The 116,130-nt window shown below is 44.4% G+C and overlaps 1 protein-coding gene across 2 annotated transcripts; it reads right to left on the minus strand.

The window, feature by feature from the left end:
• Nucleotides 1-65,916: 65,916 nt before the first annotated feature.
• Nucleotides 65,917-103,217, minus strand: LOC119461468 (uncharacterized). 2 transcript variants are annotated; one of them, XM_037722785.2, is made up of 9 exons: nucleotides 103,063-103,217; nucleotides 96,706-96,804; nucleotides 91,529-91,661; nucleotides 89,252-89,294; nucleotides 79,782-79,890; nucleotides 77,362-77,398; nucleotides 75,335-75,501; nucleotides 70,378-70,498; nucleotides 65,917-66,208 (listed from the first exon to the last, which is right to left on the minus strand). In XM_037722785.2, the coding sequence occupies exons 2-9, from the start codon at nucleotides 96,780-96,782 to the stop codon at nucleotides 66,122-66,124; spliced, it is 774 nt and encodes a 257-aa protein (XP_037578713.1). In that variant the 5' UTR covers nucleotides 96,783-96,804; nucleotides 103,063-103,217; the 3' UTR covers nucleotides 65,917-66,121. The 2 variants fall into 2 exon arrangements, with proteins under 2 accessions (XP_037578713.1, XP_049528722.1); XM_049672765.1 differs by having other exon boundaries at nucleotides 96,706-96,798; nucleotides 103,063-103,215.
• Between the last annotated feature and the right edge of the window lie 12,913 nt (nucleotides 103,218-116,130).

Raw genomic sequence — 116,130 nt, forward strand, 5'->3', positions numbered from 1 at the left:
GACATTGGAGTGGTTCGGCAACGGCAAGGTTTGGAAGATTGAAGCAAATTGACGTGACATATTGTCGCACACAGAAATGATGGGAGGGGCAGAATTTTTAGGCGGTGAAAGGGATGCGGACGGAAATTCTTTCACAAAATAGAGGATTACCCCTTTTCTGTCTCGTTGTCTGCGCATTGTATGAAAGGACGCAGAAATCGCAGTTGAGTACTTGGAGAAGTGCTCACTCTCTGTGACATTTCTGCTTTAACAGAAATTGTGAGGGGCTTATGACCGACAAACTTGACACGGACCACAAGAGAGGGAAGAAAGGGATATGCTACAATAAGCCCCGTCTTTTCAGCGTCGACACCGCCATCCGTACTCCACACACACTTTTTAGGAAATGCATGGCTGCTAACTTCTATAGACTTCAATTTGATTTTCTTTGTTGCTAATTTCAGGGAGAGAAACAATAATTTCAACTTTATACATTCAACGATAAGGACGTAATCAAGTTTTACTGGACTGCCTCAGTTTATATACAGCAATAGCGGGCAGCAGTAACAATACAATTTTACACGGGAGGATGCTTATAATGGCCAGTTGCCGAATGAGACCTCTATGAGTATGCTCATGTTTCCAAATTATTAGAGATGTCACTTATAGTACAAGTAAACTGTGTTCATCATTGTTGTGATGCCCCCCCCCCCCCCTCATCCTACTTCCACTGGTGTTAGTGTTTGCGGGTAATAAAATGACCTTCTTATTGTTGTCTACATAATGATATTTACCGATAATTCAAACAGCACTTGGAAGCACTCATCTTCAAACATCTCCAGGAGGACCCCCTAAGACTACTATCGAACATATCCAGTGTCTTCTCGGCTCGTTTATTAGTGTCAGAGTCAGAGATTCAGTTTTCCCTCGTTTATTATAACTACAGAAATCAAGAATGCGTTTCTCGTGTGACTTGCTGCGGTCGTTGGAAGCCCACAGTGACCACGTGATCAAATGCTGGATGCGCCCCTCCTCAGTGATTATTTCCTTCTCCAATCTACACATCTGCGCATTCCACACCAGAAAAGTCTCGTCCGCAGTGACATTTTTCTCCCGAGATCGCCCGTCTCGCTCAGCTTTCTGCAAGGCGACCACGGCACCGGTCTGAACGACCCTGCACGTCAGGGGTGCTTTTAACCACGTGTCCACTACTCTTGATTTAAGTGCAAGTACGTTAGATTCCTGATCAACAGGAAACGGAGTGGCATTGCACATTGCGCGCCTTTCGAAAGTCGTTTTATTGTTGACAAAATTCATTACGCTTTCAAAGGGTTTGATTGACCTGGTGCCCTGAACATTCGGTCAGGATCTATCTACTAAAGCAAAAGGGAATCAAAAGAAAACGCGCCAAACTGTGTCAGTGTACTCATTAATTTAGAGTTGACGAGGAACCAATGTTAATCTGTCTGCAGGCGTAATTATGCGCTGATGTCAACGGTAATTCCGCATTTGCCACAGCTATAGATGCCTTACGCATGCAGTCATCATATTTTGCTCCCAGTATGTGTTAATCTCTTGCCTCTCCGACTGTTTTCCTGTGACGGTAAAAAAACGAAAAACGACACAAAGATGCGCTTCGGTTAAAGTAGAACTGACGCAACTGTATCGAAGTAGCGGTAACTTTACCAGGAGCTTCTCGCACCGTGAACAAATCAGTTTTCCATGTGGGTTTGGAATCCCTTATACCACAATATACGGAAGTGTCTTTGATACAGAAGGTGTCCTCAAAATGCCGGACTTGGCGTCATCGACATTGTTGCTACCTAATAGCATCTAACAAAATTTGCTGACAACGTGCATCCACAAGGCATACATAAGTATTTTGATGATTATAGTAACACAATAATCTAGAGTCAGTAGCGCACCCAGGATCTCTGCCAGTGGGGGGGGTGGTGGAGTGGGTTCGCCTTAGTTTGCCAGTACCATCTAAACAACACTTAATTCGAATTCTTCACGAGGAATTGTCAAAAAAATCGCCTTTTCCCGCAAGTTGGCGAATGTGCAGACGATTCCGCGTATTACATCTTAGTTGCAGTACTCAAAGGCGCAAGGAAGAGAAGTGGTTAAGCAAAATGAGGGGGGGGGGGGGGGTGACAACCCCCGTCGGGCGCCACTATCTAGAGTGCTATGCTCGCTATTTCCGGCTTCGATGACATGTGGCAACTGCAATAATCACTGAAACTGGATTTACAGTGCTTTGTGGCGTCACGGCATTCCAGGTGCTGGATACCGAAACTGGTTTGTAAACAAGTGTTATGGTGGATAACTAGGAATGGTAAGACATGCCAGTATTTTTGTGTTTTTCAAGAAGCCGCAGTTTCCGTCTCGAAACACCACCGGTCCATATATTTTTCTTCCTATTTATTTGTTATTGTAACATATCCACACACTACCGAGCAAGAAGGAAGTACAGGAAACTGTTTGGTTAAAGGTCATGCCAGTCTTCTGACCTCTTCATCTTCTTTCTGGGTTTTTACGTGCCAATACGTTCTGATTATGAGAAACGCCGTAGTGGAGGGCTGCGGGTTAATTTTTAACCACCAGGGGTTCTTTAAACGTGCACTACACACAAACGTTTTTGCATTTCCCCGCCATCGAAATGTGGCCGCTGCGGACGGGATTCTATCCCGCGACCTCGTGCTACAGCAACGCAACGCCTTAGTTAACATAGCCACCGTGGTGGGTCAGTCTTCTGACCTCTGAAAATTTGTGAAAAGGCTGGGCTGCCCAAGTTGGGCATACAATGGGACGAGGATTTCGTGTTGCAGATTCCTTTCTTTGCTACACGTGCATTCGTCTCAGCAGCAGCGTACTGCGGCATTTTGCAGTGCATGACATCACAGACCTTTGACAGCTTCACTTCTAAAGTTCGACCTTAAATTCGCTTCACTTCCTGTATCGCAGAAGGGTAGGCATGCACGTGAACTAATTGTTGTGCAGCCTGTATCCTCCTGTCAAAAGTTGCCTATTGCACTGCTAATCATCACCACTGTGGCGTGTAAAGAGGAAACCCATGTCGCTAACCGGCGGCACAGAAGTTAGGTCGTTAGTCCACTGCTTGCCTGTGTCGAAAAATCGCATAAAGTCCGCCGGTGAAAACTTTGTACATTTCACGGACAGAAGAAAATTTTCACAACACAGAAGAAAAAACGCACACTAAATTAATATATTCAGCGTTCGGAGCAGCATCAAAGCCTCAGTAACACCTGCCGACCGACGGAGCACCGAACCAACCGACCGGTACCAGATGTGATTTGGGCGATTGCCGCTAAGGGGGCCCTTCAATCGTGAAAAAATAGAGCGCCTCGATGCCAGCGCCGCTTTGCATCGAGACACCCTAGATAAACAGGTCCATTTGAGCGGTCTCAACGCAAATACCAGCCCGCAAAGTAGTACGAATGACCCTGCCGAGCCGTATCACCAGCAGTTTCCAACGGCGCGACTTTGATACGGCCCAATGATGATGATGATTTATTGGCATCCCCTTTGAAACGTGGTGGCGACAAATAGTCACCTAGCCCTGCTTGATTTAATCAGGTATACTACACATGTTCTTTATCTAGGATTTTTGTATACCTCTCATTATCTTTCTTTTTCAAAAATTTAGCTTGTACCGCTGCCTATGATTTTAAGAGATCAGGTCGTATCCATCTTTTCCCTGCTTTTTTTCCACCAGTACTCTAATCGTCTCTTGCTGATCTCTCCGGCTGATCTGTTTATGTTTCCTTCCACTTTAAACCCAAGCGCTTCTGGGAGTTGCACGTCACCTACGGTTCTCGCTGGGTGGATCCCGTCGCATTCCATTAGGATGTGCTGAGTGGTCTCTGGATCTTTACTGCAGCATACATATGTCTCATCTAGTTCCGAATATTTGTTCCGATATGTTTTCGTCCTTAGGCAACCGGCTCGAGCCTCAAATAGCAAGGCACTGCCCTTTGTGTTATCGTACAGATTTTCCCTTCTAATTTCTTTCTTCTCATTCTTGTAAATCTCCATTGTCCTTTTCGTTTCCATTCTTTGCATCCAATTCACGGTCTCTATTTCTCTCACTTTCTTTCTGATGACCCCTGGTTGTCTATTTACAGTTTCGATTATCCTGTACTTGGTTGCCAACTTCCTTGACCTCTTCCTCCATTCTGTGTCCACGCTTTTCATGTAGAGATACTTGTGCACTTTAGCCGCCCATTTATTTTCATCCATGTTCCTGAGCCTTTCTTCAAAACTAATTTTGCTTTGTGCTTCTCTGACTTCAAAAGAGGCCCAACCCATGTCTCCATGCACTGCCTCATTTGTCGTATTACCGTGTGCTCCCAAAGCCAACCGGCCTACTGATCTTTGGTTAACTTCCAAACCCGCCAATATATCCGATTTTAAGCATATGATGGCATTTGCGAATGTTAGCGCTGGCACCATTACTCCTTTCCAGATTCCACGCACCACCTCATACTTATTGTGGCCCCACAGTGCTCTGTGTTTCATTAATGCTGCATTCCGCTTCCCCTTTATTTTCAGATTATCTTGGTGGTTGCTTGAGTAATTCTTTCCTTCGTTTATGTGTACGCCGAGGTACTTATATTGCTTCACTATGGGTATTACTTGCTGTTGAATTGACACCACGAAGTTACTCGTGTGTTCATTAAAGATCATAATCCCTGATTTCTCTGTGCTAAACTTCAGGCCTAGATTTGTCGCTGCGTTCCCACAGATATTCGCAAGTATCTGTAAATCTTTTTTATTGTCCGCTAGTAGCACAATGTCGTCTGCGTACATCAATCCAGGGACCTTATGGTGCACCATTTGTCCATTACGCATGTAGGATAAATCAAAACCTAATTCGCTGTTTTCCAGTCGTCTTTCTATGCCCTTGACGTAAAGCGTGAACAGCAATGGTGACAGAGGGCATCCTTGCTTCAATCCTTGGTGAATTCCCACCATTTCATTTCCTTTTCGGCCTTCCCATGCCACTTGTACTTGGTTGTCTCGATATATCTCCCTCAGCAGCTCCATGAAATCGTCATCTATGCCTTCGCATTGAAGAATATCCCACAATAATTCCCTGTCTACGTTGCCATAAGCTCCTTTAATATCTAGAAATGCTACCCATAAAGGTCTTTTCTGAGCTACTGAAATCTCTATGCACTGAGTTAGTACAAACATATTGTCTTCAAAGCGTCTGCCTGGCCTGAACCCATTCTGTAGTTCCCCCAATACACCGTTTTCCTCCACCCACTTCGACAGTTCTAATTTTATGCCTTGCATTGCCATTCTATATATCACCGACGTTACTGTAACTGGCCTGTACGAGCTCGTCTTATCCTTATCTCCTTTGCCTTTGTAGATGAGATTCATCTTGCTTTCACGCCATCCAACGGGAATATTCTTTGTTCTAATCACTTGCTCTATGGCATTAGTCAGCAGTGCCTTGCTTTTTGGACCGAGGTTTTTGATTAGCTGTATTGGGATTTCATCGGGTCCTGCTGCCGTGTTGCTAGGGACATTTTCTACTGCCTTTTTCCAATAAAAGCTTTCTATGGTGAATTTCGATCTCTCAAGCCTCTGTGTTGTTGCTGGATCTGTTGTCTGAACTACGCTTTTTCTCGTACCGAAGTTATGCCTGATAACGTCTGTGATGTACCGCAGCGCATCATCGCCTTCATAGATTTTACCGTCTTCATCCCTTATAGCCGTTTGCGAGTTTCTAGTTGGAGCTCCGAGTGCTTTTATATGGTTCCAGAATCTTTTTGGGGCGCCTTTGTCTCTTTTGTGAATGTTATGCACCCAACGTTCACTTGCGCATTTAATTTTCTCTTGCACTAGCTCACTCGCAACCCTTTTCTTTTCTCTGTATGTATTCCATCTAAGGAGCACCTCTTCTTCTTGTAATCCCAACTTTTTGGCTTCTCGATGAACCCTAGATGCCTCTTTACGCTCTTCTATAGCTTGTTTAATTTCCTTGTTCCACCACTTACGTGGTTTCCTCTTTCCAATCCAACAATTGTATTGCCGTGTCCGCCTTATTTCATGCTGCATAACCTCCACCAGTTCCTTACATTCCCAGACTGCTGTAGGAAAAGCCTCAATTTTCTTCTCTATGTTGTTGCGATCTGTTATTTGCTCGTCATTCATTTTTAAAAACTCTGAGGCTATTGGTTCATGTTCTGCGTTGGTATCTCTCCCAAACTTTAATGCTAAACGTCTATGATCGCTTCCCAGGCTATTTTTTTTTCATTTTCGTCTATTATCATTTGGTTCAGTTGTTCGTAGACCATTTCTGAGACTAAGGCGTAGTCGATACATGACTGCCTGTTTCCGCATTGCCATGTTACCTGTCCATGACACTTATTCTCCCTGTTAACTACTATAACGTTTTGTTCATCACACAAATCCAGCACTAGAGATCCGTTGTAATCAGTATATCCGTCTAAATCGTCCATGTGCGCGTTCATATCTCCCACTAATATCACCTGGCCCGAGTTACTGAACTCCTTAATATCGCTTCTAATGCAATCGACCAATTCCTTATTTTCTCAGGCGAGGTCTGAAGTGGCGAAGGGTAAACGAGACATGTAAAGAGCATTTATGGATTAGTGGTACATGGCAAGGTAAAAAGACGTGGCTGGGAGTAGCTTACCTATGGACAGGTAGTGATAGCAGGGAAAAAAATAAGGAATTGGTCGATTGCATTAGAAGCGATATTAAGGAGTTCAGTAACTCGGGCCAGGTGATATTAGTGGGAGATATGAACGCGCACATGGACGATTTAGACGGATATACTGATTACAACGGATCTCTAGTGCTGGATTTGTGTGATGAACAAAACGTTATAGTAGTTAACAGGGAGAATTAGTGTCATGGACAGGTAACATGGCAATGCGGAAACAGGCAGTCATGTATCGACTACGCCTTAGTCTCAGAAATGGTCTACGAACAACTGAACCAAATGATAATAGACGAAAATGAAAAAAAAATAGCCTGGGAAGCGATCATAGACGTTTAGCATTAAAGTTTGGGAGAGATACCAACGCAGAACATGAACCAATAGCCTCAGAGTTTTTAAAAATGAATGACGAGCAAATAACAGAGATCGCAAACAACATAGAGAAGAAAATTGAGGCTTTTCCTACAGCAGTCTGGGAATGTAAGGAACTGGTGGAGGTTATGCAGCATGAAATAAGGCGGACACGGCAATACAATTGTTGGATTGGAAAGAGGAAACCACGTAAGTGGTGGAACAAGGAAATTAAACAAGCTATAGAAGAGCGTAAAGAGGCATCTAGGGTTCATCGAGAAGCCAAAAAGTTGGGATTACAAGAAGAAGAGGTGCTCCTTAGATGGAATACATACAGAGAAAAGAAAAGGGTTGCGAGTGAGCTAGTGCAAGAGAAAATTAAATGCGCAAGTGAACGTTGGGTGCATAACATTCACAAAAGAGACAAAGGCGCCCCAAAAAGATTCTGGAACCATATAAAAGCACTCGGAGCTCCAACTAGAAACTCGCAAACGGCTATAAGGGATGAAGACGGTAACATCTATGAAGGCGATGATGCGCTGCGGTACATCACAGACGTTATCAGGCATAACTTCGGTACGAGAAAAAGCGTAGTTCAGACAACAGATCCAGCAACAACACAGAGGCTTGAGAGATCGAAATTCAGCATAGAAAGCTTTTATTGGAAAAAGGCAGTAGAAAATGTCCCTAGCAACACGGCAGCAGGACCCGATGAAATCCCAATACAGCTAATCAAAAACCTCGGTCCAAAAAGCAAGGCACTGCTGACTAATGCCATAGAGCAAGTGATTAGAACAAAGAATATTCCCGTTGGATGGCGTGAAAGCAAGATGAATCTCATCTACAAAGGCAAAGGAGATAAGGATAAGACGAGCTCGTACAGGCCAGTTACAGTAACGTCGGTGATATACAGAATGGCAATGCAAGCCATAAAATTAGAACTGTCGAAGTGGGTGGAGGAAAACGGTGTATTGGGGGAACTACAGAATGGGTTCAGGCCAGGCAGACGCTTTGAAGACAATATGTTTGTACTAACTCAGTGCATAGAGATTTCAGTAGCTCAGAAAAGACCTTTATGGGTAGCATTTCTAGATATTAAAGGAGCTTATGGCAACGTAGACAGGGAATTATTGTGGGATATTCTTCAATGCGAAGGCATAGATGACGATTTCATGGAGCTGCTGAGGGAGATATATCGAGACAACCAAGTACAAGTGGCATGGGAAGGCCGAAAAGGAAATGAAATGGTGGGAATTCACCAAGGATTGAAGCAAGGATGCCCTCTGTCACCATTGCTGTTCACGCTTTACGTCAAGGGCATAGAAAGACGACTGGAAAACAGCGAATTAGGTTTTGATTTATCCTACATGCGTAATGGACAAATGGTGCACCATAAGGTCCCTGGATTGATGTACGCAGACGACATTGTGCTACTAGCGGACAATAAAAAAGATTTACAGATACTTGCGAATATCTGTGGGAACGCAGCGACAAATCTAGGCCTGAAGTTTAGCACAGAGAAATCAGGGATTATGATCTTTAATGAACACACGAGTAACTTCGTGGTGTCAATTCAACAGCAAGTAATACCCATAGTGAAGCAATATAAGTACCTCGGCGTACACATAAACGAAGGAAAGAATTACTCAAGCAACCACCAAGATAATCTGAAAATAAAGGGGAAGCGGAATGCAGCATTAATGAAACACAGAGCACTGTGGGGCCACAATAAGTATGAGGTGGTGCGTGGAATCTGGAAAGGAGTAATGGTGCCAGCGCTAACATTCGCAAATGCCATTATATGCTTAAAATCGGATATATTGGCGGGTTTGGAAGTTAACCAAAGATCAGTAGGCCGGTTGGCTTTGGGAGCACACGGTAATACGACAAATGAGGCAGTGCATGGAGACATGGGTTGGGCCTCTTTTGAAGTCAGAGAAGCACAAAGCAAAATTAGTTTTGAAGAAAGGCTCAGGAACATGGATGAAAATAAATGGGCGGCTAAAGTGCACAAGTATCTCTACATGAAAAGCGTGGACACAGAATGGAGGAAGAGGTCAAGGAAGTTGGCAACCAAGTACAGGATAATCGAAACTGTAAATAGACAACCAGGAGTCATCAGAAAGAAAGTGAGAGAAATAGAGACCGTGAATTGGATGCAAAGAATGGAAACGAAAAGGACAATGGAGATTTACAAGAATGAGAAGAAAGAAATTAGAAGGGAAAATCTGTACGATAACACAAAGGGCAGTGCCTTGCTATTTGAGGCTCGAGCCGGTTGCCTAAGGACGAAAACATATCGGAACAAATATTCGGAACTAGATGAGACATGTGTATGCTGCAGTAAAGATCCAGAGACCACTCAGCACCTCCTAATGGAATGCGACGGGATCCACCCAGCGAGAACCGTAGGTGACGTGCAACTCCCAGAAGCGCTTGGGTTTAAAGTGGAAGGAAACATAAACAGATCAGCCGGAGAGATCAGCAAGAGACGATTAGAGTACTGGTGGAAAAAAAGCAGGGAAAAGATGGATACGACCTGATCTCTTAAAATCATAGGCAGCGGTACAAGCTAAATTTTTGAAAAAGAAAGATAATGAGAGGTATACAAAAATGCTAGATAAAGAACATGTGTAGTATACCTGATTAAATCAAGCAGGCTAGGTGACTATTTGTCGCCACCCCGTTTCAAAGGGGATGCCAATAAATCATCATCATCATTGGGCCGTATCAAAGTCGCGCCGTTGGAAACTGCTGGTGATACGGCTCGGCAGGGTCATTCGTACTACTTTGCGGGCTGGTATTTGCGTTGAGACCGCTCAAATGGACCTGTTTATCTAGGGTGTCTCGATGCAAAGCGGCGCTGGCATCGAGGCGCTCTATTTTTTCACGATTGAAGGGCCCCCTTAGCGGCAATCGCCCAAATCACATCTGGTACCGGTCGGTTGGTTCGGTGCTCCGTCGGTCGGCAGGTGTTACTGAGGCTTTGATGCTGCTCCGAACGCTGAATATATTAATTTAGTGTGCGTTTTTTCTTCTGTGTTGTGAAAATTTTCTTCTGTCCGTGAAGTGTACAATGTTTTCACCGGCGGACTTTATGCGATTTTTGGACACAGGCAAGCAGTGGACTAACGACCTAACTTCTGTGCCGCCGGTTAGCGACATGGGTTTCCTCTTTACACGCCACAGTGGTGATGATTAGCAGTGCAATAGGCAACTTTTGACAGGAGGATACAGGCTGCACAACAATTAGTTCACGTGCATGCCTACCCTTCTGCGATACAGGAAGTGAAGCGAATTTAAGGTCGAACTTTAGAAGTGAAGCTGTCAAAGGTCTGTGATGTCATGCACTGCAAAATGCCGCAGTACGCTGCTGCTGAGACGAATGCACGTGTAGCAAAGAAAGGAATCTGCAACACGAAATCCTCGTCCCATTGTATGCCCAACTTGGGCAGCCCAGCCTTTTCACAAATTTTCAGAGGTCAGAAGACTGACCCACCACGGTGGCTATGTTAACTAAGGCGTTGCGTTGCTGTAGCACGAGGTCGCGGGATCGAATCCCGTCCGCAGCGGCCACATTTCGATGGCGGGGAAATGCAAAAACGTTTGTGTGTAGTGCACGTTAAAGAACCCCTGGTGGTTAAAAATTAACCCGCAGCCCTCCACTACGGCGTGTCTCATAATCAGAACAGGCATTGGCACGTAGAACCCCAGAAAGAAGAAGAAGAGGTCAGAAGACTGCCATGACCTTTAACCAAACAGTTTCCTGTACTTCCTTCTTTCTCTGTAGTGTGTGGATAATGTTACAATAACAAATAAATAGTAAGAAAAATATATGGACTCGGTGGTGTTTCGAGACGGAAACTGCGGGCTTCTTGAAAAACACAAAAATACTGGCATGTCTTACACATTCCTACGTTATCCACCATAACACTTGTTTACAAACCAGTTTCGGTATCCAGCACCTGGATATGCCGTGACGCCACAAAGCACTGGTAAATCCAGTTTCAGTGATTATTGCAGTTGCCACATGTCATCGAAGCCGGAAATAGCGAGCATAGCACTCTAGATAGTGGCGCACCGACGGGGGTTGTCACCCCCCCCCCCCTCCTTTGCTTAACCACTTCTCTTTCCTTGCGCCTTTGAGTACTGCAACTAAGATGTAATACGCGGAATCGTCTGCACATTCGCCAACTTGCGGAAAAAGGCGAATTTTTTGACAATTCCTCGTGAAGAATTCGAATTAAGTGTTGTTTAGATGGTACTGGCAAACTAAGGCGAACCCTCAACCCCCCCCTGGCAGAGATCCTGGGTGCGCTACTGACTCTAGATTATTGTGTTACTATAATCATCAAAATACTTATGTATGCCTTGTGGATGCACGTTGTCAGCAAATTTTGTTAGATGCTATTAGGTAGCAACAATGTCGATGACGCCAAGTCCGGCATTTTGAGACACCTTCTGTATCAAAGACACCTTCCGTATATTGTGGTATAAGGGATTCCAAACCCACATGGAAAACTGATTTGTTCACGTGCGAGAAGCTCCTGGTAAAGTTACCGCTACTTCGATACAGTTGCGTCAGTTCTACTTTAACCGAACGGCCATCTTTGTGTCGTTTTTCGTTTTTTACCGTCACAGGAAAACAGTCGGAGAGGCAAGAGATTAACACATACTGGGAGCAAAATATGATGACTGCATGCGTAAGGCATCTATAGCTGTGGCAAATGCGGAATTACCGTTGACATCAGCGCATAATTACGCCTGCAGACAGATTACACATTGGTTCCTCGTCAACTCTAAATTAATGAGTACACTGACACAGTTTGGCGCGTTTTCTTTTGATTTCCCTTTTGCTTTAGTAGATAGATCCTGACCGAATGTTCAGGGCACCAGGTCAATCAACCCTTTGAAAGCGTAATGAATTTTGTCAACAATAAAACGACTTCGAAAGGCGCGCAATGTGCAATGCCACTCCGTTTCCTGTTGATCAGGAATCTAACGTACTTGCACTTAAATCAAGAGTAGTGGACACGTGGTTAAAAGCACCCCTGACGTGCAGGTCGTTCAGACCGGTGCCGTGGTCGCCTTGCAGAAAGCTGAGCGAGACGGGCGATCTCGGAGAGAAAATGTCACTGCGGACGAGACTTTTCTGGTGTGGAATGCGCAGATGTGTAGATTGGAGAAGGAAATAATCACTGAGGAGGGGCGCATCCAGCATTTGATCACGTGGTCACTGTGGGCTTCCAACGACCGCAGCAAGTCACACGAGAAACGCATTCTTGATTTCTGTAGTTATAATAAACGAGGAAAAACTGAATCTCTGACTCTGACACTAATAAACGAGCCGAGAAGACACTGGATATGTTCGATAGTATGTCTTAGTGGGGTCCTCCTGGAGATGTTTGAAGATGAGTGCTTCCAAGTGCTGTTTGAATTATCGGTAAATATCATTATGTAGACAACAATAAGAAGGTCATTTTATTACCCGCAAACACTAACACAAGTTGGAAGTAGGAGAGGGGGGGGGGGGCATCACAACAATGATGAACACAGTTTACTTGTACTATAAGTGACATCTCTAATAATTTGGAAACATGAGCATACTCATAGAGGTCTCATTCGGCAACTGGCCATTATAAGCATCCTCCCGTGTAAAATTGTATTGTTACTGCTGCCCGCTATTGCTGTATATAAACTGAGGCAGTCCAGTAAAACTTGGATTACGTCCTTATCGTTGAATGTATAAAGTTGAAATTATTGTTTCTCTCCCTGAAATTAGCAACAAAGAAAATCAACTTGAAGTCTATAGAAGTTAGCAGCCATGCATTTCCTAAAAAGTGTGTGTGGAGTACGGATGGCGGTGTCGACGCTGAAAAGACGGGGCTATTGTAGCATATCCCTTTTCTTCCCTCTCTTGTGGTCCGTGTCAAGTTTGTCGGTCATAAGCCCCTCACAATTCCTGTTAAAGCAGAAATGTCACAGAGAGTGAGCACTTCTCCAAGTACTCAACTGCGATCTCTGCGTCCTCTTTCATACAATGCGCAGACAACGAGACAGAAAAGGGGGTAATCCTCTATTTTGTGAAAAGAATTTTCCGTCCGCATCCCTTTCACCGCCTAAAAATTGCTGCCCCTCCCATCATTTCTGTGTGCGACAATATGTCACGTCAATTTTGCCTCATCAATCTTCCAAACCTTGACGTTGCCGAACCACTCCAATGTCTGTCTTGAACGGCAACATTCCATTGTCCCCGGGAGTGGTAACCAGCAAACAAAGGGGACTACTGCCTGTTCAGCTGCCTCTGCTGCCACCATGTACACTCTTGAGTTTTCATTTACTCTCTTTCCACTCTCTCTCCTGTAACACAGTAAGCAGAACTCTGTTGCCATTGGCGCTGAGCCGTGCTCCCTCAAGGGCTGCAGAAGATAGTGCCAACCTTTTCATTTCTCATAACGAACGAACCACTTGATAGTTTTGTTGGCGAGCGTGAAGGAGAGACCAACACGGCGGTTCTCGGTGTGTACTTGTGATTCGTAGTTTCTCTGGTCCCAAATCGAGGTCCAACTTTGGCAGCTAACTTCACTTCCGGCTACAAGTCGTTGCTTTTACCCGTGAGTACGACGACACTTTTTCTTTATCAACTGTACTATTTTAATATGATACATATCTTCTCGTTCTGTTATCTTGCTGTACAATGTCTTCCTTCACTCCTGTAGCACTTGATTTCGAGCGGCTTCTTCATTGCACATATAATAGGACATATAACAGGTCATAAACGCATTCTAACTACAACATTCCTTTGACCGTGTCGGGGAACAATGACTGACGCTGCATTATGCGGACATTCACTCGCAAAGCAAGTCAGAATAATTTCAGTCTGCTTGTTTTACTTCGAATACCTTTTCTTGAAGCCTACAAAATTTACCCAACTTACATTACTACGGAAAAATCATCTGCCAGATGGACATCATTCGCAAGAAAATCCAAATCATTTCAAATATTAAATGAAATAATTAGTAATTTATAGGTACTAACTTTACGACTAATGTTTAAACTTGAAAGTTGAAGCAGATCTTCATATAATTTTTGTTTTGTGTTTTTACACCTCAAACTGGCCATGTAGACCTAAATAACTGGCGTTAAGTAATTTGTTCCACTTACCTTATTACATCAGTGGTGCGCTAGGCATCCAACCCATCTGTGAAGTTGATGGGTGGGGCAAAGCAAAGATACCGTCGTGCTCCTCCTGAGCCGATGCCGATTGACGCATCGAGTAGCTCACGATCTACCGCATAGTCACTTCAGCAGAACACGTGAAACGACCTGCTTTATCGCACGACATGGCAAAGCTTCATTTTATACCACCCCACTACGTCACAGGAAGGCTTCACCGGGACCCGTGCTTCGCGGTTCCGCATGCTTAAAGAGGTTAAATGAGCAGTTAATTTGGCGCAGTTAATTCGGGCTATATGGCTACCTTGAAGTGCAGGAACACGGAAGTGTAAATTTATTATGACTATTAAACTTCACAGTACAAACATGCGCCGCAAATTTTAGGAGCTAAAATTTTCAGAAGAGGCCTTCGTCCTGCAGTGGACATAAATACAAGCTGATGGTGATGACCTAATTTTGTTTTTCTTGCAACTGATGTTCGCCTGGGCAGATAATTTATATTAGGGATGCATTTCGAGCAAATTTTGCAGGTGTTCTTTTCTTTTCAATATCTGCAATGTAAAAAGAAAACTGTTTATCAGATGTAAATTGATTGTGGAGTATTATTTAGGTGACCGCTTTTCGAGGGAACCATTGTGCTCATGAGATGTTTTGTAGAAAATAGAAAACAGTAACAACGTGCGCGAAAACTTGCCGTCAACAATTTTGTTTACTTGCTGGTTTTCTAGCGCATCCAAAAACTCAGGTAAACATTTACTGTTCTGCTATGCATGAATAAATTTTCCATACGATAACGTGCTAGGTATGTGCAATTATACAGAGGATAATGGTAATGGCAGGATATTGTCGGTGATAACGAACAACCAATTGTACTTAGCGTTTCTTTATTCGGTTTAAACTCCTGCAGGTCTTCAGCGATGACAGAAGGATCCTGCATTTCCCCAGCGGCGTCCCTGGATGACTACAATCCGGACTACGATTCGGACTGTTCCGACATCGACGAACAAATCCTACGTCGCTGCGCATCGCAGGAGGACCTCGCGTACAGCCTGCTGTCTTTGGAACACCAGGACCCGCCCTGTCCTTGCGTGGCTCGTGAGGGAAAAGTATTTGCCAATGCACTTGCGAGGCCGCCAGCAGAAGAAGAAATGTCCTGGAGCCGAGACGAGATAGATCCAGCTTGCAGCCGAGATTTTTGTGCCTTAATGATGCTCCCAGCACTTCAAAGACACGTCGCGGAAACTTGCCTCGCCTTCCGGGGTCCAAGCACCTATACCGCGCTCTGCAAGAAGGTACGATCATCCAAGTTTCCTGTCATCCATGCCTGTGCGTTTATTTACCTCACCTGGGTTGCTAGGCGACATAACGTGGGAATGAAATTATATGTTAACATGCACACCACTTTGATGCGGAGACTGCCACAGCAGCTTAGCAAATGCATTGAATTATAGCTCATAATCGTCGAGTTGGTCATTTGTTACCTTCGCATTTTGGAGTGCATTTCAGCAGATCGTCATTGTCCGAGAGCATGTCAAATGCAGATGAAAGGAATTTGCGGCAGATGTTATTATGTGAGCACTATTCAAGAATAGCTGTAAGCATATACTCCCTCGGCCCTTCAATCGCTATGACCGATAACGCGATCAGGGTTCAGCATGTTAACATAGGACTTCTCAAGATTTACTGAGGTATTTTCCATTTTTTTCTGTGTAGCTAATTCTATTATGTCTATCATCAGAGCATCTGAGTTGAGCAAAGTATCATTTACGGCGATTCTGTAATGACTGCAGTATATTGCACTTTAATTTCTATCTGCGCGTGCTACGAATTGACCGGCGATATATATTCGTTTTTCGATCTTCCGAAGAATAAAGCAGAACTGCGTAGGTTTATATTGTGCAACAGGTATAAGTCTGCACGGAAAAGTTGATTACTTCTCCAGATCCGTTTGCAACTTCCGAAATCTCTTTTAAGTGTGGTGCTCACTCATAATGTTTCATAACCTATGTTTAACTCTCCTAAAGTGTTTAACTTAATATGCTTCATAAACAGAGGCTCGTATTCTGCATATTTTCTCAATGTTTCTTATTAATAATAAAAAAAAACATGAAATGATTCACGTGATGTTTATTTTTATTCTTTTAAGGATATTAAACAAAAAAAAGAAGGTCTTTCAGCATTGGGTCTATTTACTCTGCTGTAGCGTTTCTTCTTTTTTTTGTGTGTGTGTAGTATTTTACCTTCTCGGCGCTGCCGCACGTGCACTTTTATATCCGAATTTTCTACTCTTATCTACGCATCCAAGGCCGCAGTACACAATTAACTTTAAGTCTTTTACGTTCTTCTCGAATTGCAGGACGCTGAAGCCGATGCCCTGGCTTTGGCAATGTCCAGCTGGTTCACTGAAGAGTCGACTGAAGTCACCATCCAGCGAAAGCACGCGGCCTCTTTGACCACTTCATCCGGAGAAGAAAGACCAAGTCACAGACTGACTTCCACAGGCGCAGAAAAACCCGGAGACGATCTCACCAGGCGTGAAGCATAAATACCACGAAGCCACTTTTCTTTGAAAATTCATTACAATGGCGTGTTCATCATCAATAAAGCTTACAGAAACTATTTCACCTACGTGTTCTGGTTCGTATATGCAGATCAAAAGTATCCGGTGCTTACACGTAGACAATGCTCAGTGTGCAGAGTTACAATTTAACTGAACATCGTGAATTGCGTTCCAAATTTTTTTTTTGTGCTGTTCTCAGATCGGTGAGACAATGTGCGCAAGAAACTTCTTTCAGCAACGTATAAATATTGAAGCTTTCCTCACATCACAACTATCAAAAGTGGAGCCGCAGTTCCGCTCACAGTTCGCGAGGAACCTTTACCAGTTCATGATATACATGCACTCATTTATGGCAACGATGATAATTACGGCAGAACCCACCTCACGATGAATGTCATCGGTAATGCGATTAGCATTCGAGCAATGTAGCGACACAGGATATCGCTGAAGTCACGTTTATTTGAGACATTGCATTTTACAAGGAAGAAAAATCTTGGTGTTGGTCTTTGATGTCAATATTATAAATGCGTGTTAAAAGGAAACTGCACAGCGAATCTTTTATGATGATTCTTATTACTATGGTGAGTTGCTCTAGTCAAATATGGGTACTTAATTAATGCATAAAACTAAGAGCTAGGCGCCCATTTTGCATGAAAACGTTTGCTAATACATTCACCGTTCTCTGAAACAGGCACCCAGAAAACGCATTGCTCATGGCTGTTAACCCGACGGCGTGTCACGTATGTAATATGTATATACTTTACGAATACCATAATAGTAATCACCTGAAAAAACAGTTTCGTGGTTAAGATCGAGAGCCTATCAATTGCAAGCGAGCAAATGTTTCATAGTGACCCTCAGTTGCCTTTATTGACATCATGGCACTGCCCTTAAACAACTAAATCTACCGACTGTGGTTATGGCGAGGCACGCATTATTCGCGAAACCCATCAGTTCACTACAACTTCGAATTGAAACCATGAAGCAGTTCTTTAAGCGCCAATTGCAATGCCCAAGGTATACTCGAGGCTATACAGCGCAGCTTAGGCTGCCCTGAAGAGGAAAATTCAAACGCCTTCTGCCTCACCATGTCTCGATCCTGCGTTTGTTAAACTACACCAAACTGAGAACTATTTGCTTCGTGAGTACATAAAGAGAACCTCACATGCCTGCCTCGTAGAGAAGACACCACAAGCTTCAAGTGAATTCACTTGATTTTTGACCTCCACAGGGGAATAATGATATCTTCAATAAGCCCCATACAACTAATGAATGAGGCTTTGGCTTCTTTCTAGCTGCAGCCATATGGTCCAAAACTAAAAAATTTGGGCCATGCAGCCTGTGTCAGTTCGCCAAACAGATTTGCAATGTCTGTTCAAGAAACAAGCAGCAGTAAATTGCACAAGTTGAACGTGTAACACGGAACCGTGAAGAAATATTTGTACATTCCTCTGCGTATTCTGCAAATAGCTGTAAGCCTCAATTAGCTTTACAATTACCGCCACTTAAAATTAACCGTGAAGAACGGCCTAATTTTGAGAAGGAGTTAAAGAAACAAGTGGTGCTGCTTGAATCTAAACTGCAGTGTCAGGTTCTCGTGTTACCGCTGAGCATTTCTGTGAAGAAATGAAAGATAAACCATGAGCTACTCGTCATAAGTAAGCATGTTTTAATGGGTTAAAATCAAGGTAAATGCAGCAGCCATATGTAGCAGACAGTGACATGCTCGTTGCTCCACAGCAGGTATAGTATCCGAACTGGATTCTAATGTGATATGTTTTTGCGTTTATGCTTTTATTAGTCACGTGTTATTTATGCTTTTTTATTAGTTCTTCAATCTGCAAATCCCAGATCCGCGCATGAAAAACACACAATGGGCTGGTCTGAGCTCCTTCGGTTGGCACTGCAGTGTTGTCCGTGAGAAATAAATTGTCGTCTAGGAAATAATCTCTTTGAATAAGTTTGTGCGAATGAAGACGTCATAAAAATGTATTTGGGATGACCGTCATAAGTATACAAGCACAGCGAACGACAGTGAACAAACGAAAACACTGCAGAAGGCGCCCGGACTGCGCCCAAACAGCAGCAGAACACAGGCGCGAGTCCGTGCCCTGATGTCACGCGAGCGGCGCTCGCAGCGCCTCTGTAGGTCGTTCTCGGGGCTAATAAAGGTAACACTTACTGACCACAAATCCTCGAGGACTCCTTTAGAGTGATGGCATCTGTGCACATTTTTTGGAGGCCACAGCAGATGATACTGTAGAAAACAGTATGTGCATTGCATTGAAGAAATTATTCTTGACGATATTGTCAGTCTGCTGCTGTCGCGGTAAATGAATCTAGTGCCAAAGGAATCGCTGAAGTCTGCCGATTTTTTTTTGTATTTGAATGCCCCTTTGCATGTTATTTTTATTTAGCAATACTTTTTATTTGACTTTGATAATTTCTTTTGAGTTCCACAGTTGCTCTGCACCGGAAGACCAACTTAAGGCAATCCAGCAGGCCGAAGATGCCGCCAGAGCCCAAGGGCTCGAGGCCGTCATCTAGTTAGAGAGGCCTAGGTCTCGCAAATCTGCTACACAAATAAAGTTTATTCCTCCTCCTCCTCCACAGTTAAACCCAGATCTTTGACTTACCTGTATGATGATGATTTATTGGCATCCCCTTTGAAAAGGGGCGGCGACAAAGTCTACCACTGCCTGATTTAATCAGGTATACTATACATGTTCTTTATCTAGCATTTTTGTATACCTCTCATTGTTCTTTTTCAAAAATTTGCCTTGTACCGCTACCTATGATTTTAAGAGATCAGGTCGTATCCATCTTTTCCCTGCTTTTTTTTCCACCAGTACTCTAATTGTCTCTTGCTTATCTCTAGGGCTGATATGTTGACATTTCCTTTCACTTTAAACCCAAGCGCTTCTGGGAGTTGCACGTTACCTACGGTTCTCGCTGGGTGGATCTCGTCGCATTCCATTAGGATGTGCTGAGGGGTCTCTGGATCTTTACTGCAGCATACACATGCCTCATCTAGTTCCGAATATTTGCTCCGGTATGTTTTGGTCCTTAGGCAACCGGCTCAAGCCTCAAATAGCAGGGCGTACAGATTGTGTTATCGTACAGATTTTCCCTTCTAATTTCTTTCTTCTCATTCTTGTAAATCTCCATTGTCCTTTTTGTATATGATGTGTACACAACGCCCTCTGTTGCAGGACACATTCCTCACCGAACACAAATTAGTATTTAAGACGCACACGCTGTCGGCCTATTCTAACACTACAGATATGCTGGTTCAGTACAGTATGCTGGAATGCTCTGATCAAATTGGAATTATGCAGTGAAGCAAGCGCTACATAAATATCCTTACTGTAACGAATATTCACCTTCAGGCTTATCGTTCCTTCAATAAAGCCAAAGGGTTTCTGTAAAAGCATTTGGCTATTCACTTGCACAATCATTGTCAATGATTTCTGCACAATTTCATTGCCTCTTTCACTCATTTTCATGGCCGCTGATGCAAAGACGCACTCGAGCACGACTGCAGGAGGCATTGCGCTAACGTATCAGTTGCTTGGCCTCCCCACAGTGTTCTGCAATTCAGTCATTCTTGGCATTCCTATTTTGAGAACTCCTTGCCATCTTAGGTGCTAGTTGGGGAAGTGCGATTTTAATGCCAACATCATCGTCATTCAAAGTGACCGAATGGCAAGTTGTCGTTGCATACAGCATAGGGAATTTGTGAAGAAGATTTGCGCAATGTTGGGGCCATTTGGCATACTAGTTAAGATCAGTAACTGATGTCGCATTAAACGAGTTTCGGGCCAGAAGAGTTGCTGAATTCTGCCGATTTCAATTTTGAAGATGCGTCCCAAATTGTAGTGTGATGAATTCATTTTTTGGAGCTGTCGGTCTCTCCGTGAGGTTAAAATTTTACTGAACCTCTCGCAACTATATGAAGTCAACAGATAACGAAGCCAAGAGGAGTGTCATTATCATTATTTGTCGTTTTAATTGAAATGTAGAAATAGTAAGGTAAATCAAAGTGGACGAAAAGACAACTTGCTGTCAGTAGGAGCTGAACCCATACCCTCCGCATTACACATGCGTAGCGCTACCAGATGAGCTGCAGTGGTAGCTGTTCCCACGTTCACATTTTTGGGTATTTATGCAAGTGAATTTATGTATGGTATTTGTTTATATATCTGACCCAGAGAGTGACTGCCGCCATGGCCATGAGTGGCACTGGCTAACACCAACTTGGTAAAGATACCGAAGCAAATATGCTAAATTATGCAAATTACTGTATTTTAACTTTCGCGTGCAAATGACAATGATTGGTAAAATGTGAGCAACACACTAGGTGAATGTTTGACACAGACATACAAAAAGAAATTTGCTGTGCACTTGTACAGCCTGAAAAAAAATTTAAAAATGGGTCCACCATCACAGCTGACATCGCTGGGCTTGTTTTGCTTCAGTTGAGCTAATGCAATGTGGCCGAGTGTGAAAGAACTGAAGCAGAGAAGCTGAGGTGAAAGAAGTCAAGAGTAAAACAGGCAACGACCGGCTATGTTTCTCCAGACTTTATTAAAAGAAATTCAAGGTCAGCAGCTCTTTTGCATTGTGTGCAATGCATAAACATTGGAAATGAGGTAGACGCAGAAGACAAAGGCAATTTGAAGGCTGACAATTTGACCACATTGCAGCATCTACACAAATTGGGGTAGCAAAATGAAAGAACAATAAAAAAAATTAAGGTGATGGCCTGGGCTTCAGTAACATTAGAGCTACACAAACATACTAATTATGTTGAAGCTGCAACTAAGTTTTGGCCCAACTACAGATCGGGGCAAAAAAAAAAGCTGTTTTTTTTTCTTACAACATGTAAATAATTTCATCTGTAGCTGTCTCTTTATTGCAACTTAATGTAACAGCAGCAAGTCATGCATGAAATTCATCACTACTGAAGTTAACATGCTAATGTAATCCAGGTGTACTTGTGCATGCTAGTGGAGTGCGATGACGTGTATTGCAATGAAACAAAGAGGTATTTCACATTTATTTATGCTGCTGCCAAGAACCGCAAAGGTCAACAACTTTCGATTCAAGATTTGAAGTATAGAGAATGCTCAGGCTGCATGTTGCGCTGGAGCTTCACAGCATACTGATAAACACTTGAATTATTTGGAGTATGTGGACTACACAATAAATTTACCGCCTGGGGCAGTACAACCACACGCAGGCACGAGAGAAATGAAACGGAGCACTTAATTTGAAATTGCAGCATTCTGCACCCCATGAAAGAGCGCATACTTTTCCATAAATTGACAGTTAAGAAAGTTAATTTGGCAGTGAACACTAAGTATTAGTTATTGATAGCAAACAGTGTTTTTACTGAACACACTGTACATGAAACTCGGAAAGCAACACAAAAACTTTAAATTTATTGGGAACAGGTCTTAACGTAACCTTTTAAAAGGATAAGATATAACAATAACCCGCCGTCCTAGACAGTGTGAAAGACGAACAGAAGCTGGCCGCTACTTGTGCCCCTGTTACTGCGCAGTACGTATCCGCACGCAAGAGGATGCGCAAAAATACTCTATTTTGCCAAAAAAAAGAGTAAAATTGATCAAAATGCCTCTCCCAGGAATGAAACGGCAGATGAAATGCTGGACTCTAACCCTGCTAGGATGATCTGCAACTCTAGACAAACACAAGCAGTTCAGTTGTCGCAGGGGCTGCGATGACCTTAGCAGGAACTGAAGTATAGCCCACATTTCTCCTCTACTGTTTCCTGCAATGTTTTAGGAGTAGGAGTTACTTGGGTAAGTGGGCTTGCACATGCTTCGACATGTGGCGGGTCAGGTTGCTTTTGGCATTGCAAGCAAACGAGCACTGTGAACATTTCTATGGCTTTTGATCTTCATGATTCATTGCATGCCTTTCCACATCGATACGACGCACGGTGACATAAGGACACAGGTTGCATGAAAATAGTTTCTCGGGAGCGTGACACGCCATGTGATGAATTAATGACGACCTATGAGAAGCTCTATACGGGCACATAGTACACTGATACGGTCTTTCTCCACTGTGTGTGTTCATGTGATCTTTGAGCGTTCGCTTTTCTCCAAACTTCTTTGTACAGACAGTGCACACGAAGGACTTCTCCCCATCGTGAGCCCTCCGCAAGTGTTCCTTGAAACAGTGCCCATATTTTGATCGGTAGGGACAACGACGACAGTGGTACCATTCTCCGGTCCTTTCAGCTGTGATGGATAAATGGATGACCTTTGGTATCTCAGTGCAGGGCCTGGTTTCAACTGGAAATGCAGAAACGGTCATGTTTCATCAATCACTGAAAAAAAAAAAACGTCTCGAGAAGTGGGGAGGCAACAATGACATTGCGACCTTGTCTAGACTATGCTGCGCCTTTACTGCCATGTTATAGGTGGACACGCGAACCTGTTTCACAGACCTTTCCAACGAGAACTCCCTGGATGTCTCCATGATGCCTTGTGGCCTGTTGAGAGCCCGATGTAAGCATTCCAAGACTACAGATATCCGAGGGTCATCCAAGTGAGGTCGAAACGTTTTACTGTGAATACGATATCTGTGTTGGATCGCCAAAGGATATCCACAAAATATCCACTTAAGAAACTTAACATAGCGTTGCTGATTTACATCCAAGGTACATCTATTAGTAATGATGCTCAAGCATATATGGGAAAGCAGATATATATATTAATTATCCCAGTTAGTGTGTTCTCATTTTGATATGCAAGTGACAATACTTGGTAAAATGTGAGCAGCACAGTAGGCAAGTCCTCGACACACATGTATGCACATTAGTCGTCAACCATGAAAGTAAATATCATCAGTGCATGTATTCTCACAAATATAGGTGGCTAATATAATTATTTTAGCAAAGTTAAAATGATGAAAGCTCTCCACTAAGATATATCTGTAGGTCTGATCAAAACAAATGCATGCAATACACACTGTCAATCTATACACTACGGGGCAGTGTGTGGACATTTCTACAAACCTTTTCAGTGAAAGACCAGCGAGTGTTGCCATAATAGCTTCAAGACAGTTGAAGCCCGTGTGGGCGCTTGCTGAGAAGCACAAAGAACTGCTGTAGCATGTGCAATTTAGTCTCGCACCTGTCCAGAGATAGTTCACAATGGAAAGGCCCACAGGCTATGCACGATGCTCTTGATAAACATGGCAATCCATGGAAATTCACAATGGCATTGCTGTCAACAGTGCCACATTCTTCGTTCCACTTAACACACTCGAGTCAAGAGCGTATTACAGTCATTGGTTAGCTTTCATCAATGAGCTCGATGTTAAGTTTGTACGACGCAAGGACTGCGCTGACGATACAATATCTAGCCGAAAGTAGTTCCATGAAGAGATTGACTGTGATGTGAGCAAAGAAAATGCAGTGAAACAACAGGTGGGTAAAATGCAATAACTAACAACAAATACAGAGGTGAGGTACAATCTGATGCACAAAAGTATGTCTGAGCCCTCGCGCTTCTTGCGTAAACAAGAATTGTACAGTGAGAGACTCGGGTTATCCACAATAATTTAACATATGTGACATATGTGATGTATTTAAGGCCTTATATTTCTTTTAGTAATTATTTTAGAATCGGTGCACTAATATATATAGATCTGTCTTATGTGCAGGCCTCTATACAGCCTCTATTTTAAATCATAGTTTTAAACTCGCAATTCTGCTAAACTAAGACGCATGTCCTGGCGCTCTCTGGCCTTAGATGCCCTTGCGCCAATAAAATGCAATCACCATCAGCAACAACAAATACAGATTGTAACTTAACTAAAGATACCACTCACCTACTGTGTCTAAGACAACTTGCTTTAATTTAAATGTTTTTAATTCGTTGCTAAATGAATAATCTCACTGGGTTATATTTACAGGGGATGCAGCTCAGATTTTTCCACCTGTCGTGCGGTGTACGTCATCGACAGTCACTGGTTGACAAACACTGATTCGGAAGAAAGTCGCACACAAAACGTGATCTCTCCCCCAATTATATTCATTGCATTACATTAACATACCATGAGCACAGAAACAGTCATAAGCAAAGAGAGCCGATTGATATTCTCTCCTGTGAATGCATTAAAAGCATATTAATTGCACCTGCAATAAAATCATCACCACACCAAAAGAACTTCTTAATGTCAAGGTTAAATCATAAAGTAAGGCCACTGGGAATGATTGCACCATCTTTGATAATTAAAAAGGCCATTTGGAAACAGACACCTCAGATAGTGTGTACTTACAACACAAATAGACAGACACTATTAATAATGATGAGCTAAAACATATAATTATCTGCAAGAGATACTTAGTTATGGCAATTTCTCTGCATATCACCTCCTCTCGCAATACGAGGCGATTATTTTTAAGTTTTACAGAATTTCTAAAAGTCGTTTGTTGCAGATAACAATTATATTCTTTGAACTGGGTTATTCAGAGAGGCAGACATGCATGAGAAATGAAAGCATATTCATTTAATTAACAAAATTCACTAATTAACGACTTAATTATTCTACAGCACAAATGCCAATTTACTACTTGTAGCTGGTGAGCTTGCAAGGCGTGTCCATTTGGAATGAATTTCCAGATCGAACCAGTTTGCAGATATGCACCATCAAACTCGCTGCGAATTCTGTCACGGAGTGGTGTGCTTCTAACTTTTTGCATATTAACCTAACTAAGACACTTGCTGTTTCCTTTAGTCACCAAATGACCACTTTATCATATCAATACTCACTTTATAACATTCCTTTGAAAAGAGCAAGTTGTACGCACAACTTAGGTATATTGGTTGACTCTCGGCTAACTTTCGAACAACATGTTTCAAGCATTGTTAATGCATCCTACAGAAAGTTAGGTCTCGTATCAAGAACGACAAAAAAGTTTACGAATGTCAAAGGGCTGCGTTGTTCTGTTGTATTCTTCTTTTGTCCGCACCAAGTTAGAGTCTAGTTTTGTTGTATGGAACTGTATTAATTTGACCAATGTGGCTAAATTTGAATGTGTTCAGCGAGGTTTCATTCGTATCCTGTACGATAGATTTCTGTGACGCCGTGTATTTTATGCCTATGAGCATGTACTGCGCATGTTTAATATTGCACCCCTAAAAATAAGGCAAAAGTATCGTGATTACTTATTCTTGTATAAACTAATTCATAACCACTTTTCCTGTCTGCGGTTACTGTCGGCTGTAACGTTCTGTGTGCCTCGCCCAAACTTGCGTAATCCCAGCATTTTCTGCGTAAAGTCCTCTTGCACCTCTAAAGCTATAGCACGTCTTGTGACACAACAAAATACCTTAAGTTATGATGTTGATATGTTCAGCTCTTGTATTTGCTCATTATCTGACTTCTGTCGTTGATGTCAGCCAAATTTTTTTTTTGCGTTTTACCACTGTTCTTTCAGGTTTACTGTTTTGTTTGTTGTTTTTAAGCAAAGCTTTGTAAGCTCACAAGTGTCGGCGGTGGTGGCGGTAGTGGTTTCACGTTGCAAAGTGGGCCTATCCTGGTGATAGTGCAGAAAGGGTGCTAGCTCAATGGCACATTCTCCTGTGGGCTCGGGGACCTGTAACGTGCCCTTGAACTACCCTTGTCACATGTGGGACCTAAAGAGACCAAATCACCAGCCCTTCCCCTGTTGAGAAAAGGTGGGCAAGTGAAGCTTGTCGTCCGATTCTAGCATGCTGATTCTAGCACGCTGATTCTAGCGTGAGGGCTTCCGAAGCCCAGGCGAAACGTCAGCGAAAAGCCGCCGACCCCGAGTTTAGGGCAAACGAAGCAGAACACCTGCGACAGTGTCGTCTTGGCAACAAGCTTTGTTTACCCCCATTTTCTCAACAGGGGAAGGGCTCTGAATTTTTTAATTTTCTGTTCTTTGTGTAACACAAGTGCACCAATACTAAGGTGTAGAGCTGTTCTTGGGCACTTTCAGAAATAAATACATGAAATAAAATGCACTGTTGTTCTGCTTACTTTTTAAACAAAACGCCCTTTTAAGCATGAAGCACGAAAGTAACTGGAACGCCCATGTATTTCATCCCACACATTGGGAAATAATATCTCGAAATTGGTGTAATCCGGAAATATAATTTAAATGAATATGTCTTACAAGCTCACCAGCTACATTTGTGAATTGCATTATGTGGCGTAAAGTAATTAATTAAGGAGTTATTAGTGGATTTTTGTTAATTCATTGACTATGCGTTCTGATTCCTTGTGCTAGTAATGTCCGCCTCTTAAATAATGCTGCTCAAGGATAGAAATTACGCTATCTGCCACAGGCAATATTTAAAAATTCCGTAGAACATAGAAATGATCACCCCATATATTAACATTAACAATAACCTTGACAAAGACTGTTGTACAAAATATAGAACACTGAAATAACAAGTGCGCCCTGCAGAAAAGCAGGCAGTCTGTATGGCGAGTGCTCGCATCGTGCTAGCCTTGCCCTGCAAAAAAGAAACAGTTGGAAATGCATCCAGGTAATGTCACTGGCATCACTCAAGTGGACTCTCCGTTCACATGTATTTTCTGTAGATAAGAGCATGTTGTTTGGTAGCTAGCTTTAGCTCCAACGGTGCTATCGTTAATCAGCGCATTTCCAACCTAACAGAAGCTGAGAACACTACAGTCAAACCTCGATATAACGAACCTTGATTTAACGAAATTCGCGATGTAACAAACTATTTTATTTCCCCATCTTAGTCCCATTGAATTAACGGAACCTCAATATAACGAAATTCTCGATACAACGAAGTTTTTCGCTGCAAGTACAACTCCGCTACATCGAGGTTTGACTGTACATCTCTTCTGATCATCAGCTACCTAAATTTGTTACTTTATTTTCAAATACTACAGCCACTTTAAGGGTGATGGACTATTGGGAGCATAAAAGTGAAATCTAAGTGACAAAAAAAAAATCCGGCAGTACCAATCTCATGATGAATGTCGAAGTTAATGCGATCAGCATAGAAGCAATGTAGCCACATGCAGTAGTGCTACCGCCGAAACGCGTCATGTATCGGGCATGTATTCAGCCAGGCTCTTTCTTGAGCTTCCCTCTGGACGCGCTGTGCCATCTGTGGTATCCGTGGCAAAGTCCAGACATGGCTCACGTGTGAATATATAGTCGGACGAGATTGCCTGAATATATTTGATGCAGGTTCGATTTCGCCAAGCACCGGATAAATTTTGAAGCAAATTTTTTTGTTGTCATTGAAGTGAGCAGCGCATAACGTTTGTTATATGCCCAGTGACCCAAGTCGGTCCAACGGTTGGCTTCGAACCCAGTTCCCTCCCAAGCTGACGTGAAAGGAAAACGGTTAGATCCGGACATGGACAATGTTGCACTGTATGCAGTGCATTTGTGACCCCCTCTTCAGGGACACTGGAGTGATCGCAAGACAGACGAATGAGTGCACCAGATTAATATTGAAGAAGGATGTGCAAGTATTAGAAACTTTTGAATAACAATTTAGATATTGCCCTATTCGATGCAGTCTTCGAATCGAATAGTTACTTTGTAAACACAAATATACTTCGAATAGTTTGAATACTTAAAAATAGTCAACTGTTCTCAACCAAACAGAATTGCAGCAACAGTATCAACAAATCTAATACCCGCAGCTATGACAAGCATAAACAGGGGAAGCTACAGAGTGGTGCAGGCTACATCGGCCAAGGAACCAGACTTCACTGGCTAAACCGTGGTCATTCACTCTCTCCAAAAAGTCCCGGGCATGAAAACTACTTAATTTGTTCCTAGTGCTATGTTTGTGCTTTTAATAAACAAGGATTCATATCATGCAATTTAATACCAAAAACTATTATTGCTACTGTTATTAGTACTATGATGAACACTGTATTGTAATAACAGTGAAAACAGTTGTTCATTATTCGAAAAGTATTGAATATTTTATTTGTTTCTTCCACGATTTGATTTGTACTTGATTTGGTCTCAAAAATTACTATTTGCATGCCCCTAATATTGGAAGCTAAGGAAACGGAAACGGGGGCAGGAGAGGTCAGCAGCCCACACTAAGCGCTGTCAGACAGTGAAAAATCCTATTTGCAATGCGCAGGTGTTTGCGCCCTCACTTAGATATATTTTAATTTGTTTTTAAGTTGTAGTTGCTTTGGCTGATATGAGGCAGGTCGCAATTACATGGCTCATTGATATTAGAAACTTGCGCATAGGTGTATATATGCAGCTTCCGAGAAATAAAGTTCAGTTGGAAGTCGATACCTGTCTTCGTTTCTGTTCTTTGTGGCCGTGTTCAGTTTCCACACTGAATTTGCATCATGGATCAACACGCCTGGCCACACACCTTGCTCCATGAAGGAAGGTACTATTTTTCTTTTTCATTATAGTAGCACCTTATAGATTTTCGTAACAGTCACAGTGCCTCATGGCATTTCTTTTACCTTACTAGCTGCATGCCTCACACGTTGTAGGTTTGTTGGGAGACTCTCCTTGTAATTGATGCTATATCTGATGTGCCTCACGTGGAGGTACACAATCTATTGTGACAGCATCTTTCACAATGCACAGATGCCACTTAACTTTTTGCACTGTTGCACTTGTTCATTGTGAGAAGAGCAGCTGTGTAAATATGCCAGCATTAATGTGGGGAGGCATCAAAACTGAAAGGTGTCGCATTGTATGCATAGACATCCGTGTCAACGGTGCAAGTAATGAAATGAAGCACAGCTGAAGGTGGAAAGGACTAGGCCAATAATACAGTTCTGTTATTATGAATTTTTCAGATCCCCCAGCAAAATTCTACCAATGCACTTCCGAGAAATGCACATCACCTTCCATTTAAACACTTGCAATATTTGTCTGTCACTCTATGGGCACTATGCAATCAATGCTCGTCGCAAATTATTACAGCTACATGTTAAGACCATTTTGGATAACCTGACAAAATAACTGCAACAAGAAGCTCACGTGCATAGTGCTAAGCAAAACATGGACACATTCTTCCTTCACTTGATTGAGTCAGTTTACAGCTGAGGGAGTACTTCAGTATCAAGATGCCACAGTTTGCCTTTCTGGTGCTCAGTGATTCACTTTGCACACCAGTGTGATCAAAGCCAACCTTTCAACTAGAAAGCATTTCCCTTCACAAGTGATCATACACACCTCCGGCTGGTGCCAAAACACTAGGCAGTGATCAGTTTTCAAAGCTCCTTAATGTAATACTAGCATGCCTGCCCCTTTTAAAAACATTGTTCTAAAGTGATGTTAGGCAGGCGTTCATTTACAATAACACAGCATGGTTGAGCGACAAATACAGGAACTGCCTGAACATATAGTGCTTTATAGAAGGCTGTCGATTTAAACTAAATACCGAAATAATTTTTTGGATGCGGTTCCAGAGTGACAAAAATTGCCGTTCCCTTATTCTGATTAAAATAAAAGTTTCTTTTCTTTTCCTTTTTTTTCTGGTTTTCAATTCAACTCTGGTCGAAACCCTGCTCATGATGCCTTCTTTTCATATTAAGAAAGCAATGTGACTACAAGACACTTCACAGTGCCTACATCCTATGATTGTCTTACGACACTTTTATTAGAGACTTGTGAGCAATATTTCAGGCTCTCCTTCCTTGTTGCACACTGGAGAGCTTATTCCTAAAGGTATCTGTACCTGTGGAGGTTACCTTGGAGAATATATAAACAAAACTTTACACCAAATCGTTTCTTCTGCAGATTCCCTCAATTATGTATGCGTGCACAGTGAGAAATAATGATGACTGACAGCAATGGCAGATAACAGGCTGCAAAAATCTAACTGAAAATAAGTTCAGTCTAAAGAGCAAGTAATTTCTAACAACAAAACTCATGTCTTCAACACCAAATGCACTCTCAAAGGCATGGGTGAAGGAGGTGCTTTCTAAATACAGGTACCACCTATGTGTTCAGATAAGACATGTGAAGTGAGAATGAATAAAATTTCTTCTGTGTTTCTTGCTGGCAATTTTTTTTTTGAGCTGCTGTTTCTGTACTTCAACTTGAGCACCACTGGCAGTAGATGACGACTGAAAATAAATGAGCAAACAAAGTTTACGTTGAAGTTGCAAAACAAATTTTGTGGTGGAAAAACTTGGAACACCAAATGAGAGTTGCTAAGCAATGATCCTAAGCAGTCCTTCGGCACAATTAGTTGTTTAGGAGAGTCTTCATTGTCTGGCATGCCTCAGACAACTCGGCTCTTTTGAATGCGTACCCTCGTGATCTGGATAAAAAGGGGGAAAAAGCAACAGCATATGTGTTGGTCATTCAAGCACACAAAAAAAAGTGGCACATGGACAAAGACATGCCAGATCTAGTAAATCCAGCAGTCTAAAGTCAAAACTAGAACTTGCCCCATTGTGCCTGCCACACCCATCAGCTAAATTATAAAGTGTTTTCCCTTTCTCTCCCTAATTCCTTCCCTTTCATGGCATCACCTTGAATCAATGTGCACTGGATCTTTTGCGTCCCCATTTGCAGCAAGTCAAAGAACTTAAAAACACATTGCAGGCATTCTCGGAAAGCAATTTGGGTGCATGTCAACTGCATGCCATTCAAAGAAAAATAATGCTTGAATGCTGGCAAGAAGGAAACAGGAAAACAAAACGCCTTACAATGAGAAACCCTCAACTTAAGAACATCCACAACTTTACCCCTTGCAAATGTAACATAATTAGAAGATAAGTAGTTGTCATATAGAACTACTATTTCACTAAGAAGTGAAATTTCCTCCGCACCCCGCTATTAGCTGTGCGTAAGCCATTGACAGTTAGACTTTTTCCTCATCATTCCATTTCACCAAACTTGCGATTTGGATGCAAATGTGGGCAACCTCGCGAGGTTTCCATGTCATGAGGTTGACGTCTATCTTGACACAGTTTACTGACCTCCCCTGCTCGCGCTTAAGTCTCACGGGTCTTCAAGTTTGCACTACAGTGTACGGTGTATTCTAGTACACTATCTGCTGCGATACAGAGCAGCCAGAGTCGCTGCTTGGCAAGCCGTAGAAAACGTGGATCGCTCCTTGAGTTATGCATTAACAATCATTGTGCACACATGTGCGTACAGCGTATTGATCTTGTGAACCCTTTGCTCCGAGGTTGCTGTCCAATAGCTTGTCTTGCTCCAATAGCTTGTCTGCCCTTTTTTTCACAAAAAGCTGCAGCACTAGATATTGAGCTGCCATCTCGGTGCTGTAATAAATCCAGTACATGTGTCCAGCACACCCTGCATGGTCCATTGCACGCTCTTCTGGCTACAGATGTTTAATTTCTGTTGTCGCCCAGCACTTTAAGAACATTACTTATTCTGCACAATAGTCAATTTGGCGTCCTTGCTAGAAACAAGGAATACAATGAATGTTTGACTTCGGATGCAGTTTTTCCTTTGCTCCTGCCTTGGGTAGCGCACTTAGCACACGAGATTTGACCAACGATGCAAATAGGTGCTATTGTGTATTGCCTTGAATATATTTTTTCATAGGTGTGTAATATTTATTTTGAAACTAAAACAATGAAATGGAGAAGAGATTTTTGGGCTTGTTGACAAAATAAGTAATTGAAGTACTGGACACACCAGGGCCAAACAAGCCCAATAAAAAGTTATAGAAACCACAACTGCATTAAAACATGTTTTTCTGCATATAATTTTCTATCAATAAAATACTTTTGTTTTTACCTGACAAAGTAAGGTTTCACATTTTCTAGAAGTGCACCCAAAAGAAATAGTCACATTAAGCTAACCAAAATGAACACAGAGTTCTTGCACTCAAATGTGATGACGACATTCTTTGCAGGAATATACTGCAAAGAGGTCTAGAGAAATTGTACCGACTGCATAGCAGCCGTAGTATTGTGTACTTACAGCCAGTATTTTTTTCATCACGAAGTATTTAATAATTGATTTTAATTAGTGAAGTTTTTTAATTATTGCTTGAATCACAAACATATCAATTACAAAGTTGTAGGGCACCTCAAATAACCTCCGAATCAAGCAGGTTTGCCTCGTTGTTTTTTTCCGAGAAAAAAAATGGGGGCAGCTTCACACTATAGTGGTGCGAAGACTGGGCAAACAGCGAAGCTGGCGACCCCACTTAGCTTTATCTCGGTTCGGCCAATTTTTTGCGAAGTTATGCTTCGAGGCGTGTCCACGTTTTGCGCAAGATCACCCTGGAATCATCGACAGCCCGAGGAGCAACGAACACTCGGTCATTAAAGTGTCTGGACGCTTCTGGATGCTCAAACGCTTTTGATCGAGTTCGCGGACTCGTAACTCCGGATCTTCTAAGAATCGCCGACGTTTCGCCGCCGCTCCGGTGGCGCGATACTCGGGATAGGAACGAAGTCGTCTTACTCCCTCTCGAGTAGCGGCGCGGCGGCTTTCGCGCTGCACTTCCTCTTCTTCGGGAGCGAAGCTCTTTTTCGGCCGCCCCACTTTCGCGGCGATGTGCTCGGTACGGAGACGGCGGGCATTTTTTGTCGCCGCGGCAGTGACTAGGAGCTATATATCCCGTGGGTCGGCGCAGTGACGTCACGGCTTAGCTCTCCCTCTGCGCAGTCGCGGTAACCACTCCACACGGCCATGCGGCGTGCGCGATGACGTCACGGCTCACACAGCTGTGGTGAGGCGAGGCGCAGCTGGGGCGAAGCGTTGCTAGGCGACGCATGGTGACGTCATCGCCAGGCGGAGGTTTTGCGGCGTACACTCGACGGACCATCCTTTAAGGTGGCCAACGTATTTAACAGCTTTAGCGCCAGATAATCCGCGCTTCGCCACGTGGTCGGAGAATAAGTGCTCCCGAATATAGGCGTGCTAGTAAACACTCAGACAGCTGCTTGTTGCGTCGATTGAGCGAGTTAGTTTGCTACAGTTGCGCAACTTCTGTCGTTGTTAACTGAGCAAGTTCTACTTATCTGTGACCTAAAGTATCATGCTTACAAAATACCTTTATCTGGCATTCTCAGCAAGATTTTGCAAATGCACTATTATCAGCCTAATACTGGCTGCCTTTCCCAAATATTTTGTTGAGTATTATCACCTCACGATCGGTGGAATAATTAGATTACCCATGTTCGCCTTATTCATACGCACACTTTATGTTTAAGGGGTAACAATCCGCGGTGACAGCAACCGCGTCCTGACAGGCTTTCCTTCTTTCCTTTCTTGGGTGTTCTAGCTTAAGACTTTCACGCATGTCTGTTTTTCCACGTCAAGAGCCCTCACATTTTCTTTACTGTCAATGTGCCTTGCGGTTTCCTCTTTACACGCCACAGTGGTGATGATTAGCAGTGCAATAGGCAACTTTTGACCGGAGGATACAGGCTTCACAACAATTAGTTCACGTGCATGCCTACCCTCCTGCGATACCGGAAGTGAAGCGAATTTAGGGTCAAACTTAAGAAGTGAAGCTGTCAAAGGTCTGTGAAGTCATGCAGTGCAAAATGCCGAAGTACGCGGCTGCTGAGACGAATGCACGTGTAGCAAAGAAAGGAATCTGCAACACGAAATCATCGTCCCATTGTATGTCCAACTAGGGCAGCCCAGCCCTTTCACAAATTTTCAGAGGTCAGAAGACTGACCCGCCGCGGTGGCTATGTTAGCTAAGGCGTTGCGTTGCTGTAGCACGAGGTCGCGGGATCGAATCCCGGCCGGGGCGGCCGCATTTAGATGGCGGCGAAATGCAAAAACGCCCGTGTGTAGTGCACGTTAAAGAACCCCAGGTGGTCAGAATTAACCCGAAGCCCTCCACTACGGCGTGTCTCATAATCAGAATAGGTATTGGCACGTAAAATTCCAGAAAGAAGAAGAGGTCAGGTCAGAAGACTGGCATGACCTTTAACCAAACACTTTCCTGTACTTCCTTACATCCTGTACTTCTCTGTAGTGTGTGGATAATGTTACAATAACAAAGATATAGTAAGAAAAATATATGACTGTCGTTTTTCATTTTTTACCGTCACAGGAAAACACTCGGAGAGGCAATAGATGCCCAAAGTGGTGCCATCGCTGAACGCGCCTTTTCGGCAATATATATATATATTTTTCGTTTATATGTCCGAAGAAAAAAGTGAAATAAAGCGAAAAGGCGTTAGTCATAAACACTGACGCTGGTAGTCCTACACGCTCCACATAGCAACGCAAAGAAACAGTTGGTTTAGATTCATTTTGGCGCACTGCGTTATGAAGTGGCACCAGTGAAACACATACCGGGAGAAAAATATGATGACTGCATGCGCAACACATCTATAGCTCTGGCAAATGCGGAATTACTGTTGACACCAGCGCATAATTACGCCTGCAGACAGATTACACATCGGTTCCTCGTCAACTCTAAATTAATGAGTACACTGAGACAGTTTTGGCGTGTTTTCTTTTAATTTCCCTTTTGCTTTAGTAGATAGATCCGGACCGAATGTTCACGGCACCAGGTCAATCAACCATTTGAAAGCGTAACGAATTGTATCAACAATAAAACGACTTCGAAATACACGCAACGTGCAATGCCACTACGTTTCCTGTTGATCAGGAATCTAACATACTTACACTTAAATCAAGAGTAGTGGACACGTGGTTAAAAGCACCCCTGACGTGCAGGTCGTTCAGACCGGTGCCGTGGTCGACTTCCAGAAAGCTGAGCTAGACGGGCGATCTCGGAGAGAAAATGTCAGTGCGGACGAGACTTATCTGGTGTGGAGTACGCAGATGTGTAGATTGGAGAAGGAAATAATCACTGAGGAGGGGCGCATCCAGCATTTGATCGCGTGGTCACTGTGTGGCTTCCGACGACCGCAGCAAGTCACACCAGACAACGCATTCTTGATTTCTGTAGTTATAATAAACGAGGAAAAACTGAATCTCTGACTCTGACACTAATAAACGAGCCGAGAAGACACTGGATACGTTCGAGGGGTCCTCCTGGAGATGTTTGAAGATGAGTGCTTCCAAGTGCTGTTTGAATTATCGGTAAATATCATTATGTAGACAACAATAAGAAGGTCATTTTATTACCCGCAAACACTAACACAAGTTGGAGGTAGGAGAGGGGGGGGGGGGGGTCATCACAACAATGATGAACACAGTTCACTTGTACTATAAGTGACATCTCTAATAATTTGGAAACATGAGCATACTCATAGAGGTCTCATTCGGCAACTGGCCATTATAAGCATCCTCCAGTGTAAAATTGTATTGTTACTGCTGCCCGCTATTGCTGTATATAAACTGAGGCAGTCCAGTAAAACTTGGCTTACGTCCTTGTAGTTGAATGTATAAAGTTGAAATTATTGTTTCTCTCCCTGAAATTAGCAACAAAGAAAATCAACTTGAAGTCTATAGAAGTTAGCAGCGATGCATTTCATAAAAAGTGTGTGTGGAGTACGGATGGCGGTGTGGACGCTGAAAAGACGGGGCTATTGTAGCATATCCCTTTTCTTCCCTCTCTCTTGTGGTCAGTGTCAAGTTTGTCGGTCATAAGCCCCTCACAATTCCTGTTAAAGAAGAAATGTCACAAAGAGTGAGCACTTCTCCAAGGACTCAACTGCGATCTCTGCGTCGTCTTTCATACAATGCGCAGACAATGCGACAGAAAAGGGGGTAATCCTCTATTTTGTGAAAAGAATTTTACGTCCGCATCCCTTTCACTGCCTAAAAACCACTGCCCCACCCATCATTTCTGTGTGCGACAATATGTCACGTCAATTTTGCCTCATCAATCTTCCAACCCTTGACGTTGGCGAACCACTCCAATGTCTTTCTTGAACGGCAACATTCCATTGTCCCCGGGGAGTGGTAACCTGCAAACAAAGGGGACTACTGCCTGTTCAGCTACCTCTGCCGCCACCATCTTGAGTTTTCATTTACTCTCTTTCCACTCTCTCCCCTGCAACACACTAAGCAGAGCTCTGTTGCCATTGGCGCTGAGCCGTGCTGCCTCAAGGGCTGCAGAAGATAGTGCCAACCTTTCCATTTCTCATAACGAACGAACCACTTGATAGTTCTGTTGGCGAGCGTAAAGGAGAGACCAACACGGCTGTTCTCGGTGTGTACTTGTGATTCGTCGTTTCTCTGGTCCCAAATCGAGGTCCAACTTTGGCAGCTAACTTCACTTCCGGCTACAAGTCGTTGCTTTAACCCGTGAGTACGACGACACTTTTTCTTCATCAACTGTACTATTTTAATATGATACATATCTCCTCGTTCTGTTATCTTGTTGTACAATGTCTTCCTTCACTCCTCTAGCATTTGATTTCGAGCGGCTTCTTCATTGCACATATAATAGGACATATAACTGGTCATAAACGCATTCTAACTGCAACATTCCTTTGACCGTGTCGGGCAACAATGACTGACGCTGCATTATGCGGACATTCACGCGCAAAGCAAGTCGGAATAATTTCAAACAGTCTGCTTGTTTTACGTCGAATACTTTTTCTTGAACCCTACAAAATTTACCCGACTTACATTACTACCGAAAAATCATCTGCCAGACGGACATCATTTGCAAGAAAATCCAAATAATTTCAAATATTAAATGAAATAATTAGTAATTTATAGGTACTAACCTTACGACTAATGTTTAAACTTGAAAGTTGAAGCGGATCTTCATATAATTTTTTTTTGTGTTTTTAGACCTCAAACTGGCCATGTAGACCTAAATAACTGGCGTTAAGTAATTTGTTCCACTTACCTTATTACATCAGTGGCGCGCTAGGCATCCAACCCATCTGTGACGTTGATGGGTGGGGCAAAACAAAGATACCGTCGTGCTCCTCATGAGCCGATGCCGATTGGCGCCTCGAGTAGCTCACGATCTACCGCATAGTCACTTCAACAGAACACGTGAAACGACCTGCTTTATCGCGCGACATGGCAAAGCTTCATTTTATACCACCCCACTACGTCACAGGAAGGCTTCACCGGGACCCGTGCTTCGCGGTTCCGCGTGCTTAAAGAGGCTAAATGAGCAGTTAATTTGGCGCACTTAATTCGGGCTATATGGCTACCTTGAAGTGCAGGAACACGGAAGTGTAAATTTATTATGACTATTAAACTTCACAGTACAAACATGCGCCGCAAATTTTAGGAGCTAAAATTTTCAGATGAGGCCTTCGTCCTGCAGTGGACATAAATACAAGCTGATGGTGATGACATAATTTTGTTTTTCTTGCAACTGATGTTCGCCTGGGCAGATAATTTATATTACGGACGCATTTCGAGCAAATTTTGCAGGTGTTCGGCACATTTACTGTTCTGCTATGCATGAATAAATTTTCCATACGATAACGTGCTAGGTATGTGCAATTATACAAATGATAATGGTAATGGCAGAATATTGTTGGTGATAACGAACAAACAATTGTACTTAGCCTTTCTTTATTCGGTTTAACCTCGTGCAGGTCTTCAGCAATGACAGAAGGATCCTGCATTTCCCCAGCGGCGTCACTGGATGACTACAGTCCGGACTACGATTCGGACTGTTCCGACATCGACGAACAAATCCTACGTCGCTGCGCATCGCAGGAGGACCTCGCGTATGGCCTGCTGCCTTTCGAACACCAGGACCCGCCCTGTCCTTGCGCGGCTCGTGAGGGAAAAGTATTTGCCAATGCACTTGCGAGGCCGCCAGCAGAAGGAGAAATGTCCTGGAGCCGAGACGAGATAGATCCAGCTTGCAGCCGAGATTTTTGTGCCTTAATGATGCTCCCAGCACTTCAAAGACACGTCGCGGAAACTTGCCTCGCCTTCCGGGGTCCAAGCACCTACACCGCGCTCTGCAAGAAGGTACGATCATCCAAGTTTCTTGTCATCCATGCCTGTACATTTATTTAACTCACCTGGGTTGCTAGGCGACATAACGTGGGGATGAAATTATATGTTAACATGCAGACCACTTTGATGCGGAGACTGCCACAGCAGCTTAGCAAATGTATTGAATTATAGCTCATAATCGTCGACTTGGTCATTTGTTACCTTCGCATTTCTGAGTGCATTTCCGCAGATCGTCATTGTCAGAGAGCATGTCAAAAGCAGATGAAAGGAATTTGCGGCAGATGTTATTATGTGAGCACTATTCAAGAATATCTGTAAGCATGTATACTCCCTCGGCCCTTCAATCGCTATGACCGATAACGAGATCAGGGTTCAGCATGTTAACAAAGGACTTCTCAAGATTTACTGAGGTATTTTCAATTTTTTTTCTATGTAGCCAATTCTATTATGTCTATCATCAGAGCATCTGAGTTGAGCAAAGTATCATTTACTACGATTCTGTAATGACTGCAGTCTATTGCACTTTAATTTCTATCTGCGCGTGCTACGAATTGACCGGCGATATATATTCGTTTCTCGATCTTCCGAAGAATAAAGCAGAACTGTGTAGGTTTATATTGTGCAACAGGTATAAGTCTGCACGGAAAAGTTGATTTCTTCTCCAGATCCGTTTGCAACTATCGAAATCTTTTTTAAGTGTGGTGCTCACTCATAATGTTTCATAACCTATGCTTAACTCTCCTAACGCATTTAAATTAATATGCTTCATAAACACAGGCTCGTATTCTGCATATTTTCTCAATGTTTCTTAATAATAATAATAAAAAACATATGAAATGATTCACTACGTGAGGTTTATTTTTATTCTTTTAAGGATATTAAACAAAAAAAGAAGGTCTTTCAGCATTGGGTCTATTTACTCTGCTGTAGCGTTTCTTTTTTTTTGTGTATGTGTGTAGTATTTTACCTTCTCGGCGCTGCCGCACGTGCACTTTTTATATCCGAATTTTATACTCTTACCTACGCATCCAAGGCCGCAGTACACAATTAACTTTAAGTCTTTTACGTTCTTCTCGAATTGCAGGACGCTGAAGCCGATGCCCTGGCTTTGGCAATGTCCAGCTGGTTCACTGAAGAGTCGACTGAAGTCACCATCCAGCGAAAGCACGCGGCCTCTTTGACCACTTCATCCGGAGAAGAAAGACCAAGTCACAGACTGACTTCCACAGGCGCAGAAAAACCCGGAGACGATCTCACCAGGCGTGAAGCATAAATACCTCGTAGCCACTTTTCTTTTAAAATTCATTTCATTACAATAGCGTGTTCATCATCAATAAAGCTTACAGAAACTATTTCACCTACGTGTTCTGGTTCGTATATGCAGCTCAAAAGTATCCGGTGCTTACACGTAGACAATGCTCAGTGTGCAGAGTTACAATTTAACTGAAAATCGTGAATTGCGTTCCAAATTTTTTTGGTGCTGTTCTCAGATCGGTGAGACAATGTGTGCAAGAAACTTCTCTTCAGCAACGTATAAATACTGAAGCTTTCCTTACGTCAAAACTATCAAAAGTGGAGCCGCAGTTCCGCTCACATTTGGCGAGGAAGCTTTAGCAGTTCATGATATACATGCACTCATTTATGGCAACGATGATAATTGCGGCAGAACCCACCTCACGATGAATGTCATCGGTAATGCGATTAGCATTCGAGCAATGTGGCGACACAGGATATCGCTGAAGTCACGTTTATTTGTGATTTATAATCCTCATTCTGAGACTTTCCTTGCTTCGACTGTACACGATATGCACTGTATCCGGTATCAGTCCGCATTGCTGCGGCACTTGCTTGCCAAAGTCGCCAATAAGCATGGCGACGCGTGACGACAACGTACTGTATGACGCCGATGGAGTCCCGATGGAAAGACGAAGCCGTAATTACATCGATAGAGCTGCAAAGGCAGTACGACGGCTTGACGACAACGATATGACGATTATGAATTGTTGACCATGGTATAACAAAGGCAGGGTGATAACGCTGGCATGCAAGACAACAACGGCTTGACGAAGACGGCATGACAACCGGGGACAAAGCTGGAATGACGACTAAAGCCTTCACGAGCTTAAGCAAATACCTGGTGGCCCAAGCTATATTTGACAACTTAAGCAACTCTGTCAGCGTAGGAGGCGCGGCGGCAACGACGGTGAAATGACGCACGACGGCATCCCGACAATGAGCATGACCACAATCCGTCTTTTTTTTCACGGCCCGATGGCGCATGCGCCCTGCCCTGGCGGATTAGTCGCGAAATGTTTTGGAAGGGTCGCGCGAGCGGCCGCGCGTCCCCATCTCAGGAGGAAGTCCTCCAGAAAAAAAAAAAAGCACTCAGACGCGCGCTACTGCAAAGACTCGTGCCGTGTACCGCGTTGAAACTCCACAGTTTCAAATGAAGCTTTATTCATTAATTCATTCCACTATTAGCTCGACGTTGGTGCGGCACTGAAAACGTACGTAGTATAGTAGAGCAATGCACGGGCTTACCCGAAAGCCCGGGCCCGGACCCCGGGTAAGGCAGTTTTTTCACGGGCCGGGCTCGGGCACGGCATGTGCCTTTTTACCCGGGCCCGGCCCGGGCTCGGACGTTCTCGTGGTGTGCTTGTAACGTGCAGCGAGTTATCCTCGCGCGTCTCGACTGTGAAAAACCTGTTGGCCCGGCGCAGCTGGAAGCTAGCAGTGCTGCTCATGTGTACTTCCCTTTTCTTCTTCCATCGTATTTTGCGCTGTTTGAACAGAATGTAAAAGTCCAGAAAGACCGAATTCGCCTCAACCAGGATGCCATTGTATTCCTTACCTAGCTCAATGTAATTATTGCTTTCAGTGCGGTGTAAGCGCGTTCGCGACTTGCTGATTCTTCAAAGGCGAATTGGTAAAACGATGACTGGTAAGATAATTCGTCACGCGGCTAAAATATGGCACTGCGCCCATCCATGATTGCACGCATGTTTTCAACCGGTCACCTAGTAGCAGCGAATTACGCTGCACCATGGAGGAACGAGAAGCTTTCTTTCTCCATTTACTGAATTCATGCGCTGCGCTCACGACCGGTCGTGGCTGCGCTTCGGCTAGAGTGTACAGGAATACGGTCGAGTAGGACGAGCGGCTGGTTCGGCGCATGCTTTGCAGTGAGGCGCCCGACGTGGAAAAATACTGTGGCGGCGCTGCGATAGAAGGGGATTGGAGATTTGGAGCAGCCGCCTGTTATTGACAACTTTGTATGGGAAGGGTGCAACAGAATGACCGGGTCAAGGAAAGGCGGAGGCGTAGGCGTACTAATTAGGCGAGGTCTGAAGTGGCGAAGGGTAAACGAGACATGTAAAGAGCATTTATGGATTAGTGGTACATGGCAAGGTAAAAAGACGTGGCTGGGAGTAGCTTACCTATGGACAGGTAGTGATAGCAGGGAAAAAAATAAGGAATTGGTCGATTGCATTAGAAGCGATATTAAGGAGTTCAGTAACTCGGGCCAGGTGATATTAGTGGGAGATATGAACGCGCACATGGACGATTTAGACGGATATACTGATTACAACGGATCTCTAGTGCTGGATTTGTGTGATGAACAAAACCTTATAGTAGTAGTGAATGTCCGCATAATGCAGCGTCAGTCATTGTTGCCCGACACGGTCAAAGGAATGTTGCAGTTAGAATGCGTTTATGACCAGTTATATGTCCTATTATATGTGCAATGAAGAAGCCGCTCGAAATCAAATGCTAGAGGAGTGAAGGAAGACATTGTACAACAAGATAACAGAACGAGGAGATATGTATCATATTAAAATAGTACAGTTGATGAAGAAAAAGTGTCGTCGTACTCACGGGTTAAAGCAACGACTTGTAGCCGGAAGTGAAGTTAGCTGCCAAAGTTGGACCTCGATTTGGGACCAGAGAAACGACGAATCACAAGTACACACCGAGAACAGCCGTGTTGGTCTCTCCTTTACGCTCGCCAACAGAACTATCAAGTGGTTCGTTCGTTATGAGAAATGGAAAGGTTGGCACTATCTTCTGCAGCCCTTGAGGCAGCACGGCTCAGCGCCAATGGCAACAGAGCTCTGCTTAGTGTGTTGCAGGGGAGAGAGTGGAAAGAGAGTAAATGAAAACTCAAGATGGTGGCGGCAGAGGTAGCTGAACAGGCAGTAGTCCCCTTTGTTTGCAGGTTACCACTCCCCGGGGACAATGGAATGTTGCCGTTCAAGAAAGACATTGGAGTGGTTCGCCAACGTCAAGGGTTGGAAGATTGATGAGGCAAAATTGACGTGACATATTGTCGCACACAGAAATGATGGGTGGGGCAGTGGTTTTTAGGCAGTGAAAGGGATGCGGACGTAAAATTCTTTTCACAAAATAGAGGATTACCCCCTTTTCTGTCGCATTGTCTGCGCATTGTATGAAAGACGACGCAGAGATCGCAGTTGAGTCCTTGGAGAAGTGCTCACTCTTTGTGACATTTCTTCTTTAACAGGAATTGTGAGGGGCTTATGACCGACAAACTTGACACTGACCACAAGAGAGAGGGAAGAAAAGGGATATGCTACAATAGCCCCGTCTTTTCAGCGTCCACACCGCCATCCGTACTCCACACACACTTTTTATGAAATGCATCGCTGCTAACTTCTATAGACTTCAAGTTGATTTTCTTTGTTGCTAATTTCAGGGAGAGAAACAATAATTTCAACTTTATACATTCAACTACAAGGACGTAAGCCAAGTTTTACTGGACTGCCTCAGTTTATATACAGCAATAGCGGGCAGCAGTAACAATACAATTTTACACTGGAGGATGCTTATAATGGCCAGTTGCCGAATGAGACCTCTATGAGTATGCTCATGTTTCCAAATTATTAGAGATGTCACTTATAGTACAAGTGAACTGTGTTCATCATTGTTGTGATGACCCCCCCCCCCCTCTCCTACCTCCAACTTGTGTTAGTGTTTGCGGGTAATAAAATGACCTTCTTATTGTTGTCTACATAATGATATTTACCGATAATTCAAACAGCACTTGGAAGCACTCATCTTCAAACATCTCCAGGAGGACCCCTCGAACGTATCCAGTGTCTTCTCGGCTCGTTTATTAGTGTCAGAGTCAGAGATTCAGTTTTTCCTCGTTTATTATAACTACAGAAATCAAGAATGCGTTGTCTGGTGTGACTTGCTGCGGTCGTCGGAAGCCACACAGTGACCACGCGATCAAATGCTGGATGCGCCCCTCCTCAGTGATTATTTCCTTCTCCAATCTACACATCTGCGTACTCCACACCAGATAAGTCTCGTCCGCACTGACATTTTCTCTCCGAGATCGCCCGTCTAGCTCAGCTTTCTGGAAGTCGACCACGGCACCGGTCTGAACGACCTGCACGTCAGGGGTGCTTTTAACCACGTGTCCACTACTCTTGATTTAAGTGTAAGTATGTTAGATTCCTGATCAACAGGAAACGTAGTGGCATTGCACGTTGCGTGTATTTCGAAGTCGTTTTATTGTTGATACAATTCGTTACGCTTTCAAATGGTTGATTGACCTGGTGCCGTGAACATTCGGTCCGGATCTATCTACTAAAGCAAAAGGGAAATTAAAAGAAAACACGCCAAAACTGTCTCAGTGTACTCATTAATTTAGAGTTGACGAGGAACCGATGTGTAATCTGTCTGCAGGCGTAATTATGCGCTGGTGTCAACAGTAATTCCGCATTTGCCAGAGCTATAGATGTGTTGCGCATGCAGTCATCATATTTTTCTCCCGGTATGTGTTTCACTGGTGCCACTTCATAACGCAGTGCGCCAAAATGAATCTAAACCAACTGTTTCTTTGCGTTGCTATGTGGAGCGTGTAGGACTACCAGCGTCAGTGTTTATGACTAACGCCTTTTCGCTTTATTTCACTTTTTTCTTCGGACATATAAACGAAATATATATATATATATATATATTGCCGAAAAGGCGCGTTCAGCGATGGCACCACTTTGGGCATCTATTGCCTCTCCGAGTGTTTTCCTGTGACGGTAAAAAATGAAAAACGACAGTCATATATTTTTCTTACTATATCTTTGTTATTGTAACATTATCCACACACTACAGAGAAGTACAGGATGTAAGGAAGTACAGGAAAGTGTTTGGTTAAAGGTCATGCCAGTCTTCTGACCTGACCTCTTCTTCTTTCTGGAATTTTACGTGCCAATACCTATTCTGATTATGAGACACGCCGTAGTGGAGGGCTTCGGGTTAATTCTGACCACCTGGGGTTCTTTAACGTGCACTACACACGGGCGTTTTTGCATTTCGCCGCCATCTAAATGCGGCCGCCCCGGCCGGGATTCGATCCCGCGACCTCGTGCTACAGCAACGCAACGCCTTAGCTAACATAGCCACCGCGGCGGGTCAGTCTTCTGACCTCTGAAAATTTGTGAAAGGGCTGGGCTGCCCTAGTTGGACATACAATGGGACGATGATTTCGTGTTGCAGATTCCTTTCTTTGCTACACGTGCATTCGTCTCAGCAGCCGCGTACTTCGGCATTTTGCACTGCATGACTTCACAGACCTTTGACAGCTTCACTTCTTAAGTTTGACCCTAAATTCGCTTCACTTCCGGTATCGCAGGAGGGTAGGCATGCACGTGAACTAATTGTTGTGAAGCCTGTATCCTCCGGTCAAAAGTTGCCTATTGCACTGCTAATCATCACCACTGTGGCGTGTAAAGAGGAAACCGCAAGGCACATTGACAGTAAAGAAAATGTGAGGGCTCTTGACGTGGAAAAACAGACATGCGTGAAAGTCTTAAGCTAGAACACCCAAGAAAGGAAAGAAGGAAAGCCTGTCAGGACGCGGTTGCTGTCACCGCGGATTGTTACCCCTTAAACATAAAGTGTGCGTATGAATAAGGCGAACATGGGTAATCTAATTATTCCACCGATCGTGAGGTGATAATACTCAACAAAATATTTGGGAAAGGCAGCCAGTATTAGGCTGATAATAGTGCATTTGCAAAATCTTGCTGAGAATGCCAGATAAAGGTATTTTGTAAGCATGATACTTTAGGTCACAGATAAGTAGAACTTGCTCAGTTAACAACGACAGAAGTTGCGCAACTGTAGCAAACTAACTCGCTCAATCGACGCAACAAGCAGCTGTCTGAGTGTTTACTAGCACGCCTATATTCGGGAGCACTTATTCTCCGACCACGTGGCGAAGCGCGGATTATCTGGCGCTAAAGCTGTTAAATACGTTGGCCACCTTAAAGGATGGTCCGTCGAGTGTACGCCGCAAAACCTCCGCCTGGCGATGACGTCACCATGCGTCGCCTAGCAACGCTTCGCCCCAGCTGCGCCTCGCCTCACCACAGCTGTGTGAGCCGTGACGTCATCGCGCACGCCGCATGGCCGTGTGGAGTGGTTACCGCGACTGCGCAGAGGGAGAGCTAAGCCGTGACGTCACTGCGCCGACCCACGGGATATATAGCTCCTAGTCACTGCCGCGGCGACAAAAAATGCCCGCCGTCTCCGTACCGAGCACATCGCCGCGAAAGTGGGGCGGCCGAAAAAGAGCTTCGCTCCCGAAGAAGAGGAAGTGCAGCGCGAAAGCCGCCGCGCCGCTACTCGAGAGGGAGTAAGACGACTTCGTTCCTATCCCGAGTATCGCGCCACCGGAGCGGCGGCGAAACGTCGGCGATTCTTAGAAGATCCGGAGTTACGAGTCCGCGAACTCGATCAAAAGCGTTTGAGCATCCAGAAGCGTCCAGACACTTTAATGACCGAGTGTTCGTTGCTCCTCGGGCTGTCGATGATTCCAGGGTGATCTTGCGCAAAACGTGGACACGCCTCGAAGCATAACTTCGCAAAAAATTGGCCGAACCGAGATAAAGCTAAGTGGGGTCGCCAGCTTCGCTGTTTGCCCAGTCTTCGCACCACTATAGTGTGAAGCTGCCCCCATTTTTTTTCTCGGAAAAAAACAACGAGGCAAACCTGCTTGATTCGGAGGTTATTTGAGGTGCCCTACAACTTTGTAATTGATATGTTTGTGATTCAAGCAATAATTAAAAAACTTCACTAATTAAAATCAATTATTAAATACTTCGTGATGAAAAAAATACTGGCTGTAAGTACACAATACTACGGCTGCTATGCAGTCGGTACAATTTCTCTAGACCTCTTTGCAGTATATTCCTGCAAAGAATGTCGTCATCACATTTGAGTGCAAGAACTCTGTGTTCATTTTGGTTAGCTTAATGTGACTATTTCTTTTGGGTGCACTTCTAGAAAATGTGAAACCTTACTTTGTCAGGTAAAAACAAAAGTATTTTATTGATAGAAAATTATATGCAGAAAAACATGTTTTAATGCAGTTGTGGTTTCTATAACTTTTTATTGGGCTTGTTTGGCCCTGGTGTGTCCAGTACTTCAATTACTTATTTGGTCAACAAGCCCAAAAATCTCTTCTCCATTTCATTGTTTTAGTTTCAAAATAAATATTACACACCTATGAAAAAATATATTCAAGGCAATACACAATAGCACCTATTTGCATCGTTGGTCAAATCTCGTGTGCTAAGTGCGCTACCCAAGGCAGGAGCAAAGGAAAAACTGCATCCGAAGTCAAACATTCATTGTATTCCTTGTTTCTAGCAAGGACGCCAAATTGACTATTGTGCAGAATAAGTAATGTTCTTAAAGTGCTGGGCGACAACAGAAATTAAACATCTGTAGCCAGAAGAGCGTGCAATGGACCATGCAGGGTGTGCTGGACACATGTACTGGATTTATTACAGCACCGAGATGGCAGCTCAATATCTAGTGCTGCAGCTTTTTGTGAAAAAAAGGGCAGACAAGCTATTGGAGCAAGACAAGCTATTGGACAGCAACCTCGGAGCAAAGGGTTCACAAGATCAATACGCTGTACGCACATGTGTGCACAATGATTGTTAATGCATAACTCAAGGAGCGATCCACGTTTTCTACGGCTTGCCAAGCAGCGACTCTGGCTGCTCTGTATCGCAGCAGATAGTGTACTAGAATACACCGTACACTGTAGTGCAAACTTGAAGACCCGTGAGACTTAAGCGCGAGCAGGGGAGGTCAGTAAACTGTGTCAAGATAGACGTCAACCTCATGACATGGAAACCTCGCGAGGTTGCCCACATTTGCATCCAAATCGCAAGTTTGGTGAAATGGAATGATGAGGAAAAAGTCTAACTGTCAATGGCTTACGCACAGCTAATAGCGGGGTGCGGAGGAAATTTCACTTCTTAGTGAAATAGTAGTTCTATATGACAACTACTTATCTTCTAATTATGTTACATTTGCAAGGGGTAAAGTTGTGGATGTTCTTAAGTTGAGGGTTTCTCATTGTAAGGCGTTTTGTTTTCCTGTTTCCTTCTTGCCAGCATTCAAGCATTATTTTTCTTTGAATGGCATGCAGTTGACATGCACCCAAATTGCTTTCCGAGAATGCCTGCAATGTGTTTTTAAGTTCTTTGACTTGCTGCAAATGGGGACGCAAAAGATCCAGTGCACATTGATTCAAGGTGATGCCATGAAAGGGAAGGAATTAGGGAGAGAAAGGGAAAACACTTTATAATTTAGCTGATGGGTGTGGCAGGCACAATGGGGCAAGTTCTAGTTTTGACTTTAGACTGCTGGATTTACTAGATCTGGCATGTCTTTGTCCATGTGCCACTTTTTTTTCTGTGCTTGAATGACCAACACATATGCTGTTGCTTTTTCCCCCTTTTTATCCAGATCACGAGGGTACGCATTCAAAAGAGCCGAGTTGTCTGAGGCATGCCAGACAATGAAGACTCTCCTAAACAACTAATTGTGCCGAAGGACTGCTTAGGATCATTGCTTAGCAACTCTCATTTGGTGTTCCAAGTTTTTCCACCACAAAATTTGTTTTGCAACTTCAACGTAAACTTTGTTTGCTCATTTATTTTCAGTCGTCATCTACTGCCAGTGGTGCTCAAGTTGAAGTACAGAAACAGCAGCTCAAAAAAAAAAAATTGCCAGCAAGAAACACAGAAGAAATTTTATTCATTCTCACTTCACATGTCTTATCTGAACACATAGGTGGTACCTGTATTTAGAAAGCACCTCCTTCACCCATGCCTTTGAGAGTGCATTTGGTGTTGAAGACATGAGTTTTGTTGTTAGAAATTACTTTCTCTTTAGACTGAACTTATTTTCAGTTAGATTTTTGCAGCCTGTTATCTGCCATTGCTGTCAGTCATCATTATTTCTCACTGTGCACGCATACATAATTGAGGGAATCTGCAGAAGAAACGATTTGGTGTAAAGTTTTGTTTATATATTCTCCAAGGTAACCTCCACAGGTACAGATACCTTTAGGAATAAGCTCTCCAGTGTGCAACAAGGAAGGAGAGCCTGAAATATTGCTCACAAGTCTCTAATAAAAGTGTCGTAAGACAATCATAGGATGTAGGCACTGTGAAGTGTCTTGTAGTCACATTGCTTTCTTAATATGAAAAGAAGGCATCATGAGCAGGGTTTCGACCAGAGTTGAATTGAAAACCAGAAAAAAAAGGAAAAGAAAAGAAACTTTTATTTTAATCAGAATAAGGGAACGGCAATTTTTGTCACTCTGGAACCGCATCCAAAAAATTATTTCGGTATTTAGTTTAAATCGACAGCCTTCTATAAAGCACTATATGTTCAGGCAGTTCCTGTATTTGTCGCTCAACCATGCTGTGTTATTGTAAATGAACGCCTGCCTAACATCACTTTAGAACAATGTTTTTAAAAGGGGCAGGCATGCTAGTATTACATTAAGGAGCTTTGAAAACTGATCACTGCCTAGTGTTTTGGCACCAGCCGGAGGTGTGTATGATCACTTGTGAAGGGAAATGCTTTCTAGTTGAAAGGTTGGCTTTGATCACACTGGTGTGCAAAGTGAATCACTGAGCACCAGAAAGGCAAACTGTGGCATCTTGATACTGAAGTACTCCCTCAGCTGTAAACTGACTCAATCAAGTGAAGGAAGAATGTGTCCATGTTTTGCTTAGCACTATGCACGTGAGCTTCTTGTTGCAGTTATTTTGTCAGGTTATCCAAAATGGTCTTAACATGTAGCTGTAATAATTTGCGACGAGCATTGATTGCATAGTGCCCATAGAGTGACAGACAAATATTGCAAGTGTTTAAATGGAAGGTGATGTGCATTTCTCGGAAGTGCATTGGTAGAATTTTGCTGGGGGATCTGAAAAATTCATAATAACAGAACTGTATTATTGGCCTAGTCCTTTCCACCTTCAGCTGTGCTTCATTTCATTACTTGCACCGTTGACACGGATGTCTATGCATACAATGCGACACCTTTCAGTTTTGATGCCTCCCCACATTAATGCTGGCATATTTACACAGCTGCTCTTCTCACAATGAACAAGTGCAACAGTGCAAAAAGTTAAGTGGCATCTGTGCATTGTGAAAGATGCTGTCACAATAGATTGTGTACCTCCACGTGAGGCACATCAGATATAGCATCAATTACAAGGAGAGTCTCCCAACAAACCTACAACGTGTGAGGCATGCAGCTAGTAAGGTAAAAGAAATGCCATGAGGCACTGTGACTGTTACGAAAATCTATAAGGTGCTACTATAATGAAAAAGAAAAATAGTACCTTCCTTCATGGAGCAAGGTGTGTGGCCAGGCGTGTTGATCCATGATGCAAATTCAGTGTGGAAACTGAACACGGCCACAAAGAACAGAAACGAAGACAGGTATCGACTTCCAACTGAACTTTATTTCTCGGAAGCTGCATATATACACCTATGCGCAAGTTTCTAATATCAATGAGCCATGTAATTGCGACCTGCCTCATATCAGCCAAAGCAACTACAACTTAAAAACAAATTAAAATATATCTAAGTGAGGGCGCAAACACCTGCGCATTGCAAATAGGATTTTTCACTGTCTGACAGCGCTTAGTGTGGGCTGCTGACCTCTCCTGCCCCCGTTTCCGTTTCCTTAGCTTCCAATATTAGGGGCATGCAAATAGTAATTTTTGAGACCAAATCAAGTACAAATCAAATCGTGGAAGAAACAAATAAAATATTCAATACTTTTCGAATAATGAACAACTGTTTTCACTGTTATTACAATACAGTGTTCATCATAGTACTAATAACAGTAGCAATAATAGTTTTTGGTATTAAATTGCATGATATGAATCCTTGTTTATTAAAAGCACAAACATAGCACTAGGAACAAATTAAGTAGTTTTCATGCCCGGGACTTTTTGGAGAGAGTGAATGACCACGGTTTAGCCAGTGAAGTCTGGTTCCTTGGCCGATGTAGCCTGCACCACTCTGTAGCTTCCCCTGTTTATGCTTGTCATAGCTGCGGGTATTAGATTTGTTGATACTGTTGCTGCAATTCTGTTTGGTTGAGAACAGTTGACTATTTTTAAGTATTCAAACTATTCGAAGTATATTTGTGTTTACAAAGTAACTATTCGATTCGAAGACTGCATCGAATAGGGCAATATCTAAATTGTTATTCAAAAGTTTCTAATACTTGCACATCCTTCTTCAATATTAATCTGGTGCACTCATTCGTCTGTCTTGCGATCACTCCAGTGTCCCTGAAGAGGGGGTCACAAATGCACTGCATACAGTGCAACATTGTCCATGTCCGGATCTAACCGTTTTCCTTTCACGTCAGCTTGGGAGGGAACTGGGTTCGAAGCCAACCGTTGGACCGACTTGGGTCACTGGGCATATAACAAACGTTATGCGCTGCTCACTTCAATGACAACAAAAAAATTTGCTTCAAAATTTATCCGGTGCTTGGCGAAATCGAACCTGCATCAAATATATTCAGGCAATCTCGTCCGACTATATATTCACACGTGAGCCATGTCTGGACTTTGCCACGGATACCACAGATGGCACAGCGCGTCCAGAGGGAAGCTCAAGAAAGAGCCTGGCTGAATACATGCCCGATACATGACGCGTTTCGGCGGTAGCACTACTGCATGTGGCTACATTGCTTCTATGCTGATCGCATTAACTTCGACATTCATCATGAGATTGGTACTGCCGGATTTTTTTTTGTCACTTAGATTTCACTTTTATGCTCCCAATAGTCCATCACCCTTAAAGTGGCTGTAGTATTTGAAAATAAAGTAACAAATTTAGGTAGCTGATGATCAGAAGAGATGTACAGTCAAACCTCGATGTAGCGGAGTTGTACTTGCAGCGAAAAACTTCGTTGTATCGAGAATTTCGTTATATTGAGGTTCCGTTAATTCAATGGGACTAAGATGGGGAAATAAAATAGTTTGTTACATCGCGAATTTCGTTAAATCAAGGTTCGTTATATCGAGGTTTGACTGTAGTGTTCTCAGCTTCTGTTAGGTTGGAAATGCGCTGATTAACGATAGCACCGTTGGAGCTAAAGCTAGCTACCAAACAACATGCTCTTATCTACAGAAAATACATGTGAACGGAGAGTCCACTTGAGTGATGCCAGTGACATTACCTGGATGCATTTCCAACTGTTTCTTTTTTGCAGGGCAAGGCTAGCACGATGCGAGCACTCGCCATACAGACTGCCTGCTTTTCTGCAGGGCGCACTTGTTATTTCAGTGTTCTATATTTTGTACAACAGTCTTTGTCAAGGTTATTGTTAATGTTAATATATGGGGTGATCATTTCTATGTTCTACGGAATTTTTAAATATTGCCTGTGGCAGATAGCGTAATTTCTATCCTTGAGCAGCATTATTTAAGAGGCGGACATTACTAGCACAAGGAATCAGAACGCATAGTCAATGAATTAACAAAAATCCACTAATAACTCCTTAATTAATTACTTTACGCCACATAATGCAATTCACAAATGTAGCTGGTGAGCTTGTAAGACATATTCATTTAAATTATATTTCCGGATTACACCAATTTCGAGATATTATTTCCCAATGTGTGGGATGAAATACATGGGCGTTCCAGTTACTTTCGTGCTTCATGCTTAAAAGGGCGTTTTGTTTAAAAAGTAAGCAGAACAACAGTGCATTTTATTTCATGTATTTATTTCTGAAAGTGCCCAAGAACAGCTCTACACCTTAGTATTGGTGCACTTGTGTTACACAAAGAACAGAAAATTAAAAAATTCAGAGCCCTTCCCCTGTTGAGAAAATGGGGGTAAACAAAGCTTGTTGCCAAGACGACACTGTCGCAGGTGTTCTGCTTCGTTTGCCCTAAACTCGGGGTCGGCGGCTTTTCGCTGACGTTTCGCCTGGGCTTCGGAAGCCCTCACGCTAGAATCAGCGTGCTAGAATCAGCATGCTAGAATCGGACGACAAGCTTCACTTGCCCACCTTTTCTCAACAGGGGAAGGGCTGGTGATTTGGTCTCTTTAGGTCCCACATGTGACAAGGGTAGTTCAAGGGCACGTTACAGGTCCCCGAGCCCACAGGAGAATGTGCCATTGAGCTAGCACCCTTTCTGCACTATCACCAGGATAGGCCCACTTTGCAACGTGAAACCACTACCGCCACCACCGCCGACACTTGTGAGCTTACAAAGCTTTGCTTAAAAACAACAAACAAAACAGTAAACCTGAAAGAACAGTGGTAAAACGCAAAAAAAAAAAATTTGGCTGACATCAACGACAGAAGTCAGATAATGAGCAAATACAAGAGCTGAACATATCAACATCATAACTTAAGGTATTTTGTTGTGTCACAAGACGTGCTATAGCTTTAGAGGTGCAAGAGGACTTTACGCAGAAAATGCTGGGATTACGCAAGTTTGGGCGAGGCACACAGAACGTTACAGCCGACAGTAACCGCAGACAGGAAAAGTGGTTATGAATTAGTTTATACAAGAATAAGTAATCACGATACTTTTGCCTTATTTTTAGGGGTGCAATATTAAACATGCGCAGTACATGCTCATAGGCATAAAATACACGGCGTCACAGAAATCTATCGTACAGGATACGAATGAAACCTCGCTGAACACATTCAAATTTAGCCACATTGGTCAAATTAATACAGTTCCATACAACAAAACTAGACTCTAACTTGGTGCGGACAAAAGAAGAATACAACAGAACAACGCAGCCCTTTGACATTCGTAAACTTTTTTGTCGTTCTTGATACGAGACCTAACTTTCTGTAGGATGCATTAACAATGCTTGAAACATGTTGTTCGAAAGTTAGCCGAGAGTCAACCAATATACCTAAGTTGTGCGTACAACTTGCTCTTTTCAAAGGAATGTTATAAAGTGAGTATTGATATGATAAAGTGGTCATTTGGTGACTAAAGGAAACAGCAAGTGTCTTAGTTAGGTTAATATGCAAAAAGTTAGAAGCACACCACTCCGTGACAGAATTCGCAGCGAGTTTGATGGTGCATATCTGCAAACTGGTTCGATCTGGAAATTCATTCCAAATGGACACGCCTTGCAAGCTCACCAGCTACAAGTAGTAAATTGGCATTTGTGCTGTAGAATAATTAAGTCGTTAATTAGTGAATTTTGTTAATTAAATGAATATGCTTTCATTTCTCATGCATGTCTGCCTCTCTGAATAACCCAGTTCAAAGAATATAATTGTTATCTGCAACAAACGACTTTTAGAAATTCTGTAAAACTTAAAAATAATCGCCTCGTATTGCGAGAGGAGGTGATATGCAGAGAAATTGCCATAACTAAGTATCTCTTGCAGATAATTATATGTTTTAGCTCATCATTATTAATAGTGTCTGTCTATTTGTGTTGTAAGTACACACTATCTGAGGTGTCTGTTTCCAAATGGCCTTTTTAATTATCAAAGATGGTGCAATCATTCCCAGTGGCCTTACTTTATGATTTAACCTTGACATTAAGAAGTTCTTTTGGTGTGGTGATGATTTTATTGCAGGTGCAATTAATATGCTTTTAATGCATTCACAGGAGAGAATATCAATCGGCTCTCTTTGCTTATGACTGTTTCTGTGCTCATGGTATGTTAATGTAATGCAATGAATATAATTGGGGGAGAGATCACGTTTTGTGTGCGACTTTCTTCCGAATCAGTGTTTGTCAACCAGTGACTGTCGATGACGTACACCGCACGACAGGTGGAAAAATCTGAGCTGCATCCCCTGTAAATATAACCCAGTGAGATTATTCATTTAGCAACGAATTAAAAACATTTAAATTAAAGCAAGTTGTCTTAGACACAGTAGGTGAGTGGTATCTTTAGTTAAGTTACAATCTGTATTTGTTGTTGCTGATGGTGATTGCATTTTATTGGCGCAAGGGCATCTAAGGCCAGAGAGCGCCAGGACATGCGTCTTAGTTTAGCAGAATTGCGAGTTTAAAACTATGATTTAAAATAGAGGCTGTATAGAGGCCTGCACATAAGACAGATCTATATATATTAGTGCACCGATTCTAAAATAATTACTAAAAGAAATATAAGGCCTTAAATACATTGGCTACAGTCACATATGTTAAATTATTGTGGATAACCCGAGTCTCTCACTGTACAATTCTTGTTTACGCAAGAAGCGCGAGGGCTCAGACATACTTTTGTGCATCAGATTGTACCTCACCTCTGTATTTGTTGTTAGTTATTGCATTTTACCCACCTGTTGTTTCACTGCATTTTCTTTGCTCACATCACAGTCAATCTCTTCATGGAACTACTTTCGGCTAGATATTGTATCGTCAGCGCAGTCCTTGCGTCGTACAAACTTAACATCGAGCTCATTGATGAAAGCTAACCAATGACTGTAATACGCTCTTGACTCGAGTGTGTTAAGTGGAACGAAGAATGTGGCACTGTTGACAGCAATGCCATTGTGAATTTCCATGGATTGCCATGTTTATCAAGAGCATCGTGCATAGCCTGTGGGCCTTTCCATTGTGAACTATCTCTGGACAGGTGCGAGACTAAATTGCACATGCTACAGCAGTTCTTTGTGCTTCTCAGCAAGCGCCCACACGGGCTTCAACTGTCTTGAAGCTATTATGGCAACACTCGCTGGTCTTTCACTGAAAAGGTTTGTAGAAATGTCCACACACTGCCCCGTAGTGTATAGATTGACAGTGTGTATTGCATGCATTTGTTTTGATCAGACCTACAGATATATCTTAGTGGAGAGCTTTCATCATTTTAACTTTGCTAAAATAATTATATTAGCCACCTATATTTGTGAGAATACATGCACTGATGATATTTACTTTCATGGTTGACGACTAATGTGCATACATGTGTGTCGAGGACTTGCCTACTGTGCTGCTCACATTTTACCAAGTATTGTCACTTGCATATCAAAATGAGAACACACTAACTGGGATAATTAATATATATATCTGCTTTCCCATATATGCTTGAGCATCATTACTAATAGATGTACCTTGGATGTAAATCAGCAACGCTATGTTAAGTTTCTTAAGTGGATATTTTGTGGATATCCTTTGGCGATCCAACACAGATATCGTATTCACAGTAAAACGTTTCGACCTCACTTGGATGACCCTCGGATATCTGTAGTCTTGGAATGCTTACATCGGGCTCTCAACAGGCCACAAGGCATCATGGAGACATCCAGGGAGTTCTCGTTGGAAAGGTCTGTGAAACAGGTTCGCGTGTCCACCTATAACATGGCAGTAAAGGCGCAGCATAGTCTAGACAAGGTCGCAATGTCATTGTTGCCTCCCCACTTCTCGAGACGTTTTTTTTTTTCAGTGATTGATGAAACATGACCGTTTCTGCATTTCCAGTTGAAACCAGGCCCTGCACTGAGAGACCAAAGGTCATCCATTTATCCATCACAGCTGAAAGGACCGGAGAATGGTACCACTGTCGTCGTTGTCCCTACCGATCAAAATATGGGCACTGTTTCAAGGAACACTTGCGGAGGGCTCACGATGGGGAGAAGTCCTTCGTGTGCACTGTCTGTACAAAGAAGTTTGGAGAAAAGCGAACGCTCAAAGATCACATGAACACACACAGTGGAGAAAGACCGTATCAGTGTACTATGTGCCCGTATAGAGCTTCTCATAGGTCGTCATTAATTCATCACATGGCGTGTCACGCTCCCGAGAAACTATTTTCATGCAACCTGTGTCCTTATGTCACCGTGCGTCGTATCGATGTGGAAAGGCATGCAATGAATCATGAAGATCAAAAGCCATAGAAATGTTCACAGTGCTCGTTTGCTTGCAATGCCAAAAGCAACCTGACCCGCCACATGTCGAAGCATGTGCAAGCCCACTTACCCAAGTAACTCCTACTCCTAAAACATTGCAGGAAACAGTAGAGGAGAAATGTGGGCTATACTTCAGTTCCTGCTAAGGTCATCGCAGCCCCTGCGACAACTGAACTGCTTGTGTTTGTCTAGAGTTGCAGATCATCCTAGCAGGGTTAGAGTCCAGCATTTCATCTGCCGTTTCATTCCTGGGAGAGGCATTTTGATCAATTTTACTCTTTTTTTTGGCAAAATAGAGTATTTTTGCGCATCCTCTTGCGTGCGGATACGTACTGCGCAGTAACAGGGGCACAAGTAGCGGCCAGCTTCTGTTCGTCTTTCACACTGTCTAGGACGGCGGGTTATTGTTATATCTTATCCTTTTAAAAGGTTACGTTAAGACCTGTTCCCAATAAATTTAAAGTTTTTGTGTTGCTTTCCGAGTTTCATGTACAGTGTGTTCAGTAAAAACACTGTTTGCTATCAATAACTAATACTTAGTGTTCACTGCCAAATTAACTTTCTTAACTCTCAATTTATGGAAAAGTATGCGCTCTTTCATGGGGTGCAGAATGCTGCAATTTCAAATTAAGTGCTCCGTTTCATTTCTCTCGTGCCTGCGTGTGGTTGTACTGCCCCAGGCAGTAAATTTATTGTGTAGTCCACATACTCCAAATAATTCAAGTGTTTATCAGTATGCTGTGAAGCTCCAGCGCAACATGCAGCCTGAGCATTCTCTATACTTCAAATCTTGAATCGAAAGTTGTTGACCTTTGCGGTTCTTGGCAGCAGCATAAATAAATGTGAAATACCTCTTTGTTTCATTGCAATACACGTCATCGCACTCCACTAGCATGCACAAGTACACCTGGATTACATTAGCATGTTAACTTCAGTAGTGATGAATTTCATGCATGACTTGCTGCTGTTACATTAAGTTGCAATAAAGAGACAGCTACAGATGAAATTATTTACATGTTGTAAGAAAAAAAAAACAGCTTTTTTTTTTGCCCCGATCTGTAGTTGGGCCAAAACTTAGTTGCAGCTTCAACATAATTAGTATGTTTGTGTAGCTCTAATGTTACTGAAGCCCAGGCCATCACCTTAATTTTTTTTATTGTTCTTTCATTTTGCTACCCCAATTTGTGTAGATGCTGCAATGTGGTCAAATTGTCAGCCTTCAAATTGCCTTTGTCTTCTGCGTCTACCTCATTTCCAATGTTTATGCATTGCACACAATGCAAAAGAGCTGCTGACCTTGAATTTCTTTTAATAAAGTCTGGAGAAACATAGCCGGTCGTTGCCTGTTTTACTCTTGACTTCTTTCACCTCAGCTTCTCTGCTTCAGTTCTTTCACACTCGGCCACATTGCATTAGCTCAACTGAAGCAAAACAAGCCCAGCGATGTCAGCTGTGATGGTGGACCCATTTTTAAATTTTTTTTCAGGCTGTACAAGTGCACAGCAAATTTCTTTTTGTATGTCTGTGTCAAACATTCACCTAGTGTGTTGCTCACATTTTACCAATCATTGTCATTTGCACGCGAAAGTTAAAATACAGTAATTTGCATAATTTAGCATATTTGCTTCGGTATCTTTACCAAGTTGGTGTTAGCCAGTGCCACTCATGGCCATGGCGGCAGTCACTCTCTGGGTCAGATATATAAACAAATACCATACATAAATTCACTTGCATAAATACCCAAAAATGTGAACGTGGGAACAGCTACCACTGCAGCTCATCTGGTAGCGCTACGCATGTGTAATGCGGAGGGTATGGGTTCAGCTCCTACTGACAGCAAGTTGTCTTTTCGTCCACTTTGATTTACCTTACTATTTCTACATTTCAATTAAAACGACAAATAATGATAATGACACTCCTCTTGGCTTCGTTATCTGTTGACTTCATATAGTTGCGAGAGGTTCAGTAAAATTTTAACCTCACGGAGAGACCGACAGCTCCAAAAAATGAATTCATCACACTACAATTTGGGACGCATCTTCAAAATTGAAATCGGCAGAATTCAGCAACTCTTCTGGCCCGAAACTCGTTTAATGCGACATCAGTTACTGATCTTAACTAGTATGCCAAATGGCCCCAACATTGCGCAAATCTTCTTCACAAATTCCCTATGCTGTATGCAACGACAACTTGCCATTCGGTCACTTTGAATGACGATGATGTTGGCATTAAAATCGCACTTCCCCAACTAGCACCTAAGATGGCAAGGAGTTCTCAAAATAGGAATGCCAAGAATGACTGAATTGCAGAACACTGTGGGGAGGCCAAGCAACTGATACGTTAGCGCAATGCCTCCTGCAGTCGTGCTCGAGTGCGTCTTTGCATCAGCGGCCATGAAAATGAGTGAAAGAGGCAATGAAATTGTGCAGAAATCATTGACAATGATTGTGCAAGTGAATAGCCAAATGCTTTTACAGAAACCCTTTGGCTTTATTGAAGGAACGATAAGCCTGAAGGTGAATATTCGTTACAGTAAGGATATTTATGTAGCGCTTGCTTCACTGCATAATTCCAATTTGATCAGAGCATTCCAGCATACTGTACTGAACCAGCATATCTGTAGTGTTAGAATAGGCCGACAGCGTGTGCGTCTTAAATACTAATTTGTGTTCGGTGAGGAATGTGTCCTGCAACAGAGGGCGTTGTGTACACATCATATACAAAAAGGACAATGGAGATTTACAAGAATGAGAAGAAAGAAATTAGAAGGGAAAATCTGTACGATAACACAATCTGTACGCCCTGCTATTTGAGGCTTGAGCCGGTTGCCTAAGGACCAAAACATACCGGAGCAAATATTCGGAACTAGATGAGGCATGTGTATGCTGCAGTAAAGATCCAGAGACCCCTCAGCACATCCTAATGGAATGCGACGAGATCCACCCAGCGAGAACCGTAGGTAACGTGCAACTCCCAGAAGCGCTTGGGTTTAAAGTGAAAGGAAATGTCAACATATCAGCCCTAGAGATAAGCAAGAGACAATTAGAGTACTGGTGGAAAAAAAAGCAGGGAAAAGATGGATACGACCTGATCTCTTAAAATCATAGGTAGCGGTACAAGGCAAATTTTTGAAAAAGAACAATGAGAGGTATACAAAAATGCTAGATAAAGAACATGTATAGTATACCTGATTAAATCAGGCAGTGGTAGACTATTTGTCGCCGCCCCTTTTCAAAGGGGATGCCAATAAATCATCATCATACAGGTAAGTCAAAGATCTGGGTTTAACTGTGGAGGAGGAGGAGGAATAAACTTTATTTGTGTAGCAGATTTGCGAGACCTAGGCCTCTCTAACTAGATGACGGCCTCGAGCCCTTGGGCTCTGGCGGCATCTTCGGCCTGCTGGATTGCCTTAAGTTGGTCTTCCGGTGCAGAGCAACTGTGGAACTCAAAAGAAATTATCAAAGTCAAATAAAAAGTATTGCTAAATAAAAATAACATGCAAAGGGGCATTCAAATACAAAAAAAAAATCGGCAGACTTCAGCGATTCCTTTGGCACTAGATTCATTTACCGCGACAGCAGCAGACTGACAATATCGTCAAGAATAATTTCTTCAATGCAATGCACATACTGTTTTCTACAGTATCATCTGCTGTGGCCTCCAAAAAATGTGCACAGATGCCATCACTCTAAAGGAGTCCTCGAGGATTTGTGGTCAGTAAGTGTTACCTTTATTAGCCCCGAGAACGACCTACAGAGGCGCTGCGAGCGCCGCTCGCGTGACATCAGGGCACGGACTCGCGCCTGTGTTCTGCTGCTGTTTGGGCGCAGTCCGGGCGCCTTCTGCAGTGTTTTCGTTTGTTCACTGTCGTTCGCTGTGCTTGTATACTTATGACGGTCATCCCAAATACATTTTTATGACGTCTTCATTCGCACAAACTTATTCAAAGAGATTATTTCCTAGACGACAATTTATTTCTCACGGACAACACTGCAGTGCCAACCGAAGGAGCTCAGACCAGCCCATTGTGTGTTTTTCATGCGCGGATCTGGGATTTGCAGATTGAAGAACTAATAAAAAAGCATAAATAACACGTGACTAATAAAAGCATAAACGCAAAAACATATCACATTAGAATCCAGTTCGGATACTATACCTGCTGTGGAGCAACGAGCATGTCACTGTCTGCTACATATGGCTGCTGCATTTACCTTGATTTTAACCCATTAAAACATGCTTACTTATGACGAGTAGCTCATGGTATATCTTTCATTTCTTCACAGAAATGCTCAGCGGTAACACGAGAACCTGACACTGCAGTTTAGATTCAAGCAGCACCACTTGTTTCTTTAACTCCTTCTCAAAATTAGGCCGTTCTTCACGGTTAATTTTAAGTGGCGGTAATTGTAAAGCTAATTGAGGCTTACAGCTATTTGCAGAATACGCAGAGGAATGTACAAATATTTCTTCACGGTTCCGTGTTACACGTTCAACTTGTGCAATTTACTGCTGCTTGTTTCTTGAACAGACATCGCGAATCTGTTTGGCGAACTGACACAGGCTGCATGGCCCAAATTTTTTAGTTTTGGACCATATGGCTGCAGCTAGAAAGAAGCCAAAGCCTCATTCATTAGTTGTATGGGGCTTATTGAAGATATCATTATTCCCCTGTGGAGGTCAAAAATCAAGTGAATTCACTTGAAGCTTGTGGTGTCTTCTCTACGAGGCAGGCATGTGAGGTTCTCTTTATGTACTCACGAAGCAAATAGTTCTCAGTTTGGTGTAGTTTAACAAACGCAGGATCGAGACATGGTGAGGCAGAAGGCGTTTGAATTTTCCTCTTCAGGGCAGCCTAAGCTGCGCTGTATAGCCTCGAGTATACCTTGGGCATTGCAATTGGCGCTTAAAGAACTGCTTCATGGTTTCAATTCGAAGTTGTAGTGAACTGATGGGTTTCGCGAATAATGCGTGCCTCGCCATAACCACAGTCGGTAGATTTAGTTGTGTAAGGGCAGTGCCATGATGTCAATAAAGGCAACTGAGGGTCACTATGAAACATTTGCTCGCTTGCAATTGATAGGCTCTCGATCTTAACCACGAAACTGTTTTTTCAGGTGATTACTATTATGGTATTCGTAAAGTATATACATATTACATACGTGACACGCCGTCGGGTTAACAGCCATGAGCAATGCGTTTTCTGGGTGCCTGTTTCAGAGAACGGTGAATGTATTAGCAAACGTTTTCATGCAAAATGGGCGCCTAGCTCTTAGTTTTATGCATTAATTAAGTACCCATATTTGACTAGAGCAACTCACCATAGTAATAAGAATCATCATAAAAGATTCGCTGTGCAGTTTCCTTTTAACACGCATTTATAATATTGACATCAAAGACCAATACCAAGATTTTTCTTCCTTGTAAAATGCAATGTCTCTCATAGCTAACCAATAAGAGAATGTTAAGTGTTTTGCGAAGCATCATACACAACTTCGTGTGTTGAAATTGCAGACATTCATTTTACGCAAAGTCTATGGACAGACACTGCGCATATACGCATTGCAAAAGCAGTAGACCCATTCAATGCTACATAGCTGGCGATATCCACGCCGCAAGTTTTCACGACACGCGGTTTTGAAGAAGAAACTGCCGTTGAGGCATGACAGTAAAAAAAAGCCGACATATCCGTCAATAAGTACGGCTAGAGCCACCAATACTCCAAGCATGCACGAAGGGAACGAATGTGCGCAGCAGCCGAGCGAGCGCCGTCCTGGCCGTGACGTCACTCGTAGAGGGCGCCACTCCAACTTCTCGCCGCTAATTACTGCCAGGCTTCAATTCCTCAACTGTAACATGTAGCCTACACAATTATGAAAGTGAACAAGTGGAGCTTTCTCAATTGGAAAATGTGATAATTACCAGAACTAGCTCTCATGTTCAGAGAAATCTTATTTCCTCATCACAAAAAGATAAAATTGCAGTATGAACCTTTCTCAGAAAAGGAAATACTAATACAGCTGCCTTTGTAAGGGCTGAAGGAAGTTTCTAAAATACAGTAAAACCTCGTTATAACAAAGTAGAAGGGGAGCAATAATTATATTACATCCATTATTATGTGCACTGCAATAGGAATATGGGGGATTTCAAGAGGAAGTTCACTAACTTTGCTATATGCATTATTTTATCATATCCCATTTCATTATAATAAGGTATGACCGTACTTTGAATTAGTAGTGAACTTTCATAAAGAAGGAGAAATAAAGTTCGGCAGCCTGTTACATTCTTCTAACATGTGAAGGCAAAAGCCTGCTGTGCACCTGGCAATGCACTGTCTCGCATCGTCCCGTTGCTACTCTCGCAGTTCGGCTTCTTCGGCTCGTTTTCAACGCTTAGGTGTGGCTTCGTGGACTCGTATACCAGGGTCAGACTCTCATTAACGATGTTTTTCTTTGACTAAGTTGCAACCTGTCAGCAGGGTATTGAAACGTATGCTGTTCTGTGTGTTGTATGGGTGATTTCAACGAAAGTATGCACTGTTCGCTTCACTTTGCTGAGCGCTTGTAGCCTCAGCATTGCAAGAGGTATGAGCCATTTCATTTTTGCAGACTGGACGATGCATTTTTTTCAACGCTATCGGGGTATGAGCCACTTAAGGCTCGCATCTTAATATCGCCTTAACAGCGGACTTCAATGATTTCTCTCGCGCTGAACTTGCGCACTCACAGTTGACACTGCCATCTTCTAAATAACAAATTTCAAATGCACGCAATGATCAATTTCGAATGCACTCGTCTGCTATGATCATGCCATGGCTAGGCTGCATGTCAAAATGTTCTCATCGAAATTAGGCACTTAAGGCAGTGGTTCTCAGATGGGGGTCCGTGAAACCCACGCCCACAAAGAAAAAAAAAGGGAGGGGGGTGCAAATATTTGAATAATTATATTTTTAATATAAGAATTCGATTTGAAAAATAGATAATCGAAAATGTTCGAACATTCGGTTCAATACGAATATTCGAATCAAGTCTAATGCACTCTGTGCGGGAGCACACATGGTTCTCAGCACTTGTTTCTATCTACTCCGAGAATATTAGGGCGATATTGTGCTGAATTTTGTGACAATTTCGTGCTGCTGGCTAAAATTTGCCTGTAAAGCACACTTAGCCACTAAACGTCAACTTTGTGGGAAAGCCAGCCTCTCAGTAGCAAGGGGCACGGGTTTGCAAACGGACACGGTGCATGCAGTGTTCTTTACAGCGAAGATGTTTATGACTAGGGTTCCGTGGATTTTTCGTGTGTGTAAGGAAAACCTGAGATGCCGCGCAAACATCTTGGTCCAGTGGTTGCGCGTTCGTCGTCTTCAACAGCTGGCTCATCGGCGTCCCTCGTATATGCACTTTAACTGGATTAGTTATCAATAGGCACCATTTTCAAGATCAGTAGACTCCCAGGTAGATAACAAAGGCTTCACAAAGATTTGCCGCTGTGCAGCCCGTGTCGGTCATGTCTATGTTCACACCGCCCTCTCTTTGTCGGTGTTCCAAGCGCTTCCATATCTAGTTTCCTTTCCTTCTCTCCTGGGGTGGCGGTATATAAACAAACCAGAACGACAATTTGAATTTCACTTTTCTGTTGTAATGGGGTTTAGGCCGGACTCCCGAGGAGCAACGCGCCTATGAAGAACGACGGCGAGAACAGATGCGAGTGCAATCAGCGCCAGCAGGCCGCACATAACAGTTGTCCACCGATCAAGACAATGTGTGTGCGTAAATTTCCTCTCGATGACCACCGATCAAGACAAATGGGTTCATACCTTTGTTCAAACTTATGTGTCATGTCTGTGTCATGTGCTAAACAGCTTCGCTGGCCATCACCTTCACAGAGTGGAATGGCTCGTGGTTTGTTTTTTTTTGGCGAGGACAGCTAGCAGGAATTACTCAATTTTCCAAGTTAACATGAGCTAACTAGCACAATGTTTTAGAATAATGGCTTACTAGTTTTTTAACACTGCCAATGCAGTTGCAATGTTCCAACATATCAAATTAACATAACTTGCTAATAAATGCGTGTGTATCATTCGATTCAGTATACGAAAATATTTGTGCAACTCCTTAAAAAAATTATGCGTTTTTTAGAGGCTCCCTTATAATTCTCAGCTCCAGGACCTGCTCCTGGAATGGCGGCAGCAATCTGCACAAGAAAATAAAGACTTCACAATGTTAATTGCCAATTTTGTTCGTTAAAAAGAAAAACCTTTCACCCTGCCTCCATCGCTGCAAGGGGTTCATCACTTCCACCAGTACACAAGGGGGCCCCCGACACATGCATGGATAAGAACCACTGATCTAAGGAACATGGGCTTCAATTCTTGAATACAGAATATTTTCAGGCGTCGTTTTTCTCGCCCAAGTCCTGCCCCTTCGTCACTTTGCGCGACAGTTAATTATGTCGAACCTAGTGCACTGCGGAATTTTCCGCAATGGGCTAAATTTGTGGAAACAGTGGCTTAAAATTTTCAGATTGCGAAAGCAGAAAGAAATGTCTAAAGAAAAAAAACTATCAATGCAAGCTATGCTGCTTGAAAGCCCACACAACTGGGCAACTTGTAAATTACCATAAAATCAACGGGTCAGCAGAGTTTGTTCGGCTTACAAGGGGCACTTAAACCAGTCAGTACAGAACATGAGTGTGCCCTCTTTTTACACAGCAGTCGGGGGCCAATAATCATGGTAACTCCGGAGTGTGTTCCTGCTTCAGACACCAACTTCCTTACCTGAAAATTTAATTTCAGCACACCGCCCGCATCTTTAGGATCATCCTGTAATTATGCAGTAGGACTAATCAGTAATTATAACAACTTTAATATCTTTATTCCCTCTGATAGTGCAAAATCGCTACTTTAATAAGGAGCAGATTTTTTTTTCTTGTCATGGCAAATGAAACTTGCTGCCTGATCTCCGTGCTTCTTCTCGCAAAGCATTTCGAAGTATATTTGTGATGGATGAATTTCATCAGCACCCAATCCAGCTTCTAGCTTAAAATCTGTGCAGACAAACGGAACTAAAAGATTACACAACTTTATTTTTTCTTGCATGACTAAAGTTTGAGATACAGGTCATGTTAAAAGTTGCAGCAGTCAAGGTGCTAAAACAATTTAAAAACAAAAGTGCTATTTTGTAGTGCACTTTCTATGGAAAAAAAATTGTAAAAAAGGAGGGTTTCCAGAGATGTGTTTTTCAATGCGTGGTGGCCCCTGTGCTGCATCATCACATCTTCTCGCACAGGTTCTTTATGGCCTTGCACAGCTCTTGAACCGACGAGTCACCAGTATTGCTGGCCATAACCTTCACCACCTGCACAGAGAGGGAAGTGTTAAATTGGAGGTGGGAAACATTATTCAAAATAACTATCTTTAGTTGTTACGTACTACAAACTAAATTGGTTCAATAAGGATGGGCAACACCATCGGAATACAGTTACCGTATTTATTCGAATCTAGGCCGATAGTTTTTTCTCAAATAATCATATACGAAACTCTAGGGTCGGCTTAGATTCGAGGATTAAAATAACGCGCCAGTTTTTAACTGGAACTGATAAATATGGTGCACAGTTAGCACCATCTAGAAAAGTCAGTATCGCAGCCGCTACTAGCCGTGCCAGTAGCCAACTGAAGTACACGAGGGACGTCGCTATTTTGACCTGCGTCGCATCGGTAGTATCGGTATGGTGTAGCATCGGCGCGCGGTGTAGCGTTATCATAAAATGGCACCACACAGGCAATGCCACTATAGTGCCGCTTTCTAACGAATACCGTATTTACTCGAATCTAACGTGCACTTTTAACACGACCCTAAATCTGCGTTACCATACAGCCGTCAGCATTTCAAAATGGCCGCCTCGCACGCGCGTCGAGCCTAGCTACCGTAGCTTCCTCCGTGTACTTGGGCAATAGTCTACCGTCTGTCTTCATGTTCTTTGCGTCTGCTCTATCAGCATGAAGTACCGAGTTCATCATGATGCTGCATTTAAAAGGAAAGTGATCATGTGTGCGGAGACTGACGGAAATCGGGCCGCATCACAGGCGTTCGGAGAATCCGAAACTTGCAAGCATGACTGGCGCAAACAGGAGTCGATTTTCGCCAGCAAAGCAATGCGGAACGGTTTCAGTGGACCGAAGCAGGATGTAATCTGCGACGATCCACTTTGGCGATACGATCGCCTTGGCCCTACCTTGAAAGCAATCTGCGACGGGAAAAGTCCACCGCGCGCCGTGTTTTCGCTGTTTATAGGTAGCGTTGAAGCGAGAGGCATGCTAGCACGGCAGCGTTTTGACAGTTCGTTTTCACGGTCAACGAGCAAGATGTGTTCATGTTTGCTTGTGCACGCGTGACACCGTGCTTGTGAATTTATTTAGTAAGCGAATGTTTGCAACTTTATACGGCCGATAAAACTGCTATCCTTACTTCGTATAGCGGTCTACTAATTTGCTATCGCATTCGATGCATCGCCTTTCGGGCGAAACTGCGACTTATTCATCGCAACTTCAGTGCATCGGGAGGAAATCTGTTTTTCCAAATGACAGAAAGTTGTATTTCTGTTTGAAAGCATGAGATGTGCGGGACTGTAAAGGACTTTTTCTTTTTCGTCACGGAAAACAGGTGCGCATTACAATCGAGGACGCGTGAGAATTGAGTAAATACGGTAGTTATGCTAGCCGTAGAGGCATCGTCAAACGTTCAAGCCTGGCGGAACTTCGGCATCGATAAGAACGTCTGTAGTTGGAGGGGGCCACGGGAGATGCTTTTTGCTTGCGCCGCAACGAGGATGGCAAACATTGATCGTGCACTCCTTCAAAAAGTGCAGCATCTCTAACGTGCTTGATGGTACTCAATATAGTGCACTGTTTGAAGATGTCAGCACTAAGGAAGATAGCGACGATGCAAGCAGCGATGGTGACATAGAATGAGCTCGGCATGTTCGTATTTAATAAATGCCGTTTCATTTTGCAAATGCTGTCCTTGCTTTTTCGTTCGGTCTACATTCGAGGTAAGTTTTTTTTTTCTGGCTTCGACTTTTTCGGGGGTCGGATTAGAATCGGAGTCGGCCTAGATTCGAGTAAATACGGTAAAGCTGAATATAACCAAGTCGGTAAAGTCGCCAATTTGCTTCGTATTATTGAAATTTGACCTTTTATGCGAATAAGTAGAGTTGACAATTGATTTACCTTCCATGGAAGCGGCTGCGAAATTTTCTGTACTACCGGGCAATCAAAAAACCTAATTTTGAATGAGAAAACGAAATTCATTTTATTGAATTTGAGAGACTGAACGAAAGACGTGGTTTCATGCCATGCCAGTATCCTCACATCGACGTACAAATTAACCCTATGAGGGTCAATTTCTTTTGCCAAATACGATCCTCCATGGTCAATTTTATCCCCCCCCCCCCCATTGCAGATTTAAAATCTCCATAGTAACTATTGCAAAAAAAAAAAAGAAAACTGCAATTTTTTTGTGACCATAAACTGACAAAAAATATTTTGCATAGGTGAATGTGCATTGTTTATTCATGAATACAGATGGGCTTGCATAAATATACTTACAAAAATAAAAAGTAGATAAACTGGAATAGATATAAGTCGCCAACCGATTTTCCCAGACTTCGTGGGGACTGAGAAATAGTCGGAAAAATCAAAGCCCTTACAGTGGCATGCCCTGCGCTGCCTCATACTACGCTTGGAGGCGATCAGATTTGCTTGAATTCGTGCAAGACTGACATCTCCGTATACAGTCGACAAGAGCGTCACCGCGTTGGCGATCTCCGTTGCTGGAGATCGCCACAGAGATCGAATAAACGAGCCCCGTTACTTCGCACCACCTAGCTCTCGGGACGGCACAGGAGGTGGCGCCAATCACACAAATGCGAAGCTGCACAAACACCCACAAAGATGCGACACGTCTCCGAGACACACCTGCTCTGTGGACACATAAGAGCAGGTGTGGACACATCAGAGCAACCGAAACTTAAGAAAAAAAAAAGAAAGAAAGAAAAAAGTCGCAATTTCACCCGAAACACGAAGCATCGAGTGCGATAGCAAATTAGTAGACAGTTATACAAACTGAGGATAGTATTTCATCGGCCATACAAACGTGTAAACATTCGCTTACTAACTAAATTAACAAGCACGGTGTAACGCGTGCACAGGTAAACATCAACACATGTTGCTCGATAACTGTGGAAACTCGCTGTCAAAATGCTGGAGTGAGGAGGCACGGCCAACAGCAAGCGAATTGTCCTTTGTGCCGTCTCGCTTCAATGCGAACTAGACGTCGAAAGCACGGTGCATACAAAGCTACCGGCACTAGTTACCTTCAAAAAGTGCAGCATCTCTAATGTACTTGATAGTACTGAATAAAGTGCAGTGCTTGAAGATGACAGCGATACAGAAGATAGCGATGAGGCTAACAGTGATGATGACACAGAATGAGCTCTGCATGTTCATATTCAATAAATGCTTTCATGTGGTAAATGCTGTCCCCACTTTTTCGTTTGGCCTGCATTCGAGGTAAGCTTTTTCTTTTTTTCTGGCTTCGGACTTTCGGGGGTCGGCTTAGATTTGGGGTCGGCCTAGATTCGAGTAAATATGGTATGTGTGCAAATACAGGAGACTCCCATTAATTCAACTCTGGTTAATTCGATTTTTCAATTAATTTGATCCTGACTGAAGGTACTGGCTGGTGCCCATGCATTTCTATGGGCCCGAACTTTCACTATTTCGATCGTAAAATTGGCCTCAGCTGGATAACTTGAACTTGACCAGTCAGTAAGCCTGATTTCTACAGCAACCCCCATAGGCAACACCTTTAGTGGGAGCATCTGTCTCAATGGAGCTTAAAGAACAATGAATGCATTGAAGACACCGTCACCTTTCGTCAAAAACGCCCATTTTCAGCCCGCCCAGGAAGATTTTCAAGCAATAACTGTAGCTTGCACTGCGACTACGGATGTACCCGATTCTAACGTGCGCCGTTTTTTGTAAAAGAAAATTAGGCCAAAAATTGCAAGCGCAGTGCAATTGAACAAAACCAAAACAGTCTTCGCAACATGAGCAAGCTTTACCATATATCGTAAATGTACTGGGGTGGGGCTGTCTTAAAAAACTGTGTGGCAGAGTTCATTTTAGGAAACCAGCCCCCATTGTGCAACAATTTTTCTTGTTATAAAATTGGGTGCGCATTAGATTTCCACTTTATGTAAGAGCTTTAATGTCATTCCTACCTTAGTTTTCTACTTTGGACATATAGAAACTGGGTGTGCGTTTGATTTAAGGGCGAGTTAATATCAGGTAAAGACTGCCTGCCATTAATGGAAGTCGACTGTATATGTATTTTGCCTTCGTTGTGTTGATAAGTAGGCTGCAAGTCTATGTTCTGTATGTGCACTCATTTCCGTCCCACTGGCCTCATCACTGCTACCCTCCAGTTTCAACACACAAAGGCTATTTCCGATACTGTTTGCTCACCTGGCCTTTGTTGATGTGAACGTGAATAGGAACCGCTGACGTCTTTGCTTCAACAGGACTGCCCGACAGCGACAGCAGTGTCTCGCCCCGCCGCACTGGTCGTGCTGTTGTTGGCCGCTTCCTGTGAATGCAGGCAGGTAACAATCCGTTATTACAGAGCAGGAAGTAAAAAAAGGCCATGCTGATTTGTAAAAAGACACTATTGGCAATAATGAAAAACTAACGTGTTGCTGATGATTAGCATGCTTTTTTTTTGCAACTTTACTTAAAGGTCTGACCAGGCTACCATAAAGATGCACACGGAAAGTTGTTGGAGGAACTTCCTAGAGCAAGGAAGGAAATTCTACAGAGGTAAAACGCATCAGTGAGCACACTTCTGAAAAAAAAAAAAAAAAAAAATTGAGGACACCTAAGCACTTATGAGTTGTGAATGCGAAAGCATTAATGTCCAATTGAACGCCGATGATCGGTCCAAATTAACTGCTTGTTGGCAAGCGAGCGCATTGCGATGCTGGGCGCATTTTGATTTGACCTTACCGAGGCGCAGTTAGAACGCAGGCGAGAGCTTGCGCAGACAAGGAACACAGGCTTCTGAGAGCGAGAGTGACCGGGCGTTGCCCTCTCCCCTCCCTAACACCTAGAAACTATAGCAGAAAGCTCGGAACTGATTTCAGATCTGATATCAGCATAATAAATTACATTCACACATCAAATTTCATCAAGTTAGCTACATAAATAACGGAAATAGTTTTCATTGCCATGTCCTAACTTAAGTAAATAGGATGAAGAAACCCGAATTTGTAGTTCAGTTTTGACCATAGTATTCGAAAAACCATTCATTTCAGACAGTGCACACACAAAAAGCGAGAAGCAATGACAAGGCTCACTGTCAACATTGGTACGTTGCCGTTTCCAAATTAAGGCTACTAGTTGCACGCGCCGGCTCTTCCATAAATTATGTGCGACTGCGTTCATGTGTGTATTTTCACATATAATCATGATATTCTTACTCTTACTCAATTAGCTTCTGAGATGCACTGTTCACCTCTTATCCCAAATGGGCAACAAGCCTTCGATACAGCTACGCGTGTAAACAACCACCTCATTCGGCTGCCTACAGTGTCAGTACTGGCATCAGCATTCCTGCGAGGAAACTACACGTTCCCTAAACGAATATACATACTCAGTCTTATTCTATGTCTACGTTATGGAACCCATTAAATGTGTGCATGAGAAGAGTACAAAGAATGATAAGTAGGCCGTATAACGCGAGCGAATGCTTCATGCTGTCTCGGAAACTTGAGATTATGTGACTGGCAACACTAGATGCGCGGGAACCCAATGTACTATCAGCGCCAAATGAAACTTGAACAGGGGAGCACGTGGCACAAGTATAAGTGAAGGTATAGTGCGCGCGATCCCCCTAGAGTGAAATATTTTCGCTTTTGTTCGGGTTCTTATATTTGAAAGGCAGAAAATAAAACTAAAAGAAAAGAAACTAAAATATTGCAGTTCATGGCGAGTATTGTCGTACGGTTCGCCGAAACCACAAGTGCTATCGGCGCCAATGAAACGCGAACAGCGGCGAGCATGGCGCAGTTTGCACTCGTATTATTAGAGATACATTCGCTCGTGCGGTTTGCCGCTTGTGCGCCCCATTCATTCTTTCGATCGGCAAACTTGCGTAGCGCGGTATCGTTGGCAGCTGCGACGGTGGCCGGCGTGGGCGTGCCGAGCGCAGTGCGGCCAAACAGGATGTGTGCGCCTGTCAAAGGGGGTGACTGGACGGCGCGCACTATATATTCACTTATGCTTCGGCCACGCGCTCCGCTGTTAAAGTTTCATTTGATGCTGATAGTACATGTAGTCATCAACCGTCTCGGCTTACTTTGCACTTGCCATGGAGAGATAACCCAGTTTCGCCCGAAAGGCGAAGCATCGACTGCGATAGGAAATTAGTAGACCGCTACACGAAGTAAGGAAAGCAGTTTTATCGGCTGAAGTGGATCGTCACAGAATACGTCCTGCTTCGGTCCACTGAAACCCTTCCGGGCTGCTTTGCTGGCGAAAATCCTCTCCTCCTGTTTGTGCCAGTCCCACCCGCAAGTTTTGGATTCTCCGAACGTCCATGATGCGGCCCGATTTCCGTCCGTCTCCGCCCACATGATCACTTTCCTTTTGAATGCGGATCATGATGAACTCGGCACTTCAAGCTGATAGAGCAGACGCAGAAAACAGGAAGACAGACGGTAGACTAATACCTAAGCACACAGAGGAAGCTACGGCAGCTAGGCTAGAGTGTAGTTAGGCTCGAAGCGCATGCGAGGTGGCCACATTGAAATGGCGACGGCTATACGGTAACGCGCATGCAATTTTTGGACCTGTTTTATCAGGAAAAAAGTGCGCGTCAGGTTCGAGTAAATAAAACAAATTGGAATAGTTTTACGTTATACCGGCCCTAGGGACAAAGACTGCCACCTGCTAAACCTGCTGCAGCACGTGCCTCCCTAATGTTTATTTGGCCCGCAGCGCCCTCGGCCTACTTTTCGACATATTGTGCCTCGGCTAGAGAGCGCCGCGCCGCTCGGCCCTTTCTAGCGTAATCTATAGTACACTCTGAATACAGCCACCCTAGCCGTTCCGACAGCATTGACAACAACCAGGAGTGGCTGCGCACGTGCTGGCCACTTGCCGGAGGCGCCGTCCATGGTGTGCGAAATGTGAACGGCTCCACTCTATTTCGGAGAACGTATCTGCTCGCTCGTTCGTGGCCACTGCCGGAGCACACATGCCAAAGCCAATCTGGTGCAGCGTTGCGACATTTCGGTCAATTTTCTGTTTGGTGCAGTTTGGCACAGGAACTTGTGTTTGTATCAAAATGGTGCAATTGGGACAGGAGTCCCACCCCTGGTCTCAGTATGTTTCTTTTTTGTTGTAATTTTTATGCACAAATTTCAGTATGTCTAACCAACTAGCAAGCAGTCAAATTTTCTCTTAAATTACATGCACTTTGCACCCCCTAATATATTGGAATATCATGCATTGCGTTGTAATGAGCAGGGGTCAGTTTTGGCATCAAAACATGAATTTTTATTTGCAACCTGCTACTTAAAGGCCAACTGCAATTAAATGTCACTCTGGCTAAATTGGCTATAAATTAGTAGTATATGTATGTACACACACACACACACACACACACACACACACACACACACACACACACACACACACACACACACACACACACACACACACACACACACACACACACACACACACACACACACACACACACAAAGCAGACGACAGACAGCTGGGGGTTAGCGGATATGACACAAACCTAAGAGCATGGCTTGCAATATTTTCTAGACAGTAGCGGGTGCCACTCTTGTCGCGGAACTTTGTAACATGCCAATTCTCAACGCTGCAGGCTCCACCTAATCTCTCTGGAGATTATGTGGAGCATTTTCATAGAGAGGAAGCATTTTCGTACTTTTTTGGCATAAAAAAAAATGTTATAGTTTTGCCAGCTTTTTCTGACACATGCACTTGTTCTTTAAACATAAAATATTGCAGTGAGGCAGCTTAGGAAGTGCACTACATGAAGCTATTAGGCATTATACGTGGTTCAACATTTTGTTGCAGTTCTCTTATCCACTATGCACTCTTCCTTTCTTATAAAAAATAACTGAGATGACACTTCCAACTTGCCATTAACTTTTGCTTAAATGAAGGTTCGAAACCTCTAGACCATAAAAAGAATGAGGCAAGCGTCAGAGTGCCTTAAGTAATTTATTATGTAGCACTTGTTTCCATGAACCAGTTTTGGCTTTGGTACCTAGGAGGTGTGGGTGTGTGTGTGTGTGTAAGGACACACCGGCTCGCTTCATTCAGGTGATCAATGTGGCCACCACACACGAATGAAGCCAGAGTAAATGCATACAGTACTTGTTCATTGTCACTTTATAAACATCATACCTAGCCTTACTGCTTTACTACGAAAGCAAATTTAATACCCCAGTCACACGGGCACTTTCAAAGTCCTTTGAATCAAAGATGCTTTACTTCAAGGGAAGATGCGCGCTGTCACATGGGCGCATCAAAGGAGGCCTATTTGAAGGGAGCTTTGAGTCAAGGGAGTCCGCGTTTGTCCTTTGAAATCTCAAAGCAATACTTTTGCGCCTGGTGTCCGACTGAAGAAAACAAATTCTCTATAAATACGAAAGTTCAATTTTTACCTGTTAAAAGAAGTTTCACTATATTATAGAAGTTAATAAGCACTAAACACTTTCGTGACACCCGCAGTTTCAATGATGAATGCGCTGGTACATCAGCGCCGGCACGGCCTGTCACAATCAGCAACATCGACGCAAAATGGGTCTTGGAGGGTTTACAGTAGCGCGATTAAAAGACACGGTGTTAACTTCCAACAGTGTTTGTTATCGAAGTTCAGTTCGTACTTTAATCGCGCTGCCGTTAACCCTACAAGATGCGTTACCAACAAGCCCACATTGCAACCCTCGTGAGCAAAATGGGTGCCATGTGTGATTTGGTTATCGGCTGCTACGCATCGAAGTGTCCTCGTGTTATTTTTTCCCGTCACTTTTGCGTTTTATAGTACGTTGCGGTTTATGTCAAAAGCTTCAGCGGAGACCACCTGGCGACCGTGTAACACTGATACATATCTCTTGAACTAATGTTCCTTTGAAAGCTCCATGCTCCTTAACATCAAAGCACCTTCGGTATGCCCGTGTGACTGGGGTATTACTCTCTTGACGGCACGATGATGTCGATGACGCTAGGCCTGGCATATCTCGACTAACCTTAGCGATCAAATTAGAACATCTTGCAAGCATTTCGCAACCCTTGCACTTGATCTTCACCCTTTCACAGATGAGAACATGGGGTAGTTTCTACAGCTTCCAAAGTACGTGTTGGTGCTCCATTTGTAACTTACCGAATGTCAAATTTCGGCGTGACAACAGGCAGTCCCGCGCCTCTACGGGTGGGGTAGACTGGCGTGTGCATGCTCACTTTACGAGCCTTCTTGGCTGGCTTTGTGGAACCGGGAGCCTCGTCCGTCACTTTTTTTTTCATGCCTGTAGAACGACGCTGGCTTCCTGCCTGCAGAAGTGAACATGGAGGTTGGAGTGGCTGGAGCACAATATGTACATATATATAAAAAAAAATTGGCCGCATATCTGCTTGCTTCGCTGCAAATGACATCGAAAGCCGATAGTCTTCTGCCACCCCTGATATGTAGCACCCTCTCCTCTCCCCTCTCCCACCCCTCACACTCTTCCCCTCCCCTCTGACTCCTCCCACGATGGATGCAATGAAGGTTTTGCTGAATTTAATTCAAATTTCCCATGTTCGCCCTGCTCTCGCACCATCTGTTGGGACCTTTTACTACTGTTGGCTTAAAACCGGCTACAGGGCCGCGGTTTCAGTCTGCTTGTCTTTAACGTCTCTTCGACACCATTTCTAACGCGTTGATTTTTCATTTACTAACATAAAAACTAGTTAAATGTGTATTCTTAAATGAACGCTGTGGATCACGGTTATGTACATATATTTTGCCTCAATTAAGCCTGAGGTTTTCTTTGCACTGTATAATGTTGACGTGTATTACCCTGTGCCACCAGTACTAGTAGCAAGCATGCTTTTAACTGCTTGGTTTTGGCCGGGCGCTTGAATCGAGTGACAGACTAAGTTTTTCGTATTTAGGTAGCCCAAGAAAGACTATTTTATTTAAAAGTTTGGCAGGTTGGTAGGCTTTCATCGCGTAATCGCAGCATGACAGAAAATAATGGACAGGAAGAGAGAAACACACACAACAGGCACTGAGACTCACAGATTTGTGAGGTTCCCATGTCAAAAAGAGACGCTGGCACTGTCTGTAGTGGAGGGCGCCAGTAATGTTGACCATCTGGGATTCTTCAAAACAAACCTAAAGCGAAATCTTGATGCATCCCGCGATCCTCGAGCTCCAGTATGGGAGAACGCAGGGAAGGAATTATGCTTGCAAAGGCTAGACGGGGGCAAGTGGAAAGAGTGTCTATGTTGGTGGTGACGCTTGCCTCCTGAAATCATGGGTTCGCGGCATTGAAATATTTCTATCTCGGTTATTAATGAACCAATTTGAAAAATTCTTGCCGTGGAACGCTCCCTAGAGGGCACGTAACAACTTCCGGTGTAAAACTGAAATTCGCTATGTGGCCTGGTGGGCCTTGTAAGGGCGGTAAAGTATGAAAAAAGACTTTTTTTTGCATGCAAGCGATTATGTTTATTATCTTAACCCCTTCACTACGAAGGATGAGCCAAGCTTGTCACTGGAATTTGTGCCGCTCCCACTGTTCCCGCTGGAAATTGTGCCGCTCCCAAATTCCCGCTGGAATTTGTGCCGAGCCCCGGCTCTATGCATCGATTGTTTTGCATAGTTATTTTCCTCTCTGGGCCTGTCCAAACTAAATCCCTGAAACGGAGTTGTGCTTCCAGGCTTCAGTGCGGATGGGCCGATCATGATCATACCAAAAGTGTGCAAAGTTTGTCAAAAAGGTAAAAGACTGATGAAAAGTTTTTTTCACACTATAACGAAGGTGGGCTTCATTGCCCTTAGGTAGGTATCACAGTATGTATCATCAGTTTCAACGCTACAATTTATCACAAAATAGCTTTTACTCGAAGATGCTGAGCTTTCCGAATCCCTCCATTTCTTCTCTCTTTAACATGACTCAAAGCGTTCACTCATCCCACGAAGGATGCCATTTTGGAATGACAGCTGACAACATAACAAAACAAAGATTTGTTAACAACTTCACTATTCAACAACCTTTTCGTGCTATCTGGTGTTGTTTACAAGTACAGAGCAGAGGATGAGCTGAAATTGTTTTCAGGTCTGCATGAAAAATAAAACAGCACTGAACGAGTTGGGCTCATCGTTCTTTTCTTTGCAGGTGCACGTCAAGGTAATACTGCACTCACCCTTTTTGCCTTTGCACTGGCCACAGCTGTCTTCTGCCTGCAAAGAAATGAAATGAAAACACAGCTGTCAGAAGCACTATTCATTAGTCTAGATTACATGAACAATGTCACAACAATGCAAATATGGAGTAAACAGGCACTGCAATGACAGCACACATAAGAACCCCATTGATAAGTTTCTTACGGGAAAGACCATGGAAAAGAATGCACGATCCAGGAAAACACAAGATATGGTAACCATTGTGGCAGAACTGCAGATGAGGCAGAAAATTACCCAGACAACTTTATTTGTAGTTTAATAGAAAGCCAACAAACAATTTAAAACCTGCTAAATAAAGTTTGACGTCTCTGTTTGACAGCTAGATAATGCTGAATGCTGAACACATTTTGGTGTGATCGTATCTGTGAATCGCACTCAATGAAACCTGCGATCTGGTGATTTAGCCATATGTTTGATAGTAACAACCTCTGTTCGCGCCCACGAAGCTCTTTTTTGTGTCTGCGCCCAGTTGTGTATATTAAAGTAACCGCGCAAGACATCATAGGTCACGACATGCAACATTCCACGTAAGCACTTCCGACAGATTATGCCGAGTCAACTGTTGCCGTTTCTGGATGTGACAACTGGGAAGGAAAACATAACCAACGGGAAACTGGTACACGTGACCCTATAGGAACTAAATGGGACTGACAGTTGAAAGAGTTGGAGCCGAGAATACTTAACACAGGAGCATATCAATGAGGTTGTACTCTACGAGACATGAAAGACATTAACATTAGAATGCTGAAAATGAACATGCAGGAAATAAATTATTGGACAATGCTGACTGAACTACATTTTGCTGTAATATTAATGACCATAGAAAAGAATTTCACTGGGACAAGTGGCACTATCCAAGCTACAAACTTCCAAAGCGAGCAGCGACCGGAAAATGTTCGGATGTATGCTGGATGACTAAGGGTGATCATCCTCCGACACCAGGAGGCAAGATTAAAATGCTGCCGCTGGAACTGTCACATGCTTGGACCCGATATGCGTGAAGGATGATCTCCGACAACCCACATCAAAAACATTCCTAGAGAACTGGCATCTCAAACTTGCAGGATACCACCCAGGACAACCTGTTTTGGGACACTTCTGAAGTTGCAGCGGCCGAAGAGGGCCACAAGAGCGGATTCCTAATGTACAGATTCTGTTTTGTAATGGGTGTTTTCAAGGGGAGCAAAAAGTAAAACATTCAACCCGTTCATGGAATTTACGTTTATGTTCGATTTATTGGTAGCTGCTTCTGGACGCAATCTTGGTGCAGCGTAGACTGCCGACTTAGTTGTGGTGCACAAAAAATTTGCTCAAAGTTTTACCCCACATAATGAACGCTCTTAACTTTGTATCGATTCTTCGAGAAAAAATAAAAGCGCATTTCTTATGTGAGTAAACATGATACAGTAGAGTTGAGTTTATTCAACACCAGTTACTTCAATTTTTCTGCTAATTCAATCCTGACCAAAGGTCTCGGCTGATGCCGATACATATCTATGGGCCCTAACTTCCATTATTTCATCTTAAAATTGGCATTTGACGAATAATTCGAACGTGATTTGTCAGCTTTGCTGCAATACAGATGTGTTAGCGGTGAAGCATATCAAGACTAGAGAGGGGCCAATGTCACTGTACATAGTACGCATTTCATAATTATAGAAGCACGCACGCGCTATCTCTGGTCACAGTACAAGCACCTAGATGCCTGATAAAGCAGCCATTCAGAGCTGTTCCTGACGTTGCTGAGATCTTCGTTTCACCCACCATGCATGTCTCGTATAAGAGGCTTAACGGGGCCTGGTATGCCTTTCTAGTTATATTTGTGCGTTAGCGCAGTGCACTAAAAAGTGGAGAAAACCCACCTGCGTTATTGGAAGGCTAGTGAAAAGGAATGCGGTAGGATGAAAAAACTGAAAGTTGAGGGCACATTTAAAGCTAACAAAAGAGCTGGGGTCGCTCTGAAACTCTGAAGGCCTGCCGGTAAGGCCTCTCAGTGCTCTCAAGGCATCTCAGTGCTCATACTGCGACAAGAGATTGGCAATTTTATGTGCAAATTAAGGAACACGTACTATGTCCCGTAACAGTGGCCCCTTTCCCCGCTTGGTATGCTTCACCGCATAACACGGCTGTACTGTGAAAGGCAAATACTGATAACTGAATTAATGGCGTGTTTTCGCGTATTTTCTTCCTTTTGTTTAATTCGACCCACCAGATAATTCGATTAGTTCTGTTGGTCGCATCAGGATCGAATTAACGGAAGCTGACTGTACATAGTAATACATGAGTGTAATCTACCAATCTAGCTTATAACAATCCTTCTGTTTAGAACTGCCCCCTGAAGCTACCGATCACTGAAACAGCACGAAAAGCATTAACTCACCGCAGTCGCGTGGCAGTCAATGGCCTCGCATCTGATGTCTCAGTTGCAGCTGAAGAGGCACTTGCAGCAGACGCCGATGCGGTGGCAACCGAGAAGTCTGGAATTGGTGCTACAGCAACGTAGAAAAAAAAGAAGTCGGATAGTCGAGATAAGTAAAAAGAAAGCATGAAAATGTGCTGGAAAGAAATCTCAATACAGGGGTGGGACTGCCCAAAGTCATTTTGGAGCAATTTGAAGCCGATAAAATTTCACTGTGAAGCAGTTTGGAGCAGGTCAATCTGAATTTGGGTGGAATAGTGAAATATGGCAGCACACTTCGAAACCATGACGAAACACAGAATATACCAACACAAAACGCATAGTAGAAGTGTGCCTTGTAGCTATAGCGTACTAAAGTATAGAAGAGTGTGTCGAGCGGCGGCACAGAGCATGCTTGTCTGCAAAGCCGAAAACATCGGTGGCACTACATTCGAATTATACATTCCCGCGCCGACGCTCATGATCATAGCGGAAAATTTTCTCAAATTATGCGGTCCAATCGATGCAGTAACGTAATTTCTGGGTCCCCATTTCACTACAGACCCAGAGAGCCGAAATCAACCCTGGGCTGGTATAACGCAAAACTATTCCAAACTGTTTTTATTGCGATAGCAATTATATGGACACTCCAGGCAGATTTCTGCTGTCGGTGGCGTCGCCGTGATGTTCTGTATAAAATCCAGGGAGTGATAACATTGTCGCTGCACGACGTATGCTGTATGTGCAAGTTAAAGCGTGCGAGGGTGAGCCAACGATTTGCGGCTCAATTTCGTGCGCGCAAGGAAGGAAAGCACGGACGAAGCGTGCCGTCTGCCGTTGCGTGCAAGGCAAAGGGGGAGGGGGGTTCTACTTTGGCGGCTGCTGAGTATGGCGCGGCCGCGTGGGCCTTATCTTGGAAGCGATCTGCGATGGGGACAGAGTGCGAGTGCTGATAGCTTCATGTGGGCTGCATTTTCGCCCCTGGGTTCGCATTGAAGCGAGAGGCAGCATGGAGGTCAATTCGCTCGCAGCTGCTGCCGCACTTGCTTACTCCAGTGTTTTGACAGCGAGTTTCCGCTGTCATCGAGATGTGTTCAAGGCTTGCTTGTGTGCATGTTACACCATGCTTGTTAATTCAGTCAGTAAGCGAATGTTAAGTTCACACAACCAATAGAACTACTCTCCTTACTTTGTGTAACTTGCCTACTAATATGCTATCGCAATAGATGCTTTGCCTTTCGGGTGAAACTTCGACATTTTAATCCAAATCTGCCATCAGCCCTTCGTAATGAGTCAAAATGGCTTAGGCTCGCCCATGTGGGCATTAAAAACCGATTAGAATAGTTTTATGTAATACCGGCCCTGGGGACAGAGACCCCCCCGCCCACTGAACACACTGCTACGCGCGCCTCCCTAATATCTGGCTCGCTCGCAGCGCCCTCACCCTACTTTTCGTTGTTTTGCACCTCAGATAGGGAGCGCGGCGCAGCTCGGCCCACTTGGCCCTTTGCTTTGAACTGTAGGGGACTTCGCCCTACAGTTCAAATCAACAGGGCTAATTTTTTCAAAGCATCGGCAATTAGGGACAGTGGAGGAGTTAGTTATGGGGTTTTACGTGCCAAAACCACGATCTGGTTATGAGGCATGCCGTAGTGGGGACTCCAGAAAATTTGGACCACCTGGGGTTCTTTAACGTGCACCTAAATCTAAGTACACCCGTGTACTTAGATTTCGCACATTTCACCCCCATCGAAATGCAGCCGCCGTGGCCGGGATTTGATCCTGCGACCTCGTGCTTAGCAGCCCAACACCATAGCCACTAAGCAACCGCGGCAGGTAACAGTTGAGGAAAAATAGACTTTAAGCAGGTAGAAATAACCAAACGAAAGTTATTTGATCGGTGGCTAAAATCAAGGCAAGAGTGAAATTTCACCCTCAACTAAGTACAATATATTGCTAGGCACGGCTAGGTGGCGTGAGCCACTGTCCGATTTAAAGGGTTCAACGTTATCAATCCATTCATCCACAACCGTATTCTAGCACTCTAAATATAGCCGCCCTGGCTATTCTGACAGCAGAGACAACAGTTGGGACCAGCCGCATGCGTGCCGGTCACTTGCCAGAGGCGCCAAATAAAGCCCAGTGCATATAAGCGCAATCATTGCGAGAAAATGTGCAGGAGGCACCATCACGCAGTGCGCGGAATGCGAACGGCTGCGCTCTTTTTCGGAGAAGAGATCCGCTAGCTGTTCGCGTCCACTGCCGGAGCACACATGCCGAAGCCGCTCTGGCGCAACGTGGCGCAATTTCGGTCAAATTTCTGTGTTTGGCGCAGGAATTTGCGTTTGTATCAAAACAGCGCAAGTGGCGCATGAGTCCGAACCGTGACAATAACAAGAAAAAATTATACTTCACAGATGCATGGAAATACAGCCAACTCTTGCATGAAAGAGAGCAAAGCTATCCAGTATAGACCACTTATAACGCAACCGTTTATAGTGCAGAACTGGATACAACGCGGCCTTTTCTGACTCCCGTTTACCCTCCCATAGAACTCCATGTGTACGCATACCACTTACAGAGCAGCCGCGCAAGACGAAATACCGGTTATAATGCGGCTTCCACGGGAAAATCTCGCTGACAAGGGCGGCAGCAAGCACGATTCTCAACAAAGTGCGTGCTGCCGACCGGCGTATGCATTATTCAATACAATCAAACTCTCGTTAAGTCGAACTTATTTAGCCGTACATCGGTTAATTCGGACTACTTTCAGAGCTTGGTGAGCGAGGAGCGCCGCAAATGTGCGACGCAAAAGAGCAAGAATGGCGCTAGCATCCAACCGAAACGAAGCGGCGGAGTCCGCATTGCCACAGCTATCAGTTGAAGTCGTACGTGAATGACAGCAACGCCGAAACACTTCGAGCCTATTTGTGTCTTTAAAGCCTGTATTGCGTTTACTGCAGCGCATAACACCGCGTTGGCCGTGGGCTTTCGTAACTGCGTAGTGGTCATCCACGATCGCATCGATAGCAGCCGCGGTTTTCTCCACGGCGGTTGCGGTGAACAGTAGTTTTGTTTTTACTTGGTATGCGCATCAGCCGCGTTCCTAAAAAACTGCCTAGTCGCCATTGATGATCACATAGATAGTGACCGCGGTTTCGACTGCAATTGTTGCAGCGAATGGTAGTTAATGCGTTGAGACTCGGTGCATGCGTCGTGCGCGTGCTTTCACAGCAAAGTTGCCGTTCATAATCGCCTCGGTAGCGGTCACTGTTTTTTCCGCAGCGGTTGCGGCAAACAGTTGTTTCATTTTGACTCTGTGCAAAGCTGTCGAGCTTGAAGAGCACCGGCTACATCGCGATTATATTTTCGCCAGTGAGCTGGCGAAAACGTAATTGCGATGTGCGCGCGATACGATAGTACAAAGCGTGTCCACACGCTTGGTCTACATGTTTCGCATACGTGCAGGGCTTGAAAATCGTTTTGATTATAGTGCGGTACCGCTTGTAGTGCAGATATTCGCGACTCCGGCGACTTGTGTTATAAGCGGTTTACACTGTATAAGGGAGTTCTCACACCCTTTGGAAGCCGTAGGGACCTGGTTTGACACTGCTTGAAATCTACCCAAAACTTTGCAAATGCCTTGCTATGACTGAGCTTAGAAGTACTCGTATATCGGTGTCTGCTATACACGGGACATGTTCCTGTATGCTGCGCCAGGTCTACCGATGCCAATGTCTGGCTACACGTTCCAACAGCCTGGTAGGACTGCGCTGCCGACTCTTCTTAATGATGGTTCCTCACCAACACCAGCGTCTAGCTGCACGTCCTTGCTGCCCCCTGGTCACACAACATGCAGATGCAGACTGCATTGCTGGATTTTCTCTGGCTCATATTTAATACTGACCGCGCTGACATGCTTTGCACACAGCCACACAAAAACCATTGTGGGATTCGCGAGGCAGGTTTCATTCTCGCTCGACTCTGCACCACCCGCGCTTTCTCGTTTCAATAGTTTCATTATTGCGTAGTGCTGCGCTGGTCTTGCTGGCTCGCGAAACTCGTACGAACTGCAAGTAGCAGGGATTTCGACTTCAATGTGATGTCGAGGGACGCCCGAACGGTCCACGCCACGCGGCCAAAAGCAGCTGTAGCAGCGAATCCACCGCTCTGCCTTCGCTCGGTTTCTCCATGGCCGCGCGTTTGCATATTGTGCAAAACACTGTACCGCCGTCTGTCGAGCTCCGTTTTACTCACCGACGGCAGCAAAGGGCGGTGATGGTGTATGCAACGTCACCACTCCCCGGTTGGATGGCAGGGGATTCGAATTGTGATAAAGGTATTCGGACCCTTCAGATGCAATTCCTCGTAAACTAAGTCTTTTCTTGACACAAAACAAGCGTTGTGAGGTTTCTGGAGTGGTATTTAAACAGTCCACGTCGACTTATTGTTTGCCTTTAGTGTCTTTAAGGAGCATTGCAAGGCCCTTTTAACCATTTTCACTGTTGAAAAGCGGCTGTAGTTGTGTTGGGTGAATGGTGAAGTCTCAAGTGCGATTCCGTTGATAGCTTGAGCTCACTGCGAAGGCAGTTCCGGAAAGGCCAGTTTGAAGCGAAGGAAATAAGTTCGAGGCAGAGCACGCTTACATCGAAAGCACCTCCCCATCGAAGCACAATCATCTTGCTGCAAAGGCAATAGTTCCAGAGATGATGCATCAGAGCTGCAGCGTTCCTATGTAGGGAGCACCTTTGCGTTAGAGCATGTTGGAGCCAGTTAGAGCAAATCGGAGCCAAACGACCTCAGAGCCGTGAAGGTCTGTGACCTTGATGTGGCGCAGTCACAGGAGACACTGGAGAGAGCGCCCGAAACGGAAAGAGTAGGCGCACCAACAGGGTTGGTCGTTGCGCCCACCTCGGAGAGCCAAACGAGGCTAGAGATAAGCGGTTCTGCCCCGATGGCCAAGCAGTGCGACGACCCTAGCCCACAAAACATTGGGGTCAATGCAAGCGAAGGTGTTGCACAGAAAAATGTAGGCTTGTGAGATAAAGACTGCACTGCATCGAAAGTATCTGGAATGCAGGGAAACGGAGTCTGATCAGCTGATCGTCAAGATCTGTTATACTTGTCGCATGCAAGTTCATGTTCCGAGCAGCCAGATGTTAACTCGTTACAAGGCCTATAGAAATCGATCAATTTGGTCGATAGTTTTGCTGAAACTAGCAACGCCATTGCACTGTCGGAAGTGACAACTGAACTATTCGTCAGATGTGACAATTTGTTAGATTGGAGAGTCTGGAAAAATAAAACTGACTGGAGGTATCAGCGTAACTAACCTCCAGTGCTCCTAGCCCTACCTTAATAAAACTACACAGCAATTTGCACTTTGGTTGACTCGGCAATCTAATTTTTAAATGACAGCAGCAGTGAAGACACAGAAGCTTCTGTCGAGCAGTCTAATTTTCTGATCCGACATCTAGGCCGCTTTACCGATGTCTCTAACAGTAGATGCTCGTGAGCCCGTGCTATTGGAATAATTGCGTTTGACTAATGTTAAGTGCAACTGTATTGTTCCCCTCGTGGGTTGCTTTTATCCACCAGCGTTTCGACAGCATATCTACAATTTATTACAAGCAATGCTTCTCACCATGTGAAGTATTTATATAGACAAGGTCACGCAGTCATTTCAGACAGACCTTTGGCCAAAGCTTGACTAGCTGTAATCTCTTGCATTCTGAACACCACCTGTGCAAGTCCCTTTATTCATTACTGTATAGGAACTGAACAAAGTACGTGGAGGCTTCAGCACCCTTTCAACGTGCACTAGACCAGCTTGCTTGCACAGAAAAGCCGACTGAGCACAACTATGAGGAGGCTTCCGCATGCTCCCTGACCTGACCCGAGCCTAAAAATTGCAGTAAATAACGAACCAGTGCCTGCTGCAATGAGTAAAAACAAATGCTCCCTGCACAATAGCAACTTACACAATTTCACATTTGCGAAGCTGCTGCTTTCCTTGCACAGCACAGGCGTCACTACTGGCAAGTATTGATGCCAATAAATCTGCATATTTTTTTTTTAGCATGGTCTAACTTACAAAAGTTGGGAACTAGGAGCCCTAGTTTGCATTTTTCAAAAAAAAATTTTTTTCTACTCTCAGTACTTATTTTCTGTGATGCTGGAGGTGTAATAAATCTGAATAATGGCACTTCGAAAATAAATTGACTCCAGAAATAAACCTGTTTCCTTACTGGCAAGTAAAGAACCAACTTTTTAAATGTTTTTGTCAACATATGCTTCTTATGTCAAGGTTTTATGCGAATCCAAAAACTATTCTATTTGCTTCGACATTATTCAAATATTAACTATAGGCTTCCACTTCACTTCGAACCAACGAATTGATATTCGCATAAGTCTAAATTAAATGTGTCATTACGTCGCCTCGTTCCTGCCTGGGCGCCTCCCCGCTACTGGTCAAGCTCCAAACCACTGAGCCAACACTAGCCCTAGAGACTCGTGACCCGCTCCAACAGTGGTGTCAGAGGTGCAAATCCTAACAAAGGTAGCAAACGGGTCTTCTTCTGGGTTAACATGCCTGCCTTAACTCTGTTCCTCTCTCTTCAAATTTTTCTTCTTTGTGAAGCTCCCTCCTTTCACCTTGCAGAATTCTGGAGAACTCGCATAAGGCCCTTGTACAGCAAAACCTTGTTAATTCGGATTTCACAGGACAAAAAACGGCCGAATTAACCGAATGTTGAATTATCGAGGGTATCAAGAAAGCAATGAATGCACCCGAGTACATAGACACTTTTCACTACTGTGTGCACATTCCAATAATTTTTTCGCAAGTGAGCAGGTCAACAGCAGATCATCTGTCCATAGCTATGTAGCCGTGGGTTTGATGACATCGTGCAGACCGCAGTGGAATCACTCTTAATCCTCGACAGCTTCCAGTGTTTCCGAGATCGTGCACGGATTGCGCCGAATCAGAACGACTACTGCTCGCTGCTACAGCTGTGAATGAAAACGCAATCGTTATCGATGCAATCTTGCATCGTAACTACACAGTTCTGAAGACACGCGGCCAATGCGCGCACCGAGTCGAAACGAAACTAGTGCTCGCCGCAACCGCTGCGGACGAAACCACAATAGTTATCGACGCAATTGTGAATGGCGACCATGCCGTTCCGGAGTATGGTGGCGAGAAGAGGCCGTGTGAGGGGTGCCATTTGCGTGCTGTGGGAGAGGAGCGCACAAGTTTTGACTACTGCTAGGGCTGCTCGAGGACGCTGTCATTGAGAGCGCATAAGGTTACTGTCGCAGTGGCCGTGCACACGTTGAGCCAGCGCGCAGTGTGTTGATGGTATTCTCGAAGTGCACGATTTACTGAACGTGTTACTTCTTTGTGTGAGCTTTGCAGAAGCGAGATATAGCAGCACCGTGTCTTTAAAAGCAGGCATGTGTTTTGTTACGTGGCTGAAAAATGGACACAAATCGTGTGCAACAGAGAGTGCCATTTTTGAGCATTTTCGAACTCCCAAGGATGCTTTGTGATGGAAGAAGTCGGCCCATAACATTAAACGAAAATAGAACTCACGACTGCGTCATTTGGAAACATCCCTTCAAAGCAGCTAGCATGCATCGAAAGCACTTATCTCTCCGTAATGAATGGTGAAGTCGTAGAAATACCACGCGATCCGTCACTTGCACCTGACGCAGGTGCCACCCCTTCCGTATGCACCAAGATCATGCGAAAGGGGAAGAAAGCTCTACGAAAAAAAAAAAAAAAAAAACTTGTGTAAACTGGTGCTGCTGACTTTCACAGAACATTCCACCTTACTCGCCCCAGTAGCCTAGTTTCTATGGCAATGCGCTGCTGAACTTGAGGTCGTGGGTTCAATTCCATTAATTTAGAACATTCTATGTCGCAGCAAAAAAAAAGAGCACAGCGATGGCGAGCGACAGTGTGGATGCACCAGACACTGTTTATTCCGGAATAGGTGTTGCTGTATATATCACACTGCAATGAAATGAACTGGGCACTACAACAACAGATCACAGATCAGTTAACAAAAGGAAAAAAAGAAAGAGTGAAGGTCAAACGAAACTAGTGCACCACGCAGCTGTCGCTTAATCGCAGAATCAAAGAGTCTTAATCGCAGAATCAAAGCAGTTTCTCTTGGAGAGGTATTCAGAGGTGATTGATACAACTTGGGCTTGACTTTTTTTACACGATACGCTTAACTTCTTTGGCTTGGCAAGGCATTGCTTCAGGCTAATTGGTAATCATAGCTCTTCCAATTTTTAGCACGGTATTTTAGGACGACACTTGAAATGCGAAGTGACAGGCACAAGCGTTTGTTGGTTGGTCTGGGTGGTGCAAAACAATTTTCTTCTGCACAAGTTCTGCAGTACAACAGAGTGGCGGCAAAGCAGTGCAAAATATGAGATAGAAGTTAAGAAATTTTTTAGTTGCACATGACGCGATTGCAGTATAGGTTTCAACTAAAACAGGAGTAACTATTTTATCCACTACTCAGCTTTCATACTCTACCAGATGCGAGGATGCGTGTTCCCAGCTGTCATTGCACCGCTTCTCGCACTTTTCGCACGCACATGCAAAGCCTGGCGAGTAGACAGAAGAACTTGTGTGTACGATGTATACGAACTTTATAAACTTGCAAAGAAAAGGCGAACAACTCGGCTGCACCCGGCTTTAGCTGCGCCTTTACAGCCACACCACTGAAAATGCGCACACAGCGCCTCCTACAACGGAGACCATGTTTCATTGCCATTTTGTGTAGCCCCTCTCTCCCGCCCGTCACACTGCCCCTTCTAGCCACCTTATCTGGTGGCACGGGCCAACAGCACGGGCCAACACATGCATCAAGTCAAAACGAAACTACTGTTTGTCCCAACCGCTGTGGACCGAACTGTGATCGTTATCAACGCTATCAGGGATGGCGACCACATTCCTGAAGGTACGTATGGCCAAGGCAGGGTCATGTATAGCGGTACATGTATAAACACGCAATAGACACGAAGGGTTTGGCGTTTCTGTCGTTTCCATACGGTTTCTGCTGATGACTAATGGTTATGGACTCCACCAGTTCGTTTCACTTTGCCGCTAGTGCCGCTTTTGCTCTTTTGAGTAGCACATTTACGGTGCTCTGCGTGTTGTTCGAATTAACCGGCGTGCAGTCAAATACGTCTAAATTAATGCCTATGCCTGTCGGTACCAAAGGACAAGTACTGAATGATCCAATTTTCCAAATTAACGAGGCTTGAATTAACGAGGTTTTACTACACTATGGATGAACAAGTTCACTGGCTAGCATTGCAACGAGTGCCCCAAACCACACTGCTACTTCATTTCGAAAAAACGTGCAAAGGGTACCCAACAATATGTGCAATATAGACAAGAAAAGACCATATGTCTGGTTCCCCCTACTTACAGACACTGTCCCACACTTCCATGTAGGGCCGATTGAGGATTTCCTGCAGTGAAAAAAGAATGCCAGCATCGAAACCAGTAAGTATCTCCCCGCTGCTTCGATCCGCAATACTGGGCTGCTTCTCCATGTGGAACAAAAACCAACAAAATAGGCACAGACACTTACACTACCCAACGATGCAACCAAATACCACACTCAGAGCATACCCGGCAAACTGACGTGTCGAGCATGTTGCAAATGCCTCAACGCACTTCGCAATTGCTGGAAACATGCCAGAGAACTCTCTTCTCGACACATTTTATCTTGCTCGAACATGCCCCCCTCCCTTTCTTACACCTGGGAGAACATGTTTATCCAGGCTGCCCTGCCACAACAGCTATATTATATGCCCTGCACTATGGTCACCACCAGTGGCCTGCACAAAATACCTTAACAGATACAGAGAAATGGGCTCGGCACCACAACCGGGGACCCAGTTGGACTCCGGCAGCTTTTGCACTTTTGCAGTGTTTCAGGCTTACCGAGTGTTCATTTACATCAACACTGGACTATCTGGTACTCCGTAAGTGTGTACCAATCGTGAAACCTGGAGAACTTGCAACAATAGAGGGTTTTAGGGATTAAGCTAGATTCACACACACGGGGCCGAAGTCTGGTGTGGTCCATGGGCCACGTAATTAATAGCTTTAAGCAGTTACCATCGGGCAAGGTGACATTCAGATGACTGTAGCAGGCTCATGGAGTTCACACGCTTACTTTTGACTCCAACACTTACGTGCACTGCTGGATCACCGAATATAAGAGCGTTATCCTCTGCGCCTCGCTGATCGTGTGGATTCACATCCCACTATAGCAAGTGTATATTGCCAACATTCCGACGGAGTAAAAACACACCTGTATGATTGCAAATGCAATTCCACACCAGATAACTAGAACAATCTAACCCTTACTAACAGAGCTTACATTGATTAGCCTTAGGCTAGACAGATGAAAGACAACCACCAGATGGAAATATTGCTCAACATTTACTATCTGGCCTGCTAGCAGAGAAAGCCAGGCTTGGTAAGGGCAGCAATTTGAGATGTCATGTGATACGCTACCCGCTGCGAAAATTTCTGCTACTGTATGTCGTACGAATGCAACATTAGGGGACGCAAGTGACTTGTGTATGCAAGAAATGCATTGTGGCAGTGTTGCACACATGCAGAACCCGTGTGCTTGGATCCCGAGGGCCATAGAGTTTTCTACAAAATTACTAGGAGGGAACTGTGGTGTTACGGCCGCCACAAGCACTGCAGTTAAGCTAGCGTGGGAATGATGGTTAGTACACGCATTTGCCTAAACTTTGTATTTCTGGCTTTGTACAGCTGGGTGACTTTGCAAGTTGATCATGTTCAATAAAAAACTGTTACATATGTGAATTTTTTTAGTGATTATGCGTGTAAGTAAGTAATCCACATTTAGACGAGTAAGATTTCTTCAAAATATGGTGCAATAAATGAAGGTATGGCGTAGTAAACAAAGCTATGTACTAACCATCATTCCCATGGTATCTGAACGATCGTAGTTTCCTCCAGTAATTTCATTAGATAACTATGCTGGGGGCGACCGGCTTCAAATAAAAATAACTGCCCCCAAAAGGTCTCGTTAGTAACAAGTTGAACGAAAACTTCCAAGAATTGAACTAAGTCGAGACAAGCCTAGTGACATCACAACCTTAAATTTTGCAGCAGCATTTCTTAGTGGATGTCCACACCCTCCTCCTCAACACTGAGGTCGATAAACAATCGATCACGATGCACGCCATTGACGATACACATCGCAAAGAATGCATCGTACCAAACACATAACTAGCAACCATGGATTAGATTGCGTCAACTTGACTTCAATAGCAACTCGCGCACATAAGTATATTTTGTTGCTTTGTGTCAACTGAGACCTTGGTGCGTAAATTAAGTATCGCCTTATTAAAAAGTATTTATATTATCTGGCCCTTCATGACTGTTTTATAGATCAAGACTGAAGCAGTGACTACACATTGACAGTGCTACGAGTATGGGCATCTTGCACTTGGGGGATGCAAACCTATAATGTTTTTCTGCTTGCATATGCAAGTGCAGGACAGGTGCGATCACCAGATGGCTCCAACACTTGAGTACACTAATCTAAAGCTCTCTATTGTCCTGGTCAGGCCAAATTGACGAGTCTCTGTGCTTAAATGCTTCGTATGTTCCTTGATCGCTACTTGGGAGAAATGGAAAAGGTGACACTCCTCACCTCAGGCACTGTTCGGAGAATGCTGTCGTACCACATGTCCACATTGCGACAGATGCGGTCTGCAATGCCTTGCGAGGCTTCAATACAACTCTCCACAGTGCATTGCAGCTCGCTGACCATACACTCCAGGTACCTGCACACACACACATAAAAAGAAAAATTAGCCGAAATTCAATGGAGGAAGATGGTAAAAGTTGAGCAACAGCTTTCTAGTAGTTCTGCCGAGACATGCTGATGGGACAGCTAGTTAGCTCTATGCTGATGCTATGGTGTCGGCGCTGTGGCATATGAACATGTCGGAGTGTACTCTGCAGATAGTACTCATCTTCGCCACATGCCAAGAGACAGATGCACCTATAGTTATACTGTGATCAGATACGTTGTGTTCAGCATCTCATCTAGCATTGCCTGTACTTTATCATAGCGTCCATTTTGTCTGCTGCTGAAGTGCTGATTGCATGTGGCAAGTGGCTCCTGCTGAAGCGCACCCTGGCCCAGCTAGTTAGTACACTGCGCACAACATTTTAGTTAGAATGTTGTGTGCAGTGTACACGGAATGCCAATTCTGCATTTGCCCTTGCTGCCCGAAGCCAGGGGAGGTATTCTGTAAGAGTCAACCTCGTGGACATGTCCATTTTGTCTGCTGCTGAAGTGCCGATTGAACATTAAGCAGAAGCTAAAGAAAGCGGAGTCGGGGGATGATTTGCACGTGCAGATTGCCAGAATTTTGCTCGCATACCGGACAACGCCGCATGAAGTAACCGGTTGCAGCCCCGCTGAGCTTCTCATGGGCCAGAAATTGAAAACGGCGCTAGATATACTACGGCCTGATCTACGGACCTCAGTGATGTTCCAACAGATCTCTCAGAGTCTCCGGGTCAACACAGGATCGGCAGGAGCCATAGCCACTCCACCAGGAACGACTGTTTTTGCTCACAATTTTCGTCCAGGTCCTGCCTAGATGCCAGCAACGCGTGGAAGCGGACGAAGGTTTTGCGGCGGTGCTAAGACTACCAGATGGCCGCCAGTGGACAAGGAACCACGATCACGTGCGGGCGGTACCGTGGCAACCTAGCTGTCGGAATATTCCTGAGGGCCCCCAGACAAACCATCCGGATGTTCCAAGCGTGGAGCCGGCTGTGCTTTTGGATACTGCGGGTGCTGCCTGCGGCCGACGCACCAGCAGGGGCCACCAGTACCTACTGCAGCTACGGGGGTTTAGTCTAGTGAATCGAAGGGCACGTGTGTCTCCAGCGATCCGTGTGGTTGTGCCAATGCCTCGGGGGACGCCCCGAAGCCAGGGGTCTCGCCTGACGCCTTGAAGCCAGTGGTCCCCCCTCAGACTCCACTTCACCGCAGCTAGCACGTGCGGAAACCAGTTACGTGATATGTGCCCCAGTAATCACGCTGAACTCTGTGCATGCATATTATGGTGCTTGTTTTTTGTTTATTGTGTTTTCTTTTTGTTCTGCTTCTTTTGTTAAAGAAGGAAGGAATGTTATGTTGTTGCCATCGGCCTGTGCAATCTGCTGTAGCGCACAAGGTGGCATTGTTACAACCATTGAAATAAACGTGCTGCCGGCCGTGTTGGCCAGTCAGCATTCGGCCCGAGCCTCATGCATTCGCTATCTCGGCAGAACATGACAGCGACTATTACTTGGTCATCAGAGCAGCCTGTTACAACAGTTCGAATGCTGCAGCATATCTGCAGTGCAAGTCCCTGTGCACGAAACAATATGTATCAAAAACGAAAGAAAAAAAAATGCACGGCTACTGCTCGCTGAAGTGACATGATTAAGAAGCAAAGCCACATGTACATTTTCGCAAAGGAGCACTGGGACTGGTGGCCCAAACTGCAATGTCATACCAACCGCACCTCGGTCCCCTGGTCATGCAAGCGAACACCATAGCTTTTTTAACAGTTGACCAGCTGCTGGGGTGTCTGTGCTTGCACCGCACTGGCACAGTGAAATCCTGATAATTCGAAATCTCTTAATTCAAATTGATGGATAATTCGAACTGCTCTGTTGGCCCTGGCAAAGTCCTATGTATTTGAATAGAGAAAGTACCATGAATTCGAACTCAAAAACAGCGCAACGGTTATTTTGAACAATATTCTCAATCCCATGGACTGCTTTTTGGACAAACCTGAGCCAAAGGCAAAGGTTCGATCCGTCACTAGCTACCGTGACGTCGAGCGCTGCAACAATGACGAGGGGAGAAACATGGGAAGCAGAGACCAAACCGGAGCAAGCAGAATGGCTCGCACCCTCCTTTCCCATCCTGCTTTAAAGGAGCAGGAGCACCCAGCATGCTTGATCCCGTTAGTGCGTACCGTGCACCTATGCCACCCTCCTTGCATGCGCTCGATCCTGTCATCTCCAGCATCGGGCATGCAGGAGGACAGTGCATGCCCAATGGCACCATACTCCTTGGCTCACCCTCGCGCATTTTCCCCTCACGTCCACAGCGATCGGTGCACCAGGTGTGATCTTATTGCATTTGGACTTTATACGAAACCTAGGCTTTTTCCAGCACATGTCTCCCGCTGATGGAGGAAAGATGAGGTTTTTCAATGCTAGCCCAGCGATGATTTTGGTGTTGCATGCTGTACCGCACAAATGATCGGACGCTAAATTTAAAGGGGCTCTCCTTAGTTTTAACCGAGCTTTACTCGAATTAAATTCCGGTCGCCTTGGAGTTCTAAGTAAGGAGATTCTAGTGTACGTGCAACATTTGCAGCACGCAATGCGTGTTCATGGAACTTTTCCTTTGATGCTGTATTGTGCAATACCTGGAGCAAGCTCATTTGCAGGGCTAGACAGCGCGGTGATGAGGCGAACAGGTGGGTCATTGGGAAAGGGCGCGACAGAAAGGGTAGAAAGAAGGCGAGGAGGAAGCTGGCTGCACCGCCACATCTGGCTTGGAAAAAGAAATGACATCAGAACTATTTTGTTCTGATGTCATTTGGTGACACCTCCATGTCGAAACACATGACAACGTGGTGAGCTAGAACAGGAACTTTAAGGTGGTGTCACCACCCACCTTTTGCTTTTGAGTCTCTCGTGGCTTAGTAAACCTTTTCTCACGGTAAGAGTGGCGTTTTTTTGGTATTGTAGAATGTGTATTAAGTTGAGGTAGGTAATTGCCAACTTTTTTTAAATACAAATCAAATACGAATCGTAAGTATCAAGTATGAAAGTCAAATGCAGATGCATAAATTTACAGCAGGAAGGTTACAACAATAGCGTTAAGGGCTGTCGCAGAAAATACGGTGTCGGTGTCTGGCACCAGCGTCCCTGTGAGTGAAGATTCCCGTTAATATTTAGGTATATGTAGGTGCCATGCCTTGCTATATGACATGCGGTATATGCGGGTTATATGGCCACACCATTCTATCCCGAAAGTTGCTCATACCTTGCCTTACATTCTTGAAAAAGTTATTTCTCGGAATTTCAAGAATGACAGCCCACAAACAAATGTCATGAAACAAAACACCGACAGTGCATGCCTTTTATGTTAAATCTTCTCAGAATGAAATATTAAAAGTGCAAAACAATAACAGAAACCTGCAAATGATGCAATTTTTTGACTCAGCTGTGCACAACCTCCGGGATCGGCGCACGCAAGAGGCCGCGTTTCTACCAGAAAGCTCACCTTCGTGCATAGCATTCACCGCCAGCGTTTCCAGTAAACATTACCAACACCACTAATACACAAGTTACATAAGCTGCAGTTGCGAGGAAACGTGAGAGGCAGTCAGGGATATTTTAATGCTACGACGTTCCACTCTTAAAGGCGAAACTTAAGCATCTTCCAATTTTTTTCGGTAGGTAAGTAGGTAGCAAGCCTGAGCCGAGTTGTGCAAAAAAAACTAATATCAGGTAGAAATGATCCGTTTTAAACATGAGGTCACGAATTGTAATTAAAGTGAACAACGTGAATGGCCTCACAACATCTTCAGAACCTGGTTGCAAACAAGCTATCCATGAGTGAATGGGTGCTGTATGGCTAGCTTCCCAAAAACGCTGAAGTGGTTGCTGAAAAAAAGATAAGACGCGGAGGAAAAAAATATGGAGCTGCTGAAGGACTTGTGCACACATAAAAGGGCCCGTTGCAAGGAAGACATCACGACTAGACTGCTAAAAACACTAAATGACAGACAAGCAAAAATTGCAGGCTGTCACATAAGCTTCCTCCGTGAAACCGAAAGCAAAGCTTGCACCGCCCATTTTGTTTCTCCATTACTTCAAAAATGTTTGCCGTTTCACTTCTGACAATCTACAAGACCGTTTAGCAGATGGAGAACAGTAGCCACATTTTAAAAAACGGTTGTTCTGAGATATTTCGTTTGTTTCGATTATTTCAAAATACAGAATAGCTGCTTTTTGAATAAAATTATTAATAGTTAGTGTGTAATATTGGATTCGTATTTAAAAGTGAATGTTTGCCTCACCCCTTTAGTTAACTGATACAGCTCAACTAATTTTTTTCTGTAGTGTCCAGCAAGTTAGCTGCCCCCCTTTCTTAAAATTAAATTAAATTATGGGATTTTACGTGCCAAAACCATGATCTGATTATGAGGCATGCCATAGTGGGGGACTCCAGAAATTTGGACCACCTGGGGTTCTTTAATATGCACCTAAATCTAAGTACACAGGTGTTTTTGCATTTCGCCCCCATCGAAATGCGGCCGCTGTGGCCGGGATTCGATCCCGCGACCTCGTGCTCAGCAGCCCAACACCATAGCCACTGAGCAACCACAGCGGGTCCTTTCTTAGAGTGGTTGGCCTTCTGGCAGAGCCAATTTAACTCTTCCCAACAATGCCACGCATTACTGTGACATTTCAGTCTACGTCACACCAGAATATACCACTGCAGGCAGCTGGCATTCAATCTTGCAAGCGCAGGCTCAGCAGGTGTGGTCCCCAACCACAGGTCGACAAAAACAACTCTCAGACTCACAAAACATATATATAAATTTACCAGAAATCTGAGTCAGCCGGACCCATTCAGATTCAAACGTGCTAAAAATCCAACTTAGCAAAGCTTGCTCGTACTCAAGCTCGCCAAAAGCAAAACCAGCCAAACTCGCTCGGACTCGCTCACCTGGTCGATGCGAGCCCGAGTGAGTCAACTTCAGTGAGTGAAACTGCCAGCCGATTGCCCCAGCCTACCTGATTTGTTCGGCATCAAGGGCGCATCCCGGGAGCAGAGACGACTGGCGGGGCTTCGGTTTCTTGGTTCGGGGCATCTTCAGAGTTGTGAAGCTGCAACTAGAGAGACAGTTCTGCTTGTTAAGCCTGTAATGTTCAATGTTAAGCCTGTAATGCTCAACGTATCATATATCCCTTTCAGGTGCCAATTAATTCTGTCAATTAAAAACAGTTTCATCACACCTATTGCACATTCAGAATCATGAAAAGCGTGGTACAGCTGTAGAACAATAGCTGCGGAATGAATTGAGGATTTTAAGTTCTTCCATAAGTTTTGTCAACTTTACAGAATGTGGACTCCATGCAAGGACTTTCTACAGGAGAGTCAGATATGAGAACATCTATTTCATGCCTAAAAGTCACCAAAGTGGTGGCCGCAGTGTCTGCCAGGGGGCACGTCACAACCTCCTTCACTTGTTGCGTCTTGAGCAGAGGTACAGGGCCGAAATAAGCCAACATAATGACAGATTAAGTACATAATGCCGGCGTAGGCAGCACAGCAACCCAGAAAGGTGTGTGTCAGCGAGTCGTATGGTGTGTTGTGGGAGAGAGGTAGTGACGTGCCCCGTGGCAGACACCGTGGCCAGCCCTGCCCAAGTGGTTTGCCTTCTTACAAACAGATGGTGACAACTTGCCAAACACACACACACGCAAAACATGCGCTACCCTACAGATACATTCATCTAGATTATCAGTGCTTGAGGGAATAAGTGAAAAGCAACTTGGAAGGATCGCTGTTTAGAACAAGGCAACATTGTAAGCAGTCCTGGAAAAGATTTGCACTTTTTCCTAATACAGCAAATTCAGGCACACCATAAACTTTGGATAGAAATACCACACATAGTAACCTTTAAGCGAAACTAACTGAATTTAAACGCTCTTCAGAAAAAAATATTCTGCTTCTATTGGGCTAATATATAGACGTGACTTCCTGCTCATTTGACCTTGCTTTAACACAGCTCTCAACTTGTTGGCCCAGACTCATCTGGCCATCATGGTCCATGCAGTCAATGAGTTGTGATGATGATGTGTAGTGTTTAATGGCGCAAGGGCCAGCTATGGCCAAAGAGCACCATGACACATGGTGATGGGTTCTGAATGTATTATGGATGGAGTGGACGGTAGGATGCAAATGGTACATAAAAGGTGGCTGTAAAGAGGCCTAAAACAAATCACTATAAATTGCGTAAAATATATGAGTGTTAAAATAATGACAAAGACTAATGATATGAGCTATGAGCGTAAAGGTTTCATTACAAAGCGGTGACATAATAAAATATATGCAATAGCACTATTGCCTCAAGAGGTCCTTGAAATCAAGGACTGAGAGGCACGTGCTGTAAGATGTTTTTGCACTGCAGCTGCAGCCTGCAAGTCGAGGCGGCGCTACAGATACCCTGGCCAGATGACTTGCAACGTGTTTACATCTGCTAAAAACTTTAAGACGGCATTAAAATCAAAAAGCGGCTCATGACTAAGAAAGAATGCTGGGTGAAGAGGGATGTGCTCACGATATGCGGGATAAAAGTACTTTTTACGCTGAGCTTCTATTTCTGGGCACTGGATAAGAACATGGAGAACTGTAAGTATGTCGCCACACCTATCACATGTCGGAGGATCACTTCCTGTAAGGAGATACGAGTGTGTTCCATAGGTATGTCCTATCCTTAACCTGCAAAGAAGCACTCCCTTGTGTCTTGTTGTTTTCTGAGATATCCATTTCCCAATTCTTGGCTTGATTACATGTAGCTTATTTTGCACTTGATTATCCCACTGCCTTTGCCAATATTTTCGTAATTCATGGCGCAAGAAAGGCTTTAGGTCAGTGGAAGGGATGGCTATGTTTCTGTTCGTATGTTCAAAAACTACTGAAGTGGCACTTTCGTCTGCAGCTACGTTGCCTTTAATGCCTCTATGGCCAGGTACCCAGCATATTATGATTACTTGGTTGTCCTTGTAGGCTGAGCATAGCAAGCTGTACAGTTCGTTATAGACTGAATTATTGTGTTTTCGTAGACTCATTAGAGCTCTAACGACGCTCAATGAGTCTGAACACAATTGCTTTTGTAATATTCATTTGTTTTATGTGTTTGACTGCTGAAAGGATTGCGTATGCTTCCGCTGTAAAAATACTTGTATGTGGATTTAGTGCCCCGGACACTGAAAGAGACGGTCCCAAAGCTGCGTAAGCAACACCAGTAAACGATTTGGAGGCGTCCGTATAAAATTCACTGCAAGAATACTTCTTCCGAAGTTCGAAAAAATGCGAATGTATGTGTGCTTCAGGTGCCCATTTTGATATTTCTACGAAAGAGATATCGTACTGGATGGTCTGCCACTCCCAAGGTGGTGGAAGCCTAGTAGGAGCCATTAGGATATTCTCTAGAAGAGGAACGCCTGTTTCTTCTGACAGTGCTTCCAATCGGAGCGACAAAGGAGGCCTAGTGGCTGGGCAGTTATGGAACAGCCTGGCCGTGGACAAGTCGTGAATAATTGAGTGACATGGGTGGTCTACGGATGATTTTACCTTCAAGGCATAAGAGAAGCTTAAATATGTCCTTTGGAAGAATAGAGACCATACGTCTGATTCGACGTACAGGCTTTGTACAGGACTAGTCCTGAAGGCACCTGTAGCAAGGCGGATGCCTAGGTGGTGAATAGGATCCAGCATTTTCAAAATACTAGGCCTCGTAGAATTATATACTACGGCTCCGTAGTCAAGACGCGATAATACAAGACTTTTGTATAACTTTATGAGACATCTCCTGCCACTTCCCCAGGATGTGCGTGATAAGAGCTTCAGCAGATTCATAGTCTTGAGGCACTTTGCTTTGAGATACTTCAGGTGTGGGACAAAATTTAACTTGCAGTCTAAAATGATACCTAGAAATTTATGTTCACGGCTTACAGAGAGTCGTTCTCCATTGAGATCTATTACGGGGTCCCGCAGTACACCCCTCTTGTTAGAGAAGAGGACACACGTACTTTTTTGAGGGTTTAGTTTAAAACCCTCAATGAGTCAATGAGTTGTGATCAATGAGTTGTGAAGACTAAGACAAAAGAGCAACTTTCTTTCAGTGAACAATAATTTGCGAGCCAAACAGCTATCATATAGCGTTCTGCAGGCATCTGAGGTCCAACGAGGCCCCCCTTGATCAAAAGTATGCGGACCAGGTGTTCTACAAAAAAATTAAAACTAACAACAAATTTATTTGGTGCATTGGCATGTAACCTCAAATCGAATACTGCAGTTCAGACTTGGCAATCCAAACATAGAAATGCCTTTGTCAGTTTCAGGTTGTAAATGAGTTGGCAGGAGTTTTGTTTGCAGAATCTCTGGTCCACATAGTTTTCATCAGGAGTGTACACATGCACTGGCTACACACAAAAGTTGTGCGTAGCCTGCAAAATGTTTGTCTTTCAATTTGGGCCCCTGCCAGCTGAGCTTAGGTATGTAGCCAGTGAACTGTGACAAGAAAAAAAAAATTGGGGCTCCAATGCAGGCTGTATTGCTGGCTCTTTTCTTTATTACATTTCATACCTAGCATGCCATCAGCCTTCATCACCAAAAAAAAAAAAAAAAACAACAACTGTGGAAGTCCATTTAACAGTTCCGCTGTAAAATTACATTTTTGAAGGTTCTTCACAAAGTCTCATAAGCAAGACGACGCTTGGGCACCATCTGTTGTTTAAGGAAAAATTGAAATCCACAAATTCAGAAGAAGACAATAAAGACTGGTCAGAGTTATTGGCAAATATTGCGGACTATGCCAAAATAAAAAATGCTGATGAAGGTAAAACAGGGATCAGAGATCCATCGTGGAATGCCACTATCAGCTAATCAGCAGTTTCATTTAGGTGTAAACCTCTGTGGCCTGGCACCCACACCAAACGAATAAGTTATGTCTTGAGAGCAATGGATTAGCAGTTCTAGAACATCTGATAAATATGACATGATCCGCAATGAACAAATAGACAATATTATGTACAGTTGATGATAAAAACAAATGTAACCTCCAGCAAAAGTGGTTCTTTCGAGCAGTTGCATTAAAAATATAAAGTGCCTGTAATAAACAACACATTAAAACGTCGCCTGCACATGACTCATGACATGAACGCCAATTTGTGCAAGCTTAACCTCTGGGTAATATTTCGTACTCACAATACTGCAGATAATGCTGTAATTAACCCACACAATTTAAATTGTGCCCGCACTAGACATAAAGGACCCCCATTTCAACCAAAAATGAAGCGAGTGCCCTTCTCAGTTCTCAAAGAACAGTCAGAAAACACTCTGCGCTTTGTATAAAGTCTAAAAGTAAGAAAAAGGACCATTCTGCAATTCGGGAATTTTATAAATAGTGGATCCAAAGTTAAGGAATGCTATTGGCCAGGCGTACAAAAGAACACAAAGGGCATACAAAGGAGTTTGCATATTTGGGCACACAAAGCCACTTGGGGATGTTATTTCCAACACTTAGCTGCTAATCAATATTTTAACCCAGGAACTAAACTTTGCTACACATTACTTTGAACATGACCCACATTTCCAAGAAATGTGAGCCGGTGTAACATGCAGTTCTTTCAGGACACTGGGAAACGTTGCTAAATAGCTGTATAACAATCGTGCGTACTTGTGTAAGGAAATGCTTTTTTTTTTTCATATCTTATAACTCGCACTCACGTAACTATGCCCAAACATAACCCACAAGATGCTCCTTCCATCGAAATGTAAGCTATGATGCACTTTAATCCTTTCAAGACATTAGGAAAACTCTGTATGCGGTTTGCTATACCTGGGTGACAGGGGCACTTTCGATCGCAATAGAATTTTTCGACTGCAAATGGCTTCCTGCCATAACTAGCACAAAGGAGCTATTTGCGATTGAGAAATTGAATTCTGGTCGGGCTTGATTGCTATCAAAAGTGCCGAGTGTGACTGGGGTATAAAAGAAGCCTACAATGCTCTGGATTGGATGCATAATTTCCTAGAAAGGCTGTAATTAACCTACACAGTCTAAACGCTGATTTCACATAACTCGCAACAGGCCTCCCATCCTGAAACAAACTATTCCGCCGTCGCATTTAGTTTTAACAGGACATCAGGCAAACAAAGTATGCGATTTGCCTAAAGAGGAAGAGAATAAGCATTTAGTAATTATTTTCAAAGCCTCTAATTGACCTTGCACACTTCAATGAACCTTTTGGTACATATCACCCCTAACACGGCCTCCATCTTCTCTAAATATACGCATCTCTGTCAACTTTAAATCAATCAGGGCACCATGGAAGCATTCTAAACCTTCCGTATAATGTAAGCGTATGCGAATATTTGAAACCTTTGAATAACGAATCGAATGGTAAGTATTCGTAAATGCAAATATTTTTCTAATATTTCCGAACGTAAACTGCGATCAAATATACATAAAATTGGACCAAAGGTACAGTAAATTTTCACCCCCGCGGGCATAGTATAAACATCAAAACATGAGAACTTGCGTAGTAGAGCAGGCTATGTCAGGTAGCCATACTTTGCAGGCTGTACAGCAATCATTAACACACTCTGAAGAGCCAAGTTATGGAAAGAAACTACTTGTTTACTCCTAATGCTACATTTTTGTTTCTAATAAACAACACTTCATAACATACTACGTAATGACAGAAACTTGCTAACTTTAACTATACTGGGATGTGAATATCATTTTATATTGACTGTCATAACGGCAATTCATTATTCGAACACTATTCGAAAAGTATTCATACTATTCAATTCGTCTCAAAAATGCCTCTAAACATGCAGTCAACGAGTGGTTAGCAATATTTGCCCGCACATCACCCCTACCATGTACACCGCCGACGTTCGTAGCTACCCAACCGGCACTCGCAACCGCGCATTCTCACGTTCACTCACACCCTTCGTAACTCATTAACGCTCTATTTCGCACATGTGAAATGAGTATGGGGCGAATATGAGTCAATATACTCTTGAGTGAGTAAGCCTACTTATGACAACGGGTAAACACGCATGTGACGTTCTCGAGCGCTTCTAGCCGAACTAACGGTTTTGCTTTAATAACAAAACGTTGGTTTACACAATGGTGGGCATACATACATAGAAAGAACTGCACAGCTGACTCTGCTACCCAGGCCATTAGTTGACACAACTGCCGAACAATTTTGAATGTGCATAATTCGTAAAGAAAAAGAAAATTGCTGGGCAACTTATTCTACCCGACTCTTAACCAATTATCCATTGTCGTTATGCGTTATCCCCCAGTAGGGGGAAACCTATACCAAAACAAGCTGGCTCTAGCCTACCTATGCACGAGAGTGACGCCCAAGTTGTCGTTGCCGGCTGGAGTACGACGCCGTTGCGGTGTCGGAAAAGCTCTTGCGAATTCGGTGGTTCACAGCTGCGACTACCTTGCCAGCTCCTTACGAACCGCGCGCGAAGGCAACGGCGGAAATCATCAGGGATACCGGTACCGGAAGCAGGCACGCTTTTCGCAGTCGCATATTTTTCGACCAACGTGAGGGCGCCAGCTGTGTGACAAGAATAAAATTTGACTAACTGAAAGATCAAACCGTAATCAACTGTAGTGCTATTAACTCTATGCTGCAATGACTACAAACAAAATGTGGTGATATGCTACCAACACTACAACTTTCGAGGTGTTGCGCTTTGATGTTCAGTTGGCCATAAAAGTTTACAGGACATAAAATTAGCGATAACTTGATTTCTCGGGAAGCTAGAGTGGCCATATTTCTGTAAAAACTGTGTGAATACTACTTATTCCACAGAAAGGCAAAAATGCGGTGCTTGCTGGAGCGAAGGAGGCGCCCCTGAGACAAACCTCCTTGCCATGAGATGAAGCCAACGTTTGAGTTACAGTGCCTAGAAAGTATATTCTAGTACTGCTTGCTAGTATATTCTAGCAAGGTGTGCTTATTCCAGCACACCTTGCTTGCTCGAAAGGCTTAGTTCGCGGTGTCGACGCGAGCCTGGACCCATCAGAGGTATTAGACTTATTTTCAGTTGCTGGTGCTGTTTCTGTATACCGATGCAGCCGAATTATCGAGAACAAGAAGTCGCCTACGGAATCGGTCATTGTTACGTTCGCGGGAACAGCCCGTCCATCTGAAATTAAGGCATGGCCCCTAATATACAAAGTAGAGCCACTAACTCCACGACCACTACAGTGCTCGAAATGTTGGCGTTACGGGCACAGCATAAAAGGCTGCAGGTCTGTCACTCGATGACGACTATGTGGAGAAAATCACGACAGCACAGACTGTAAATCTCAGGAGGAAAAATGTTGTCTGTGTCACGAAGCTCACGCGGCAGACTATTCGAACTGCACGGCGAAGGAGCAAGAATTAAGAATTCTTGAAGTGGTGGAACGCAGGCGATGCTCACGTAGAGAAGCGTTTATTGAGGTTCAAGGAAGAACCCAGGGCTATGCAGGTGTAACAGCTCGTCAACCCGCTGGCTTAGATATTTCTGTATCCAAGGCCATAGCAGAGGCAGTAGAGAAGGCTACAGAAAAGGCCATGGAACGTCTTGCGACAACTATTTTTGAGTCCTTGGCACAAATGCTGTCTAGTCAGCTGGCGCAGCTCATTAACACAACCTCTCCCCAGGTTCAAGCATGCCAAGTTTCAAATATTCTAAATCTAGGTCCAAACCAAACATCGTCACCCAACCCAGTAACTAACTCTCCTTGCGCAGGACCTTCTACTCGTGTAGAGACGGAACCAGCACCCCTAACAGATGATTATGAAGAATTTCAGGATGTAGACATGGAACTTAAGAGTATGAAACGCACCAGATCTCCTCCCCCCAAAATTTCCCCTAAGTCAAAACCTAAAAAAATTTGTAAAAGAGAATCTTTTCAAGAAAGACTTCTTGAAAGAGAGCATTTTAGAGCAGGCGGTCTCCGCCACCGTTCTATCTTCACCATAGGCTCTCTAAAAATCTTACAGTGGAATTGCCGTTCGATTGCTTCTGCTGCTACAGATTTATCATATATTTCTTCTGAATTTTCCCCAGACATAATTGTATTACAAGAAACCTGGCTCTCAAATGATCAAAAGTTTTTCCCAAAAAATTATCGATTATTTCGTTTGGATCGCCCTTCTAGAGGTGGTGGCATTGCTTTCTTGATTTCAACAAAATTTAGTCACAAGGCCACGATATCGTATCAATGTATGTCTGCTAAATGTGAAATTTTAGCATTAGACATAACACTTCCAGACTGCTCCCCTTTTTCCCTAGTTAATTTATATTTCCCGGCAGGAGTGCAGGATACCCGATGCCTAGACATCGCATTAGCTTCGTGCAAAAAAGGCATAATACTCGCTGGTGACTTCAATTCTCATCACGTGTCTTGGGGGTTTAAAACTGACTTGGGTGGAAAACGCCTGTGGGAATGGACTCTTGACAATAACCTTTCTTGTCTAAATTCAAAAGTTGTTACGTTTGTTCGCGGCCATTCTCAATCAGCTCTAGATCTCACTTTTTCCAGCTCATCTTTAACTATATCCTCGTGGAAAACTATAGACTGTGCAACTAACAGCGACCACCTTCCTATTATATTTGAGATTGATTTCCCTGTGATTCCCCTCAGCAGAAAACATATCACATTTGTAAATTATGACAAACTTCAAAAGGAGTTGAAGTCTACGATGCTCTCCCGTATGAATATGCAAAATGATATTAGGGCTATGAGTCTCTGTGCAGTTTTAAAACGTTCCTTAAAGAGTTCAGCTTTTAATTTAAACTCCGCCACAGGTAAATCTTTTAGCCCTTGGTGGAATTCAGAATGCACGCGGGCTCACCGAAAACGGAAAGCTGCTTGGAAGAAACTTCTCTGTAATCAATGTGCGAAAAATTGGAGTGATTACCAATTCGTTGCTTCATCTTTCAAGCGTACGATAGCTAAAGCCAAACATGAGTATGACGAGAATAAATCAACTTATCTCTCTAATTCTAAAAACAAGAAAGCCCTTTTTAGATTTTTACGCTCACGAAAGATGATTCCGGTTCCAGCAAATATTGACTCTTTCGTCCTCTCGCCACGCGAATTGTCCGAATTATTGGAAAATATTGGAAAGGGGCCTAGAAGATAGGTTTTCTTCAATAGTTCCACCATACCAATTGAAATCACTACCGCTAGAAGAATTTAAGGAAGTTACGTTTCAAGAATTGGCGGCTGTTGTTCGCTCTCTGCCTTCTTCAGCACCAGGACCAGATGGAGTTACCACAGCTGTGAAATTTTGAAATGGTAAATTATTCTTTAAAAAATGCCTGGATACCTTCAGAATGGAAAATTGCTAAGGTAATTCCGATACTCAAAAAACATGGAGGTGGATATTATTTAGATAATATTAGACCAATTTCTCTCACATCCAACTTGGTTAAACTAATAGAAAGAATTTTGAATAGCCGAATGACGACATACATAGCTGAAAACTCAATACTTAGCCCCAGTCAAATTGGCTTTATATCAGGGTGCTCGATATGGTGTGCGCACATAGATCTAGAGAGTCGAGTACTACTTGCACGTCATAGGCGAGAATATTCAGCATTGGTGACTTTAGATCTAGCTAACGCTTATGATTCAGTGGAGCATGGACTTCTGATAAAGCAGCTAGAGATGTACAGGTTTCCGAAATACATCACGGCGTGGATTGCAGAATTTTTAAGGGAAAGAGAATTTTATTGTTTTCAAGGCGGATGTTCATCGTCAAGGTATAGACAGAAACGCGGAGTACCACAAGGATCAGTGTTATCTCCTGTTTTATTTAATATATTTTTAAGCTCCATCCCTTCGCTCCAGGACATTCATGTATACGTTTAAGCCGATGACATCGCTTTTTTCGCGTCTAATGATGATCTAAATGCACTGTATCAATCGTTACAAAATTACTTATGCATGCTTGAAACCTGGATTGCTAATATACATATGTCTCTGAACGTTAGAAAAAGTGCACTTCTTGTCTTTCCTTTAGATGTTCCCATTAATATTTCATTGGTGTATCGCCAAGAGTTCATTCCCCAAGTGAATTGCCTTAAATACCTGGGAATCACGTATGATGGGTCACTAAACTGGAGAAGCCACATTGAAAGAGTTGCGTCTAAGGCAACTCGTGCCGTGGGATGGCTACGTAAGATCAGTCATCAACGATATGGGCTGCGAAGGCATACATTAATTATGATATATAAAATGTATGTCCGACCGATCATGGAATTTGGAAGTGTCTTGTTTTCTGGTAGCCCAGCTTATAAAATTCAGCCTCTGATAATATTAGAAAGGGAAGCTCTGCGATTGTGCCTTGGACTCCCTAAGTTTGTTGCCAACACCGTGCTGTATATGGAAGCACGAATGCCAAGCTTAAAAAGCAGATTGAGGATTCTTACAGTCCAAACGTATTTAAGAATTTACGAATCTCCTCAAAGAAGACCAATGTATATTTTTATTAACGAACCAAGTTTATTCTTTAATAGTCATTGGTCGCGATTACACACCCCTCAGATCGTATTCGTACAGGCATTGCTATCACCATTGAATGTACAAATTCAACGCATTCAACCAACAAGTCAATCAAAAATAAGCCTCCAGATAGAATTTGACGATATTTTCCCCTCAAATGCTAAACTAATGCCATACCAATATTTAAATGATCAGTTACAAGATTACCTCTCTCACCTGGAAACAAACAATATCATAGCCACTGATGCTTCACAGTCCGAAGAGAAGGCTGGCGTAGGCATTTTCTCTCCTTCTCTTAATTGGTCCTTCTCTACTCGCCTTCCAGATTACACACCTATTTTCATAGCAGAATTATTGGCCATTGTCCTAGCGCTACGTAAACTTCCTGTAAATCAATCAACAGCTGTCGTAGTTACAGATTCTCTATCGGTATGTGTGTCGCTTTCCACGGAAACGAATGCAGCTCTCCTTAGCTTGTTTCACAATTTAGTCCCTAAAAGTTTACAAAAAATTAACTTGCTGTGGGTTCCTGGACACCGCGGTTTATATCTAAACGAAATGGCAGATTTATTAGCAAGAACGTCTCTAAGTGGGCCTTTGATCCCTATTTTACTGGACACTTCTTACGTCACTGCATCGAGATACAGAAAATTTTGTTTGCAAAATGATTTAAGCAACTTACCGCTGAAACCATCTACAGACTTTCAGCATCTCGGTTTTTGCTGGAATAAACAGTGGTGCTCTTCTCGGCAGTTGGAAGTTACTTACACCAGACTACGCTGTCGCATCCCGCAATTGAATTTTTATTTACATAGAGCTGGTCTCACGATGTCCCCTCTATGTCACAACTGTAAGGAAATTGAATCAATAGAACATTACTTTTTATCATGCAGACGATATTCACACCACAGAAAGTTATTACTGGAAGCTCCACTTTACAAAATTGGATTAGGTTTAAACATACCAGTATTGTTATCATTGGGGGCTTCAGCACTAGGCTATAGTCACAGAGACGTGTGTTGCGCAGTATTTAATTTTTAAACTGAAACAAAACGATTACCCTGCTAATTATTGTATTTGTATTCTACACATCAGATGCATTCATATCACCTAAATTGATTTCTCCAAATTGTTTTGTTAATATTACTTCCCTCTGATTGTAACAACTCTTCACTTTCACCTTTTTCAGTCAGTCTGACTGCTCGCTCGCGTGCTAATCTGGTTAGTGTGACATCTGTCTTTTTTTGTCTTTTACTTGGCATTTCTTGTTTTCTTGTTTTAAAATATGAATTTTCTTTAGCATTCCCACTGCCGCCCGATTCTTGGCCTATCCCCCTTATTGGGTGCGAGCCATAACGGAGGTGCATCATCATCATCATCATCTAGTACTGCGCTTCCGCTTGCCCTCCAGCGTGAGGTGGATCTCGAGTGGCTGCTGGTGGGGGGGTGGTGGCTTCACCGCGGTGGGCGGGTGCCCAACCAGCTCGTCGTAAAGTGCACAGATGCTGCCCATCCGGGAGGAGGGGCGGCTCCGCAGTCTGCGCACCAGGGCGTCGCCATCTGGAGTGTGGTGAAGCCGGTCCAAGTAGGAGCCCCTGCCGAAGCATGAGCAGCAGGAGCGGCCAGGTCTGGGCTTCTGCCAGGAAGGCAGCCACAGGTGAGTTGCGTGGCAAGCCCAGGAGCGACCTGATGGCCATCCGGTGCTCCATCTCCAGCGGCTTCTTGCGGGTCGGCGTTAGCTTGGCCAACGGGAGCGCATACAGGAGCACGGAGGTGGCAGCTTGGTACAGCCGGATGGCCCATCGGGTGGTGCAGCCCTTGCCTCGCTGGAGGAGCCGTCCAACTGCCGATTTTACGCGGCGTGCCTTGATGGTGGCGGCCGTGGCAGCAGGTATCCACGTGAGGCGATGGTCCACCTGGAGCCCAAGATAGGTGACCTCCTTCTTACATGGGATGGGAGTGCCTCCGAGCACCAGCCTCCCGACAGTGACCCGGGCAGCGGCCGATGGGTGCACCAGCAGAGCCTCTGTCTTGGCAGGCGAGAGCAGAAGTCCAATGCACCGGAAGTAAGAGGCCACCGCATCCAGGGATTGCTGCAGTGATGTCCGGATGCACTGCAGCTTGCGCCTCGGTCCATGTGCCCACAGAGCCACGTCGTCTGCATAGATGGCACACTGGGTTGGGAACCTTGGGTTTGCCGGTATCGCTGCGGTGAGTCCTGCCAGGGCCGTGTTAAAGAGAAATGGGCTTAGCACCGAGCCCTGGGGGACGCCCATGGTCACCCTGCGGGGGCTGCTCAGGGTCCGTCCGACTCTCACCCGGAGTGTCCTTCCCGTCAGGAAGGAGCTGACGAACTGCCTGAGGCAGCCCCTGATGCCAAGCCCGTCCAGTGCGCTCTCAATAACTGAGTGTGGCAGGCCATCGAACGCACTCTGGATGTCCAGGAGTATGAGGAGTGCCACCTCCCCATTGCTTCTGGCCTCCTCCAGAGTAGAGATCACGTCCGCGATCGAGTCGGCCGTGCACCGGTGTCGTCGGAATCCGGTCTGTTGCTCGGGTAGAAAATCCACCGCCCCGGCAATCCAGTTCAGCCGTCCCAGCGCAATGGCCTCCATGAGCTTGCAGGCTGCAGACGTCAGTGACACCGGTCTGTAGGAGGGGATGGCCGTGGCTGGTCGTCCCGGCTTCCTGATGGGCACCACCACCGCTGTCAGCCAGGCCTCCGGAAGCAGTCCAGTCTCCCGTGCGAGCTGGAGCAGGCAGCGCTGTCCAAGCTACACGATCTTGGCGGGCACCTGCAAGTGTTCACGAACGGATCTGTCTTCCCCTCCAGCGGCTCGGCAACGGCAGCCTGCGTGGTCCCCGCAACGGGCCAGATCCTGCAGTGCCGCCTTCCATTTGCGGCGAGCTCCACTGCAGCAGAGCTAGCCGGCCTGCACCTGGCAGCCGACTACCTCGTTGCTCACCCACCGCAGGTCCCGGTGGCCATCCTCACAGACTCCCGCCCGTCTCTCCAGGGTCTGCTCCAACCAGACCGAGCAGACATCACAGTGGCCCTGCTGCTGGCAAAGCTGACGGCACTGCACAGGAGCGGCATCTCCCTCTCACTCCACTGGCTCCCCTCCCACGCAGGCATAGCGGGAAATGAAGAGGCAGATGCCGCAGCCAAAGCAGCCCATCACGAGCCGGTCCAGGTGAGCACGGCAGTGGCAGCGGCGGACTTCACGCGTCACCGGCTGCTGAAACTGCTCACTGCTGCACACCCGGACGCGCGCGTGGCCAGCGGACAACCTCCGAGACCACTCCCTGACACCGGCCTCAACATGCAAGAACGAACGCTCCTCCTGCGCCTCAGGACGGGGAGCGCATGGCCAGCCGCTCGCAAGTTCAGCGTGGGGCGAGTCTCATTCCCGGCCTGCAGGAAATGCGGCTCCCCAGAGACCCTGGAGCACATTATATGCCACTGTCAAGCCCTCGCGACCCCAAGGCACGCGATGACAGTGGCATACCAGCCACCTCATTGGAAGACTTCCTCTTCCCCCGCCATAGCCCTGTCACAGCTTTGCAATCCTTCTTGGAGTTGGCCGCCGTGGCAGGACTTGCCTCCCTGTAGGGGGCCCCCCGCCTGCCTGCCCCTTGCGGTCCTTGCCACGGCGAGCTGCTTCCGCTGATCACTTCCACACCCTACCTACCCCTTCCCCCTCATCCCCCCTATCTTTACTTCCCCCTCTCCCCTTCCCCCTGATGCTGAGCCGTGCTCCCTTCTGGGCAGCAGAAAATAGCATCCTTTCCCAACTATCTGAACCACTATATATATATTCTAGTACACTCTATATAGTTTGAGTAGAGTGTACTAGAATGGGGGAGTGGGTCCAGCGCATGGAGGTAAGTTCAGCGGGTTCAGCGGAAGCCTTAGTAGGGTGGCTAGAATAGGTGGATAGCAAAATCTCGGTTGTCGCAAGGGATTGTGGGGTACGGCGTATTCTGCTACAACTTTTGGTTCGAGACCACGACGCCGTCTGTGCCGCCGTCACTTCATGCCCATGCTTCACGCGCTTTGTTTTTTATATACTGCGGAACTTTGGTGAAAAACCACGATGCAAGCACCGCTGGGCAGTTCCAAAACATAGGTGTGAGCTATCGCTCCTTCGTACTTATGTTGGCGCCCTTAGACTCGTGTATTTTTAGGTGGCAGGCATTTCATGCCCTAACGTGTTTGTGTCGCGTCAAATAGTCATATAACGTTTACCTAGCGCAAACGTTTGTCGAGCGCAAATAAACGTGCGTTAACTTACGAAGTAGCTTTTAATAAGTGGTAAGTCAACCTAATAAGTGGCTGTTTCTAACGCTTCCGATAACAAACGGTGCAGTCGATCGCTTCGTCCGCTCTTTTGTCTGCAGCGGTGCCCAGCGCGCGCCATGTCGTCGGCTGCTGTGCCTTCGCAGTCTCCCGTTTTTTTTCTCAGGAGACGCATGTCGTGTATAACTGCAGAGAGAAAGCACTGATTTAAGTATCTGAAAAGTGCACGAAATATTTTGAGGTTACCTCTCCTCCCTCTTTCGTGCAGCCTCAGTTGCCTTTTCGTTGTGCCGGAGTGAAGACTGCACATAATCAATGTGCTGAGGATCCTTGCTCGGTGCACCTGTGTGTATTTAACTGATTGTTAAAAAGGGGGTATTTGTACAAGAAAGTTAGTAGGCGAAGTTATTCGCCAAAACACTTGCCTGTGACGAAATGATGTTCACATATTCTGGCTCCTACCTTCGGTACCCACAGCTCGCCGTTCACAGTCGCTCGTTTGACGGCAACTGCCCACTTACGTTTGTGCGCTTCATTCCATGAAAAACGAAACATTTTTTTTTCCTTCCACGGAAGAGTTCGTGCACCCTAATGCCGAGCAGCCAACCATAATCACGTTGCTGGAGCGTGTTTTCTTCGCGAACAGCGGGAAATCACACTGCAGAAACTGGTGACAAGGCTGAACGAAGCAACAGAAGCGCTAACCCTCGAACCGGAAGTCGCTAGCTGACGACATCGTCATTTTGCTATCCACCTATTGGGAGGTGTGAAAAGCGCGGAGCGTTTCCCTTGCCAGACAGGGTCCCTCGGTGCGCCGCTGCCGCTAGGGGCGCTGCTGCAGGGGGCTCGGGGTAGGGTTCCTCGATGCGTGCGCCCCCCTCCGCCGCCGTGGAGGGTGGAGACAACCGCGTCGTCTGCTACGGCGTCCGCCATTATGATGCCCTCTCCGCAGGCAGCCTATAGCCAGGATAGGCAGCAAGCGGTACTTTGCGCAGCTGCACGTAGACTTCGTTATGTAAAACGTGTGGTACTTTAACGATATGACGAGAACACAAAGTTTTCGCATCGGCAGCGTGAAGGTCTCCGATTTACGTTCTGTAATCTTTATTTTTAGAGCGGAATTTGCAGCCGGTCTCGCTGGCCGCGGAAGGCTACCATACACGCCAGCTGCGTAAACACCTTAAGATAGCGTCTTGTTGGGCTATATATTGGTTAAACGTGCGAAACACACACACACACACACACACACACACACACACACACACACACACACACACACACACACACCACACACACACACACACACACACACACACACACACACACACACACGCGCGCGCGCGCGCGCGCGCGATTCCCATCGCATTTCGTTGTGTGTGTTTTGTGCCTTCAACAAAATTGTAAAAAACATTCGTGTTTTCGAATCAGTCATCAGCTACCCCATTTATTGACTGCATGCTGCAACGCAGGGTATTCTGAATTTTTTTATTTCGTTTACCGTCCTGTAAATGTGCAGATGGGTAAAAATTGTTGGGGGGAATACATGTCAGATGATTTGGTGCTCTACATATGGCTTTTGTGGCATTAAATCATGGCTCTCATGCAGGCATTGACTATGAAACCTTGTTGAGCATGTTTTCCGCAGCAATATAGCTTAAACCGGTAACTGTTATAAAGCAGCCGGTCATCGATATCTTTAAAATAAAGCGGCCACACGGCTTCTCAACGTAGAGGAAACAAAATGCATTCAATACATAGCGATTTCTCATGTCGTAGATTGTTTATTTGGTTGAGAATTTTTTCAAGAACAAGCGCTACAACTCACTGCAAATTAACTGCAGCGCATGTCTTGCTTCCACTCCCACTGATTCTCGTGGCTTCGAGCTGGCGCGACATGCATGTCACGATTTTCATGTTATTAGAACGTGTCACCCATGGTCGTCAGACATTGTTGTCTCGTCATACCAATTTTGGTATATATCAAGTTAGCGAAACGTCCGCAAGAGTACGAAGACCGTGGCACGCAAATCATGCCGCTCATGACATTCATGCTTTGATTTTCATGTTATAACCTGTCATTTATGTTCGTCATGCAGTCATCTTGTGGCATACCAATTTTCGTATTCATCCCATTAACGAAACGGCCAGGGAAGCACCAAGACCGTGACACGTAAATCATGCCGCTCATGACATGCATGTCATGATTTTTATGTTATGACCTGTCATTTATGTTCGTCATGCAGTCATGTTGTGCCATACCAGTTTTAGCATACATCCCATTAACGAAAGGGCTAGGAGAGCACCAAGACCGTCGCACGTAAATCATGCCACTCATGCTTTGATTTTCATGTTATGACCTGTCATTTATGTTCGTCATGCAGTCATGTTGTGGCATACCAATTTTCGTATACATCCCGTTAACGAAACGGCCAGGAGAGCCCAAAGTCGTAGGCGGCTAGATAGATAGATAGATAGATGGATGGATAGATGGATAAATAGATATGCTCAATGTCGCCGAAGTGCGCTAAGAAATGCTTCGCATTTAAAAGCGCACAACGTAGGCGCAGATCTTTACGCACTTGCAGCTCATTCACAACAAGCGTTTAAGAACAGCGCACTTTGTGCTATCCAGAAACGAACGAGTTAAACAGGCACGTTTACATGCCAGATATCAAGACTACAAGACGGACAAACGCTACGGGAAATAGCGTGCAAATGAACTATTACACACGGTGCACTGGTGATTACGATTAAGCCCGATCGGGATCTGATTTCTCAACAATGATCGGGTTCCTTCTGCAGCTTGGGCAAGGGAGCTGATGACGATCGAGAAATTCGATCCGGATAAGGCTCGATCGCGATCAAAGGTGCCAGTGTCACACAGCTTCAACTCCCCAAAACAGAAAGGCAATAACGCTGCACAAACAGGGACGGTTCGTGGGTTGCCACTTGTCGCGCCTGATCTTTACCAGCCACAGGAGTCGCCTCTTCGGATCTTTCTGAACATCTTCCAGCCATTTCGCGAATGGTTTGTGCACTGTGGTACGCAACACCTGGGCATTTTGCCCTAGAAGACGCCGCACACGTGTCTCACTCAACCAGCCGCGACGATGCGTGGGGAGCGCAATGGCGACCGCCGGTCGTAAGGCGGCATTCACCCCTTCACAGAATGACTCCACCCTCCACGGCGGCGGAGGGGGGCGCACGCATCGAGGAACCCTAGCTCGGGGCCGTGCCGCCACCGCCGTCGCAGATTCCTTGTAGGATAACGTGACGGCACCACGGGGTTGCTGTTGCGTCGTTTTATTGCGATAGCAATTATATGGACACTTCAACCGGATTTCTGCCGTCGGCGTCGTCGTCGCCGTGAGGTTCCGTATAGATTCCAAGGGCGATAAAATCGTCGCCGCGCGCCGTATGCGCGAGTGAAAGCGCGCGGGGGACGCGCGCTATCACGGAGAGCCAACGCACGGCGGAAGGCAAACGCGACCGTCGCGCAAAAGGCCGTGGGGGTATGGGGGCGAGGGAGGCGGTGCGACGCTGTACTACGGCACTAAATGCGTATCTTGCAACTGAGCGCAAGGGGAACTGGCAACGCAATCTCCCACGCGAAAGCAAAAAAGCGGGAAGGCAGCGCGGGAGGGAGGGGGGGGGGAGCTTCTACTCTGCCAACAAATATGCTTGCACTGGCTGTGGTGGCGGTCGCCCGCACCGTCTCTTATCTCCACACGGCTCTGACCTTTGTATGCGCTGTGCATTCGCCGCTCAGTTTCCGTTGAAGCGATTTTCCGTGTTTTTTGCTTCACCCTCGGCGCTTGCTAAGGCTAGGGTAGCTAGAATTGGGAGGTGTGAAAAGCGGCCGCGGAAACCGGTCCCCAAAGCGCACCGGTGACGCAAGGGGCGCTGTACGCGGGGGCGCCGTAAATGAGTGGAGCAGACGGCGTACTGCGTAGCGCTGCTCGCGCCCAACGAATATCGCTCGTGCTCCTTTGTGCGCACCAGTTCTGAGTATTAAGTGTTTTTTTTCTTTTTTTCTGAGCTTCTGCACTAACATATGGCACACTCTAATCGTGCAGCTTGATCTTCTCAGATGCCCGTGAAAGCATGCGCGTCGAGAGGGAACTGAATGACCGCAGACAACTGTCAAAACGCTGGCAGCAAGCGCAGCTGCTGCAGCGGGCGAAGAATCGTGCACGATTGACCGCACGAGTGACCGCACGATTCTTCGCCCGCTGCAGCAGCTGCGCTTGCTGCCAGCGTTTTGACAGTCGTTGTCTGCGGTCATTCAGTGTGATCTATTCATGTTTGCTTGTGCGCGATGACACCACGCTTGTCAACTCATTTAGAAAGCGAATGTGTCCAAGTTTATGCAGCCGATAAAACTACTATCCCTACTCCGAATAGCTCTCTACCAATTTGCTATTGCAATTGATGCTTCGCCTTTCGGGCGAAAGTGCGAAATTTTTTTTGTCGGTTACGTGATTTTTATTTTACGTGGGTCATGCATTTGTGAGCTGTAGAAAGATACACTCTAAAACGAAGAAGAATGCTGAACGCTGGTGCTTCGTTCTGCAAGTTCAAATAAGTTGTGCC

This window comes from Dermacentor silvarum, chromosome 8 (assembly GCF_013339745.2).
Source record: "Dermacentor silvarum isolate Dsil-2018 chromosome 8, BIME_Dsil_1.4, whole genome shotgun sequence".
NCBI lineage: Eukaryota > Metazoa > Arthropoda > Arachnida > Ixodida > Ixodidae > Dermacentor > Dermacentor silvarum.

Coding starts and splice junctions, on each gene's coding strand:
- LOC119461468 (XM_037722785.2), bottom strand. CDS start 96,782: ATGCCCCGAACCAAGAAACCGAAGCCCCGCCAGTCGTCTCTGCTCCCG. Junction 89,295..91,528: donor TTCTCCGAACAGTGCCTGAG/GTGAGGAGTGTC, acceptor TTTTCACTGCAG/GAAATCCTCAATCGGCCCTA. Junction 70,499..75,334: donor ACGCCGAAATTTGACATTCG/GTAAGTTACAAA, acceptor CTGCATTCACAG/GAAGCGGCCAACAACAGCAC.